General features: G+C 43.4%; 1 protein-coding gene and 1 non-coding gene across 7 annotated transcripts; both read right to left on the bottom strand.

Moving 5' to 3' along the window:
- Positions 1-35,596: 35,596 nt before the first annotated feature.
- zfr (zinc finger RNA binding protein) lies at positions 35,597-142,199 on the bottom strand. Of its 6 annotated transcripts, none has more exons than XM_068031931.1 (21): positions 141,886-142,199; positions 141,421-141,509; positions 141,119-141,200; positions 116,218-116,506; positions 109,581-109,704; positions 108,208-108,426; positions 102,290-102,513; positions 88,801-88,989; positions 84,751-85,021; positions 83,770-83,945; positions 69,354-69,473; positions 69,123-69,268; positions 63,666-63,804; positions 62,977-63,179; positions 61,345-61,513; positions 60,655-60,796; positions 57,302-57,399; positions 56,312-56,407; positions 54,561-54,672; positions 52,762-52,859; positions 35,597-36,656 (listed from the first exon to the last, which is right to left on the bottom strand). In XM_068031931.1, the coding sequence occupies exons 2-21, from the start codon at positions 141,455-141,457 to the stop codon at positions 36,471-36,473; spliced, it is 3,120 nt and encodes a 1,039-aa protein (XP_067888032.1). In that variant the 5' UTR covers positions 141,458-141,509; positions 141,886-142,199; the 3' UTR covers positions 35,597-36,470. The 6 variants fall into 6 exon arrangements, with proteins under 6 accessions (XP_067888032.1, XP_067888013.1, XP_067888023.1 ...); XM_068031912.1 differs by lacking the exon at positions 141,886-142,199 and adding an exon at positions 141,767-141,854; XM_068031922.1 differs by lacking the exon at positions 141,886-142,199 and adding an exon at positions 141,767-141,854 and having other exon boundaries at positions 61,345-61,510.
- On the bottom strand, positions 130,006-130,137 carry LOC137377946 (small nucleolar RNA SNORA66). Its single transcript, XR_010976531.1, has one exon. It is a non-coding gene; the product is annotated as a small nucleolar RNA SNORA66 (small nucleolar RNA).
- Positions 142,200-144,179: the final 1,980 nt, after the last annotated feature.

Raw genomic sequence — 144,179 nt, 5'->3', positions numbered from 1 at the left:
CCAGGAAGGAACTGAAGAATGGACTTAGGAGAGCTAGAAGGGGACATGAAAAAGTCTTGGCGCGTAGGATTAAGGAAAATCCCAAGGCGTTCTACACTTATGTGAGGAACAAGAGGATGGCCAGAGTGAGGGTAGGGGCGATCAGGGATAGTGGAGGGAACTTGTGCCTGGAGTCAGAGGAGGTAGGGGAGGTCCTAAATGAATACTTTGCTTCAGTATTCACTAGTGAGAGGGACCTGGTCGTTTGTGAGGACAGCGTGAAACAGGTTGATATGCTCGAACAGGTTGATGTTAAGAGGGAGGATATGCTGGAAATTTTGAAAGACATGAGGACAGATAAGTCCCCGGGGCCAGACGGGATATACCCAAGGATATTACGGGAAGCGAGGGAAGAGATTGCCGCGCCTTTGGCGATGATCTTTGCGTCCTCACTGTCCACTGGAGTAGTACCAGATGATTGGAGGGTGGCAAATGTTATTCCCTTGTTCAAGAAAGGGAATAGGGATAACCCTGGGAATTATAGACCAGTCAGTCTTACGTCGGTGGTGGGCAAATTATTGGAGAGGATTCTGAGAGACAGGATTTATGATTATTTGGAAAAGCATGGTTTGATTAGGGACAGTCAGCATGGCTTTGTGAGGGGCAAGTCATGCCTCACAAGCCTTACTGAATTCTTTGAAGATGTGACAAAACACATTGATGAAGGAAGAGCAGTGGATGTGGTGTATATGGATTTTAGCAAGGCGTTTGATCCTAGAGTAGGTTAAAGGTTCGGCACAACATCGTGGGCCGAAGGGCCTGTACTGTGCTGTACTGTTCTATGTTCTATGTTCTATCCCTTCCTGTCACAGTCTGTTTATAATTTTCCATATTGATACCTTTATCTGTTGCTCTGTCTCTACTCTTTGATTTACCATGGTAGGCTCATTCAGAAAGTAAGGCGGCATGGGATATAGGGAAAGTTGGCTGTCTGGATACAGAATTGGCTGGCCCATAGAAGACAGAGGGTGGTAGTAGATGGAAAGTATTCAGCCTGGAGCTCGGTGACCAGTGGTGTTCCGCAGGGATCTGTTCTGGGACCTCTGCTCTTTGTGATTTTTATAAATGACTTGGATGAGGAAGTGGAAGGCTGGGTTAGCAAGTTTGCCGATGACACGAAGGTTGCTGGAGTTGTGGATAGTGTGGAAGGCTGTTGTAGGTTGCAACGGGACATTGACAGGATGCAGAGCTGGGCTGAGAAGTGGCAGATGGAGTTCAACCTGGAAAAGTGTGAAGTGATTCATTTTGGAAGGTCGAATTTGAATGCAGAATACAGGCTTAAAGACAGGATTCTTGGTAGTGTGGAGGAACAGAGGGATCTTGGGGTCGCTCAAAGTTGCCACCCAAGTTGATAGGGTTGTTAAGAAAGCGTATGGTGTGTTGGCTTTCATTAATAGGGGGATTGAATTTAAGAGCCACGAGGTTATGCTGCAGCTCTATAAAGCCCTGGTTTGACCACACTTGGAATATTGTGTTCAGTTCTGGTCGCCTCATTATAGGAAGGATGTGGAAGCTTTAGAGAGAGTGCAGAGGAGATTTACCAGAATGCTGCCTGGACTGGAGAGCATGTCTTACGAAGAAAGGTTGAGGGAGCTAGGGCTTTTCTCATTGGAGCAAAGAAGAATGAGAGGTGACTTGATAGAGGGGTACAAGATGATGAGAGGCATAGATAGAGTGGATAGCCAGAGACTTTTTCCCAGGGTGGAAAGGGCTATCACCAGGGGGCATAATTTTAAGGTGATTGGAGGAAGGTTTTGGGGAGATGTCAGAGGTAGGTACTTTACACAGAGAGTGGTGGGTGCATGGAATGCACTGCCCGCGGTGGTAGTAGAAGCAGATACATTAGGGACATTTAAGCGACTCTTGGATAGGTACATGGATGATAGTAGTATGAAGGGTATGTAGGTAGTTTGATCCTAGAGTAGGTTAAAGGTTCGGCACAACATCGTGGGCCGAAGGGCCTGTACTGTGCTGTACTGTTCTATGTTCTATGTTCTATCCCTTCCTGTCACAGTCTGTTTATAATTTTCCATATTGATACATTTATCTGTTGCTCTGTCTCTACTCTTTGATTTACCACATCTTCCCACATTTGATCCCTTGCCCCCACTATTTAATTTAAACCCCTTACTACTTATCTAGTTATGAGGCTCCTTCTGCTATTAACCTTCCTATTGCTAGTCTTATGCACCTCCCGCAATGCCACCCCCCCAGCCCTACCCAAACCACAACCACCACCCCCCCCCCCCACCCTACCTAACCCACATCCGCCCCCGCTCCCCCCCACCTCCAAGGGTGATAGTATTTTTAGTTATTTTTTTCTTTTTCCTTTTTTAAATATTTTTTTGTGTTTATTTTATTTTATTTCATCTTAGTTTGTTCAGTTTGCTTACCCACTGTTTTTTTTTTCATGTTTGCACTTGCTGCTGTTCAATTTTCAGTCCATTAACACCCTTTCTGTACTAATGCTTTGTCTTTCAACACACCATTAACATATCTTTGCTCCATGACCTTCTGGTCAGCTATTCTGTGGCCTTGCCCAATCTACACCTTCTCCTTTGTTATCTCTTGCCCCACCCCCACTTTACTTGCTTATAACCTTTTACATTTCTAATATTTGACAGTTCTGATGAAGGGTCACTCACCTGAAACATTAACTCTACTTCTCTCTCCACTGATGCTGCCAGACCTGCTGAGTATTTCCAGCATCTCTTGTTTTTATTTCAGATTTCCAGCATCCGCAGTATTTTGCTTTTAATTTTGTGATAGTATTTGGACTGGTGCTGGAATGTAAGGGAATGAATGTGGGTGAAATGTTTTGGTGGGGCGACAGCCAGGATGAGAGGGTACTTCTATTTCTATTTCATCACTCACATCCCATCTGTTGGAAGCACAGAATAGCAAGAATTAGTACCTGGCCGCTTACGAGTAAACTGCCTTCCCTATTTAATGGTGCAGTTATATTGTTATAGTGTCTGTGTGTTTATTATGGCTGTATAAGACTCAGGAAGCAGAATTCATCCATGCACAAACCTGGTTGTTTTGCCTGCCCTCCAATCTCTCCTAATTTGGCCATGGAGCACCCCATTTTGTTGAATGCATAATCCTCATGAAGACTTAACCCCCGCATTTTGCTTTATTTTCCTGTAGATTTGTCACTCCTTCCCCTATTCTGTCCACTGGGTTATGGATTATCTTCTCCTGAAAAAGAAATTCAGAGTGTATCACATTACAATCTCACTCAGCTCATCAGAGTATTGCTTATTTATTTTTTATTTAGAGATACAGCACTGAAACAGGCCCTTCAGCCCACCGAGTCTGTGTCAACCATCAACCACCCATTTATACTAATCCTACACTAATCCCATATTCCTACCACATCCCCACCTTTCCTATATTCGCCTACGAATACTAGGGGCAATTTATAATGGCCAATTTACCTATCAACCTGTAGGTTTGTTTGGCTGTGGGAGAAAACCAGAGCACCCGGCGAAAACCCATGCAGACACAGGGAGAACTTGCAAACTCCACACAGACAGTACCCAGAATTGAACCCGGGTCACTGGAGCTGTGAGGCTGCGGTGCTAACCACTGCGCCACTGTGCCACCCTTTGTGAATAGCAACCAGTGATTGCATGGATAAAAATAATAACTGACACTCAGAAGGTTGACAGGTGTACTTAAGAGGTATGCATGCAGCATGCCTGTGATCAGCTGGTTTGCCTGTGATCATGATTTATCCAACTGGATTGTGAACTAAGTGCCAAAGTAGCTTAGGGGCATTGATACCTCTGTACAAGGATGTAATTCCACTGATGGGACAAATTGATTGTGCCAAGATACCAATGTGCTAGTTATTGCTTCTATGGCCTTGACTTGTGTGGCTGAAGAACTTACCTTGCTTATTCTGGTAACATTTTTCCTGCTCTGTGTTGTTGATTTTGGGGTTTTGAAGGGACACTAATAGCTTCAACCTCCCTGCAATGCACCCCCACTGTGGCCAAAGCTAGTCTCTTTCCTTGCATTCCAAACACTCCTGCTTTCTTGTCCTCAGTAATATATTGCTTCCAGTAAAAACAATTCTTTGATTCACTGCAATTAGAAGTTGTTTTCCCATCAAGCCACCATGCCTTCCCAGCTCCTTTCCAATGTTGTAATTTCTACAATGGCGGTGTGGTACTTATCATCAAATCATACCTGGTCATGCTTTCTACTCCCCTGGTACCTTCTCCTCTTTCAAGCACCTTTTCGTCACTTTTGCTTCCCTCAATCTCTGCTCTAAGCAATTCCTCAAACTTGATGATTCAATCTACATCTGAATTCACCTTGTCCTCTCTCCTCTGATTTAAGTGCCCTCCTTTAACATTTCCTATGAGCTTTCTTACCCATATTCACAGCCACCCTTACGATCTTGCCATCTCACATGTTCTCCTTACTCCCCTTGTCTAATCACAGTCGCAACCATCTCTGACCATCTTTTTGCAACCTTCACCACCCTATTCCCTTCCAAACCCACTTCTGCATCCACCCAGAAATTCTCTCCCAAGTCACTTCCAACAGCACTTTCAAGTTCCCAACTGTCTAGCCTTGGGTCCTTCATGACCACAATATTCTACATCTGTTGATAAACTCACATGTCCATCTTTGATGTCTTTGTCCCCAGCAAAGCCCTTGCTCTCCCTCCCATCCTACCCAATCCTGTGGTATGGCCCTTATCTGCTCCCTCATGTCCAAGGCACATAAACTGGAACGAATCTGATGCATAACTGGTTTAGCCATGCATGACCAGATGAGGCTGGATCACATCAAGCAGTTCTTTCAGTACTTCAAGATCTACCTGAAGAGCAAAGATAACCCTGGCTTTTTAAAAAATTTAACCACCAACCATCTCCAAAGTTTCCTTTCTTCTGCCCCCTCCAACCATATATTAGAAAAGAAATAATAGGTCTTAACTACTAACAAGACAGCTGTTTCTTAGGATTATAAGGAATAATAAAAATAATTGAGCTTATCACATTCTGGTAGGATGTTTTCAGTACAGTGAAGTGTCCCAGAGTCGAATAGTCTGACACCACTCAAAGTCTCTCAGGTGAAGTTGATGAACAGTTTGTGATGGGTAGGCATTCACAGCAATTTAATTGCAGCAGGTGTCACGTAGGTCTTCCATCAGGGGTGTAGCAACAGGTCTGCTTAGGACAGCAACAGTCCAGCAGAATAAGAATTCTTCAGATTTCAGGATTTCTTAGCACACAGGAGGCAGCAGAAACCACTCTGGATGCAGGGTTTCTTCTCAAGAGCAGTAGGATTCCTTTACACTTTTCTGGGTCTTCCTCTCTTGCTCCAGGCAGGTCAAAGCAAAGATTTTAAATGCCTGTCCTTTGTTCAACTCATTGGCTTTTTAAAGGGGCCAAAGTGAAAAAAACCTTCCTGAACATGATCACATGTCCAGGCACAGTGTCTGTTGTCCTTCAAAAAAAATGCTCTGAGGAAGGCCAAACCCATGTGGTTTCCTTGAAATTGCTGGCTTTCCTGTCCTTGTACAAGTTCAACTTCCTTTCAAAGCACCCATAAAGTTCAACTTTTGTTATGAACTTCCTTTCAAAACATTCCAGGAATTCCAATTTGCAGGTGTCTTCCACTGAGCAAAATTCCTTTTCTCAGTTTTTAAAACACAGAGAATTCTAAGTTCTGAGTACAAAAAAAAAAGCCTTTGGAACACTTTGTAAATACTTCTTTAACTTGGCCATAGTCCTGGTAATGTGTCAAAACGTATGAAAGATTTGTTCTGATGTGCAGTGAAGTCACATGGTATGTTTCCTTTCACATTCATGTTTTTATATTGGATTTCAGTTCTCCTTTTCCATTTTCCTAATGCGGCTTCTGATCAGTGAATTGCAAACAAGGCCGTCTCAGGTGTACATAGATCCTACGCCACATACTTAGCTGGCAGGGGAGAGACCATGGCCAGCAAACCTTGATCCTACAGGTGGTGTTCTTGTGTTTTTTTTGGTTTTTAGGGGATTTCAGCACCATTTGTACGGCATTTAACCCTTTGGGATTGGAGATCTACCATGGTTGTTGTTTTCCTGTTGGTTGTGGTCTTAGTGACTGTCCCGCGAAAGCAGCAAGCAAACAATGACTGCAACCAACACCAGAGCTTCAGGCCAGGGTGTGCGTAACACAATTAGGGTGGCGGTGAAAGATGGCAAAGGAGGTGCACCCATCGGCCGTGCCTTCTTCATTAAGCGAGTCCTGTTTGAATGCTGTGGATTGCAAGCTGCAGACTTGTTCTGCCTCCAGGACTTCCCCAGCAGTGGCTATTTTGATGTGATGTTCAAGAACGTGGCGGGATGCATCAAGTTCCTGAAGGTCTTCAAGGAGAGAGGAAACCAGGCACCACTGTCAGTCCTCACGGCAAAACCGCTCTTTATGCTGCAGTCGCAATGGAACCGGGTGGCAATCATCCATCTCTACAACCCCCATGTTCCTGTCGTGGATGTGCTCACTTTCCTCACCAGATACGTGGAGGTGGCTGGGAGCAGCACCGAGGTCAAGGACGCGTTTGGGATTTGGATCAGCAAGCGGCAGGTCAAGGTGACCTTGAAGATGGATGCCAACAGAGCCATCATTCATCCTTCCTCCACTTTCACTATCGGGGGAAGTTGAGGCTTCTTGGTCTATGTGGGGCAGCCCAGAGTTTGTCGTAGCTGTGGCAAATCTGGTCATGTGACAGCACAATCATCTGCAAGAACTGCAAGCAGGAAGGCCATCAGACAAAGGACTCCAAGCAGAGTAAGTGCTGCAACCTGTGTGGTGGAGCAGGCCACCTCTACAAGATCTGCCCAAAATGCGCCTCAGTTACTCACAGGCGGTAAGGACCAAGGAAAGGCTGGAGGAAGGAATGGTGAACTCGCCTGGTGCTGCAAACATGACCAGCGACCCTCACCCCACTGAGGCCCCCAGCGAGGAAAATCGGTCTAAGAAGGAGAAGAAAGGGGAGGGAGCTGCAGCAAGCTACACAACACCAACCCTGTGCCCAGAACCTCCTCCTCAACGGACAGAATCAACGGAGGAGGAGCCAGCAGAGGGACAACCAGGTGAGTGGCAAGTGGTCAAAAGGAAAACCACAAAGAAGAAGACCTAAAAAAAGGAACAGGTCACCACCCAAACCAGTGGCAAGAGGAGGCTAACCTCTGAGACGGACTATAACAGCTGCTCCTCATCGGATGAGTAAGTGCCGGAAAGGCGGCACCTGCAAAAGAAGCGGCAGAACACAAAGGAACTGGAAGAGAAAGCCACCTAGTTCCCTGGCACTGGAAGCAGTGATGGGACCAGCACACCCCAACCCCAAAGCGCTGAACCCAACGAGATACCCAGTACACTCCAGCTCCGGGAGACAGGGAGCAGTGAAATGCCCAGCGCACCCCAGCTCCGGGAGAACGGGAACAGTGAAGCGCCCATCACAGCCCAGCTCCAGGAAGCCGGGAGCAGCAACATCCTCAAGGAGAAACAGAGGGGAAAGACACCACAAGCAGAGCACAGTCCAAACCTCGCTGCCTACAAGACTCCACCCCCCACCCCACCCCCGATGTCACCCAGCAGATCAAACCCCCCCCCATGAGTGACCAGGAGAGTTTTCTGAGCCCAACGACTGTGCAACAGTTTATGAACACTATGTGTATGCAGGAAAATGCCCAAGTACTGGGGCTAGTAAGGACACCTGGTGTGGTAAGTAACATCCATTTTTAAATGAGTATAAAGTTTTCTTCTATTAACGTGTGTAGCGTTAAATCCACTACGCGATGTGTTTCAACCTTGGGTTACCACGCTAAGGTCAAAGCCAACCTACTGTTTCTGCAGGAGTGTGGAATACCGCACCTCATCACTTACAGGCAATGGTTGTGATGGTGGTCCCACGGGCCATCGATCTGGTCAGTGGGAAGTGATTCCTGTTCCTCTGACCTGGGTATTCTGCTGCGGAGAGGCAACTTCACCATATCGAAGTTAAGGAGATGGTGGGTGGTCGCCTCCTCATAGCAGACATAATGTAACACAATGCTCCACTCCGGTTAATCAATGTGTATGCCCGCTCAAAACAGCAAGCAACTGACCGTCCTCCAGCAGCTCCCACTGCTGCTGGTGACGTCCAGGCCGTCATTCTAGGCGGTGACTTCAACTGCATTATCAATGCAGCTGGACGATCTGGCAGTGACGTCAGCAAACTGGATGCTACGTCCAGACTCGTGATGGGGAAACAGTAAAAGATGCCAAGCTGCACGACGTCTTCATCAATCCTGCAGACGGAGAGCAGCGTAGATACACCTGGTCAAAACTGGATGGGTCTGTCCATTCCAGCATTGACTTCCTGTTTGGAATCCTGTACATTCACAGTCAGATCCACCTACGTCAAGCCATTGTTCTTCTCTGACTATTGCCTCCTACTGGCCGACTGTCACTTACAAGACAACCAGCGGGTTGGCAGAGGGACATGGAAGCAGAACGTAAAACTGCTGACCCCAGAGAACATTGAGGAGCTGAAAAGGGATTACAAAGGTTGGAGAACCCTGAAACCCCTCTTTGAGTCTCTGGTGCACTCGTGGGAAGTGATCAAGGCGAACATCAAGAGTTCTTCATCCTCAGAAGGTGAGAGAGACAGAGGGAAATGTCCCGACTCCAGAAAAGAATGCAGAATCTTCTCCAGCTACAGTCGATGGGGGTCGAGGTCAAGGAGGATCTCCAAGAGGTGAAGAGCCAGCAGGCCTTGCTCTTTGCCATGGAGTCCTCCAAAATTATCTTCCGGTCCAGAGTCCGCTCTGTTGAGCAGGATGAGATGTGCTCGCATTACTTCTTCTAAAAGCTACACAGAGAGAGCTCTGTGATCAGCAGCCTGAAGGAAGAGGATGGCTCGGTAACGTCTTTGCAGTCTGACATACTAAGGATCAGCAAATCCTTTTATGCCAGGCTTTACGATGTGAAGTCCACGGACAGCATGGCTTCCCAGTCCTTCCTGTCATCTATCACGGAGGTCTTAGATGACAGCATGCGGGAGAGGCTGGACAATCCGCTAACTCTAGACGAGCTGGCAAAGGTGGTCAGGTCCTTCAAGATGAGTAAAACTCCCAGAAGCGATGGCTGACCGGTTGAGTTTTATTCGACTCTGTGGGACTGGATCGGCCCAGACCTGCTGGAAGTGTACGAGAGTATGCTTCTGGCCAACAGCATATCAGAATCCATGAGGAAAGGCATCATCACCCTCATCTACAAGCAGAAGGGGAAGAGAGGGGAAATCAGAAATTGACTGCTTAATGTGGACAACAAAATTTCTGTCCAAAGTCATCACCAGTCGGGTCAAGTCTGCTCTGGAGTTGGTGATTCACCCCGATCAGACCTCTACTGTACCCGGCAGAAAGATCTCTGATAGTCTCGCGCTACTCAGGGATATGATTGCCTATGTATGGGACAGGAGGGTGGACACCTGCTTCATCAGCTTGGAGCAGGAGAAGGCTTTTGACAGGATATTGCTCACATACATGATGGACATGCTCTCCAAAATGGGTTTGGGGAGGGAATCTGCAATTGGATTAAACTGCTCTATACAAACATTAGTAGCACAGTCTCAATCAATCTTTTGCTGAGTCCATTAGGAAGGATGCGGGTATATGAGTGGTGACAATCCCAAGCAGCGGAGGCACTCAGGTGAAAGCCTCCCTTTACATGGATGATGTCACCATCTACTGCTCGGATCCACTGTCCGTTCACAGGCTCATGAGCATCTCCGACCAGTTTGAACTGGCCTCGAGAGGCAAAGTAAATCGCAGCAAGAGCAAGGCTATGTTCTTGGAAACTGAGCCAACTGATCTTTTGTTCCCTTCACCATCAGGTCAGATTACCTGAAGGTGCTGGGGATATGGTTCAGAGGGGCCGGTGCATGAGCCAAAAACTGGAAGGAGCGTGTAGCCATGGTAAAACAGAAACTGGACATGTGGGGGCAGCGAACTCCCTCCATTGTGGGTAAGAACCTGGTCATCAGGTGCGAGGTACTCACGTTGTTACTGTACATGGCGCAGGTCTGGCCCATACCTCACTCCTGTGACATGGCAGTCACCTGAGCCATCTTCCGCTTTATCTGGAGATCGAAAATGGACCTTGTCCCCTGGGACACGATGTTCAAACCTCTGGATAAAGGGGGGAAAAACGTACCCAATGTTTCATCGGGCAGTGGTCTGCACGTAATGTCCTCAAGGCCCTATGGGAAAATGAGATGATGGATCCTGTCTGATGGCTCCCTGAGCAGACTGTCAAAGTCATTTGGCAGAATGCCTTATCAGCAGAACTTTCAAACAAGCACAAAAATGTAGGTTGGCTGGTAGTGAGAAGGGCCCTCCCTATCAGATCCTTCCTGCATGCCTAGAGTCTTACCACCTCCGCACGCTGTCCTCAAGGTGACTGTGGTGGGTAAGAGACCGTCATCCACCTCCTTCTGGAATGTGCCTCTGCAAAGCAGGTGTGGAAAATGATGCAGTGGGTTTTGTTGAGGCTCATCCCGAGCAGCTCCGTAATGCAGGGCTCAGTGCCGTTGTGGGGGGGGGGGTTGCGGGGAGGTGGTGCGGTTTAAACTAATTTAGCAGGGGGATGGGATACAGGGTGGAGGTACAGGAGAGGGTGATGCACAGTCAAATATAGAAGACAAACTAAGTCAAACTGGAAGGCAGAGCAAATATAGACCTGTTAAGGCACAAGTGAATAATGCAAGGCTGGATTGCATCGATTTTAACGCAAGGAGTCTTACAAGTAAGGCAGATGAATTGAGGGCATTGATTAACACATGGGGATATGATATTATTACTATCACAGAGACATGGTTGAGGGAAGGGCAGGACTGGCAACTCAATATTCCAGGGTATAGAATCTTCAGGTGTGACGCGGGTGCGGGGGTGTAAAAGAGGAGGTGGCATTGCACTATTGATGAAGGAGTCAATTACTGCAGTAAGGAGGGATGATATCTTAGAAGGTTCCTAAATGAGGCCATATGGGTAGAACTTAAAAACAAAAAGGGGGCAATCACTTGGCTGGGGGTGTACTACAGGCCTCCAAACAGTCAGGGAGAGAGAGAGGAGCAGATATGTGGGCAAATCTCAGAGCGCTATAAAAATAATAGGGTAATAATAATAGGGGATTTCAACTTCCCCAATATTAACTGGGATAGTCTTAGTGCAAAAGGCTAAAAGGGGGCGTAATTCTTAAAGTGCATCCAGGAGAGCTTTTTGTGCTAGCACATAGAAAGTCATAGACCTACAAGAGAAGGGGCAGTACTGGACCTAATCTTAAGGAATGAAGCCAGACAAGTAGTAGAAGTGTCAGTGGGGGAGCATTTCGGGGATAGTGACCATAATTCTGTAAGAAATGGAAAAAGACAAAGGTGGACTGGAAATAAAGGTACTGAATTGGGAGAAGGCCGCTTTCAATATGATAAAATAGGATCTAGCCAAAGTGGACTGGGAGCAGCTACTTGTAGGAAAGTCCACATCAGAACAGTGGGAGTCATTCAAAAAGGAAATAGTGAGAGTTCAGTACCAACAAGTCCAGGGAACCCTGGATGTCAAGGGACAAAGACGATTGGATCGGGAAAAAAAAGGAGGCTTATGGCCGATTCAGAGGGCTGAAACCAGCAGTGTAAGGGGGTAATTAAAAAAATAATTAGGAGAGCAAAGAGGGGGCATGAAAAAATACTGGCGGGCAAGATAAAGGAAAATCCGAAGGCATTTTATAAGTATATTAAGGGCAAGAGGATAACCAGGGAAAGAGTAGGACCCATTAGGGACCAAGGTGACAATCTGTGTGTGGAGCTGGAGGAAGTAGGTGAGGTTACTTATCTGTGTTCACTATGGAGAAGGATGATGTAGGTGTTGAGATCAGGGAGGGGATTGTGATATACTTGAACAAATTGGCATTGAAAGGGAGGAGGTGTTGGTAGTTTTAGCGGGCTTAAAAGTGGATAAATCCCCAGGCCCAGATGAGAAGTATTCCAAGCTGCTATGTGAGGCAAGGGAGGACATTGCAGGGGCTCTGACCCAAATTTTCAAATCCTTTCTGGCCACAGGAGAGGTGCCAGAGGACTGAAGGACAGCGAATGTGGTACCATTATTCAAGAAGGGTAATAGGGATAAACCAGGTAATTACAGGCCAGTGAGTCTAACATCAGTGGTAGGAAGACTATTGGAAAAAATTCTGAGGGACAGGATTAATCTCCACTTGGAGAGGCAGGGATTAATCAAGGATAGTCAGCATGGTTTTGTCAGGGGAGATCGTGTCTAACAAAATTGATTGAATTTTTTGAGGCAGTGACTAGATGTGTAGATGGGGGTAAAGCAGTTGATGTAGTCTACATGGACTTCAGTAAGGCTTTTGATAAGGTCCCACATGGGAGATTGGTCAAAAAGGTAAGAGCCCATGGGAACCAGGGCAATTTGGCAAATTGGATTCATAATTGGCTTACTAGCAGGAGGCAGAGGGTGATGGTCGAGGGTTGTTTTTGCGAATGGAAGCCTGGAACAGTGGTGCACTGCAGGGATCGGTGCTGGGACCCTTGCTGTTTGTAGTGTAAATAATGTTTTAGGCGTGAATATAAGAGTGTTTTAGAAATCAGTAAAGGGCAACCAAAACGTTGAGAAAAAGGGGAAAAAAGATGAGAGTAAACTAGCTAGCAATATAAAAACAGATTGTAAGAGCTTTTACAAGTATATAAAAAGGAAGAGAGTAGCTAAATTAAACGTTGGTCTCATAGAGGCAGAGTCAGAAGAAATTATCATGGGGAATGAGGAAATTGCAGCAACGTTGAAGAAATATTTTATGTCTGTCTTAATAGTAGAAGACACAAACTACATACCAGAAATAGAGGTAACCAAGGGGCTAATAAGAGTGAGGAACTTAATTAATATCAGCAGAAAGGAGAAATTTAAGGTATTATAGGCCGACAAATCCCCAGGACCTGGTGGCCTACGTCTTATGGTTCTAAAAGAGATATCTGCAGAGAGAATGGATGCACTAGAGTCATAGAGTCATACAGGAATGAATATATCAGTAAGTTCGCAGATGACATGAAAATTGCCGGTGTCGTAAATAATGAGGTGGAAAGCCTTAGATAACAGGACGATATAGATGGGTTGGTAAGATGGGCAGAGCAGTGGCAAATGGAATTTAATCCTGAGAAGCGTGAGGTGATGCATTTTGGGAGGACTAACAAGGCAAGGGAATATACAATGGACGGTAGGACCCGAGGAAATACAGAGGGTCAGAGGGACCTTGGTGTACTTGTCCATAGATCACTGAAGGCAGCAGCACAGGCAGATAAGATGGTTAGGAAGGCATATGGGATACTTGCCTTTATTAGCCGAGGCATAAAATATAAGAGCAGGGAGGTATGATGGAGCTGTATAAAACGCTAGTTAGGCCACAGCTGGAGTACTGTGTACAGTTCTGGTTGCCACACTATAGGAAGGATGTGATTGCACTGGAGAAGGTGCAGAGGAGATTCACCAGGATGTTGCCTGGGCTGGAGAATTACAGCTATGAAGAGAGACTGGATAGACTAGGGTTGTTTTCCTTAGAGCAGAGAAGGCTGAGGGGGGTCTTGACTGAGGTATACAAAATTATGAGCAGCATAGGTAGGGTACATAGGAAGAAACTTCTTCCCTTAGCGGAAGGGTCAATAACCAAGGGGCATAGATTTAAGGTAAGGGGCAGGAGGTTTAGAGGGGATTTGAGGAAAAATGTTTTCACCCAGAGGGTGGTTGGAATCTGGAACACTGTCTGAAGGGGTGGTAGAGGCAGGAACATTCACAACATTTAAGAAGTATTTAGATGAGCACTTGAAATGCTATAGCATACAAGGCTACGGGCAAAGTGCTGGAAAATGGGATTAGAATAGATAGGTGCTTGATGGCCTGCATGGACACGATGGGCCGAAGGACTTGTTTCTGTGCTGTATAACTCTATGACTCTCTGTAAGGGCTGTTCCAGGGACGCACATTGAGAGAAACATGAACTGTTGCTGGAGGACCATCAATTCGGTGAAAGATGCCCTTTGGTCTGCCCGAAACTTGCTGGTCTTCCTTTGCAAAAGAGTTGTCCACGATGGAGTGTTGCAGGCTGGCACATTCCAAGATCCAGGACTACGTGCTGAGGGACGCACTAAAGCTTGGGGCAGCCGCTGCAAAGGCTCAATGGGAAAAGGCCACTGTGTAAGATCTTCCCGCCATAGTATAGCGAGGGGCTGGAACCCATGTAAAACCGCTAGGGCTGTACGCACCAAAAATGTTTTTGCTCTGTAATGCAAATGTACATTGAATATAAAATGGAATGACAAGAGTTGTGAGGCACCTCATGTTCTGCATTGAAAGAATCTGATCTCTATTGCACGTTCTGAAATGTCAAATTTGAACCGTATGGTAATGTATTTTTTTTACAATTTTTTAGGAATAAAGTATATTTTTGAAAGAAAAAATAGATCCCATGCCACTATTTCGAAGAAGAGCAGGGGAGTTACCCTCATGTGCTGGCCAATATTTATCCCTCAATCAACATCACAAAAAGAGATTATTTGGTCATTATCACATTGTTGATCATGGGAGCTTGCTATATGCAAATTGGCTGCCATGTTTCCTACATTATAACATTGCCTGCACTTCAAAAGTACTTCATTAGCTGTAAAGTCCTGAGGTCATGAATTCACCATATAAATGCAAGTTTTTCTTTTAAAATTAAATTGTTCCTGCCTGTGGCCTACAGAGGGAGTGACACATGTCTCAAGAGTTCAGTCACCTGCATTCCCACTGGTGCAGTCATGGTGTAAAAGAAGTGTAAACAGGTATAAGCAGTTGAATTGCCTGGAAATCTCTGTACAGCCTTTAAAAAGAGAGTTCAGCCTGCACTCTTCAGCAGCAGATTGGGAGACAAATATGCTAATATTTGTACCACAAATGCATACAAACATACGAATTAGGAGCAGCACTGGGCCATTTGACCCCTCTAGCCTTCTCCACCATTCAATAAGATCATGGCTGATCTGTCTACCAGACTCACGTCATTTGCTAATACCTTCACTGAAATATTTTTATCTTGTATAGAGTTATGACTACACAGACTACATTTGGACCCAGTGGGCAGCAAGGTAAGGCACCAAGCCAGAGAAGAATGAATAGCTTACTTCATTCAGATCTTCAACCCCTCCTGGAAGGCATTGAAAACAGGACAGACAGACTCCTGGGTGTAGGTGTCATAAAGTCACCCTAATTTATCACTTGTGTACATTAGTGAGAGGTGTCACTGACACTGACTGCCAACTCCATCACCCCAAGGACTGCAGAACTGTGTTGCAAATGACTCCACATCCTTAGCAAGGCGGGCAAGGTAATACGCTGCACATTTCTCCCTTTTCTTCCTTGCCAACTCTTGGCACCAGCTTTTTAACTGTTTAAAGTAACATTTGGGGTTGAACAGCAATTGGTTTTTGTTTCAAAATACCATAAGTTATTTTAACATAAACCAACTCTTAAAACAAACATGTCCGTGGGTCAGTGATCACACTCTCTCTTTGTTAAGAGTTTAGTTTTGGTCTCCTTACCTAAGAAATTATATACTTGTCTTAGAAGGAGTGCAACAAAGGTTCACCAGATTGATTCCTGGGATGAGGGGACTGTCCAGTGAGCACAATGGGAACGATAGCTTAGTGAAAATGTTACCAAACTGGTAATCCAGAGGCTCCAGTGTACAGGAGTTCAAATCCCACCACCCCAGCTGGTGGAATTTAAATCCAAATTAATTCAGAAATCTGGAATAAAAAGCTAGTCACAGTAATGGCGACCATGAAACTACAGATTGTTGTAAAAACTCATCTGGTTCACTAATGCCCTAAAGGGAAGGAAATCTGCTCTCCTTACCCTGTCTAGCCTACATGTGATACCAGACCCACAGCAATGTGGTTGATTCTTAACTGTCCTCTGAAATGGCGTAGCAAGCCATTCAGTTGTATCAAACTGTTACAGAAAGGTTGAGTAAACGAAACGGACCACCCAGCATCGGCCTAGGCACTGGAAACAACAAAGGCACTGCCCTGTCAAACCTGTAAAATCCTCCTCATAACCCCTGGGAATTTGTGCCAAAATTGGGAGAGCTGTCCCACGGACTAGTCAAGCAACAGCCTGACATAGTCATACTCACCGAATCATACCTTAAAACCAATGTCCCAGACACCTCCATCACCATCCCTGGGTATGTCCTGTCCCACTGGCAGGACAGACCCAACAAAGGTGGTGGCACAGTGGTATACAGTCAGGCGGCTAGTAGTAAGCCTGAGGATTGGGAGTGTTTTAGAAACCAGCAAAGGGCAACCAAAACATTGAGAAAAAGGGAAAAAATAGGATGAGAGTAAACTAGCTAGGAATATAAAAACAGATTGTAAGAGCTTTTACAAGTATATAGAAAGGAAGAGAGTAGCTAAATTAAACGTTGGTCTCATAGAGCCAGAGTCAGAAGAAATTATCATGGGGAATGAGGAAATGGCAGCAACGTTGAAGAAATACTTTGTGTCTGTCTTAATAGTAGAAGACACAAACTACATACCAGAAATAGAGGTAACCAAGGGGCTAGTAAGAGTGAGGAACTTAAGTTAATTAATATCAGCAGAAAAAAAGTATTGGAGAAACTTAAGGTATTATAGGCTGACAAATCCCCAGGACCTGGTGGCCTGCATCCTATGGTTCTAAAAGAAACATCTGCAGAGAGAATGGATGCACTAGAGTCATAGAGCAGGCCCTTCGGCCCACCGAGTCTGTGCCAACCAACAACCACCCATTTATACTAATCCTACATTAATCCCATATTCCCTACCACATCCCCACCATTCTCCCACCACCTACCTACACTGGGGGCAATTTACAATGGCCAATTTACTGATCAACCTGCAAGTCTTTGGCTGTGGGAGGAAACCGGACCACCTGGTGGAAACCCACGCGATCACAGGGAGAACTTGCAAACTCCACACAGGCAGTACCCAGAACCGAACCCAGGTTGCTGGAGCTGTGAGGCTGCGGTGCTAACCACTGCGCCACCCACTGTTTATGATATTCCAAAATTCCCTAGATTCTAGAAATTTCCCATAGAACCATAGAAAAATTACTGCACTGAAGGAGGCCATTCAGTCTGTTGTGTTCGCGCTGACTGAAAAACTAGACGCCCTATCTAATCCCACTATCCAGCACCTGGTCCATAGCCTTGCCAGTTACAGCACTTCTGGTGCATGTCCAGGTACCTTTTAAAAGAATTGAGGGTTTCTGCCTCCACCACCATCCCTGGTAGTGAATTCCAGACACCCACCAACCACCCTCTGGGTGAAAAAGTTTTTCCTCATGTCCCCTCTAATCCTACTACCAATCACCTTAAATCTGTGCCCCCTGGTAATTGACCTCTCCGCTAGGGGAAACAGATCCTCCCTCTGTCTAGGCCCCTCATAATTTTGTACCCCTCCATTAATTCATCCCTCAGTCTCCTCTGTTCTAAGGAAAACAACCCTAACCTATCCAAATTTTCCTCATAGCTGCAACTTTTGAGCCCTGGCAACATTCTTGTAAACCTCCTCTGTACTCTCTTCAGAGCAATTGTGTCCTTTCTGTAATGTGTTGACCAGAACGGTATGCAATACTCCAACTGCTGCCTAACCAGTGTTTTATACAGTTCCAGCATTACATCCGTGCTTTTGAATTCTATTCCTCTGCCAATAAAGGAAAGCATTCCATATGCCTTCTTCACCATTCTATCTACCTGTCCTGCCACCTTCAGGGATCTGTGGACATACACTCCAAGGTCTCTCACTTCTTCTACCCCTCTCAATATCCTCCCATTTATTGTGTATTCCCTTGCTTCATTTGCCCTACCCAAATGCATTACCTCACACTTATCTGGATTGAATTCCATTGGCCACTTTTCCGCCCACTCAACCAAACCATTGATATCTTTCTGGAATCTATGACTATCCTCTTCATTATCAACTACAAGGCCAATTTTTGTGTCTTCAGCAAATTTCCCAATCATGCTTCACACATTTAAGTCCAAATCATTTATAGATACCACAAACAGCAAGGGGCCAAACACTGAGCCCTGTGGAATGCCACTGGAAACAGCTTTCCACTCATAAAAATATCTGTCGACTACTACCCTTTGTTTCCTGGCCCTGAGCCAATTTTGGATCCAACCTGCCACATTCCCCTGTATCCCATGGGCTTTCATTTTACTGACCAGTCTGCCATGTGGGACCTTGTCAAATGCCTTACTAAAATCCATGTAGACCACATCCACTTCACTACCCTCATCAATCCTTCTTGTTACTTCCTCAAAAAACTCAATTAAGTTGGTAAGGCATGATCTTCCCTTAACAAATCCATGCTGACTATCCCTGATTAATCTGTGCCTTTCTAAGTGACAGTTTATCCTGTCTCTCAGAATAGATTCTAACAATTTACCCACTACTGAGGTCAGACCGACCGTCCTATAATTATTTGGCCTATTCCTCGCACCCTTTTTAAACAATGGTACAACGTTCGCAGACCTCCAATCGTTCGGTACCTCTCCTGTATCTATTGAGGATATGAAGATGATCCTCAGCGCACCGTTATTTCCTCCCTGACTTCCTTTAACAACCTGGGTGCAATCCACCGGCCCTGGCAATTTATCCACTATCAAGGATGTCAGACCCTCTAGAACCTCCTCTCTCATTATGCTTATCATATCTAATATTTCGCACTCCTCCTCTTTAACTACAATGTCTACATCAACCCTCTCCTTTGTGAAGACAGAGACAAAAAACTCATTCAGAACCCTGCCCACATCTTCTGCATCCACGCATAAGTTCCCTTGTACATCTCTGATAGACCCTATCCTTTCCTTAGTTATCCTCTTGCTCTTAATGTGCTGATAAAACATCTTTGGGTTTTCCGTGATTTTACCTGCCAATAACTTTTCATGTTCTCTCTTTGCTTTTCTAATTTCCTTTTTTACTTCACCCCAGCACTTTCTATACTCCTGTAGGCTTTCTAAAGTATTAAGATTTTTATGATCATCATAAGCTTTCTTTTTCTGCTTTAACTTACACTGTAAGCTTCTAGATAACCAGGGGGCTCTAGATTTGGCAGTACCACCCTTTATCTTTTTGGGGGTTCATGCCTACACTGTGCCTGTAGAATCTCACTTTTGAATGCCTCCCACTGGTTTGCCACTGATTTTCCTTCAAGCAGCTGTATCCAGTCCACTTTGGCTTGAGGGGCTAAATGGCCTCCTCCTGTTCATTTCTTCCTATGTTCCACTTTTGCCAGATCACCTCCCAGCTTCTTAAAATTCGCCTTCCCCCAATTTAGAACTCTTACTCCTGTTTTATCTTTGTCCTTTTCCATGATTATGCTAAAACTTACTGTATTATGGTCACTATCTCCAAAATTGTCACCCACTGTTACTTCCTTCACTTGCCCAGCTTCATTACTGAAGACTAAATCTATAATTGCGCCCCCTCTTATTGGGCTTGTTACGTGCTGGCTAAAAAGGTTCTCTTGAACACAGTTCAAGAATTTTGTCCCCTCTGTGCTCTTCACACTGTTTGTATCCCAGTTGATATTGGGTCCCAATGGATTAGAAGTTAGCAAATATAACACCGCTATTCAAGAAAGGAGTAAGAGAGAAAACATGGAAGTGCAGGCCAGTTAGCCTGACATTAGTCAGTGGAAAAATGCTGGAATCTATTATGAAGGACATCTAACAAAACACTTAGAAAATCATAGTATGATCAGAGAAAGTCAACATGATTTTACAAAAGCAAAATTGTGTTTGACAAATTTATTAGTGTTTTCTGAGGATGTAACTAATAGGGTAGATAAAGGGGAACCAGTGGATGTAGTATACTTGGATTTCCAAAAGGCATTTGATAAGGTGTCACACAAAAGGTTAATACACAAGATAAGGGCTCCTGCAGTTGGGGGTAATATATTAGCATGGATAGAGGATTAGTTAATGGATAGGAAGCAGAGAGTAGGAATAAACAGGGCATTTTCAAGTTGACAGGCTGTGACTAGTGGAGTGCTGCAAGGATCAGCTCTGGAGCCTCAGCTATTCATGATCTATATTAATGACTTAGACAAAGAGACTCAGAGGAATGCATCCAAATTTGATGACCATACAAATATAGGTGGGAATGTAAGCTGTGAGGACACAAAGAGGCTGCAAAGATATAGACAGGTTAAGTGGGTGGGCAACAAGGTGGCAGATGGAGTATAATGTAGGGAAATATGAGGTCATTCACTTTGGTAGTAAGAATAGAAAATCAGAATATTTTTTAAAAGGCATGAAACTTCTAAATATTGATGTTCAGACAGACGTCCTTGTACAAGGAACACAAATAATTTGCATGCAGGTACTGCAAGCAATTAGGAATGCAAATGGCATGATGGCCTTTATTGCAAGGGGGTCAAGGGTTATGGGGGAAGGCAAGAAAGTAGAATAAAAGTCACAATCAGATCAGCCATGAAGTACTGAATGGTGGAGCAGGCTTAAGGGGCCAAATGGCCTTCTCCTGCTCTTACTTCTTTTGTTCTTATGTCTAGCTCAGCCTTGAATATATTCAATGACCCAGCCTCCAATGCACTCTGGGGTTTAGAATTCCAAAGATTAAGGGCTCTCTGAAAGAAGAAATTCTTCCTCATCTCCATCTCAAATAGAACTGTGTCCCCCAGTTCTAGATTCCCCCACGAGGGGAAACATCTTCTCAGCATCTACCTTGTCAAGCCCCCTCAGAATCTTACATGTTTCAATAAGATCACCTCTCTTTCTTCTAAACTCCAGTGCGTATAGGCCCAATTTGCTCAAACTTTCCTCATAAGACAAGCTCTTCATCCCAGGAATCAACCTAGTGAACCTTCTCTGAACTGCCGCCAATGCACGTATATCCGTCCTTAAGTAAGGAAACCAAAACTGTACACAGTACTCTAGGTGCAGTGTCACCAATGCTCTGTACAGTGTTAGTGAGACTTCCCTGCTTTTATACTCCAGCCCCTTTGCAATAAAGACCAACATTCCATTTGCCTTCCTAATTACTTTCTGTACCTGCATGCTAACTTTTTGTGATTCATGTACAAGGACACCCAGATCCCTTTGTACCACAGCACTCTGCAGTCTCTCTTCATTTAAATAATATTCCACTTTTCTACCCCAAGGTGGACAACCTCACGTTTCTCACATTATACTCCATTTGTCAAATTTTTGCCCACTCACTTAACCTATATAAATCCCTTTGCAGACTCTTTGTGTCCTCACACAACTTGCTTTCCTACCTATCTTTGTATGGTCAGCAAATTTGGCTTCAATACACTCGGTCCCTTCATCCAAGTCAATATAGATTGTATATAGTTGAGGCCCAGCTCTGATCCATGTGACAGCCTACTAGCTACAGTTTGTCAACTTAAAAATGATTCATTTATCCTGACTCTATTTCCTGTTAGCCAATCCTCTAACCATGCTAATATATTACCCCAAGCTCTTACCTTGCGCAGTAACCTTTTATGTGGTGCCTTATCAAATGTCTTTTGGAAATCCAAATAAACCACAAATACTAGTTCCATTTTTTTGCATCCTGCTTGTTACATCCTCAAAGAACTCTAATAAATTTGTCAAACACGATTTTTCATTCACAAAACTATGTTGACACTGATTTTTTTTTTAGATTTAGATTTAGAGATACAGCACTGAAACAGGCCCTTCGGCCCACCGAGTCTGTGCCGACCATTAACCACCCATTTATACTAATCCTACACTAATCCCATATTCCTACCACATCCTCACCTGTCCCTATATTCCCCGACCACCTACCTATACTAGGGGCAATTTATAATGGCCAATTTACCTATCAACCTGCAAGTCCTTTGGCTGTGGGAGGAAACCGGAGCACCCGGTTATTGTATTGCCTTATTGTATTGTTACTGCCTTATTGTATTATGGTTTTCAAAATGTCCTGCTACTACTTCCTTCATACTGGACTCCAGCATTTTCCCAATGACAGATATTAGCCGAACTGGCCTATAGTTTCCTGCTTTCTGTTGCCGCTTCCTTGAATAGAGGTGTTACATTTGTGGTTTTGCAAACTGCTGAGACCTTTCCAGAATCTAGAGAATTTTGGAAGATTACAACCAATGCATGCACAATCTCTGCAGCCACTTCTTTTAAGACCCTAGGGCCAGAATTTAACATTAAGGCGGTGGCCCTGCCCACTGGTTGAAAAGTTGGGGAAGACCCCACCTTCGCTGGGCCTAGAAGCCATGCTGCTATTTTGCATGGCTCAGGCCATTAATTGACCTCAGTCTTCCACCCCTCTGAGGCAGGATGTTCTGCTTCCAAGAGCTGCCACCAATCAGAGGGCCAGCAGCTCTTCAGTCCCAGCAATGTCACTGATAGCAGCAGCTACTGCTGGGACTACACCAAGTGAGAAGAGGATGATGGAGGTCGCCCTTCAAAAAGGTAAATGGGGGTTCAGGCCTCACCAGGGACGATCGGCTAGGCCCCAGTGAGGCAGGAGTGGGGTTGGAGAGCAGGGCAGGGGGTAGTTTTAGTGGGGGTGGCCTGTGTTTCTGTGGGGGAGCCCTCTGCGAGGTACAGGGTGCCAGATCAGAAGGCCCCCTACACCAGCCTGCAAGGAGGCCACCAGGTATTACTGGGCCTTTCTCATTACATAAAACTAGATCTAAAATAGCCTGTTCTCTAGTTGGTTCCGCAACACACTGCTCTAGAAAACCATCCCCAACACACTCCAGAAACTCGTCCTCCACAGCATTAGTGCTCATTAGAGTTACCCAGTCTATGTGCAGATTGACATCGCCCATGATTACTGTATTACCCATGCTACATGCTTCTCTAATCTCCTGATTAATACCATGCCCCACACTACCACTACTGTTTGGCCTATAAACCGCTCATACCAATGTTTGCTGCCCCTTGCTGTTTCTTAGCTCCACCTAAACAGATTCCACATTTTGTTCTTCTGATCTGAGATCCTCCCTTACTAAGGTACTGATCCCATCCGTTATTATCAGCGCAACACCACCTCCTTTTCATTTTTGTTTGTCCTTCCTAAATGTTGAATATCCTTCAATATTCAGTTCCCAGTCTTGGTCACCCTGTAGCCACATTTCCGTTATGACAATTGGATCATACCCATTTACCTCTATTTGGGCCTTTAAATCATCTACCTTGTTGCGAATGCTGCGTGCATTCAGGTACTGTGCCCTTAACCTTGTCTTCTTGACGCTTCTGCATTCTAAGCCTAGTTGATGCTCGCCTTTGTTTTGCCTGCCTTCTAATATCACTTGCTACTTTTCTATCTCCTGTTACCAGCTTTACTTCCTTCCAATTTGAGTTACCCCTCAGGTTCCCATCCCCTGACAAGCTAGTTTAAACCCTCCTCAACAACACTAGCAAATTTCCCTGTGAGGATATTAGTTCCGGTCCTGTTAAGGTGTAGCCCGTCCATCTTGTACAGGTCCCACCTGCCCCAGAATCGGTCCCAATGCTTCAGAAATCTGATGCCCTCCCTCCTACACCAATTCTCCAGCCATGTGTTCAATCGATCAATCCTCCTATTCCTATGCTCACTAGCATGTGGCACTGGGGATAAATCCTGAGATTACTGCTTTGGAGGTCCTACTTTTTAACTTCCTTTCTAACTCCCTAAAATCTGCTTTCAGGACCTGACCCCTCTTCCTATCTATGTCATTGGTACAAATGTGGACCATGACCTCTGGCTGTTCACCCTCCCTCAGATGCCTGTAACTGTTCCCTGTATATATCATTGTTGAGAGTTATGAAATATCCCCTTAAATGTCAGCCACTGCTGATCTACCATGTTATCTCTTAACCTGTTTTCCCAGTCTACTGCAGCCAACTTTGTCTTAATATCTCTGTCATTGCCTTTATTTAAGGTTAATACCCAGGTTTCTCACCCTCAAACTAAATGTGAAATTCTATCATGTTATGATCACTCTTGCCGAGAGGATCCTTTACCATGAGATCATTAATTAATCCTGTCTCATTACTATTACGAGGTCTAAAATAGCCTGTTTTTTGGTTGGTTCCAGAATGTATTGTTCTAAGAAACTATCCCGAATACACTCTATGAACTCATCCTCAAGGCTACCTTTATCAATTTTATTTGTCCAATTGGTATGAAGATTAAAATCGTCCATGATTATTCCAGTACCTTTCTTACAAGCTCCCATTAGTTCTTGATTTATATTCTGTCCTACAGTGTAGCTATAAACTACTAGCCTATAAACTACTCCCACAGTGACTTCTTCCTCTTGCTATATCTTATCTCCACCCAAACTGATTCTACATCTTGACCTTCCGAGCCAAGATCATTTCTCACTACTATACTGATCTCATCCTTGATGAACAGAGCTACCCCAGCAACTTTTCTTTTTTTCCTATCCTTCCAAAATGTCAAATACTCTTGAATATTCAGTTCCTAGCCTTGGTCACTCTGCAACCACGTCTGATTAATGGCTATATCATATGCATTTATTTCTATTTGTGCTATCAAATCCTCCATCTTACATAGGAACATAGGAAATAGGAGCAGGAGTAGGCCATTCAGCCTGTTGAGCCTGCTCCGCTATTCAAACAGATCATGGCTAATCATCTACCTCTACGTCATCTTGTTATGAATGCTGTATGCATTCAGATAAAGACCCTTTAATTCTTTCTTTTTACCACTTTTCCCTAGACTGACCCTATTTTCTGTTGCACCTTTATGTATGTACACTCTGTTCCTTCTTGTCACACTCTGGTTATCATTACCCGTATTGCTACCCTGTACTATTGCCTTTTCCTTAACTTTCTAAATCTCCCCTCACGTGACCCATCCCCCCCGCCCCCCACTATTTAATTTTAAGCCTTCTCTACAGCCCTTGTTATATGATTCGCCAGGATACTAGCCCCAGTGCGGTTCAAGTGAAGTCCATCCCAACGGTACAGCTCCCTCTTTCCCCAGTACTGGTGCCAGTGCCCCATGAATCAAAACCCATTTCTCCCACACCAGTCTTTGAGCCATGCATTCAACTGTCTGATCTTCCTTACTCTGTGCTAATTTGCTTGTGGCTCAGGTAGTAATCCAGAGATTATTATTTTTGTGGTTCTTTTTAATTGGATGAGCACAGATATCTCGGAGGGTTTTAGGGCTGGAGAAGATTATAGAGATAGCGAAGGACGAGGCCATATAGGGATTAGAAAACAAGGATGAGAATTTTAAAAACAAGGCATTGCTTTACCGGGAGCAGCGAGGTCAGCGAGCACAAGGGAGATTGGTAACAGGGCTTGGCACAATTAAGGACACAGGCGGCAGAGTTTTGGATGACCTAATGTTTACAGAGGGTATAATGTGGGAGGCAGGCCAGGAGTGCATTAGAATAGTCAGGTCTGGAGGTAAAAAAGGAATGGACGAGGGTTTCTGCAGAGATGAAATGAGGCATGAGTTGAGTCAGGCAATATCATGGAGGCGGAAATAGGCAAATATGAGGTCAGAGATCATCCCGGGGGTGAATGTGGCACCAAGGTTGCAAACAGACTGGCTTAATCTCAGATTGTTGCCAGGGAAAGGATTAGAGTCAGTAGCTAGGGTTTGGAGTGGTGACTGAAGACAATAGCTTTGATCTTCCTAATGTTTAATTCAGTACTGGATGTTGGATAAGCAATCTGATAATTTAGCAACAGTGGAAGAGTCAAGAGAGGTGGTGGTGAGGTAGAGCTGGGTGTCGTGTTGTGACATCAAGGGACAGCATATAGATGAGAAATAGAGTGGGGTAAGGATAGATCCTTGGGGGACTCCAGAGGTAACAGTGCAGGAATGGGAAGAGAAACCATTGCAGGTGATTCTCTGGCTATGATTAGATAGATAAGAAAGGAACCAGGTGAGAGGAGTCCCACCCAGCTGGACGACAGTGGAGAGGCATTGCAGGAGGATGATGTGGTCAACCGTGTCAAAGGCTGCAGACAGGTTGATAATTTACCTTTTGTCACAGTCACATAGCATGTCATTTGTGACTTTGATGAGCAGTTTTGGTAGTGGCAGGGGCAGAAATATGATTGGAGGACTTCAAACATGGAGTTCCGAGAAAGATGGGTATGGATTTGGAAGATTAGTAAGATAAGGATGATTGGAGGGTGGCAAATGTTATTCCCTTGTTCAAGAAAGGGAATAGGGATAACCCTGGGAATTATAGACCAGTCAGTCTTACGTCGGTAACATAAAAGCAAAATACTGCGGATGCTGGAAATCTGAAACAAAAACAAGAAGTGCTGGATTCACTCAGCAGGTCTGGCAGCATCTGTGGAAAGAGAAGCAGAGTTAACGTTTCGGGTCAGTGACCCTTCTTCGGAACGTCGGTAGTGGGCAAATTATTGGAGAGGATTCTGAGAGACAGGATTTATGATTATCTGGAAAAGCATAGTTTGATTAGAGACAGTCAGCATGGCTTTGTGAGGGGCAGGTCATGCCTCACAAGCCTTATTGAATTCTTTGAAGATGTGACAAAACACATTGATGAAGGAAGAGCAGTGGATGTGGTGTATATGGATTTTAGCAAGGTGTTTGATAAGGTTCCCCATGGTAGGCTCATTCAGAAAGTAAGGAGGCATGGGATATAGGGAAAGTTGGCTGTCTGGATACAGAATTGGCTGGCCCATAGAAGACAGAGGGTGGTAGTAGATGGAAAGTATTCAGCCTGGAGCTCGGTGACCAATGGTGTTCCGCAGGGATCTGTTCTGGGACCTCTGCTCTTTGTGATTTTTATAAATGACTTGGATGAGGAAGTGGAAGGCTGGGTTAACAGGTTTGCCGATGACACGAAGGTTGCTGGAGTTGTGGATAGTGTGGAAGGCTGTTGTAGGTTGCAACGGGACATTGACAGGATGCAGAGCTGTCTGAGAAGTGGCAGATGGAGTTCAACCTGGAAAAGTGTGAAGTGATTCATTTTGGGAGGTCGAATTTGAATGCAGAATACAGGCTTAAAGACAGGATTCTTGGTAGTGTGGAGGAACAGAGGGATCTTGGGGTCCATGTCCATAGATCGCTCAAAGTTGCCACCCAAGTTGATAGGGTTGTTAAGAAGGCGTATGGTGTGTTGGCTTTCATTAACAGGGGGATTGAGTTTAAGAGCCACGAGGTTATGCTGCAGCTCTATAAGGCCCTGGTTAGACCACACTTGGAATATTGTGTTCAGTTCTGGTCGCCTCAGTATAGGAAGGATGTGGAAGCTTTAGAGAGGATGCAGAGGAGATTTACCAGGATGCTGCCTGGACTGGAGGGCATGTCTTACGAAGAAAGGTTGAGGGTGCTAGGGCTTTTCTCATTGGAACGAAGAAGGATGAGAGGTGACTTGATAGAGGGGTGCAAGATGATGAGAGGCATAGATAGAGTGGATAGCCAGAGACTTTTCCCCAGGGCGGAAAGGGCTATCACCAGGGGGCATAATTTTAAGGTGATTGGAGGAAGGTTTGGGGGAGATGTCAGAGGTAGGTTCTTTACACAGAGAGTGGTGAGTGCGTGGAATGCACTGCCAGCGGTGGTAGTAGAAGCAGATATATTAGGGACATTTAAGCGACTCTTGGATAGGTACATGGATGATAGTAGAATGAAGGGTATGTAGGTAGTTTGATCTTAGAGTAGGTTAAAGGTTCGGCACAACGTCGTGGGCCGAAGGGCCTGTACTGTGCTGTACTGTTCTATGTTCTCTGTTCGATAAGTTTGGGATGGCTGGAGGCCTGGCATGTGTTTTGTTCTGAAAGACGGCAGTATCATGCAACTGCAACTCTTGTCTGATTCACTCCTCATCATCCTCTCGAACATCATCTTCTTCCTCCTCTTGTGCTGCCCGCTATTTTGGTGGATCTGTAGGCAAGGGATGGTAGCAACTAAGTTTGGAATTAAAGAGAAAGAGAAGATAGTGGAAGGCTGTGTCTGTGTACTTCATAAGGATGCCAGACTGACAGCGGAGGTACTTAGTCATTAACCTGGAACCAGCAAGATGCTGCCGACCTGACCATGTCCCATGGCAAGGGCTGAGTTCCTCCCCACGAGCTCCATGGCTTTCTCCTTGAAGGTTGGAGAAGGTCCTTCCAAATGTCTGCCTATGGCAGGCATTCTGCATCAATTTGTTCTGCAAGAAGGGAGTGAATGAGGGTAAGGTTAGCAGTTGAAGAGTATGTGCCAAAAAGTGAAGTTAGAGATGTGGGGAATATGACACTTTTAAAGTGAAAGAATGGATTTTAGGGTGTACGCCAGTTATTGGAGTTAGAGGAACTGTGTAGCTGTAGTGTAAGATGGTGAGTTGGAGCCTCCTTAAACAGAGTATTGTGAAGCGTTAGTCATGCAAGCCTCAGACATAATAGGAGCAGGAGTAGAACAAATGACCATTTGAACCTGCTTCATCATTCAATAAGATTTTCTACCTCAGCTACACCTTCCCACACTCCCCTAGTATCCAAAAATCTATCGAGCTCTGTCATGAATATACTTAACAATTGAGCATCCATAGTTGTCTGAGGTAGAGAATTCAAAAGATTAACAACCCTTTGAGTGAAGAAATTTCTCCTCATCTCAGTCCTAAATGGTTGACCCCTTATTCTGATACTGTGCCTCCTGGTTCTAGGCTGCTAGCCAGGGGGCTGGGAGCAGTGTGAAGCAAACTGAGATTACTGTGAAGCAAGTCGGGAGCAGTGTGAAGCAGACCGGGATAGATCAGCGTGAAGCTGATCAATGGAGCTGATCAATGGAATCTTGCTTTGACAGAGTGTCAAGAATTTGGTGAGTGAGTGTAGGAATTCGACGCAGCGAGGGAGGAGGTGCTGTTCTCGACTTTTACAGAACAAGGAGTGGTCCAAGAGAGAGACACAACAAGACCCGATTGAGGTCCAGAGGCATTAATTAGGTAAGCAGGTAGGTGATTGGTTGGTGAGTTTTAAGGTTTCTTTTCTTTTCTGTAAACTGGGGCAGTCGTTACTACAAATTATCACCGTGATATTTCTAAACTTGAAACCATAATTAGTTAAATAAAATAAAGATAGAAAGGCAGGTGATGTATTGCAGCTGTAGCATGTGGAAGCTGGTGGTCAGCAGTGTGATCCACTGCAATCACACCTGCAGTAAATGTCTGCAGCTCAAGGAACTTCGACTCAGAGTTGATGAGCTGGAGTCTGAGCCTCAGACCAGCAATGCATCAGGGGAGGGAAAAGTTACCTGGACACTTTGTTCAAAGTTTAAAGGCTTGGAGCAAGACATTTATCACTATCAGGAGCGAAAGTAATTACAAAGGATCGGGGCATCGGGCTAGTTCCTCCAGCCCGCCAATGAAAAGCGCGAATGGTTTGCCTGTGCACGGACCTCCATCCAATCGGAACGTGGGGGATGCGGGACTCGCTGGAAAGACTGGAGCTGTCAATGAGCTGCTCCCTGCCCTGTCTGAACAGATAGGATAGCACACAGGAGCATACTTTAGAACTGGAAAGGCAAAACTTCTTTGAGGCAGAGCAAGCTCTTTTTGTTATAGGCAGGCAGTCCACTTTCTCAGTGTGGGGCCAGCGCCGAGCAGCAATGTGTTTCCACTTCTCGTGCATGGTGAGGTGGGGGAGAGGTGGGAGAGAGGGGGGGGAGGGGGGAGGGGGAGAAGGGGTGAGGGAGGGGGACACAGGGGGGAGAGGGAGGGGGAAAGGCGGTAAAGAGGGGAAACGGGGAGGCCAGAGGCAGGTGGAGGGAGCAGAGGGAGAGGGGGACAGAGGGGAACAGAGTGGAGAGAGGAGGGAGAGAGGGGGACAAAGAGGGGAGAGAGAAGGGACACAGAGAGAAGAGAAGGATGGAGAGAAAGAGAAAGAAATCAAGATCACTCCTGACAGATGGACATTTATCCGAATTCTCTGCATTGCTCATCAAGTGTGCGGGCAGACATTGACTACTTGTGCAAGCAAAAGCAATGCCAGGTATCTCACTAAATAGGAAGAAATGTGTTTTAAATTGGACTGTTTTGATGGCATTAGGTTGGCTATACACTTTATATACTGATTACTTGCACCCATGTCCATGGCTGAGTCAATCATTTTGCCAAATATCCGTGGTGCAACATGTTGGTGCCTAGTCACAGCCTGCCAATCCAAAAATGACCCATTTATTCCTACTCTCTGTTTTCTGTCCGTTAACCAGAACTAGGGGTCATTATTTAAAAATAAAGGTTCATCTCTCACTGCAGCACTAATGCCCTCTTTAATAGAGCTATCCAACCACCTTTTCCCAGGTTCCTGTCCTTCCTGAATGTCATGTACTCTAGGATATCCCGGTCCCGTCTTTGATTTCCTTGTAGCCACGTCTCTGCAATGGCTATCAGGTCATACATATGAATTTCGATTTGAGCTGACAATTCATCTGTTTTACTGAGAGTGCTGCGGACATTCAGATACACAGCCCTTAATTCAGTTTTTTTTAACTGTTTTTTAAACTCTGGCCCTATCTGCTGGCACACTCTTCAGTTTGCAATCACTGTCCCTTCCTGCCATACTCTGATCATCATTACCTTTATTGCTACCATGATCTATGCCTAGCCATTTCGCTTTAATCTACTCAATCTTCCCCTACATGATCCCTTCCTTCCTCTATTTATTTTAAAGACTTCTCTACACAAGAACTCAAGAAATAGGAGCAGAAGTAGACCATTTGGCCCATCGAGACTGTTCTGCCATTCAATATGATCATGGCTGATCTTGGGCTTCAATTCCACTTTCCTGCCTGCTCCCCATATCCCTTGATTCCCTGCAAGACCAAAAATCTATCCCAGCCTTAAATGCATTCAATGATGGAGCATCCACAAACCTCTGGGATAGAGAATTCCAAAGATTCACAACCCTTTGAGTGAAGTAATTTCTCCTCATCTCAGTCCTGAATGATTGACCCCTTATCCTGAGACTGTGCTCTGATGATGCTACCTTCCATGACAGCACTTCTGATATGTCTTTCTTTTTCCTCAACCAAGGATTCCCCCCCACTGTTGTTGACAGGGCCCTCAACCATGTCTGGCCCATTTCCCGCACCTGTACCCTCACCCCTTCCCCTCCCAGAACCGTGACAGGGTTCCCCTTGTCCTCACTTTCCACCCCATCAGCCTCCATATCCAAAGGATCATCCTCCGCCATTTCTGCTACCTCCAGCGTGATGCCACTACCAAACGCTAACTTGCCCTCCCTTCCCCTGTCAGCATTCCGAAGGGATCGTTCCCTCCGTGACACCCTGGTCCACTCCTCCATTACCCCCACTACCTCGTCCCCTTCCCATGGCACCTTCCCCTGCAATCGCAGGAGGTGTAATATTTGCCCATTTACCTCCTCTCTCCTCACTATCCCAGGCCCCAAACACTCCTTTCAGTTGAAGCAGCGATTTACTTGTACTTCTTTCAATGTAATATACTGTATTCGCTGCTCACAATGTGGTCTCCTCTACATTGGGGAGACCAGACGCAGACTGGGTGACTGCTTTGCGGAACACCTCCGCTCAGTCTGCAAGCAGGACCCCGAGCTTCCGGTTGCTTGCCATTTCAACACTCCCCCCTGCTCTCATCGCTGTCCTGGGATTGCTGCAGTGTTCCAGTGAACATCAACGCAAGCTCAAGGAACAACATCTCATTTCCCAATTAAGCACACTACAGCCTGCCGGACTGAACATTGAGTTCAATAATTTCAGAGCATGACGGGCACCCCATTTTACTTTTATTTTCAGTTATTTTTTTCTTTTTCCTTTTTTTATGTATATATATTTTTTTGTGTTTATTTTATTTCATCTTAGTTTGTTCAGTTTGCTTACCCACTGTTTTTTTTCCATGTTGTACTTGCGGCTGTTCAATATTCAGTCCATTAACACCCTATCTTTACTAATGCTTTGTCTTTCAACACACCATTAACATATTGTTTGCCTTTGCTCCACGACCTTCTGGTCAGCTATTCTGTGACCTTATCCTATTTACACCTTCTCCTTTGTTATTTCTTGCCCCACCCCCGCTTTACTTGCTTATAACCTTTTACATTTCTAATATTTGCTAGTTCTGATGAAGGGTCACTGACCTGAAACGTTAACTCTGCTTCTCTCTGCACAGATGCTGCCAGACCTGCTGAGTATTTCCAGCATTTCTTGTTTTTATTTCAGATTTCCAGCATCCACAGTATTTTGCTTTTATTACCTGAGACTGTGCCCCGTATTCTAGATTTCCTGACCAGTGGGAACAATCGCTCAGCTTCTGCCCTATCAGAATCTTGTATGTCTCAATTAGATCGCCTCTCATTCTTCTAAACTCCAGAGAATATAGGCCCAATTTACTTCCCTAGTTATATGACTCGCTTGAAAACTGGTCCCAGCATGGTTCAGAAGTCCGTCCCAACGGTACAGCCTCCACCTTCCCCAGTACTGCTGCCAATGCCCCACGAATTGGAACCCACATCTCCCACACCAGTCTTTGAGCCACGCATTCATCTCTCTAATCTTATTTACCGTATGCCAATTTGCACGTGGCTCAGGTAATAATCCAGATTATTATTGAGGTTCTGCGTATTAATTTAGTGCCTAGCTCCTCATACTCCCTAAGCAGAACCTCCTTCCTAGTCCTATCTATGTCGTTGGTACTTACGTGGACCATGACCACTGGATCCTTCCCCTCCGACTGCAAGTTCCTCTCCAGCCCTGAGCAGATGTCCTGAGCCCCTGCACTGTGCAGGCAACAGTCTTCTGGACCCTCACTCTCGGCTGCAGAGAAGTGTCTATCCCCCTGACTATACTGACCACTACATTCTTTTTCATTCCTCCCACTTGAATGGCTTCCTGTACCATGATCAGTCTGCTCATCCATACTACAGTCCTTGCTTTTGTCCAGACAAGCTGCAAGAACCTCGAACTTGTTGCTCAATTGCAAGGTATGAGGCCGCTCCACTCCCACCTTCGCGACCCCCTTACCTGCCTGACTCTCAGTCACACCCTCCTGTCCCTGACCACTGACCAAATCAGACGACTGTATCCTAAGGGGTGTGCCTTCTGGAACAAAGCGTCCAGGTAACTTTCCCCCTCCCTGATGTATCACAACGTCTGCAACTCGGCCTCCCCAGCTCATCTACTCTGAACTGAAGCTCCTCAAGCCACAGACACTACAGATTGCCGTGGCATCCAGGAGCTCCCACATACTGCAGCCATGGCACATCACCTGTCCAACTATCTATACTGTGTTAATTAAATTAAACTTATTTTTCTTAATAATAGTTCCCCTCTTCACCAACTCCTTTCTTCACACTCTGTGACCCCTGAATTTATACTCTCCGATAAACAGAGTCGCCTTTGCTAGAGCTCAGAACCAGTTTAAGCTAGCTACAGCTACTCAGAGATTGTATATCCCTGTTTAAAACTATAATTTTATTTAATTGTTAAATGTAAACAAAAACTGGAGAGATTAACCCTGAAAGTCCCATCACTCACCAAACCCCTTTCACAGTCTGCACTCAAGCTGCACTCAGTACAGAGTGTGATAGGAAGGGAAAGAGCATATAAACATGAATGCACCAACAAATGGGGTCAGACTAGGGAAAAGTGGTAAAACGACAATTAAAAGCTCTATCTGAATGCACGCAGCATTCGTAACAAGATGGAAGAATTAATAGGACAAATAGGAATAAATGGATATATGATAGCCATTACAGAGATGTAGTTGCAGAGTGACAAAGACGAGGAGCTGAATATTCAAGGATAATCAACATTTCTGAAGGATAGGAAGAAAAGTAAAGGAGCTGGGGTAGCTTTGTTAATAAAGGATGAGATCAGTACAGTAGTGAGAAATGATCTTGGCTCGGAAGATCAAGATGTAGAATCAGTTTGGGTGGAGATAAGAAATAGCAAAAGAAGTCACTGGTGAAACTAGTTTATAGGCTACCCAACAGTAGTCACACTGCAGGACAGAGTATAAATCAATAAATAATGGGGGCTTGTAAGAAAGGTACTGCAATAATCATGGGTGATTTTAAACTTCATATCAAACAAATCAATCTGGCAAAGGTAGCCTTGAGGATGAGTTCATAGACTGTATTTGGGGCAGTTTCTTAGAATACATGATGGAACCAACCAGGGAACAGGCTATTTTAGACCTGGTAAGGTATAAGACAGAATTAATAAATGATCTCGTAGTAAACGATCCTCTAAGCAAGAGTGATCAATTATTAATTTATTAAGACGGAGTTGGCTACAATGGACTGGGAAAATAAGTTAACAGGTTAACACAGTAGAGAAGCAGTGGCAGACATTTAAGGAAATATTTCATAACTCTCAACAAATATATACATCATTGTGATAGAAAGACTATGAGAAGGATGCACTATCTGTGGCTAACTGAGGAAATTGATGATATCAAATTGAAAGAAAATGCTACAAATATTAATAGCAAGCCAGAAGATTGGGAAAATTTTAGAAACCAGCAAAGGATGAATAAAAGTAAAAAGGAGAAATTAAAGTATGAAATTAAACTAGCAAATATAAAGAAACAGCAAGAGCTTCTACAAGTATATAGAAAGGAAGAGAGTAGCTAAAGTAAACATTGGTCTCTTTGAGAATGAGACTCAGGAATTAATAATGGGAAACAAGGAACTGGCAGAGACTTTGAACAAGTATTTTGTATATGTCTTCATGGAAGACACAAAAAAAAATGAAAGGGCAAAAGAGAGGGAGGAACTTAAAACAATCACTAGAGAAAAAGTACTAGGAAATCTAATGGGACAAGTCCCCTGTAACTGATGGCCTGCATCCTTAAAGGAAGTGGCTGCAAAGATGGTGGATGCATTTGTTGTAATCTTCCAAAATTTCCTAGATTCTGGAAAGGTTCCAGCAGATTGGAAAACCGAAAATGTAAAATCTCTAATCAAGAAAGGAGGGAGACAGAAATCAGGTAACTATAGGCCAGTTAGCCTAACATGTTATTGGGAAAATGCTGGAAAGGGAAATAGTGTTTGATAAAAAGAACTCTAATAAATTTAGGATGTAACAAGCAGGGTGGATAAAGGGAAAACAGCAAATGTCACGTATTTGGATTTCCAAAAGGCATTCGAAAAGGTGCCACATAAAAGGTTACTGCACAAGAGCTCATGGTATCTCAACTTAGAATACTTATCTCAAACTTAAAATTATTGCATCATGGTTTGCTAACTTTTTGTAAATGCCATAGTTCCTCCTGCTTGGCTCTATCTATGCCACTCAAGTGGCACCTTGCAACTAGTTAAACACCATCCTTTAAGCTAGGGATGATGCACAGGGAGATACAGGGATGATTAATAAATTTATTTTGATACACTTAACTCTGAATTTCTTCTTTTAAACACGGCATCTCAAGATATGCAGATTTCATACATTCAATGTAGTGATGGTGCTGGGCCATGCAAAATCCAACATGAAAGACTTAAACAACACAAAATAGGAAAATGTTATATTGTCTAAGTTTTATTGTGGTGGTAAGAAGTGACAATCAAAGTATACACCAAGCATACAGTTCAACTTCAATTAAAACAGAACTGTTCAACATGTCAACTGCATACAAGCTTATAATTACTACATATTTAAACCATATAAAACAAACTACGCATTCTTACCACTGAAAACAAAACAAAAAAACATGAAAACTGTTAGTTTTATAAAAGCATTTCTACAACACAAATCTCCAAGGCTATAGCTCAGTCATGCAAGCAGATTTACTAGGAATGAATGTAAAAGCACTGCATCAAAAGACAAGCCCATACACAGAACTGCTTTCTTTTTGCTGATGCACAGCTAACAATGAACTAACTTTAGATAAACTGAAGAAACCAATTCTCATTCACATTCATCTTTATACTTGACAGACAAGTCACAGGTTCTGCAAAAGCGCATGTGTTCAGTTGTACTGAAGTTGCAGTAGAGTTACACTGCCATCTATAGTATATCGTGGAATCTCTATGGCCCTCCACCCCACTTTTAATGTTCTAATTCAGATGCAAGTTCAAAGCAATATCTGTTTACATTAGCATCTCTAAGTTATAAAATTGGTTTTGTGCTAACGATTAAACAATAGAAAGAGAAATGATGTAAAGGGTTTAGTAGTTCTGGATAAGTGTCACAAATGGGACCGTTAACATTCAGTTTGTTTAAATATGCTTAGACAACATGCCACTTGAGTAATGCAGGTGAGTACTTTTATTTACATTTAACATAACTATATTTAAAATAAAATTGAAACACATAAATCAGACATTGCTTTCTGCTAAGTCCACAGAAAGTCAAAACTGTATTAACAATCTGGGATACTATGCATAATGATTTAAAATTCGCCACTGTCAAAATCTTTTTTATCCTTCTTTCCTTCTGCTTCCAATCCATCAGTACCATCACTGTTGTCCCTCCTCCTCTTTCGGTTACGCACACTGAAACGTGGATTCATCTGAGGTAATGGATCCATTCCCAGGACTTTGTGAATCTGACGGAATGCTACTAATCTCAATGCAAACTGCAGAATGGAACAAAAACACATTTAATGAGTAGATGGAAGCCATAATTTATGTAAAGTTTTGTACTGATCTTGAAAAACATATGTAGTACAAGATATGAATTCATCAACTTGCACTTATCTAGTGCCTTTAATGTAGAAAAACACCCCAGATGCTTCACAGAAGCACAAGATGCCAAAAATAAACAGCAAGACAAAAGGAGGATATATCTGGAGGGGTGAAATTCATGAAACACATACTACAAACTTGGTTAAAATCCAAAAAGATTTCAATATTTTGTCGAGCAGAAAAATGGCATGACAGTAAAGCAACTTGGCGTAGCAGGAATGCAGGTTCAACCCACATTCCAATGAACTCCATTTTTAACACTGGTCTGCAAAAAGAACATGTACCTCCTCACTAGAAAAAATGTGGATAAATCTCAAGGGTGTCCTGGTCTGGTCTTATTCACCTAACTAGCAAGGAGGCCATCAGTTACGTGCCTTCTCGAACACAACTAATTCAGCGATCATTGAGGGACATCAGCGAGTAATCTGAACAGGTTATAAAGTATTAGTTTTCTTTTGGGCAGTGACAATATGTTGCTTACCAACCATCTACTGTAATATAAAAATGGGTGGTTGATGGTCAGCATAGACTCGGTGGGCCAAAAGGCTGATTCAGTGCTGTATCTCTCAATGACTCTCAGATGGTGGTGAGCCGCCTTCTTGAACTGCTGCAGTATTTGTGGTGTAGGTAACACCCACAGTGCTATTAGGAATAGTTCCAGGATTTTGACCCAGCGACAGTGAAGGAACAGTAATATAGTTCCAAGTCAGGATGGTGTGCATCTTGGAAGGGAACATTTAGCTGGTGGTGTTCCCATGCATTTTCTGCCCTTGATCTTCTAGATGGTAGTGGTTGTGGGTTTGGAAGGTGCTGTGGAAGGAGTCTTGGGGAGGTGCATCATGTATATGGTACACACTGCTGCCACTGTGCATCGGTGGTGAAGGGAGTGAATGTTGAAGATGGTGAATGGGGTGCCAGTCAAGTGGGCAGCTTTGTCCTGGATGGTGTCAAGCTTGTAGAGTATCGTTGGCGCTGCACTCATCCAGGCAAGTGGAAAGTATTCCATCAGACTCCTGACTTGCGTCTTGTAGGTGGTGGACAGGCTTTGGGGAGTCAGGTGGCGTGTTACTTGCTGCAGAATTCCCAGCCTCTGACCTGCTCTTGTAGCTACAGTATTTATATGGCTGGTCCCCAGTTCAGTTTCTGGTCCATGGTAACCCCCAGGATATTGCTAGTGGGGGTTTTAATGATGGTAGCGTCAAGAGGAGTTGGTTAGATTCTCTCTTGTTGGAGATGGTCATTGCCTGGCACGAATGTTACTTACCACTTATCAGCCCGAGCCTGACTGCTACCCAGTCTTGCTGCATATGGACACACGGACTGCTTCAGTAGATGAGGAGTTGCGAATGGTGAACATTGTGCAATCATCAGTGAACATCCCCACTTCGGACCTTACGATGGAGGGAAAGGCCATTGATGAAGCAGCTGAAGATAGTTGGACCTAGGACACTACCCTGAGGAACTCCTGCAGCAATGCCCTGGGACTGAGATGACTGATCTCCAACAACCACAACCATCTTGCTTGGTATGAAGAAAAACTTTTTCATGCAGTGAGTGGTTAAGGTCTGGAATGCAGCGCCTGAGAGGGTGGTGGAGGCAGATTCATTTGAAGCATTCAAAAGGGAATTAGACTGTTGTATGAAAAGGAAGAGTATGCAGGGTTATGGGGAGAAGGGAACGGATCTGAGTGAATTGCTCTTTCAGAGAGTCGGTGCAGACACGATGGGCCGAATGGCCTCCTTCTGCACTGTAAGAATTCTGTGATTCTGGCATGTGACTGCTTATGCAGCTCAGGCGAGGATGTAAGCTTTGTCAGACAGAGAGTGGTAACTGAAAAGTCATCCGGGGATCAGCTCCCTCTCTCGTAAAGATCTACAGAAGACCCTGTTGCAACTGGTAAAGCCTCAAGCCTGCAGACCCCCCACAGCCAACAACTAGGGAATAAGGATCAAACCCCCTCTTCTGCCTCCACAGCCTGAGAAGCAAACACGCAACTGTGCATGTGGTCCAGCGAGGACTTCAAAACTACAATTTCAACGAAACTCGAAACTGATATTCAGTATTTAAATTCCGTTTATTCTGGACTCTACTCCAACCACCCGACACTGTTTTCCCCCCATAATCTATTTGTGCGTGTGCGCGATTCTTGTGTGAATGTATGCGTGAATGCGTCATAGCGTATTTTAGTAATTTTTAACCAGTTTAGAGTAATAAACTTACATCTCTCTTGTTTAAACTCAAGAAAACCTGTCTGATTGGTTCTTTTGCAATTATATTAGATGAACAGGAGCAAGCGCTCACTGCGGTGGTAAGTTCAATCACTGTGTTAAAGGATAAACCCTGTTGTGGTCAAACCAGAGTAGGAGCAAAAGGGGAGCAGAGACCCCCTTTCTCACCTGGTCGGATGGAGAGCATATGGCATCGGAAACTCAGCTGCGGATTGGAAAGACAGATGTTATGACCAGTCAGATTCAGCCTGTAGCAATGGCCATGGAGGGGGATAAAAAATGGTGATGTACAAAGATGATTGCTTTGGTCTTTCAAATGTTTAGCTGAAGGAGAAAAGACTATTGGGTGGCCTGTTCAGATGCTAGAATTCCTCCCAAATATGGGTGCAGTACGCAAATTTTAGAAAAACTTTGGCTTTGTACAGTTAAAATAGTGTTCCAGATGAATTAGGAAATTGAACTCCTTTAAGACAGAAAAGTGGAAATTCCACTTGTGCTCAAAATAGAGGCAAGACCAATAATGTTGTTAAATTCTTCATCTATTAAGTACAAAAGCAAAGGTAAGAAGTAGTTATTAAGATTTGAGAGGTGTAGAGGAATTTAAGATGGAAAAACAAGATCTTCACTCCCTCACTGAATAGCATGAGAAATGATGCAGGGATTCAGCCAAAGCACTGCAAAAAATAAAAATCTGTCCACTGAAGCCATGCAAATTAAGTTTAATCAATCTAAAATGAAAATAAGATTAGACAAGTTTGGATGAATGGAGGAGGAAACTGATATGAACAGAGTGAATGAACTCTGTAGTTAAACAGAAAACTAGTCCAAAAATGATTCAGAATAGTAGAGATAGAGCAATTGGAGTGCAAATTAGATAAGTCATTAATATAACGTTGACAAAAGACTTGGGATTGCCTAGTTTTGCCAAGAATATTTATTAGGTACAAAAGCAAAATATTAGATGCTGGAAATCTGAAACAAAAATATAAATGCTGGAATACTCAGGTCAGGAAGCATCTGTGGAGAAAAAAGCAGAGTTAACACTTCAGGTCGATGATCTTTCATCAGAACTGGGTGGTTGATGGTCAGCACAGACTCGGTGGGCTAAAGGGCCTGCTTCAGTGCTGTATCTCTAAACGAAACTAAACTAAGAAACGGCAAAGGTTATAAATGTAACAGGTTTTGAGCAAGGAAAAGGGAGGCAGGGAGAGAAAGAACAAGAGAAAGAAAAGGGAAGGAATGTGAAAGGGTGGAGGGCAGGAGACATTAAACGACAAAAGGTTTCACAAATACAAAGCCCAATAAAGAAACAAAAGATGTGAACGGATGGGGTGTAGATGGCAACTTTTTGGACTTGAAAGGTGGTTTTGTTAGTTATTTTATGCTTGTGCAGATAAGCAACCAAGTGAAAAACAAAAGGTAGGTTAACAGGTGGTCGGGTCGGGAAAAAATGAAAGGACTTGGGCTGGGTCAGGCTCCGGATCGGATGCGGTTCTATTGGGCTCAGGTCGAGTTTCATTTGCAGACCCGAGCCGGCCTTTAATCTCCTGTGCTTTTTAAAAATTCATTCATGGGATATGGGTGTCACTGGCTAGGCCAGCATTTATTGCCCATCCCTAATTGCCCTAGAGAAGGTGGTGGTGAGCTGCCTTCTTGAACCGCTGCAGTCCATGTGAGGTAGGTATACCCACAGTGCTGTTAGGAAGGGAGTTCCAGGATTTTGACCCAGCGACAGTGAAGGAACAGCGATATAGTTCCAAGTCAGGATGGTGTGTGGCCTGGACAGGAACTTGAAGGTGGTGGTGTTCCCATGCATCTGCTGTCCTTGTCCTTCTAGGTGGTAAAGGTCGTGGGTTTGGAAGGTGCTGTCAAAGGAGCCTTGGTGAATTGCTGCAGTGCATCGTGTAGATGGTACACACTGCTGCCACTGTGCATCGGTGGTGGAGAGAGTGAATGTTTGTAAATGGGATGCCAATCAAGTGGGCTGCTTTATCCTGGATAGTGTCGAGCTTCTTGAGTGTTGTTGGAGTTGCAAGTGGAGTGTATTCCATCACACTCCTGACTTGTGCCTTGTACATGGTGGACAACCTTTGGGGAATCTGGAGGTGTTACTCGACGCAGGATTCCTAGCCTCTGACCTGCTCTTGTAGCCATGGTATTTAAACATGGAAAGGTGCTGCTGGAAAGGGAGGTGGTGTTGGGGGTGACTGAGGAATGGATCAGGGTGTCATGCAGGGAATGCTCCCTTCTGAATGCTGAAAGGAGGGGAGGGGATTTCTTTGGTGGTGGCATCACGCTGGAGGTAGCAGAAATGGCGGCGGATGATCTGTTGAACATGGAGGTTGCTGGGGTGGAAGGCGAAGACAAGGGGAATACCATCATGGTTCTGGGAGGGAGGGAAAGGGGTGTGAGCAGAAGTGCGTGAACTGGATCGGACACAGCTGAAGGCCCTGCCAACCCCTGGGGGGTTTGTAAATGAAAGTTGCAGCACTCACCTGTGGATACAAAAAATGTAGTACTCATTTACGTCCATTGATATGTCTCATGTTAGGGCCCAGCACTGCTGTCCTTTGTATAAAATTAAAATTCAGCAACGAACCTTTTTCAGCAAGGAGCACACACTTTGTCAGATTATGACAATAGCTGCCTCCAACTACAATTTTTCTGTCCTGAGACAGAATGCACTCGAGGGGCATAGACATAATATAGTTGCAAATGTTTCACAAGACTTTTGCATTCCTCATCTCAAGGACAGGTGACACCATCAAGTTCAGGAGCTGTAAATAGAAGGTTTCAATTTTGCATCTGTATAGGACAGTGCATTTGAACAGCACAATTGTAAAGTGGCTGTTAAAATTGCCCAGAACAGTTTAGGACAGAGTGACTACAAAGGACAGATTCCTGTGTTGTTCCAAGAATCCATCTTCTCCAAAAAGAAAATCATATCTCCATCTTCCAATAGGTCTTCTCTTTTACTCAACCGAGGATTCCCGCTCACTGTGGTTGACAACACCCTCAACCATGTCCATTAAATTTCACGTACTTCTGTTCTCAACTTTTCCCCACCCTCCCATAACCAAGGTTGGGTTCTCCTTGTCCTCACCTTTCACCCCACCAGCCTCCATATTCAATGAATCATCCACCAGCTCCGCCACCTCCAGACAAATCTTTCCCAGCCCTCTCAGCATTCCAAAGGGACCTTTTCCTTCACGATATCCTGGTCCACTCGATCACCCCCAACACCCACTCCCATGCAAGTGCAGGAGATTCAACACCTGTCCTTACCTTCTCCCTTCTCACTGTCCGAAGCCCCAAACACTCCTTCTAAGTGAAACAGTGATATACTTGTGATTCAGTTTAATATACTGTATTCGCTGCTCACAATGTGATCTCCTCTACACTGAGGAAACCAAATGCAGATTGGGTGAGTACAGGTGGAACACCTCCGTTCAGTTTGCAGGCACGACTCCAAGCTTCCAGTCACCTGTCATTTTAATTCTCTATCTTGCTCCCACTCTGTCCTCGGCCTCCTGCAGCATTCCAATGAAGTTCAACGCAAGCTCGAGGGTCAGCACCTCATCTTTTGACCGGGCACTTTACAACCTTCTGGGCTCCACAATCGAGTTCAACAATTTTAGATTGTAACCTCTGGCCCCATTGTGATTCCTTTGTGGGTTTGTTTTTGTCTCCTTTATTCAGCTTTTGGACTGCAGCTTTACATGATCCTGCCAGTCAGACCTCTTCTAAGCACACCTTTGTTTCTTTACTTGTACTATTAACGTAAATAGGAGAAGACCATATGGCCCCTTGAGCCTGCTCCGCCATTCTAAACGATCACGATTGATCACCTGCCTCAACTCTACTTTCCTAGCTGCACCCCAAATCCTTTGATTCACTGAGATCAAAAATCTCTCTATCCCCCCCTTGATATATTCAACGATGGAACACCCATAACCCTCTGGGGTACAGCATTCCAAAGATTCACGAGCCTCAGTGAAGAAATTTCTCATCTCAGTCTCAGCTGTGTCCATGTGTTCCAGGCTCCGCAGCCAAGGGGAAACAACTTGTCAGTATCTACCTTGTCAAGCCCCTTCAAAATCTTGTATGTTTCAATGAGATCACCTCTCATTCTTCTAAACTCCAGAGTATTGGTCCAACTTACTCAGCCTCTCATTACAGAACAACCCCCTCACCCCAGGAACCAATCTAGTGAACCTTCAATGTATCGCCTCCAAGGCAAGTACATCCTTCCTCAGATATGGCGACCCAAACTGTGCACAGTATTACAGGTATGGTCTCACCAAAGCCCTATACAATTGTAGCAAGACTTCCTTGTTCTTGCACTCAAGTCCCCTTGCAATAATGGCCAACATGCTATTTGTCTTCCTAAATGCCTGCTGTACCTGTATGCTAGCTTTCTGTGTTCCTTGTACGAGTACACCAAAGTCCCTCTGAACATTTAAAAGTTTCACATCTTTCAAAAAAAATTATTTTCTATTTGCTACCAAAGTGAATAACCACACACTTCCCCACATTATACTCCATCTGCCACCTGATTGCCCACTCACTTAACCTGTCTAAATCTCTTTGGAGCCTCTTTGCCTCCTCCTCACAGATTACATTTCCATCAAGCTTTGTATAGTCAGCAAATCTGAATACATTATCAGTCTCTTCGTTAACCCATTAATACAGATTGTAAATCGCTGAGGCCCCAGCACTGATCCTTGCACACTCCACTGTCTGCCAACTTGAAAACGCCCCGTTTATGCCGACTCGCTGCTTCCTGTCTGTTAATCAATCCTTCATCCATATTAATATATTACCCGCAACTCCATTAATCCTTACCTTGCGAATTAACCTTTGACGTGCCACCTTATCAAATGCCTTTTGGAAATCCAAGTATATTACATCTACTGGTTCCCCTTTATCTACCCTACTAGTTACATCCTCAACACTCCAGTTGAGGCCAGACCAGTGTTTTATACAACTTCAATATAACTTCCTTGCTTTTGTACTCTATGCCCCTATTAACAGGGGGGTGGTGGCGTAGTGGTATTGTCATTGGACTAGTAACCCAGAGACCCAGGGTATTGCTCTGGGGACATGGGTTCAAATCCCACCACAGCAGAAGGTGGAATTTGAATTTAATTAATATATCTGGAATTAAAAGCTAGTCTAATGATGGCCATGAAACCATTGCCGATTGTTGTAAAAACCCATCTGGTTCACAAATGTCCTTTAGGGAAGGAAATCTGCTGTCCTTACCTGGTCTGGCCAACATGTGACTCCAGACCCACAGCAATGTGGTTAACTCTTACATGCCCTCTGAAATGGCCTAGCAAGCCACTCAGTTGTATCTAACTGCTACAAAGTCAATAAAGAGGAATGAAATCGGACGGACCACCCGGCATCGACGCAGGCACCGGAAACGACAACGGCAAACCCAGCCCTGTCGACCCTGCAAAGTCCTCCTTACTAACATCTGGGGACTTGTGCCAAAGTTGGGAGAGCAACAGCCTGACATAGTCATACTCTCGGAATCATACCTTACAGCCAATGTCCCAGACACTGCAATCACTATCCCCGGGTACGTCCTGTCCCACCGGCAGGACTGACCCAGCAGAGGTGGTGGCACAGTGGTATACAGTAGGGAGGGAGCTGCCCTGGGAGTCCTCAACATCGACTCCGGACCCCATGAAGTCTCATGGCATCAGGTCAAATATGGGCAAGGTAACCTCCTACTGATTACCACCTACCGCCCTCCCTCAGCTGATGACTCAGTACTCCACCATATTGAACACCACTTGGAGGAAGCACTGAGGGTGGCAAGGGGACAAAATGTACTCTGGTTGGGGGACCAAGAGTGGCTCGGTAGCACCACTACTGACCGAGTTGGCAGAGTCCTAAAGGACATAGCTGCTAGACTGGGTCTGCGGCAGGTGGTGGGGGAACCAACACGAGGGAAAATAATACTTGACCTTGTCCTCACCAATCTGCCTGCTGCAGATGCTTCTGTCCATGACTGTATTGGTAGGAGTGACCACCGCTCAGTCCTTGTGGAGATGAAGTCCCACCTTCACACTGAGGATACCATCCATCGTGTTGTGTGGCACTATCACCATGCTAAATGCAATAGATTTCGAAAAGATCTAGCAATGCAAAACTGGGCATCCATGAGGCGCTGTGGGCCATCAGCAGCAGCAGAATTGTACTCAACCACAATCTGTAACCTCATGGCCCAGCATATCCCCCACTCTACCGTTGCCATCAAGCCAGAAGACCAACCCTCGTTCAATGAAGAGTGCAGGAGGGCATGCCAGGAGCAGCACCAGGCATACCTCAAAATGAGATGTCAACCTGATGAAGCTACAACACAGGAGTATCTGCATGCCAAACTGCGTAAGCAGCATGCGATAGACAAGAGCTAAGCGATCCCATAACCAACGGATCAGATCTAAGCTCTGCAGTACTGCCACATCCAGCCGTGAATGGTGGTAGACAGGTAAACAACAAACAGGAGGAGGTGGCTCCACAAATATCCCCATCCTCAAATGATAGGGGAGCCCAGCACATCAGTGCGAAAGATAAGGTTGAAGCATTTGCAACAATCTTCAGCCAGAAGTGCCGATTTGATGACCCATCTCGGCCTCCTCCTGAAGTCCCCAGCATCACAGATGCCAGACATCAGCCAATTCGATTCACTCCGCGTGATATCAAGAACTGACTGAAGGCACTGGATACTGCAAAAGCTATGGGCCCTGACAATATTCCCGCAATAGTACTGAAGACCGGTCCTGCAGAACTTGCCGCGCCCCTAGCCAAGCTGTTCCAGTACAACTACAACACTGGCATCTATCCTGCAATGTGGAAAATTGCCCAGATATGTCTTGTACACAAAAAGCAGGACAAACCCAACCCGACCAATTACTGACCCATCAGTCTACTCTCAATCATCAGTAAAGTGATGGAAGGTGACTTCAACAGTGCTATCAAACGGAACTTGCTTAGCAATAACCTGCTCAGTGACACTCAGTTTGGGTTCCGCCAGGGCCACACAGCTCCTGACCTCATTACAGCCTTGGTTCAAACATGGACAAATGAGCTGAACTCAAGAGGTGAGGGGAGATCAAAGCAGCATTTGACCGAGTATGGCATCAAGGAGCCAGAGCAAAACTGAGGTCAATGGGAAATCAGGGGGAAAACCCTCCGCTGGCTGGAGTCATACCTAGCGCAAAGCAAGATGGTTGTGGTTGTTGGAGGGCAATCATCTGAGCTCCAGGACATCACTGCAGGAGTTCCTCAGGGTAGTGTCCTAGGCCCAACCATCTTCAGCTGCTTCATAAATGACCTTCCTTCAATCATAAGGTCAGAAGTGGGGATGTTCGCTGATGATTGCACAACGTTCAGCACCATACGTGACTCCTCAGATACTGAAGCAGTCAGTGTAGAAATGCAGCAAGACCTGGACAATATCCAGGCTTGGGCTGATAAGTGGCAAGTAACATTCGCGCCACACAAGTGCCAGGCAATGACTATCTCCAACAAGAGAGAGTCTAACCATCTCCCCTTGACATTCAACAGCCTTACCATCGCTGAATCCCCCACTATCATCCCAGGGGCTACCATTGACCAGAAACTGAACTGGAGTAGCCATATAAATACCGTGGCTACAAGAGCAGGTCAGAGGCTAGGAATCCTGAGGCGAGTAACTCACCTCCTGACTCCCCAAAGCCTGTCCACCATCTGCAAGGCACAAGTCAGGAGTGTGATGGAATACTCTCCACTTGCCTGGATGGGTGCAGCTCCAACAACACTCCAGAAGCTCGACACCATCCAGGACAAAGAAGCCCACTTGATTGGCACCCCGTCCACAAACGTTCACTCCCTCCACCAAAAACGTACAGAGGCAGCAGTGTGTACCATCTACAAGATGCACTGCAGCAATGCACCATGGCTCCTTAGACAGCACCTTCCAAACCCACAACCTCTACCAACTAGAAGGACAAGGGCAGCAAATACATGGGAACACCACCACCTGCAAGTTCCCCTCCAAGTCACACACCATCTTGACTTGGAACTGTATCGCCGTTCCTTCACTGTCGCTGGGTCAAAATCCTGGATCTCCCTTCCTAACAGCACTGTGGGTGTACCTACCCCAAATGGACTGCAGCGGTTCAAGAAGGCAGCTCACCATCACCTTCTCAAGGGCAATTAGGGATGGGCAATAAATGCTAGCCTGGCAGTGTCGCCCACATCCCATGAATGAATAAAAAAAAAAATTTATAAAGTCCAAGATGATGTATGCTTCATTAACTGTGCTCTCAACCTGTCCTGCCGCCTTCAACGATATATGCACATATACACCCAGGTCCCTGTGCTCCTGCACCACCTTTAGAATTGTACCATTTTATATTGCCTCTCCTCCTCCTTCCCATCAAAATGAATCAATCCACACTTCTTTGCAATAAATGGCATCTGCCACTTGTTCTCCCATTCCACCAACCTGTATGTCCTTTGGAAGTTCTACACTATCCTCCTCACTGATCACAATGCTTCCAAGTTTCATATTATCTGCAGATTTTGAAATTGTGTCCTGCGCACCAAGACCTAGGCCATTAAGTAGTTTCCCGCTCGTCCTGTAGAGTAGATCTTCTCTGGCAGGGAGCTTCATGGAAATGAGGTGGAGTGTTGCGGCGAGGAAGATGGAAAAGAGCATTGATGCGATGACACAGCCTTGCTTGATCCCAGTTTGCACTCTGATTGGATCAATGGCAGATCCATTAGCAAGGATTACAGCTTGCATGTCGGTATGCAGCAGGCGGAGGACAATGATGAATTTCTCCAGGCAGCCAAATTTGAGGAGGATGCTCCATAATCCCTCCTTGTTGATAGAGTCGAAGGCCTTTGTGAGGTCAAAGGAGGCCATGTATAAAGGTTGGGGCTGCTGTCTACATTTTTCTTGGAGCTGTCTGAAGATCATGTCCACTGTGCTTCTTGGACGGAATCTGCATCATGATTCCTATTTAACCTACGTCACCTCCAGTCCCGAACCAAGGTGACCCCAACGTCGGTCATCGAGCTGCAGTACGATGATGCTTGCGTATGCACACACACTGACGCCAAGCCTCAAACCCTCGTTGATGCATTTACGGAGGCATATGAAAGAATGGGTCTTGAGCTAAACATCTGGAAGACCAAAGGTCCTCTACCAGCCTGCTCCTGCAGCACAACACTGCCCCCTGACTATCAAGATCCATGCTGAACTATTGGACAATGTGGATCACTTCTCATATCTTGGGAGCCTCCTCTCAGCAAGGGCAGACATCGACGATGAAACTCAGCATTGCCTCCAATGTGCCAGCGCCGCCTTCGGTCGGCTGAGAAGAGTGTTTGACGACAAAGACCTCAAATCTAGTACCAAGCTCGTGGTCTACAGGGCTCCATTGTTACCTGCCCTCCTGCGTGTCAGAAACCTGGATACTGTACAACAGACATCTCAAAACCCTGGAGAGATATCACCAGTGGTGCCTCCGCAAATTCAGTGGCAGGACAAGCGCTCCAATATCAGTGTCCTCTCTCAGGTCAACACCCCTAGTATCAAGACACTGGTCATGGCTAGTCAGTTATGTGGGGCGGGCCACATCGCCCGCATGCCTGACACAAGCTTTCTGCTCTGAGCCGTGTCACGGCAAGAGGTTACCATAAGGGCAGAGGAAACGCTACAAGGATGTCCTTAAAGCCTCCCTGAAAAAAATGCAACATCTCCACTGACGTGTGGGAATCGGCTGCCTGAGACCACCCAAAATGGAGAAGGAGCATCCACAAAGGTGCCAGACAGTTCGAACAACATCGACATGTCCAGGAAGTGACCAAGCGCAAACAGTGGAAGGAGCGTTCAGAAATTCGAGCATCCCCATCCACTCACCTTATCAAACACCACCTGCCCCACCTGTGGCAGAGTGTGTGGATCCAGAATTGGACTATTCAGTCACCTATGGACCCACAACCCTGGAGTGGAAGAAAGTTATCCTCGTTCCCGAGGGACTGCCTAAGAGAGAAGAGAGAGGTCATTAACATATCAGGAAGGTCAAGTGTCCCAACACCAAACCCCAGGGAGCTCCACTACAAACCTTCCTCAGGTCTGAAAAACATCCATTAACCGCTACTCTGTTTCCCGTCACTCAGCCAATTTCGTATCAGTGTTGTTACTGTCCCTTTAATTCCATGAGCTATAACTTTGCTCACAAGTCTGTATGCCGCACCCCTATGCCCAGGTATGTCCTGTACACAAAAATGACAAATCCAACCCGGCCAATTACTGCCCCATCAGTCTACTCTCATCAGTAAAGTAATGGAAAGTGTCACCAACAGTGCTATTAAGCGGCACTTGCTCAGCAATAACCTGCTCAGTGATGTTCAATTTGGGTTTCTACAAAGCCACTCAGCTCCTGACCTCATTACAGCCTTGGTCAAACATGGACAAAAGGGCTGAACTCCAGAGGGGAGGTGAGAGTGACTGCCCTTGACATCAAGGCAGCATTTGACCGAGTATGGTATCAAGGAACCCTGGCAAAACTGGAGTCAGTGGGAATCAGGGAGAAAAACTCCCCGCTGGTTGGAGTCGTATCTAGTGCAAAAGATGATTGTGGTCGTCAGAGGCCAATTATCTCAGCTCCAGGACATCACTGCAGGAGTTCCTCAGGGTAGTGTCCTAGGCCCAACCATCTTCGGCTGCTTCATCAATGACCTTCCTTCAATCATAAGGTCAGAAGTGGGGATGTTCGCTGATGACTGCACAATGCTCAGCACAATTTGCGACTCCTCAGATACTGAAGCAGTCCGTGTAGAAATACAGCAAGACCTGGACAATATCCAGGCTTGGGCTGATAAGTGGCAAGTAACATTCGTGCCACACAAGTGCCAGGCAATGACAATCTCACACAAGAGAAAATCTAACCATCTCCCCTTGACATTCAACGGCATTACGATCGCTGAATCCCCCACTAACATCCTGGGGGGGGGTTACCATTGACCAGAAACTAAACTGGAATAACCATATCCATACTGTGGCTACAAGAGCAGGTCAGAGGCTGCAGCGAGTAACTCACCTCCTGACTCCCCAAAGCCTGTCCTGTGCAAGGCACAAGTCAGGAGTGTGATGGAATACTCTCCACTTGCCTGGATGCAGCTTCAACAACACTCAAGAAACTCGACACCATCCAGGACAAAGCAGCCCGCTTGATTGGCACCCCATCCACAAAAACTCACTCCCTCCACCACCGACGCACAGTGGCAGCAGTGTGTATCATCTACAAGATGCACTGCAGCAATGCACCAAGGTTCCCTAGACAGCACCTTCCAAACCCACAACCTCTACCACCTAGAAAGACAAGGGCAGCAGATGCATGGGAACACCACCACCTTCAAGTTCCCCTCCAAGCCACACACCATCCTGACTTGGAACTATATCGCCGTTCCTTCACTGTCGCTGGGTCAAAATGTTGGAACTCCCTCCCTAACAGCATTGTGGGTGCACCTACCCAACATAAACTGCAGCGGTTCAAGGCGGCGGCTCACCACCATCTTCTCAAGGGTAATTAGGGCTGGGCAATAAATGCTGTCCCAGCCAGCAATGCCCACATCCCATGAATGAAGAAAAAAAAATCGAGTGCGTATGAACCATCTATGATGGACTGAAAGTTGCGCTTTGAAAATCAACTGTACTTCATGGGTCATGAGCACAACACTGAGTATTAACGGACACTGTTGCTGCTTTCAGGACAATTTCCCAACAATTCAGCTGTTCTCAGAAACCCTTTGAAGTTGTTGCCTGCATCAAGCAGAGTACCCAAAGCTGTTAAATACAGGAAGACATCTCAAGCACAAATCAGAGTCAAGTCACCTTAAATAATTGGCAAAGATGTTAAAATCTGACCAGTGAATATCAGCTGATGCCAACCATCGAGTCCACTGCTGAGACTTCAATCAAAGCAATGACATGTTCTCATTTGAGAGGTGAATCTGTATAAGTCACATTCCCTAAGCTTAGCAGCAATTATGAAATAATGGAAAAAAGGGTATGATCACACTAATTAAAAAGTATATGCAAAAATCTATAAAATATTGAAGTTGTTAGCTGCTTTTTGGTGTGCAAATCCACATTGCTAAGGAGGTCACATGGTTCTGAGATATTAACTGTCACAAAGCAAGTGATCTATAATTTTGCCACTTGGATGACTACCAATGTAATTCTACAGAGAGGTGGGACAAATAATGAGAAAAATAGTTTAACATTGAAACAATTTCCCTTCAGTAAAGTCTCCATTAAAAGGCATAAAGTTAGTGACCCTGTAAGTTAGAAACATACTATTTTAATTGAAGTAGTAACAAGGAGGATTGATGAGGGTAATGCAGTTGATGTGGTCGACATGGATTTTAACAAGGCTTTTGACAAGGTCCAACATGGCAGTCTGGTTAAAAAAAATAAAATTCTATGGGATTCAGCAGAACATAGCAAGCTGGATACAAAATTGGTTCAGTGGCAAGAAACAAAGGGTAATTGTTGAGGCTGTTTTTGCAACTTGACGGCCATTGCCAGTGGTGTTCCACAGGGCTCAGTACCAGGTCCCCTGCTTTTTGTGGTATATATTAATAATTTGGACGTGAACTTAGGGGGCATGATCAAGAAGTTCGCAGACGAGAGTTGGCTGTGTGGTTGATAGCAAGGAGGATAGCTGTAGACTGCAGGAAATCAATAGACTGGTCAGGTGAGCAGAAAAGTGGCAAATGGAATTCAACTTGGAAAAGTGTGAGGTGATGCATTTGGGGAGGTCAAACAAGGAAAAGGAATACACGATTAATGGGAAAATACTGAGAGGTGTAGAGGAAATGAGGGACCTTGGAGTGAATGTCCACAGATCCCTGAAGATAGCAGGATAGGTCGATAAGGCGGTTAAGAAGTCATATAGAATCTTTTCCTCTATTAGCCTAGGTATAGAATATAAGAACAGGGAAGTTGCTGGAACTGAATAAATCATTAGTTAGACCACAACTTGGGTAGTGTGTGCAGTTCTGGTCACCTCATTACAGAAAGGATGTAACTGCACTGGAAAGGGTACAGATGAGATTTATGAGGATGTTGGCAGGCCTGGAAAAATGCAGCTATGAGCAAAGATCGGATAGGCTGGAATTGTTCTCCTTGGAACAGAGGAGGCTGAGGGAAGATTTGATTGAGATGTAGAAAATTGTGAGGGGCCTGGATACAGCAGATAGGAAGAGCCTATTTACCTTTGCAGAGAGGTCAGTGACTAGGGAGCACAGATTTAAAGTGATTAGTAGAGAGATTAGAGGGGAGATGAGGAAAAGCTTTTTCATCCAGAGGGTGCAGGGGACTGGAACTCACGGCCTGTAAGGGTAGTAGAGGCAGAAACCCTCCACTCATTTAAAAGGTTTCTGGATATGCACCTGAAGAGTCGTAACCTGCAGGGCTACGGACCAAATGCTGGAAAGTGGTATTAGGCGGAGCGGCTCGTTTTGCGGCTGGCGCAGATACGGTGGGCCAAGTGGCCTCTTTGAGCCATAGAATTTCTCTAACTCTATGTAGGACACAGCAAATACTGTCACCACATGGGAGTGAACAAAAATACACAATTTAATTACTCCAGTTACTTACAGGTTTCCATAAATATTTACAGTAATTTCTTACAAATAAAACACTTGTACATTTCTGATACAACATAACTGGACTACCTGATTATAGTATCCATACCTGTGCACTAGCTGTGATATCTTCCCGTTGTTGTCCAGTCACTGAATTCAGTGTATCACTCGGGTTCTTTTCACAAGGATCATATAGGCCAGGACCACCTAAAAACAGTTAAGAAAATTGGCATCTTTCTAGAATTTTAGGACTATTCCCAAATATTCTCTGCAGCTTCATCACTTCATAGGATAGGCATTATTTAGTGGCATTTACAAAACTGAATCAAAACTAGTTCAATGTTAAACAACAAGCACAGGTATGGCAGAAATTAATAAAAGATACTACGCCCTATTAAAAAGTTATGTTCGAGATTAAATGAGTAAACTACAGCACTTGGTGTAACATACCACATAAGGCAGCTTTTAGCCCCCATGTAGGATAATTTGGTATTAACTGCAGATTTTCACTCACCCCTGAAAAATTGACTTAAGCATGCCTGAATGTTTAATTTAATGATCACATTTCCCAAGTTTAGTATCAATGGTGAAATAATGAAAGGCGGCCACATGGGAGATGATGGAAACAGATATTGTTGATTCATTTAATTGCAAATTAAATAAATTTTTCCCAGAATATGAGATACAGCAAATGGATAATATGAGACATCAAATACACTAAGTGCAGCATGCTTGGGGAGGAATGGGTGGCTTTGGACCTATGATTCCAAGAGCTCTCCACCACTGAGAGATATTTCTCACCTTAGTGAGGAGTTTAGAAGAATGAGAGGCGATCTAATTGAGACATACAAGATTCTGAAAAAGCTTGATAGGGTAGAAGCTGAGAGATTGTTTCCACTGGTCGGGGAATCTAGAACGCTGGGACAGAGTCTCAGGATAAGGGACCAATCATTTAGGACTAAGATGAGGAGAAATTACTTCACTCAAAGGGTTGTGAATCTTTGCAATTCTCTATCCCAGAGGTTTGTAGATGCTCCATCATTGAATACATTTAAGGCTGGGATAGATAGATTTTTGGTTTCGCAGGAAAACAAGGGATATTGGGGAGCGGGCAAGAAAGTGGAATTGAAGCCATGATCGTATTCAATGGCAGAGCAGGCTCGATGGGACATATGGTCTACTTCTGTTCCTATTTCTTGTGTTCATATGTCTGGGTTTGTTGTAGACTAATTGATAAGGGATTGATTGCCATGATTATGCAACAATTATTATTGTTGTATCATATGACTATCAGGGTGGTAGAAGACAAACTAGATGTACCTTGGGTCTTTATGTCTAGCAATTTCTATATTTCTAGAAACCCCAAAGGCAGAGAGAAGATTGAGCCAGTTACTGTAAGCTGGATTTAAATCGGAGTTCCATGAAAACATTCAACCTCTAAGATTTTTTGAGTGATGAAGACTTATGAAAAATGTACATAGTTGCATTTGGCCATATGGTCAGGATATGAAACTCATCTTGTTCGTTTCCGTATTATGATACATCTTCCCACTCTCCCTTAGTAAACAACCCCTACCTCCAGGTACTTCTAAAAGGTTTGTAAAATGTCAGAGTTAAATGTTAATGATTTAAATGTATTTACTCAAAAGGCGTTGGAAATATAGAATGTTATGCCACAGGAAGTGGTTGAGGCTGAAACCATTACAGCTTGTAAAGAAAAGATAAGTATATGCTGATGAAGATTGAGGACTTAGGGAGAGGGCAGGGTAGTTGCATTAGGAGTTGGCAGGGATATGAGCCGAATGACTTTGTTTATCTAATATCTATCGAATTACCTAAAAACTTGAGTATTTGGGATTGTTTTCCAAGAAAACCAAACCTTAGACAATGGAACCAAACAGAACTCACCTGGTAAGAGTATTCCAGAAGAGACACATTCAAAAACTCTCCTCATGGCATCACCGGGACTAAGTGGTCCAGAAGCACTGCTGATTACTTTTTCCACCAGCAGCTCCATGGCCTATGTAAATTGCACAAGGATTAAGAGAGAATAGCATAAAACAACTAGCTCAGATTGGGCTACTCACATAAAAGAGCATCTCAGAGTATTTTATAAACAGGAAGGTGGGAGGAGTAGAGAAAGAGTTTTAAAGAGAGGATCTGAAGAGAAAGTTCCATAAGAACAGCCTCAGATTACATGGAGGAGAAATCAGAAGAATGGAGGGTGCAGGTTGGGGGCATACAGCTAGAGAAGGTTTCTCAATAGGATAAGAGCGAGATCCATGGAGGGATCTTCAAATAACAATCAGCCTTTTAAAGGCAATTCGCTAGGGCACAGTAACAGGTGTATGGCACTTGTACAGGAAAGGACAGACCACAGATTAAATGGAAGTGGTAAAGTCATTAGGAAGATCAATGAGAAGAGAATTTGATATTCGAGATACCAGAGGAATGGTTAAAAGTTTCAACAGCATCATAGGTGGCAGTCGAGGAGAATACACTCCTAGTCTGCCACCCATGATGCTGTTGACGGGCCCACCTTTTTATTTTTAGTTATTTTTTCTTTGTTTATTTTCGTTTGTTGCATCATTTTTTTTTTACCATGTGCCTGCCTGTTTTTTTTCATGTTTGTGCTTTGGGCCAGGGCTCTTCACTTTTCTGTCAAATAACACCCTCTCTGCACTAACGCTTTGTCTTTCAGCACACCATTAACATACCATTTGCCTTTGCCCCATGACCTTCTGGTCAGTTATTCTGTGACCCTGTCCTATCAACAGCTTCCCTTTTGTTATCTCTTGCCCCACCCCTGCTTTATTTGCTTAAAACCTATTACCTTTCTAACCTTGATCAGTTCTGATGAAAGGTCACTAATCTGAAACGTTAATTCCTCTTCTCTCTCCACAGATGCTGCCAGACCTGCTGAGTATTTCCAGCATTTCTTGTTTTTATTTCAGATTTCCAGCATCTGCAGTATTTTGCTTTCATTATAGGAGGATACACTCTTTTCACAATTCAAAGTCACACTCAACTGAGAATACCATTTCACAACATTCCAAGTTGTCTAGAGTTAAGGGAGAGAAACAACCTGCCCACCCTGCTCCCCCCACTTCTTCAGGGTCCCATTTCAAAATAACTGGTTAGGTGACCCTGTTCCTGACCTCTGCCATCAAGTTGGACGTTGGAAGGCACATTTGAACAACAACCTTTCAGATCCCTCTGCTCTGCAAGCGGAAAAGCAAAATCTTTCCACAAAGTATGCAGCTTGTTTTGTCATCCTGAACAAAACGAATTCTGACTACATCTGAGTAAGGCTGAAGAAGTTTAACACTGCATCTCAGTAGTTTATAAAGATCAGCTCATTCAATATTCTATTGTCAATATTTGAAAAGCACATCTGCATAAGTATGAAGATGCTTTTAAGCTACAAAGAAACTTTTAGCTTAATTAGGTCATATTTAGATTTACAAAAACGTTACAACTTCCACCTAAGTATTCATATATTAGGATAACCGATCATGACATCAAAGGAGTAATGCGACCAGGTTGTTTTTGACAAGTATTTTATGATCTACTTTTATTGCTACTACACAAATGGATGTCAGGCACAGTTGTCAAATCGTTTTTCTGCATCTAACTCAGCAAATGGTAGTCGTACTCACCCAGCTTGGCAATGCTCCCCAGGTTGGTACACGCTGACAGAGATCACGAAGGATGCGAATAATAATCACACAAGATTGCAAACCATTGGCTCTAGCCTAGAGCAGAAACAAAAATCTAAGTCATGTGGTCGTCAACAAGTCTCAAGGCTAGAGACTAGATAATGGGAAAAACACTGCTACTTTGAAACAAAAGCTTGTAAAGATGGTGGATTAATTGAAAAACATATCCAGCACTTTACTCATAAGCCATCTGTCTACAGCAGCATTTTTCTATTCTGTGGAAGAAATGGGGGTCAAAGTACACAGCAGAAACAGGAAGAAGCTGGCCTAGCTCATCTTCCTGGCCTCTTGAGAACTTCTTGTCCCTCACGTTCTTCCTTTGTTGTATATTAAAAACACAGAATTTATACTGAAAAGTCCAAAATTGCACAAAGTTAAATTAAAAGGGTCAATATAAATCACGGAACACAGAGTAGGCTGCCTTTTCTTACTGCGTGTTTGCCACACTGCAAAGTCACAGTAAGTTATGGCAACTTCTCAGTCTCCCACTCCCAAGACACAAACATTAAATTTCAAAATAAAATTATAAATGGAGCAGGTGAAGAAAAGTTTACAAAAGCTAAGCATAAAGCATTACAAATTCCCTTTTAAAAGCAGATTAAAACTGCAGCCTTATGGAACAATTACATCAACACAATACGGATAAAGTGCAGACATTATGTAAAGCGACATAAGAATGCCTCATGCTACAGTCAATGACCAGAAAAAAAGTTAATGCACAATTTCAAAGTTTTAAACAATGAAAAATGAAATATAATACTGAAAAAAGTATTAAAAATATTTTCCTGGTCACTTTTAGGCAAAGGCACAATCAATGTAGGCAGCCTTGGGAATATTAGGTTTACTATGTAATAGCTCATTTTCATGGAAAAGTCAAACTCAATTATCTCTCATAAGGCTACAAGAAGAAAGTAAAATTATGTTCCGAACCTGGAACCACTTAGCGTGGCGTAGAGCAGCCAGAGCGTCAAGGCATTTTTGCCTGTCCAAGACGTCCGGTGGATCTTTCACCATAACCGAGGTTACATCTAAAATGGATCGAATTGGCAAAGTGCAGTGAGGAATGGGTGTTTGACCAGGTAGGCATGTCATTTCAGAAACATAGCCATACTGCCACACATACTACTCAAAACTGATATTTCATTTCATGAAGGAATTATCAATACATTTTTGAAGCATCCAATAAATTCCAATTAAATGCATTATTATACTTGAGTTTGTTGGCATCTCAAGTAACTCAACGAGCAATGAAGTGTTTTTTTTTTAAAAAAGACACATTTAAGAATGCCCATTACAACCATACAAATAAAGACCATGCTTCAAATATTAGCCTTCCCTAAAGTACAAAGGAGGACTAGTAGCCACACTTCACCAGCCAATTCAGAACATATAATAGAAGGGCCTCCAGAAATCCATGTCGAGAATTAAAATGGAAGAATCTTGTAAACTTGAAACGGTCAATTGACAGGTGCATACTTTAATTAGTTCACGAGTATTTCATCTTTACTGCTTTGCTAAAAAGAATTTACTTTAAGGCCACTGTACATAAAAGGTTAAAATTTCACCTCAACTGGAGTTTCTGTTCAATGCCAGTTACCATATATTACAACAATCATGCAGTACATGGTGAAGTATAAAAATTACTAGATAACATGAAACATTTCAAAACAAAAATCCCAACGTGAAAAAAATGTTTTACTATCGGCCTCATCAGTTCCCTTAGATTTACACTTTATAACAGTTCCTCAAAATTCAGAGAAAAGTAAAGGATAAACATCAGGGAAGTTTTAAACTACAGTTGACCAATATAGCTGAGATAAAGGTATGAACTGCCATTACTGGATATAATGCAGAGGAATCCCCATATTAAACCTCGAATGTTATAACACTGGCATTGAAAGAGAACAACCTACCAAGCCAGCATGATTTATTTTCCAAACTAATTATCTTTATGATTTATGGCCTCAGAATCAAAAAGCGGTTTCAACTGTAGGATGTACCAAGTTTTTTTTGCCAGCTGATTTGGCAATTAGATTGAGCGTCCTCAGACTTTAATTTGCCGTCTGTTTTAGTTTAAGTAGTATACTCAGTAGAGCTATAAAGTCATCAGTGGAGTCCGTTAGCCTTCTTGGTAACTTGCATAGCAAACAACTTATGTGACATCATTCATCACATTTAAGTGTGCATTACTTGAATTACTAACAAAAGTGCTAATTTCCAAAGTTAGCACTTTAGAATTGGGTGATGGAGTGACTGTGTTAAGATTTAATTTTGTATGCATTATCGTAGAAAAAAATACATCTGGCAAATAATTCACTCATTAGGCAAACAATTTAAACAAAAATCGTTAATGAATATATTGAAAATCTGGACCAGGAATTAAGGACTCTTGAAGCCCATAGAGGTAGATTATAGTAGTTTTATGCTAGCCTGAGGGGAATTTGGCCCTTGGTTCGAAAGAAATGAAAGGACAGTGATTTTATCCCAATATTATCCATGTGCTTTATAGCTATGTTTTATGTGCAAACTAGCATTATTTTTTGATCTACTTAGTTTACTGGCAGTTAATTTTTTTCGTGATACTGGGCAAGGAGAGGGAAGTAGTACTCCCAGTTGCAGATGTTACAATCCAGTATTTGGAAGCAGCAGGACTGAAATTTTACTGGTGGGAATAATTGATGATCACTGGACTTCTTTAAAAAAAAATATGAATTTTTGTGGCCCTGCTAAAGTTTCATAGAAACAATTATCACTTTTATTTCAGCAGCGTCAAACTAGGTCAAAGAAAGCAGGAAAGGAAATGGAATTCTGCAAGAAACACTTGAGATAGACCGATACCACATATCTGGCAGTATACGTAATGCTGGCATAACATACCAGACATTTCCTTAAAAACAAACCTCCCAGAGTAATTTGGATACTTTTAGTTTGGAAACTACACAATTATAGAAATTGAATTCTTAAATTAGGACTTCAATTAAATGCAATTTTGTTGAAAAGGGCATTGTGAAAGCAATTTACTTCATTTTGAAGAAAGCAAAAATATCTGATACCAACACTAAGTGGCATTGTTCGATCTCTAGATACATTTGATATATAAGCAAGGCTGGAGTGGCCCCAGTCCATCCAACAACTGTGTGGCAGGTGTGGCTAAGCTCTTACAAAAACCTTGGTCAAAAATCCTTCCGATGACGTGGCAGCAGCCCCTGAGAGGATTCGATTCTTGCTGTTGATGCTAGAAGGCTTTGGACTGAATCCATGAGCTATGGATAGATAAAAACAACCATCTTGCTGGAAATCTACATCCCAACAAAGGTCACAAGTAAGTTATTGCAGAGTCAACACCAGCAAAACACGCAGACTCAAACTGGCGGCAGGCTAACAATTAAGGGATTTTTTTTCATTACACCCCTGTCCCTCATCCATCAGAGATTCCTCTCACAAAGCCTTCAATTAGTAGTAGTAGTTTAGTAACTCCCCCAAGGATATTCTGAAAGCCTAAAATGAAATCTGGCATTTTACATCACCAGGGCTCTAAAATTCGATAAAACTCAAGAATCTTGTGCTGTTCCTCAAGTTAGAAGTTAAAGACATTTTGCAATTAAATCGCTTAAAAGTGTTTTTACTTATACAAGACATATTACTTTGGTGCCTGGGTTTTAGCTTTTGCTCCAAATTAAGTATTTTTGAAAGGTGCATCCATTACTGTTAAAGCTTTAGCTTATATTTTTCAAGAGAAAAAAAATCAGCTTTAGTTACATGTGTCAGCAACTCTAATCATTATCTGTTGGAACATCGTATTATTTTTAAGAGCTAATAAGCATTCCACCGGCCATTTACCAGTTATTCCACACCTTAGTTTTAATTTTGTAGGATATAAAGTGTCTGTGACATTTACTAAGAATTTCCAGACAACAAATCTGAATTTAAGAGCCCTGTTCTGTTGTAAGGAATATCAAAAATGTTTAAAAATATGAACACCAGCACACTTGGAAATTACATTACAAAAATATTCAAGAATACAGGGTTCAGCTTGCACTCAGGGGAGCTATATGTTGAATACCAAGGGACCTCAGAATAGCGAGTTCTACAACACTTTCCTTTGCTATCACACAGGCGACTTCACATTCTGCACACACTAACATGCTTTGAACTCCACTTTCTTTCAAGTCTCATATACTGAAAGTGTCATAGAGTAACTCCTAGGGCCCATTGGCATCTGAGGATAGCAGGAAGAAAACAGAAGAGAGAAGCAGACAAGTAAAGAATCTTAGACTTCCAACCTCCATCCCTCATGTTCTCCTCTCTAATGACCGGGGATGTAAGTGTGATGGTGACTTGCATTTTTGGTTCCGTATACGAAGCAAGAATTATGGCCGAGTCAGGTTCACAGCACTTCACTTCATATTTCTCAGGAGTGGTTACCTATAATTAGATATTTAAAAATTAACTAGCAAATGCTAACCTTCCATACAGTACAGCATTACAGAGCTTAAAACAGAAACAAAAAATGCAAGAAATACAGTCAACATCTGTAAAGAGAAAACACGTTAACGTTTTTCCTCCTTACATATGCTGAGAGATTTGCATATTCGTAGGAATTTTCTGTGACATTCCCAGCTTTTGTATATTTTCCATCATCTCTTTTTATAAAAGGAGAGAAAACAAGAGCTACCAAGCTTTTGTAGGAGTGGCACTTTCTAACGTTAGTTGAAAATTAGCACTTTTCTATACCCCATTCGGCAAAAATATCAGCCTATCTACAATGAAAGTCTATCAGTGTCATTTGCTGTGCTCGAGTTTGCTGCCAACAAGCCACAGCTGTCTGCCAATTTAATAGCAAAAAATTTGTTATTTATTAATCTAACCCAGTCCAGGTGCTTCAAAGTTTAGGATTCAAAATTATGCTAAAGTATTTTTTTTTATAAAAGCATTGACCAATCAGATTTTTGTTTTGAGTAAAAGTACCATACCGCAAGCTGCTTTGGCAAGTTCTCCGCAATGCGATTTAGCAGTGTTCCAGTTGGTTTCTCTGCACAGAGCAGAACAAGGTTCACATTTTTGTCCCCACGTAGCAGCAACCCTTTGGCAAGCACACCAACTCGCATTACACCTTTCAAAGCTCTCTGGCTATCGTCTCTTCTGTAGCAGGTGTGGGTGGCAGAGAGAAAAAATGCAAATCAAGTCTCTGTACCTCATGCAGTCACGAGTAGCTTAGCAAAAGTAATATTGGAATTCAAGACTTAAGTGTTAAATGGTATTTTTCCTGGAGGTTATAATTTTTCCCCTTTATTCCTTCCTCCTCTCTCAAAATTTCTCTGTAGCAATTAACCTCCACCTTTTCCAGCAAAGCCTAGTATCTCTAAATAAAAATAAAAAAAGATTATTCACCCCCACCTTCTTGAGGAACCTTCTTGAGAGATGGACCATAAATTCTGGCCTTGCCAGCGACACCCATATCCCATGAATGAATTAAAAAATGTTTAGGGAACAGTTTAATATATCCAGGATTGCAGTAGAACTTTATTTACCCTTATTTATTACTTTATTTTCTGATTCAGAATTACTTGACAAACTTTTTTTTTTAAATTGTGACCACCTGGCTTTTCTGCAATTACTTTACCCTATGTGCTGTTTGATCTGATCACATGACAACTGATGTGCTCTATCAAAGCAAACTGCTCATACTGGAAGTGCAGGCAAAACCAACTTTTATTACAACAGACTTTGAAAATGAATGGTTTGCAATTAAATTCTACAGTAAATGGTGCAAGGCAGAACTTTTTTGCAGTGTTCGTTTGTGAGTCAAAAAGTTCAAGTTTTCATGAATCCACTGTATACAAATCTATTAATAATTCCAGTGTAAAGTGATTCACAACAAACTGAGTCAGATAGCTTTATAGGAACAAAGTTTCTGGTCACATCAGAAAATTTGTTTTTTTAGTTTTAGAGATACAGCACTGAAACAGGCCCTTCGGCCCACCGAGTCTGTGCCAACCATCAACCACCCATTTATGCTAATCCTACACTAATCCCATATTCCTACCACTTCCCCACCTATCCCTATATTTCCCTACCACCTAACTATACTAGGGGCAATTTATAATGGCCAATTTACCTATCACCTGCAAGTCTTTGGCGGTGGGAGGAAACCGGAGCACCCGGAGGAAACCCACGCAGACACAGGGAGAACTTGCAAACTCCACACAGGCAGTACCCAGAATTGAACCCGGGTCACTGGAGCTGTGAGGCTGCGGTGCTAACCACTGTGCCGCCCTTCTTGATCTACTGCAATCTATGTACTGTAGGTACTACCACAGTGCTGTTAAGTAGGAAGTTCCAGGACATTGATTCAGCAACAATGAAAGAACAGCACTTTGGTGCATTAAAAATTAAAACCCTTAATATTAGAGTAACAACTCAAAACAAATCTGGCAGCCAACTTTCTTTGTACATTATTTTATATTTGGAAAATACATCTACATTAGTGACTAGTGAACTAGGTATAAAAGTACAGTCTGCATACATAATTATTTAACTGGTCACAAAATCCTCATTGTCCAAAGAGATATGCAGACATCAGAACTGCAATTAGAGTGCCATACCTATCTTTGATTGCATCTTTTTTCTCATCCTCTTTGTTCTTTGGTTTATCTTGTTCAGTAATGCAGTCAGACACAAGTTTAAGAGCACGTTCAGTATGCGAGACTATCTTCTGGACTGCCTGCAGCTCCTCCTCTGTTGGATAGATAGCAGCATGCTTTGTCATAACGTAGCGATCATCTGATGAGTCTGGGCGTCTAGGAGGCTAAGCAGAGGTTGAAAGTTAGTGCCAAAATAATGCATTTCCTATGCTGCTTACTTCAGTCCGTTATATATATTCTAGGACAAACAAGGAAGGAAAGCTGCATGCAGCCAGATTTTACCAGCTCGTAATTAAAAAATATATTTTCAGGAAATTGCTCCCTCTGAAGCATCTAAACCACAATCTATCTTTACTAAAAGCAATTACTACAAGCCTTACTCCTGCAACTGTTAAATGAGTAAAAGGTACAAAAGTAACCGAAATTCCTTCATCTCAGTTTGAAAGTGCATGTGGAAGTGCAAAACGCGTATAAAAGTAGGAAGGGCATGTTTCAAATAGGATAAAATTTGGAGGAAGAGTCCCAAGCTCTTCATACAGATTAAGAAATCAGTACTTTCAATTCAGTAGAATCTAATTTCAGTCCTCAAAGTGAATGTTTTCTATCTAGGCTTATTTACTAAAGGAGCTTAAACTTCACAAAAAACATACCAGTGGCCCCTGTGGTGGCATCATTCCTGGTCGAACACCAAGTAGGCCTGGTGGATATCCATCAGCCATTCTGCGGCGGTCATCCCAGTAATGGTGTTCCTCTTCCATCCTCCTCCAGTAGATGTCTTCCTCGTACCGCCTGAAATGTACAAAAACCTTGCATTTCAGTCACCCTTCAAAAAAAAAAATTACAAAATCTATGGTTGACAATTCTCATCCCAAATGTTCCAACTATTTGGGAGAAGCAAATTTTGAGGATAACAAAAGTCAGTTAACATGCTTCATCATAACTTTGAGAGTAAGTGCGTTATGAAGGGCAATTGTTCTCAAACATGCCCATTTTCAGACATACTTCGGGAGGGAACAAAATACACGCAAAGTATTATTTTTAAAAATTCATCCTGGATTAAAACCATCCCCTAAACAGTTTAAAAAAAAAATTCATTCATTCATGGGGTGAGGGCATCAATGGCAATCCATTTATTGCGCATCCTAATTGCCCTAAAGGTGGCGCTGAGCCACCACAGTCTGTGAGATGAAGGTACACCCAGTGCTGCTGGGTAGAGTGTTTCAGAACATTCAGCGATGAAGGAACAGCGATATGTTTCCAAGTAAGGATGGTGTGCGACTTGGAGGGGAACTTGGAGATGGTGGTGGTGCCATGCACCTGCTACCCTTGTCCTTTAAGGTGGTAGAGGTCATGGATTTGAGAGGTGCTGTTGAAGAAGTGGTGACTTTCTGCAGTGCATCTTGTAGATGAGACACGCAGCAGCCAAGGTGCGCCAGTGGAGGAGGGCCTGAAAGTTTAAAGCAGTGGATTGAGTGTCAATTAAGCAGTTGCTTTATCTTGGGTGGTATCAAGCTTCTTCAGTGTTGTTGGGGCTGCACTCATCCCAGAGTCATCCACTGCACTCTTAACTTGTGCCTTGTAGATGGTGGAAAGGCTTTGGGGAGACAGGAGAGGAGTCTTACACAATAGAATACCCAGCCTCGAACCTGCTCTTGTAGCCACAGTATTTATATGGCCGGTCCAGTTAAATTTCTGGTCAATAGTGACCCCCAGGATGATGGGGAATTGTACAATGATAATGCTGTTGAATGTCAAGAGGTGGTGGTTTGATTCTCTCTTGGTGGAGATGGTCATTGTCTGGCACTTGTGTGGAGCAAAAGCTACTTGTCACTTATCAGCCCAAGCCTGAAAGTTGTCCAGGTCTTGCTGTATGCCAGCACAGACTGCTTCAGTATCTGAGGAGTCACGAATGGTACTGAACACTCTGCAAACATCAACGAGCATCTCCCCTTTTGACTTTATGGTGGAGGGAAGGTCATTGGTGAAGCAGCTGAAGATGGTTGGGGATACTGCCCTTGAGGGAATTCATGCAGTGATATTCTGAGGCTGAGATGAGTGCCGTCCTCCTACTACAACTACTACTACTACTACAACAATTTTTTTTGTGCTAGGCATGACTTCAGCCAGTGGAAAGTTTCCCCTGATTATTAACTTCAATTTTACTTGGGCTCTTTGATAACACACTCAGTTAAATGCTGCCTTGATGACAAGGCCAGTCACTCTCCCCTCACCATTGGGATTCACTTGTTTTGTCTCTGTTTGGACCAAGGCTGTAATGCAGTCTGGAGCCAAGTGTTCGTGGCAGATTTTCAAACTGAACATCGGTGACCCGGTTATTAGTGAGTAAGTGGTGCTTGATAACACTCTCGACAACACCTACCACCACTTTGCTAATGACTGAGTAGACTGATGGAGTGGTACTTGTTTGGATTGGATTTCATAAAATGATAGAAGCATAGAATGGCTATATTACAGGTGGTGGCAATTTGGCCATTAGTGTCCATTCCAGCTCTCTACAAGAGCAATTTAACTAGTCCCACTTTCACACCCTTTCCCCCACAGCCCTGCAAATTACCCTTTGAAAGCCACAACTGAATTTGCCTCAATTACATTCTAGATCCTAACCACTGTGTAAAAAAGGTTTTTCCACATGTCACCGTTGGTTCTTTTGTCAATCACCTTAAATAGGTGCTCTCTGGTTCCCGACCCTTCTGTCATTGGAACGGTTTCTGTCGATCTATTCTGTCCAGACCCCTCATGATTTTGAGCACCACTATCAAATCTCCTCTCAACCTTCTCTTCTCAAAGGAAAACAACCCCAGCTTCTCCAATCTACCTACATAACTGAAGTCCCTCTTCAGTCAGAAGTGCCAAGTGGATGATCCATCTCAGCCACCTCCCAAGGTCCCCAGGATCATAGATGCCAGTCTCCAGCCAATTCAATTCACTCCACATGGTATCAAGAAACAGCAAAGGATATGGGCCCTGAAAACATCCTGGCTGTAGTACTGAAGACGTGTGCCCCAGAACTAGCCATGCCCTTAGCTAAGCTGTTCCCGTACAGCTACACAGGCATCTACCCTGCAACGTGGAAAATTGCCCAGGTATGCCCTGCCCCAAAAAGGACAAATTGAATCCATGCAAATTACCACCCCAGTCTACTCTCAATCATCAAAGTGATGGAAGATGTTATTGACAGTGTTATCAAATGGCACTTAGTCAGCAATAACCTGCTCACTGATGCTCAGTTTATATTCTGCCATGAGCAATCGTCTCCAGACCTCATTACAGCCTTGGTCCAAACATGGACAAAAGAGCTGAATTCCAAAAGGTGAGGAGAGAATGAATGCCCTTGACATCAAGACAGTATTTGACCAAGTGTGCCATCAATGGAAATCGGGGGTGAAAATCTCCACTTGTTGGAGTCATACCTCGCACAAAGGAAGATGGTTGTGTTTACTGGAGGCCAATTATCTCAGTCCCAGGAATTCCTCAGAGCAGTGCCCTTAGTCCAACCATCTTCAGGTGTTTCATCAATAACCTTCCCTCCAACAAGGTCAGGAGTGGGGATGTTATCTGATGATTGTACAGTGTGTTACGACCAGGTGAGAAAGGGGTCTAGGGTTTCCTCCCAACCTTCACCTGGTCTTACCGTAAGAGTTTAATTTTTAACACACCGTTTTTTTACTCCCCTTAGTGAATCCTTGTTCACTAACTTCCAATTACAAGACAAAGAAACTAAGCAAACAGGTTTTCTTAAGTTTAAAGAAAAAAGGTTGAACTTTATTAAACTTAAACTCTAATTCAATTAACGCCTACGGATACGCGACGCGCCCATGCTAGCATGCATACGTGACACACACATTCAGACAGAGACAGAAAAGAGCAGATGAAATAAAGTGGAAAAGTTTGAGGCAACATCTGAAGATGGTTTTGGTTACTGTTCTTCGGGCTCGCTGTAAAGTCCTTGATTGTAGGTAGGTCTTGCTTTCCGTTGGGGCCCTGTATTCTCCTTAAACCTTGTTCGATGTAGGAGATTTTGCTCTCGAAGTTCATGAATCCTCAGTAGGTCCAGAGGCTTGTGAGAAAGAGATGGGAGCAAACAGGAGAGGTCTTCTCACTCCAGGAGCAAACAGTCTGAGTTCAAAAACTCTGTGGCTAGTTCAAAAAACCCTGGACCAGTCATGTGACCAGCTGGTTTGATCAGTTCTGGCTTTTGTAGATTGCATCACCTTAGTCTTTGGAATGCTCTTCCTTACACCATCAATGTCTGGTGATCAAAATCCATTGTGGGTTGAATGCGTCAGGGAATGGTCCTTTTGTCGCCATAAGCACTGTCTGTTAGAATGCAAATGTTTTGCAGCTAAGTGTCTGGTAGCCCTTGTAACAGGCCTTTTCTTCCCAATCAATGTTCATATGAAAAAATTAATATGCCTCATTCTTGGCAGGTGAGGGCCTGCATGACAAGTGCTCAATACCATTTGCTGAAGCTGTCTATGCCCTCATGCAGCAAGACCTGGACAACATTCAGGCTTGGGTTGATAAGTGGCAACACAAATGCCACACAACTGTCAGGCAATAACCACCTCCAATAAGAGAATCTAAACATCACCCCATGACGTTCAACGGCATTACCATCACTGACTCCCTCTCCATCAACACCCTGGGGTCACCATTGACCAGAAACTTAACTAGGCCAACCAGATAAATACTGTGGCTCCATGAGCAGGCACAGAATTCTGCAGCGACTGACTCACCTCCTCACTCGCCCAAAAGCCTGTCCACCATCAACAAGGCACAAGTCAAGAGTGCGATGGAATGCTCTCAACTTGCCTGGATGAGTACAGGCCCAGCAGCACAAGTCCAACACCATTCAGGACAAAACAGCCCTCTTGATCGGCACCCCATCTGCTACCTTCAACATTCACTCCCTCCACCACTGGCGCACAGTGGCAGCAGTGTATACCATCTACAAGATGCACTGCAGCAACTTGCCAAGCCTCTTTGACAGTACCTTCCAAACGTGGGACTTTTGCTACTTAGAAACACTAAGGCAGCAGACACATGGAAACTCCACTTGCTCCACCTCCAGCCCTTCCACACCAAACTTGGAACTAATTGCCACTCTTTCACCGTCACTGGGTCAAAAACAGCACTGCAACTACACCACATGAACTAGAGCGGTTCAAAAAGATGGCTCATCACCACTTTCGCAAGGGCAATCAGGGATGTGCAACCAAATGCTGGTTTTGCCAGTGACACTCCCAAATAAAAGTGGTGCAACTGAACCAGTGACATGCAATGAAGTCCCCCAAAGTACATTCTGTGCCCTTGCTGTCTGGGACGTTGGTTGAAAGGTATAACTCTGCGTATATGACTATGCCAGGCTGCTGCTTGACTAGTTTGAGAGGCAATTGTCCCAATTTTGGCACAAGTTCCAGATGTTCGTGAGGAGGACTTTGCATAGCCCACTAAGCTGGTTGTGCCTTTCTAGTGTCTGAAACTGGTGCCTAGGTCGATGTGGGGTTGTCTGTCTGGTTTTATTCTCATTATACTTCATTGTAGCTGTTTGAGTGGCTTGCTGGGCCATTTGAGAGGGGAGTTAAAAGTCAACCACATGGCTCCGGGTCTCAAGTTATGTACAAGCTAGACCAGGTAAAAAAAACAGCAAATTTTTTTTCCTGATAGGAATTAGTGAACCAGATGAGTTTTTAAGGACAATCCAGTAGTTTCACGGTCACCATTACTGATATTAGCCTTTTATTCCATATTTGTTTAATTAACGGAATTTAAACTCCCCAGCTGCTATGGTGGGATTTGAATTCATGGCTCCAGATCATCAGTCCAGTAACATAATCACGATGTTACCAACCACCCAAAATTTTGCAATGTATATATCTGGTTTCTAAAATTGAAGTCAAACCATGAAGAACATATTAGTATATAACAAAGCAAAGTGCCATTCTAGAATTTTAATAGGTTTGAGAGGTTACATAAAAATTAGGATTTAGACATGCCAAGTGTCTCAATTTTTGATTAAAAACATAGTAATACACAGTAACAGATGAATTAAATCTCTTTTCAAATAAACTCAATCATCTGATTACCTCATTTCCATACGCCAGCGCTCCTCTTCCTCTCTTCGTCTCCAGTATTCTTCCTTCTGCATTTGTTTCCTCATTTTTTCTTCTTGGATTTTTCTTGCTCTAATACTTGGCTTTACCTCAACTTGTAATTCAGGATTTACTTTTTTCTTTATTTAGAAGGAAGGAAAAATATTTCACACCACTGTTGAAATATAGTTGATAGCTAATCATTTTTATTGACTTGATACTCACCTTATACTGCAGTCTGTGTCTTCGCCCTTTCAAATGCATTTCCTTTGCATTAGGGTCATTGAAACTACATTCACATAACTTACAGTGGAAACGAATCACTTTGCCTTCATCGTTTCGAACCTTGCAAAAGGAAGGAAATTTACATGAAACATTGATTCATGAATTTTTTTTTGCTGTATTTGCTATAAGCTGCTCTGGCTAGAGGAAGCTGAAGGTTCCTCATGCAAGTACGTGGGTGTCTAAGTTCCCAGCATATTTGTCACTATGCACTGGACTGCTCAGCAGGGAACGAGCCAATGGACATTCCTAAATGAACCCAAATACTTTTTTTTGCCAGGAAGGACACAGGGGTTGGTTTTATCTCAACATTTGCCAACAATCCAACACAGTTAGCAATTATCCTGCTTGAATAACGATGCCTCTTCAACCCACATGTGCAACATTATAATGGGAAACCGCAATCCCGATCGTGCCACATTGGAGAAGCACATAACAAAATACGTCACAGGATGTTTTTGATGTATTAAACATGGCGGCAAAAGGACACATGTTATGTGCAGAGAATCAGAAGGTTCTGGGTGTAAGCCTGACCACAGAACTTAAGCAATTATTCTAGGTTGACACTGACTGTGGTACCGAGGAAGGTGCCTTCTTTTGGATGAGATACTAAACTGAGGTCCTGTTTGCCTGTTCAGGTGGCACTAATTGAAGAGCAGCAAGAAGTTTATGTATTACATTAAACAAAACATTTGAAAAGCCAAAGGCCAAAACTATTGTCTCCAGCTTGGCAGTGGTTTTTCAGTCCTCATATGAACACATGGATCTCTGTTCATTCTAGACACCAGCAAAATAGCTTCAGGTTTCACCTGTACCTACCCCTTCAAAATCTAAATAACTATGAATTGCAATTTCTACTCCAGATTTTGTAACAGCATGTAGGATGGCTGGCTTTTGAAAACAGTTTTGCTATTCTTAAAAAAAAGTAAATGGAAGGAGGAAGGGAAACTCTGCCATTTAATCTTAATGTTCTTACAAAGGAGGCAAATTTCTTATCCCCTCACCAATTTTGTCTCCTCCTCCCCCTACCGTGAGGTGTTGAATCATTCCTGGGATAAAGACACAGATTCTGGCACGTCAGCCAGGGAGTGTAAGCGAGAGAGTACAAGAGCAAGAAAAGAGATGGATATGTACAGTTAGGCCCCAAAAACAGTAAATGAAAAGATGATTAGTTAATCTTGGTTATGAGATGAACTCTGGACAGAAAACTGGAAGTAGTCCGTGCTGTTCTTTGAAAATGCCAAGGGCTCTCCGACATTCACCTGAACAAGGAATTGGTTTTAGGTCATATTGAAAAATAGCATCTCTGCCAATGTAGCAGTAAAGTGTTAGCTGACAATATGTGCTCAAGTTCAGGAGCGAGATTTGAACCCACAACTCGGAGTTGTGCACATCAGCATCTCAGGCATGATGATCACATTACTCATGTAGATGATTGGAGAGTAAGTGTTGGCAGGTTATTTGACTGCAGAGAGCATCACAGTGAAATCCAATCCCATTCACACCTAATGCCTACACTTGCACACTTCTATCACTGATCGTGAATCTAGGGCAGCAAAACTAAAAGCAACATTCCATCACTTTTCCAATCAAAATCAGCTAATTCTGCAAAGGATCAAGCTTAGGACCTTCCTAGTCTGTACAGCTCAGCTACTCAATAGATAAACTAAATGCATCAAATGTTAAAAGGAGGTGCATAAAAAAAAAACAGCATCTCAGCAATATAGGTACCCAGTTTCTGATATCCTGCAATGCACCCAAGGTATTCAAATGCAGCATTTCAAACTGGATTCATCATTTAAATTTTAACTCATGGCAAATGGTGGTGTGGGGGTGCTGGAGGGAAGAGGCTGAGGCAGAAGGGGCAAAGAACAGGATTTCGCCAATATTGCTGGTGACACAATACAGTTCGATCAAGATTATGGATCGGATGCTTTGTTGAAAAAAATGGCAGTCAGGTACAACACAAGAAAACTAACGGTAGTCCTAGTTTCAGATGTAAAACTAGGTAGTACAAACACAGCACACAGATCATCTTGGGGGAGTGCAGGAACCAGGCAATCTAATGAAAATTCAGTCAGCTTTGTGCATGAATGTAAAAGTAACTTTTTTTTTTCCAGCCCTGAGGCCAATAACTGATGCAGCAACAAAAAAATACAAGGATACAGCAGCAGAGCACAATCAGGAGACAGGAATTTAAAAAGAGCACAGGAACAACAGACAGAGCACATCACCACATCTCCAACAGCAGAGCATGTGATTGGAAAGAAAAAAAATCAAGGTGCAACATCAGAGTAGAGCAGGTAAGTGATTGGCTGGTGGGTATTTTCCATTCCACTCTTATCTAAGCTAGGGAATTTCAATCGGGGTAATTATTAAAATATTGAGTAACAAGTGAGTGGCTGGTGAGTGCTACCTTATCCTGGGACAGAGAGCAAGTGAGCATTCATCGGGAAACTAGGAGATCAGAGCAGGGCGTAAAGAGCTACAAACAGCGTGAGGGGGGAGACAGAGCGACAAGGCACAGGGAGGCAGTCGATGAGTATCAGGTGGGTATTTTCTTAGAGAACAGTGGTAGAATTGGGCAGAGTCAGCATGAATTTACGAAAGGGAAATCATGCTCAACAAATCTACTAGAATTCTTCGAGGATGTAACTAGCAGAGTTGATGAGGGGGAGCCAGTGGATGTGGTTTATTTGGACTTTCAGAAGGCTTTCGACAAAGTCCCACATAAGAGATTAGCATGTAAAATTAAAGCGCGTGGGAATGGGGGTAGTGTATTGCGATGAATAGAAAATTGGTTGGCAGACAGGAAACAAAGAGTAGGGATAAATGGGTCTTTTTCCGAATGGCAGGCAGTGACTAGTGGGGTACCGCAGGGATCAGTGCTAGGACCCCAGCTATTCACAATATATATTAATGATTTAGATGAGGGAACTAAATGTAATATCTCCAAATTTGCAGATGACACAAAACTGGGTGGGAGGACGAGTTGTGAGGTGGATGCAGAGGCTTCAGAGTAATTTGGACAAGTTGAGTGAGTGAGCTAATGCATGGCAGATGCAGTATAATGTGGATAAACGTGAGGTTATCCACTTTGGTAGCAAAAACAGGAAGGCAGATTATCTAAACAGCTATAAACAGAGAGGGGAATATGCAGCGAGACCTGGGTGTTCTCGTACGCCAATTGCTGAAGGTAAGCATGCAGGTCCAACAGGCGATTAAAAAAGGGAAATGGTATGTAGGCCTACATAGAGAGAGGATTAGAGTACAGGAGCAGGGATGTCTTGCTGCAATTATACAGGGCCTTGGTGAGGCCACACCTGGAATATTGTGTGCAGTTTTGGTCTCCTTATCTGAGGAAGGATGTCCTTGCGATAGAAGGAGTGCAGCGAAGGTTGACCAGACTGATTCCTGGGATGGCGAGACTGGCATATGAGGAGAGATTGAGTTGGTTAGGATTATATTCGCTGGAGTTCAGAAGAGTGAGGGGGGATCTCATAGAAACCTATAAAATTCTACCAGGACTTGACAGGGTAGATGCAGGAAGGATGTTCCCAATGGTGGGGGAGCCCAGAACCAGGGGTCATAGTCTAAGGATACGGGGTAAACCTTTCAGGACTGAGATGAGGAGAAAATTCTTCACCCAGAGAGTGGTGAGCCTGTGGAATTCGCTACCACAGAAAGCAGTTGAGGCCAAAACATTGTATGTTTTCAAGAAAGAGTCTAAAGGGATCAAAGGGTACGAGGTGAAATTGAGAACAGGCTACTGAGTTGGATGATCAGCCATGATCATAATGAATGGCGGAGCAGGCTCGAAGGTCCGAATGGCCAACTCCTGCTCCTATTTTCTATGTTTCTATGTTACTTTATTTTCTTCTTTCTGCTGATTTTTAATTTTTCTCTAACATTTAAGTCCATCTTCGAAGTAGAAGCTAAAATACCAGTAGTCAGTAGGTGGCTACATGTTTGTTTGTTCTATTTATAACCATTTTATTGTGTTTATTTAACTTTCAAATTCAGTGCAGTGAATAAATAGTTCGAGGCATAGCAGGGCTACTCACACCCATCAAATACACATCTTGCGCCATGTGGGCCTCCAAGACCCTACCCATATTCTGGACAACTACAAGTGCCACCAAATGCAAAAACTGGAGTGCCGAATCTTGGAACTCAAGGGAGCAGCTGGTGTCACTGAGGTACATTCGCAAGGATGAGACATACGTGGTAGCACATTACAGGAGGTGGTCACCCTGCAACTTGAGAGATCGCAGGCAGAGAAAGACTGGATGGCTGCCAGACAGAGAAGGACAAGGCAAGTAGTGCAGGAGTCCCCAGAGGGCATCCCACTTTCTCACCAGTATTCAGTTCTGAGTACCGATGGGATAGAGGGCTCCTCAGCTGTGCAGGGAGGGAGGAGAAAACACAAGTGAGCAATCGTGGTAGGGGATTCTATAGTTAGGGGAACAGACAGGCGTTTCTGCAGTCACGGATGTGATTCCAGGATGGTATGTTGCCTCCCTGGTGCAAGGGTCCTGGATATCACCGGGCAGCTACAGTGCATTTTGGAGGGCAAGGGTGCACAGCCAGAGGTCATGGCCCACATTGGTACCAACGATATAGGTAGAAAAAGGTCCTGCAGGCTGAATTTAGGGAGTTAGGAAAGAGACTAGCAAGCAAGACCTCAAAGGTAGCAAACTCCGGATTACTCTCAAAGCCACGTGCTAGTGAGTATAGAAATAGGAGATGAATGCGTGGTTGGAGAGATGGTGCAGGAGGATGGGCTTCACATTTCTGAGGCATAGGGACCAGTTCTGCGGTAGGTGGGACCTGTACAAGCTGGACGGTCTACACCCAAACAGGGCTAGGACAAATATCCTTGCACGCAGGTTTGCTCGTGCTGTTGGGGATGGTTTAAACTAGATTGACGGGGGATGGGCACCTGAGGGTGGTTTCAGATAGGACAAATTTAGGGCAGGGAACAGGAGGCAGAAAATTAGCGAGTGACCCTGAATTTGGCAGTGTTAAAAGGTATTTATTTAAATGCAAGGAGTATAGCAAATAAAGCCAATAAGCTGAGGGTACAGATAGATACATGGCAGCATCATCTCTATAACGGAAACTTGGTGTAGAGGGGCAAAGATGGCAGCTCAACATCCCTGGATATAGAGTTTTCAGGCAGGATAGAGGGAGGGATTAAAAAAAAAAGGAGGGCGTGTAGCATTATTGGTTAAAGAATCAATTACGAACATATGAATATATGAATTAGGAGCAGGAGTAGGCCACTAGGCCCTTCAAACCTGCTTCGCCATTCAATAAGTTCATGGCTGAACTGATTACTCCACATTTCCACCTACCCCCGATAACCTTCCATCCCCTTGCTTATCAATAATCTATTTAGCTCTGCCTTAAAAATATTCAAAGACCCTGCTTCCACTGCCTTTTGAGAAAGAGAATTCCAAAGACTCATGACCCTCAGAGACAGAATTTCTCCTCATCCGTCTTAAATGGGTGACCCCTTATTTTTAAACAGTGACCCGTAGTTCTAGATTCTCCCACAAGGGAGAACATCCATTCCACATTCACCCTGTCAAGACCCCTCAGGATCTTACATGTTTCAACCAAGTCACCCCTCACTCTTCTAAATTCCAGCGGATACAAGCCTCGCCTGTCCAATCTTTCCTCGTAAGACAGCCCGCCCATTCCAGTTAGTAGTCTAGTAAACCTTCTCTGTACTCCAATGCATTTCCATTCTTCCTTAAATAAGGACAGCAGCACTGTACACAGTACTCCAGATGTGGCCTCACCAATGCCCTGCAGAGCTGAAGCATAACCTCCTTACTTTTGTATTCGATTCCCCTTGCGATAGCTTTCCTAATTACTTGCTGTACCTACATACTAACCTTTTGAGATTCATGCACTAGGATATCCAGATCCCTCTGCAATCTCTTGCCATTTAGATAATATGCTTCTTTTTTATTCTTCCTGCCAAAGTGGACAATTTCACATTTTCCCACATTATACTCCATTTGCCAGGTCTTTGCCCACTCACTTAACCTATCTATATCCTTTGTAGCCTCCTTATGTCCTCTTCACAAGTTACTTTCCTACCTGTCTTTGTGCCATCAGCAAATTTAGCAGCCATACCTTCGGTCCCTTCATCCAAGACATTTATATAAATTGCAAAAAGTTGAGGTCCCAGCACAGATCCCTCATTATATCTTGCGAACCAGAAAATGATCCATTTGCGCTTACTCTGTTTCCTGTTAGCTAGCCGATCTTCTATCCATGCCAATATGTTACCCCCTACACCATGAGCTTTAATTTTCTGCAATAACCTTTGATGTGGCACCTTATCAAGTGCCTTCTGGAAATCTATGCACAATACATATCGTGGTACATATCGGTACCAATGACATAGCTAGGAAAAGGGATGAGGACCTGAAAAGTGAATATAGGGAGTTAGGTTGGAAGCTGAAAGGCAGGACGAGCAGAGTAGTATTCTCAGGATTGTTACCGGTGCCACATTCTAGTGAGGCTAGAAACAGGGAGCGAGTGCAGCTGAACACGTGGCTACTGAACTGGTGCAGGAGGGAGGGATTCAGATATGTAGATCATTGGGATACCTTCTGGGGAAGGTGGGACCTGTACAAGAAGGACGGGTTGCATCTGAACTGGAGGGGCACCAATATCCTGGGCGGGAGGTTTGCTAGAGCTCTTCGGGAGGGTTTAAACTAGTTTGGCAGGGGGATGGGAACCGGAGCTACGGATCAGTGGATGGGGTAGCTGTTGAACAGGCAGATACCGAGTGCAGAGGGTCTGTGAGGAAGGTTAGACAGTTGACAGGGCAAAGTTGCAGCCAGTATGATGGGTTGAAGTGTGTCTATTTTAACGCAAGAAGTGTCAGGAATAAGGGTGATGAACTTAGAGCATGGATCAGTACTTGGAGCTACGATGTTGTGGCCATTACAGAGACGTGGATATCACAGAGGCAGGAATGGATGTTGGATGTTCCGGGGTTTAGATGTTTCAAAAGGAATAGGGAGGGAGGTAAAAGAGGTGGGGGAGTGGCATTGCTAATCAGGGATAGTATCACAGCTGCAGAAAGGGAGGTCGTCGAGGAGGGTTTGTCTACTGAGTCATTATGGGTGGAAGTCAGAAACAGGAAAGGAGCAGTCACTTTATTGGGAGTTTTCTATAGACTCCCCAATAGCAACAGAGACATGGAGGAACAGATTGGGAGGCAGATTTTGGAAAGGTGCAGAAGTAACAGGGTTGTTGTCATGGGTGACTTCAACTTCCCTAATATTGATTGGAACCTCCTTAGTGCAAATAGTTTGGATAGAGCAGTTTTTGTCAGGTCTGTCCAGGAAGGTTTCCTGACTCAATATGTAGATAGGCCGACTAGAGGGGAGACTATGTTGGACTTGGTGCTTGGCAACGAACCAGGCCAGGTGGCAGATCTCTCGGTGGGAGAGCATTTCGGTGATAGTGATCACAACTCCCTGACCTTTACTATAGTCATGGAGAGGGCCAGGAGCAGACGGGATGGGAAAATATTTAATTGGGGGAGGGGGAATTACAAAGCCATTAGGCAGGAACTGGGGCGCATAAATTGGGAACAGATGTTCTCGGGGAAATGCACGACAGAAATGTGGAGATTGTTTAGGGAGCACTTGCTGCGACTGCTGGATAGGTTTGTCCCGATGAGGCAGGGAAGGGATGGTAGGGTGAAGGAACCTTGGATGACAAGAGATGTGGAACAGCTAGTCAAGAGGAAGGAGGAAGCTTACTTAAGGTTGAGGAAGCAAGGATCAGACAGGGCTCTAGAGGGTTACAAGGTAGCCAGGAAGGAACTGAAGAATGGACTTAGGAGAGCTAGAAGGAGACATGAAAAAGTCTTGGCGCGTAGGATTAAGGAAAATCCCAAGGCGTTCTACACTTATGTGAGGAACAAGAGGATGGCCAGAGTGAGGGTAGGGCCGATCAGGGATAGTGGAGGGAACTTGTGCCTGGAGTCAGAGGAGGTAGGGGAGGTCCTAAATGAATACTTTGCTTCAGTATTCACTAGTGAGAGGGACCTGGTCGTTTGTGAGGACAGCGTGAAACAGGTTGATATGCTCGAACAGGTTGATGTTAAGAAAGAGGATATGCTGGAAATTTTGAAAGACATGAGGACAGATAAGTCCCCGGGGCCAGACGGGATATACCCAAGGATATTACGGGAAGCGAGGGAAGAGATTGCTGTGCCTTTGGTGATGATCTTTGTGTCTTCACTGTCCACTGGAGTAGTACCGGATGATTGGAGGGTGGCAAATGTTATTCCCTTGTTCAAGAAAGGGAATAGGGATAACCCTGGGAATTATAGACCAGTCAGTCTTACGTCGGTAGTGGGCAAATTACTGGAGAGGATTCTGAGAGACAGGATTTATGATTATTTGGAAAATCATGGTTTGATTAGAGACAGTCAGCATGGCTTTGTGAGGGGCAGGTCATGCCTCACAAGCCTTATTGAATTCTTTGAAGATGTGACAAAACACATTGATGAAGGAAGAGCAGTGGATGTGGTGTATATGGATTTTAGCAAGGCGTTTCATAAGGTTCCCCATGGTAGGCTCATTCAGAAAGTAAGGAGGCATGGGATTCAGGGAAAGTTGGCTGTCTGGATACAAAATTGGCTGGCCCATAGAAGTCAGAGGGTGGTTGTAGATGGAAAGTATTCAGCATGGAGCTCGGTGACCAGTGGTGTTCCACAAGGATCTGTTCTGGGACCTCTGCTCTTTGTGATTTTTATAAATGACTTGGATGAGGAAGTGGAAGGCTGGGTTAGCAAGTTTGCCGATGACACGAAGGTTGCTGGAGTTGTGGACAGTGTGGAAGGCTGTTGTAGGTTGCAACGGGACATTGACAGGATGCAGAGCTGGGCTGAGAAGTGGCAGATGGAGTTCGACCTGGAAAAGTGTGAAGTGATTCATTTTGGAAGGTCGAATTTGAATGCAGAATACAGGCTTAAAGACAGGATTCTTGGTAGTGTGGAGGAACAGAGGGATCTTGGGGTCCATGTCCATAGATCGCTCAAAGTTGCCACCCAAGTTGATAGGGTTGTTAAGAAGGCGTATGGTGTGTTGGCTTTCATTAACAGGGGGATTGAGTTTAAGAGCCGCGAGGTTATGCTGCAGCTCTATAAAGCCCTGGTTAGACCACACTTGGAATATTGTGTTCAGTTCTGGTCGCCTCATTATAGGAAGGATATGGAAGCTTTAGAGAGGGTGCAGAGGAGATTTACCAGGATGCTGCCTGGACTGGAGGGCATGTCTTACAAAGAAAGGTTGAGGGAGCTAGGGCTTTTCTCATTGGAATGAAGAAGGATGAGAGTTGACTTGATAGAGGGGTACAAGATGATGAGAGGCATAGATAGAGTGGATGGCCAGAGACTTTTTCCCAGGGTGGAAAGGGCTATCACCAGGGGGCATAATTTTAAGGTGATTGGAGGAAGGTTTCGGGGAGATGTCAGAGGTAGGTTCTTTATACAGAGAGTGGTGGGTGCGTGGAATGCGGTGCCAGCGGTGGTAGTAGAAGCAGATACATTAGGGGCATTTAAGCGACTCTTGGATAGGTACATGGATGATAGTAGAATGAAGGGTCGGTAATTAGTTTGATCCTAGAGTAGGTTAAAGGTTCGGCACAACATCGTGGGCCGAAGGGCCTGTACTGTGCTGTACTGTTCTATGCTTTAATACATCCACAGGTTCCCCTTTATCCACAGCACATGTAACTCCCTCAAAGAACTCCAATAAGAACAGTTAAACATGATTTCCCTTTCACAAAACCATGTTGACTCTGCCTGATTACCTTGCAAGTTTTCGAAACGCTCTGCTATAACGTCTTAATAATAGCTTCTAACATTTTCCCTAAGAGAGATGTTGAGCTAACTAGCCTGTAGTTTCCAGCTTTCTGTCTCCCTCGCTTTTTGAATGAGTTACATTCGCTATTTTCCAATCTAACGGAGCCTTCCCCGAATCTGGGGAATTTTGGGAAATTAAATCTAACATAAGAACAAGGAGCAGGAGTAGGCAATTCAGCCCCTCAAGCCTGCTCTGCCATTCAATACGATCATGGCTGATTTCATCTCAGCCTCAACTCCACTTTCCTGCCCATTCTCCATAACCCTTCAACCCATTCCCAATTAAAAATCTGCCTACCTCCTCCTTAAATTTACTCAAAGTCCCGGCATCTACTGCACTCTGGGGTAGTGAATTCCACAGACACACGACCCTTTGAGAGAAGTAATTTCTCCTCATCTCTGTTTTAAATCTGCTACCCCTTATCCTAAAACTATGACCTCTCGTTCTACATTGCCCCACAAGAGAAAACATCCTCACTACGTCTAGTTTGTCAATTCCCTTAATCATCTTATATACCTCAATTATAAAAATGCATCAACTATCTCACTAGCCACTGTTTTTAAGACCCTAGGATGAAGTCCATCAGGACCCGGAGACTTGTCAGCCCGCAGCTCCAACAATTTGTTCAGTACCACTTCCCTGGTGATTGCAATTTTCTTGAGTTCCTCCCTCCCATCCATTTCGTGACTTACAGCCAATACTGGGATGTTACTTGTATCCTCAATAGTGAAGACCGATGCAAAATATCTGTTCAATTCATCTGCCATCTCCTTATTATACATTAATTCCCCAGACTCACTTTCTATTGGACCAACGCTCACTTTGTTAACTCTTTAAAATATGTATAGAAACTCTATCTGTCTTTATATTTCCAGCTAGCTTTCTCTCGTACTCGAATTTTACCTTCCTCATCAATCTTTGCTGTTTTTTTATACTCTGTCCAATCTTCTGACTTGCCTCCGATCTTTGCACAATTATAGGCTTTTTCTTTAAGTCTGACACTATTAACTTTTAGTTCACCACAGATGACAGCTCCCACCCTTGGAATTTTTCTTTCTCGTTGAAATGTATCTATTCTGTGTACTCTGAAATATCCCCTTAAATGTCTACCACTGCATCTCTATTGACCTACCCCTTAACCTACTTTGCCAGTTCACTTTAGCTAGTCCTGCTTTCATGCCCTCAATTACCCTTATTTAAGTTTAAAATACTCATCTTGGACCCACTCTTTTCTCCCTCAAACTGAATGCAAAATTCAATCATATTATAATTGCCGCTACTTAGGGGCGCCTTAACTATGAGGTCATTAATGAATCCTATCTTGTTGCACAATACCAGGTCTAGTATAGCCTGCTCTGGTTGGCCCCAGAACATACTGTTCCAAGAAATTATCCCGAAAACAGTCCATGTACTCATCTAAGCTACCTCTGCCCATCTGATCTTTCCAGTCTATATTTAGGTTAAAATTCCCCATAATTATCGCTGTACTTTTCTTTACAGCTATGAGAAGGGTGATATGCTAAATGAAACATCAAATGATGCCCTATGGGTTGAGCTCAGAAATAAAAAAAGGGGCAGCCACACTACTAGGTGTGCACTATAGACCCCCAATAGTGAGAGGCAGATACAAGAACAAATATGTAGACAAATTTCTGAGTGCAAAAGCAATAGGGCAATAATAGTTGGGGATTTCAAGTGCCTGAATATCAACTGGGATATAAACAGTGTGAAGGGGGGCACAAAATTCTTGAACTGCATTCAAGAGAATTTTTTTAGCCAGCACGTAACTAGTCCAAAGAGAGGTGGCGCAATTCCAAATTTAGTCTTAGGAAATGAAGCTGAGCCAGTGGATGAAGTAGCAGTAGGTGACCAATTTGGAGATAGTGACCATAATAGTTTGTCCTTTTGCATAATAATGCAAAATCCAAGATAGAACAGGAGAAAAAGTTCTAAATTGGGGGAAGGCGAATTTGATGAAGCTGATAGGTGATCTGGCGAAAGTGGACTGGATACTGCAACTTGAAGGAAAATCAGTGGCAAACCAGTGGGAGGCATTCAAAAGTGAGATTCTACGGGCACAGTGTAGACATGTCCCTGGAAAGTAAAAGGGTGGTACTGCCAAATCTAGAACCCCCTGGTTTTCTAGAAGCGTACAGGGCAAGATAAAGCAGAAAACGAAAGCTTATGACAGTCACAAAAAACCTAATACTTTAGAAAGCCGAAAGGAGTATAGTATGTGCAGGGGTGAAATAAAAAAGTAAATTAGGAAAGCAAAGAGAGGACATGAAAAACTATTGGCAGGTAAAATTAAGGAAAACCCAAAGGTGTTTTATCAGTACACTAAGAGCAAGAGGAAAGCTAAAGAAAGGGTAGGGCCTATCAGCTGTACAAGGTAACTTAGGCGTGGATGCAGTAGATGTGGGCAAAGCCCTTAATGAGTACTTCGTCTCTGTCTTCAGAAAGGAGGGAAGATGCAGACATTGTCGTTAAAGAGCAGTGTGAAATATTAGATACAATAAGCATATGAGGGGGGGAGAAGTACTGGAGGGTCCGACATCTTTGAAAGTGGATAAATCGCCAGGGCTAAATGGATTGTATCCAGGTTGTTAAAGGAGGCCAGGGAGGAAATAGCAGATGCTCTGAGGATCATTTTCAAATCCTCACTAGATACAGGCGAGGTACCAGAGGATTGGAGGTCTACGAAAGTTGTACCATTGTTTAAAAAGAGTGCGAGGGATAGGCCAAATAATTATAGGATGATCAGTCTGACCTCAGTGGTGGGCAATTAGAATCAATTGAGATACGATAAACTGTCACTCAGAAAGACATGGATTAATCAGGGAGAGTCAGCATGGATTTGTTAAGGGAAGGTCATTATTTACTAACTTAATTGAATTTTTTGAGTAAGTAACAAGGAAGATTGATGAGGGTAGTGCAGTGGATGTTGTCTACATGGATTTTAGTTAGGCATTTGGCAAGTTCCCACATGGCAGACTGGTCAGAAAAGCAAACGCCCATGAGATACAGGAGAATGTGGCGAGTTGGATCCAAAATTGGCTCAGTGACAGTAAACAAAAGGTAATGGTCGACAGATGTTTCTTCAAATGGAAAGCGGTTTCCAGTAGCATCCCACAGGGCTCAGTGTTGGGTCCCTTGCTTTTTGTGGTATATATTAATCATGTGGACTTAAATGTGGGAGGCATGATTGAGAAATTTGCAGAAGACACAAAAATTGGCCATGTAGTTGATAGTGAAGAGGACACTTGTAGACTCCGGAATGCTATCAATGGTTTGGCTGAGTGGGCGGAGAAGTGGCAACTAGAATTCAACTTGCAGAAGTGTGAGGTAATGCATTTGGGGAGGGCAAACAAAGCAAGGTATCACACAACGAACAGGAGGATATTGAGAAGGGTAGAGGAAGTGAGAGACCATGGAGTGCATGTCCACAGATCCCTGAAGGGGGCAGGAGAGGTAGATAGAGTGGTGAAGGCGGCATATGGAATGCTTTCCTTTATTGGCTGAGGTATAGAATACAAAAGCAGGGATGTAATGCTGGAACTGTATAAATGCTGGTTAGGCCACAGCTGCAGTATTGTGTATAGTTCCGGTCACCGCAGTACATGAAGGACAAAATTGGTCTGGAGAGAGAACAGAGGAGATTTACAAGAATATTGCCAGGGCTTGAAAGTAGCAGCGAGGAGAAAAGATTGGATCGGCTAGGGTTGTTTTCCTTAGAACAGAGGTGGCTGAAGGGTGACTTAATTGAGGTGTACAAAATTGAGGGGCCTAGATAGAGTAGACAGGAAGGACCAGTTTCCCTAGCGGAGAGGTCAATTACCAGGGGGCACAGATTTATGGTGATTGGTAGAAGGATTAGAGGGGACATGAGGAAAAGAGAGGGTGATGGGTGTCTGAAATTCACGCCCGGATCAGTGGTGGAGACAGAAACCCTCAACTCATTTAAAAAAAGGTACCTGCACCTGAAGTGCTGTAACCTGCAAGGCTGCGGACCAGGTGCTGGAAGGTGGGATTAGAATGGGAAGCTAGTTTTATCATTTGGTGCAGATATGATGGGCTGAATGGCCTCTTTCTGTGGTTCTATTCAAATTAAAAAGCATATATATTAAACAAAGGCACTGCAGAAATATTGAAGATAGCAACCAGATCTGAAAAATATCGCCTTTTTGGAATCAAAACAGAAGTGTGATACAGTTTAGATCTTGACAATTTACCATATACAGAAAGTATGATAAAGAAAAAAGGCTTTCAATACACATTAGAGTTACCCCAGTTAATATTTTCATATTGTGAAACATGGAGCAGTTCCATTATTCTGCATAACATTGATAGGATCCTACAATGTTTTCCCCCTACTTTTATAAGCACCTCATACCCTCTTAACTGTTGTCCGTGCCCAAGTGAGAATCAACATTAACAGGTCTCCATAAAATTACCTCTTCCACATAATCATGACCAACAGGCTGAACATCACTCTGCAATGCAGCAAGTGCTGTCATGGGCTCCACTGCTGCCTCTGATTTGGTCTCTTGAATAGCTGGTGGTGTCACTTTAACTTCAGGTGTTTTGACTTCCTCAATTATAGTTCCTGTAGTCTGCAACCGGTTACCGCCTAGAGAACAATTCAATAGTTCAACTACCATAAATCAAGCAATCTGTACATGAACAATAGCTAACTGCTGTAATTTTACATGACAAATGGATTCACTTAAATGTATGACATTTAAAATAAAATCTAACAGTGATTTCATCATAGGTGTTTAATCACAGTGACTTTTTTCAGTCCAGATTGACCCAAGTAAACTCAGAGTAATGGCTCAGTCATAGAGAGATACAGCACTGAAACAGGCCCTTCGGTCCACCGAGTCTGTGCCGACCATCAACCACCCATTTACACTAATCCTACATTAATCCCATATTCCCTACCACATCCCCACCTTACCTCAATTCTCCTACCACCTACCTACACTAAGGTAAATTGGCCATTGTAAATTGCCCCATCAACCTGCAAGTCTTTGGCTATGGGAGGAAACCAGAGCACCCGGCGGAAACCCACGCGGTCACAGGGAGAACTTGCAAACTCCACACAGGCAGTACCCAGAACCGAACCCGGGTCGCTGGAGCTGTGAGGCTGCAGGACTAACCACTGCGCCGCCCCTAGTACAACAGATTTTGCCATCACTCATGACTTTGAGCATCCTTTACAACAACCATTCTATATTAATTACGATTCTTCTTCCTGTTCTTTCCCTCCATTCCTTTCAATCACAAATGTAGTAACTGGATAGTCAGATACCACTCTTCAGTTGCCACCACTTGGTGGTCTCAACAAGTTAGCAAATAGGAGCTGTAGTTAATGCAGAGCCAACTTGTTGATTTAAAAACACATAAGTAACTTAATAAATTCCAGTACTTACCTACAAAAGTTATCTTCGGGGTTGGTGCTTTTTTTGCAGCAAGCAGCTTGTTAGCAACATTATTGACAGATACAGCAGCAACTGGATTAGGCTTTACAGCAGTAGAGACAGTAGCAGTCGCAGCAGCCATACCACTGCTGGATCCTGTGAGTGGATTTGGAGTAGTTGGCTTGACTGAAGTTCCAGCTGTAGTTGTAGTCGTCGTCTGGCTTACCATGCTAGGTTCTGTGGATGGAATGGGCTTGCCAAGCTTGGTATGTAACTTAACTACCTAGATGAAATCATCAAAAGAAAAAAGAAAAATCACTGCTACTCAACAGTGGCAATAAAATTGCTTAATCAATTGACAGATTTGGTGAAACAATTGTGTTTTGAAGAATTCATGTTAATTATGAAATACAAGATACCATTTGCTAAAATCAAATGGGAGTTAGATTTTAAATAAATCAGTAATATCTAAAAGTTCTAATCCAATAAATTACCACAAATTTTATGTCTAATAATCCTGTCATCTCATTTGTTCTAATTAATTATCTTCATTTAGCTTCACTAAAATGCAACCTGGCTTTTGTTTCGTGCCTCCCCCCAATTTTTATTTGTTTCTTTTTTCAATCCTAACCCATTTCTTAACGCTTTACATTTGTCAACTTCTTATCCCTTCCAACCACCACTCTTGAATTACAAATATACTGTTTGATCAAATAATAAAAAAAAATCTTTTAAAGGATTTTGCAGGTGTGGTGTGATGGAAAAATGCAATAAATCAAAAAGTGTTGCACTAAATGCACAAAATGTGCACAATATCCTTGTCTATATAATGAGATAGACAGAAAACATCATGTCTACCATTTGGATATAGATATTCTGTTAAGCAATCTCCAAGAGATGACTGACAAAGTTCCATTAGAAATGATGCAAAATCAGCCTAGACCAGAGCATCAAGTTCAACAGTCTTCGCCAAATTAGCTGATCTCAGGTACAGTGATACGAAGGCTACTGCAACTTCTTGTTACACCTCAGTCCATGGAAAAACATCAAGTCAGCCAGGGTACCTGCTCATTACCAAAAGGCCCTTACTGCAAAGTGTGCACGAGCATGCTTGCTCATTACCAAAGCAGTTTTTATGCATTGTATTTGTGCAGTCTTCCTAGCCCAATAGGTCAAATTACTACTACTACGTGTGCCTCTAACATAGTAAAAACCCTCCAAAGTACTTCACAGGAGCGAATGGGAAATCATGTTTGACGAACCTGTTGGGAGTTTTTTTTTTGAGGATGTTACTAACTGAATTAATAAAGGGGAGTAGGTGTAAGTAGTACACTTAGATTTTTAGAAGGCTTTTGATAAAGTCCCCCACAGGAGGTTAGTTAGCAAAATTAAAGCATATGGGATAGAAGGTAATACACTGGCATAGATTAAAGATTGGTTAACAGGCAGAAAGCAGAGAGCAGGAATAAACTGGTTATTCTCGTATTGGCAGGGTGTGACTAGTGGGGCACCACAAGCATCAGTACTTGGGCCCCAACAGTTCACAATATATATCAATGATTTGGATGTGGGGACCAAATGTAATATTTCCAAGTTCGCGGATGACACAAAACGAAGTGGGAATGTGCGTTGTGAGGAAGATGCAAAGCAGCTTCAAGGGGATTTGGAAAGACTTAGTGAGTCGGCAAGAATGTGACAGTTGGAATATGAAAAACGTGAGGTTATCCATTTTGGTAGGAGGAACAGACGTGCAGAGTATTTCGTCAATGATAAGAGACGAGAAAGTGTAGATGTACAAAGGGACCTCGGTGTCCTAGTCAATAAGTCACTGAAAGCCAAAATGCAGGTGCAGCAAGCAATTAAAGCTATTAGCATGTCAACCTTTATCGCAAGAGGATGAGAGTACAGGAGTAGTGAAGTCTTGCTTCAATTGTATAAAACCTTGGTTAGACCACACCTGGAGTAGTGTGTGCAGTGTTGGTCCCCTTACCTTTGGAAGGATATTATTGCCATAGAGGGAGTGCAACAAAGGTTCACCAGATGTGTTTCCAGGCTGGCCTATGAAGAGAGATTGGGGAAACTAGGCCTGTATTCTCTAGAGTTTCAAAGAATGAGAGGTAATCTCATTGAAACCTACAAAATACATAAAGGGATAGAGAGGGTAGATGCAGCTAAGGTGTTTCCCCTGGTTAGGGAGTCTAGAATAAGGGGACACAATTTTAAAATAAGGGGAAGCCACTTAGGACAGAGATGAGGAGAAATTTCGCTACTCAGAGGGTTGTGAATCTTTGGAATTCTCTACCCCAGAGGGCTGTGGAAGTTCAATCATTGAGTATGTTTAAAGTACAGAATGACAGATTTCTAAATACAAATGACATAAGGGGATATGGGGATAATGTGGGAAAAAGGCATTGAAGTGGATGATCAGCCATGATTGTATTGAATGGCAGAGCAGGATGGATGGGCTTAATGGCCTACTCCTGTTCCAATGTTAACATTATTTGACACCAAGCCACATCAGGAGATATTAGGGCAGAAAGGCTTAGCTGAAGAGGTGAGTTTTAAGAAGTGAATTAAAGGAGGAAAGAGAGATAGAGGCAAAAAGATTTATGGATAGAATTCCAGAGGTTATGGCCTTGGTAGCTGAAGACATAGCCACCAATGATGCAGCGATTAAAACTGGGGACATTCAAGAAGCCAGAATTGGAGTAGCATAGATATATCGGAGGGTTGTCGGGCTGAAGGAGATTATAGAGATAGGGAGGGGGCAAGACCATGGAGGGACTTAAAAACAAGGATAAGAATTTTTTTTAAAAATAAATCGAGGCATCACTTAACTGGGAGCCAATACAGGTAGAGCACAGAAGCAATGTGTGAACGGGGCTTGTTGTTTAGACACAGACAGCAGAGTTTTAGATCATCTCAAGTTTACAGAAGTTGGAAGGCCGGCCAGGAGTGCATTGGAATCATCAAATCTGGAGTTAACATAGACATGGATGAGAGTTTCAGCAGATGAGCCAAAACACTGGTGGAGTTGGGCAATGTTACGGAGGTGGAAATAGACGGTCTTAAAGATGGCACAGTTGTGTGGTCTGAAGCTCATTTTGGAGTCAAGCATGGCACCAAGGTTGCAAACAGTCTGGTTCAGCATCAGACAGTTGTCAGGGAGAGGGATAGAGTTGGTGGCTAGAGAACAGTGTTTGTGGTGGGGACAGAAGACAATGGCTTCAGTCTTCCCAATGCTTAGTTGGAGGAAATTTCTGCTCTTCGAGTAATGAATGCCTGACAAGCAGTTAGACAATTTAGAGACACTGGAGGATTTGAGAGGTGTGGGGTGAGGTAGAGATGGGTGTTGTCAGCATGTATGTGGAAGCAGACACTGTTTTCAGATGATAAAAAGAAAATACTTGCATTTATATAGGGCCTTTCACAACCACTGGACATCTCAAAGCACTTTACAATCAATGAAGTACTTTTGAAATGTAGACACTACATTAATGTAGGAAACGTGGCAGACAATTTGTACTTAATCACCTTGCCGTTTGAAGTTTAATATGACCAGATAATCTGTATTTTTGAGATATTGATTGAGGGATAAATATTAGCTCCCCTGCTCTTCGTCGAAATAGTGCATTGGATCTTTTACATCCACTGAGCAGGCAGATGGACCTCAGTTTAGTGCCTAATCCAAAAGGCAGCACCTCCAACAGTGCAGCACTCTCTCAGATGTGCCAGTGCAGAATTTTGTGCCCAAGCCCTGGAGTGGGACTTGAACCTGGAATCCCGTGGCTCAGAGGTAAGAGTGCTACCAGCTACAAAAACCCTCGATCATCCTCCTCCAAACAGTCAAAAATTCCAGAAGTTCTCCATTTGACAGTCGTTGTAAAGTAGTGATGCTGATTAGGCAAGTCGTACAGGCATGGTTGCAATTTTTCTCCAAATTCAGACACCTACCTCAGGCTCAACCAGTGAGTTATACTGATTAGATACAAACACTTGGATTACCAGATTTGAAAATACTAAGACAAAAAAGTGGTTATAAAACTATGAACAATACTTCACCTTCTGATGCTTTGCTCCACGAATATGAGCTGCATAAGCATCAGCTCCAGTACATGAAACATCACAGAGCTCACAACGCAGCTGATTTTGAATGCCACGAGCTGTTCCAGTATTGCTGCTTTGGTTAGTAGTTTTCAGAGCTGCTTCCTTCTTCTTGTGTTTCTGTCCTTCCAAATGTTCCCTATAAGTCTAGTGAAGCAGAAACAGATTCATTTTTTCCTTGAATGTTCAACTGTGGGTAACCGCTTCCATTTTATACTGGTGAAAGTAAATCTGTTTTTTTTTTACTAAATTCAGAAGTGTGGAGCAGAGTTATCAGGGAACAAAGTGCTGCATTTAACGGAGTGCTAAAGTTGGGAAGTTGGTGCAGAGGGAGGAGGTGGTGCTGCTTTTTATTCTTTTTGTTTTACCTCTGGTAGTTGGTGTTTTTCTTTTGTCTCTAAGCTAGGAGACTGTAACTAGCTATTACTTTACTAAATTAGTAACTAGCTAACTAACCAAATAAATAAATAAGGTTAGACAGACATGGCAGGGCAGGTGAAATGCTGCAACTGCAACATGTGCGAGTTTGTGGAAAGCGTTGCATTCCTGGACAACCATACCTGCAGTAAGTGTCTGCAGCTTGAGCAACTTCGGCTCAGAATGGTGAACTAGAGTCCAAGCTGCAGACACTGCAGGGCATCAGGGAGGGAAAGAGTTACTGGGATGCTCTGTTCCAGGAGGTAGTCACACCCCTTAGGTTAAGCAGAACTTTAGAGTTGGTCAATGGTCAGGGACAGGAGTGTGAGACAAAATCAGGCAGGTATGGAAATCAGCATGCAGTGATGGAGGATCCTTAACCCTTGACTTTGACCAACAGGTATGAGGTACTTGATACCTGGGTGGATGAGAACAAGGACTGCAGGATGGATGGACAATCTGGCCATGGTGCAGGAAGTTATTCAAGTTGCCGGGATGGGGGGAAAGGGGGTGTTGGGTCGGGATGTAGTGAAAAGGATGTGGTAGTAATAGGGGACAGCATAGCAGGGGGCTAGATACTGTTTTCTGCAGCTGCAACCCAGAGTTCTGAAGGTTGTGTTGCCTTCCTGGTGCCAGGATTAAAGACAGCTCCTCGTGGCTGGAGATGAACTTGGAGTGGAAGGGGGTGGATCCAGTTGTCGCAGTCCATGCAGGAACCAACATAGGTAGAACTAGGAATGACGTTCAAGGAGTTGGGGTCCAAATTAAAACAGACCCTCAAAAGGTAATAATCGCTGGCTTGTTACCCAAGCCACATGCCAATTGACATAGGTCAAGCAGATTAGAGAATTAAACACATGGTTCAAAGAATGGTGTGGGAAGGGGTTTCGACTCATGGGGCACTGGTCCCAGTACTGAGGAGGGAGCTGTTCTATTGGGATGGGCTCCACTAAAACCGAGCTGGGATAAGTGTCCTGAAAAATTGTATAACTAGGGCTGTGGATAGGGCTTTAAACTAAAAGAGCAAAAGGCAGGATGGGGAGAAGGGTTAAGTGAAGGGAGATTTAGAAATCCAAAGACAAAAGTCGAAGCAATAGAACAGTGTACTGATTTGGGTAAACACAAGAAGAGTGGAACCGAAAGGGACAGAGAGTTTATTGGTAATAGTGCATCAGCAAATAAGGTCCATGCAAAGAATAGTTGTTTAAAAAAAAAACACACATTAAAGGCTCTTTATCTGAATGCACAAACCATTCATAACAAAACAGATGAACAAATAGAAATAAATGGTTTACATCTAACCACCATTACAGAAACATGGTTACAAGGTGACCAAGGTTGGGAAATAAATATTTCAGGATACACATTTCAAAAAGTCAGAGTGAATGGAAAAGGAGGAATAGCCCTCTTAGTAAAGGGTAACATAAGGGATCTTGGTTCAGAAGATCAGGAAGTAGAATCAGTATGGGTGGAGATTAGTATTAGCAAGAATCAGAAAACGCTGGTGGGAGTAGTTTACAGGCCCTCTAAGAGTAGTAATACTGTTGGCCAGAGCATTAAGCAAGAAATAATTGGAGCTTGTAACAAAGGCAATGTAATAATTTTGGGGGACTTCAGTCTTCACAGACTGGAGAAATCAAATTGGCAAAGGTAGTTTGGAAGATGAATTGGTACAATGCTTTTGCAACAGTTTCCTGGAACAATACATTGTGGAAGCAAATATGGATAAAGCTATTTTAGATTTAGTATTGTATAATGAGGCACAGTTAATTAATAATCTCATAGTAAAAGATCCACTGGGGAAAAGTAATGAACGAGGGAGCAGGAACGAGGTTGGGTAAACAGACAAGGTGGTATGATGGCATACAAACAATGGGAAACATTTAGAAAAAAATTTGAAATGTTCAACAAAAGTACATTCCATTAAAAAAACAAAAAATCTCTGAGCAAGAACCATCCGTTGGTTATCAGGGAAGTTAAGGATAGTATTCAATTAAAAAAGCCTGAAAATGTTGCAAAGAATAGTTAGTAAGCCTGAGGATTGGGAGTACTTTAGCAACTAGCAAAGGGTGGCCAAATCGTTGATAAAAAGGGAAAAAAATATATAAGGAGAGTAAACATCCAGGAATATAAAAATTTTGTAAAAGCTTACAAGTGTATAAAAACGGAAAGAGTAGCTAAAGCAAAACGTTGGCCCCTTACAGGCAGAGACTGGAGAAATTATCATGGGGAACGAGGAAATGGCAGACACATTGAACAAATCAGTGTCCATTTTCACAGAAGACACAAGTTACATACCAGAAATAGAGGGTAACCTCTTATTTGGCCTCCTTATCTCGAGAGACAATGGATAAGCGCCTGGAGGTGGTCAGTGGTTTGTGAAGCAGCGCCTGGAGGGGCTATAAAGGCCAATTCTAGAGTGACAGGCTCTTCCACAGGTGCTGCAGAGAAATTTGTTTGTCGGGGCTGTTACACAGTTGGCTCTCCCCTTGCGCCTCTGTCTTTTTTCCTGCCAACTACCAAGTCTCTCCGACTCGCCACACTTTAGCCCCGTCTTTATGGCTGCCCGCCAGCTCTGGCGAACGCTGGCAACTGACTCCCACGACTTGTGATCAATGTCACAGGATTTCATGTCGCGTTTGCAGACGTCTTTAAAGCGGAGACATGGACGGCCGGTGGGTCTGATACCAGTGGCGGGCTCGCTGTACAATGTGTCTTTGGGGATCCTGCCATCTTCCATGCGGCTCACATGGCCAAGCCATTTCAAGCGCCGCTGACTCAGTAGTGTGTTTAAGCTGGGGATGTCGACCGCCTCGAGGACATCTGTGTTGGAGATACGGTCCTGCCACCTGCTGGGACTGTTCTAGAATCTAGGGGAAATTTGGGAAATTATAACCAGTGCATCCACTATCTCTGCAACTATCACCTGAGGATGTAGGCCATCAGGTCCTGGGGATTTGTCACAAGGAGCTAATAAGCATGAGGAACTTAAGCAGAGAAGATGTATTGGAGAAACGTAAGGGACTAAAAGCTGACAAATCCCCAGGACCTGATGGCCTACATCCTCAGGTGATAGTTGCAGAGATAGTGGATGCACTGATTATAATTTCCCAAATTTCCCCTAGATTCTAGAACAGTCCCAGCAGTTTGGAAGTTAGCAAATGCAACACCACTATTTAAGAAAGGAGGGAGAGGGGAAACATGCCCAGTTAGCCTGACAAAGATCAGGAAAATGCTGGCGTCTATTATTAAGGAAGTCTTAACAAAATACTTAGAAAATCATAGTATGATCAGAGAAAGACAACATGGTTTTACAAAAGGGAAATCATTTTTACAAATTTATTAAGAGTTTTTTGAGGATGTAACTAGTAGGGTAGATAAAGGGGAACCAGATGATCTAGTATACTTCAATTTTCAAAAGGCATTCAATAAGGTGCCACACAAAAGGCTAATATGCAAGATAAGGGCTCATGGAGTTGGATAATCAATTAGCATGGATGGAGGATTGGTTAATGGACAGGAAGCAGAGAATAGGGAGAAACAAGGCATTTTCAAGTTGGTATGCTGTAACTAGCAGAGTGCTGCAAGGATCAGTGCTGGGGCCTCAGCTATTTACAATCTACATTAATGGCTTTGACGAAGAGACCAAGAAGAATGTATCTAAATTTGCTGACGATACAAAGCTAGGTGGGAATGTAAGCTGTGATGAGGCCACAAAGAGGCTGCAAAGAGATGTAGACAGGTTAAGTGAGTGGGCAACAAGGTCGCAGATGGAGTATAATGTAGGGAAGTGTGAGGTCATTCACTTTGGTCGCAAGAATAGAAAAGTAGAATTTTTTTTTTTTTTAAGAGGCATGAAACTTCTAAATGTTCATGTTCAGATACTTGGGTGCACTCATACAAGAAACACAAAGCTAGCATGCAGGTACAGCAAGCAATTAGAAATGTAAATTGCATGTTGGCCTATACTGCAAGGATATTGGAGTATAAGAATAAGGAAATTTTGATACAATTGTACAAGGCGAAGTTTCACTCGACTGGTTGCTGGGATGAGACGGTTTTCCTTTGATGAGAGGCTCAGTAAATTGGGCCTATACACTCTGGAGTTCAGAAAAATGAGAGATAATCTCATTGAAACATACAAGGTTCTGAAGGGGCTTGACAAGGTAGACAGAAGTCGTTTCCCCTGGCTGGGGAATCTAAAATACGGGGGCACATGTCTCACGATAAGTGGTCCATCATTTAGGACTGAAATGAGGAGAAATTACTTCACTCAAAAGGTGGCGAATCTTTGGAATTCTCTACCCCAGAGGGTTGTGGATATGTCATCACTGAGGATATTTAAGGCTGAGGCACAGATTTTTTGGCCTCCCAGGAAATCAAGGGAAAAAGAGGAGTGGGCAAGTAAGTAGATCACAATCGTTACAGTGCAGGAGGCCATACAGCCCATCGTATCCGCACCAGCTCTCTGAATGAGCAATTCACCTAATGCCATTACACCGCCTTCTCCCCGTAACACTGCACATTCTTCCGTTTCAGAGAACAGTCTAATTCCCTTTTGTATGCCTCGATTGAACCTGCCTCCACCACACTCAGTGCATTCCAGACCTTAACCACTCGCCACGTGAAATAGTTTTTCCTCCTGTTGCTTTTGCTTATTTTGCCAATTTAAATCTGTGCCCTCTCGTTCTTGAACCTTTCAGGAGTGGGAACAGTTTCTCCCTATCTGTCCAGATCACTCATGATTTTGAATACCTCTATCAAATCACCTCTCTGCATTCTCTTCCCCAGGGAAAACAGTCCCAACTTCTCCAATCTATCTTCATAACTGAAGTTCCTCATCCCTGGAATTATTTTCGTGAATCATTTCTGCACTCTCTCCAATGCCTTCACGTCTTTCCTAAAGTGCGGCGCCCAGAACTGGACGCAATACTCTAGCTGAGGCCAAACTAGTGTCTTCCTCTTTGCTCTTGTACTCTGTGCCCCTATTAATAAAGCCTAGGATACTGTGTGCTTTATTTACTGCTCTCTCAACCTGTCCTGCCACCTTCAATGACTTATGCACATACACACTCAGATTCCTCTGCTCCTGCATCAACTTTAGAATTGTACCTTTTATTCTATATTGCCTCTCCATGGTCTTCATACCAAAATGAATGACTTCACATTTCGCCGCATTGAACTTAATCTACCACTTGTCCGCCTATTCCACCAACTTGTCAATGTCCTTTTGAAGCTCTACACGATCCTCCCAGCTCACAATGCTTCGAAGTTTTATATCATTGAGTTGAGTCAGAAGATCAGTCACGATCGCACTGAATGGTGGAGCAGGCTCGAGGGGCTGGTCTACTCCTGATCCTATTTCTTATGTTATGTTCAACATCAGGAATGCTGTCAGCAGTCAGAGTAGAAATTTAAAGCACAGTAAGTGACTTTTTTTTTTATTCATTCATGGGATATGGGTGTCACTGGCGAGGTCAGCATTTATTGCCCATCCCTAATTACCCTTGAGAAGTTGGTGGTGAGCTGCCTTTCTGAACTGCTACAATCCATGTGAGGTAGGTACACACACAGCACTGTTAGGAAGGGAGTTCCAGGATTTTGACCCAGTGACAGTGAAGGAATGGCGATATAGTTCCAAGTCAGGATGGTGTGTGATTTGGAGGGGAAGTTGAAGGTAGTGGTGTTCCCATGCATCTGCTGCCCTTGTCCTTCTAGTTGGTAGAGGTTACAGTTTGGAAGGTGCTAAGGAGCCTTGGTGCATTGCTGCAGTGCATCTTGTAGATGGTACACACTGCTGCCACTGTGTGTCGGTGGTGGAAGGAGTGAAGGCTTGTGGATGTGGTGTCAATCAAGCGGGCTGCTTAGTCCTGGATGGTGTCGAGCTTCTTGAGTGTTGTTGGAGTTGCACCCATCACACTCCTGACTTGTGCGTAGAAGATGGTGGACAGACTTTGGGGAATCAGGTTGTGAGTTATGCGCCTCAGGATTCCTTGCCTCTGACCTGCTCTTGTAGCCACGGTATTTATATGGCTACTCCAGTTCAGTTTCTGGTCAATGGTAGCCCCTAGGATGTTGATAGTGAGGGATTCAGCTATCGCAATGCCATTGAATGTCAAAGGGAGATGGTTAGATTCTCTCTTGTTGGAGATGATCATTGCCTGGCACTTGTGTGGCACGAATGTTACTTGCCACTTCTCAGCCCCAGCCTGGATATTGTCCAGGTCTTGCTGTATTTCTACACAGACTGCTTCAGTGTCTGAGGTGTCGCGAATGGTGCAATCAGCAAACATCCCCACTTCTGACCTTACGATTAATGGAAGGTCATTGATGAAGCAGCTGAAGATGGTTGGGCCTAGGACACTACCCTGAGGAACTCCTGCAATGATGTCCTGGAGCTGAGATGACAGACTTCCAACAACCACAACCATCTTGCTTTACGCTAGGTAGGACGCCAACCAGCAGAGAGTTTACCCCGATTCCCATTGGAGAGAGATTGGATAGGCTGGGTCTGTTTTCTCTGGAGAGAAGGAGGCGGAGAGGGGACATGATAGAGGTACATAAATTATGAGAGGTATAGATAGGGCAGATAGCCAGAGTCTGTTTCCCATGGTAGGGGTCACTAAAACTAGAGGACGTAGATTTAAGGTGAGAGGGAGGAGGTTTAAAGGGGATCAAAGAGGTAAATTTTTCACACAAAGAATAGTGGGGATCTGGAATGAGCTGCCTGAGGTGGTGGTGGAGGCAGGAACAGTAACGACATTTAAGAGGCATCTGGACAGGTACTTGAATGAGCAAGGCATAGAGGGCGATGGAATTAATGCAGGCAGGTGGGATTAGTATAGATAGGCATTATGGTTGGCATGGATGCGGTGGGCCTGTTTCTATGCTGTACAACTCTATGACTTCAGTTTTGCTAGGGCTCCTTGATGCCATACTCGGTCAAATGCTGCCGTGATGTCAAGGGCAGTCACACTCACCTCGCGTCTTGAGTTCAGCTCTTTTGTTCATGTTTGAACCAAGGCTGTAATGAGGTCAGGAGCTGAGTGGCCCTGGCAAAACCCAAACTGAGCGTCACTGAGCAGGTTATTACTAAGCAAGTGCCACTCGATGACACCTTCCATCACTTTACTGATGATTGAGAGTAGACTGATGGGGTGGTAATTGGCCAGGTTGGACTTGTCCTGCTTTTTGTGTACAGGACATACCTGGGCAATTTTCCACATTGCCGGGTAGATGCCAGTGTTGTAGCTGTACTGGAACAGCTTGGCTAGGGGTGCGGCAAGTTCTGGAGCACAGGTCTTCAGTACTATTGCCGGAATATTGTAAGGGCCCAAAGCCTTTGCACTATCCAGTGCATTCAGTCACTTCTTGATATCACGCGGAGTGAATCAAATTGGCTGAAGTCTGGCATCTGTGATGCTGGAGACTTCAGGAGGAGGCAGAGATGGATCATAAACTTGGCACTTCTGGCTGATGATTGCTGCAAATGCTTCAGCCTTATCTTTCGCACTGATGTGCTGGGCCCCCCCATCATTGAGGATGGGGATATTTGTGGAGCCGCCTCCTCCGGTTAGTTGTTTAATTGTCCACCACCATTCACGGCTGGATGTGGCAGGACTGCAGAGCTTAGATCTGATCTGTTAGTTATGGGGTCACTCAGCTCTGTCCATCGCATGCTGCTTACACAGTTCGGCACGCAAGTAGTCCTGTGTTGTAGCTTCACCAGGTTGACACCTCATTTTGAGGTATGCCTGGTGCTGCTCCTGGCATGCCCTCCGGCACTCTTCATTGAACCAAGGTTGGTCTCCTGGCTTGATGGTAATGGTAGTGTGTAGAATACACCGGGCCATGAAGTTACAGATTGTGGTTGAGTACAATTCTGCTGCTGATTGTCCACAGCGCCTCAATGATGCCCAGTTTTGCATTGCTAGTTCTGTTCTAAATTTATCCTATTTAGCACAGTGGTAGTGCCACACAACACGAAGGAGGATATCCTCAATGTGAATGCGGGACTTCGTCTCCACAAGGACTGTGCGGTGGTCACTCATACCAATACTGTCACGGACAGATGCATCTGCGGCAAGCAGATTGGGGAGGACGAGGTCAATATGTTTTTCCCTCTTGTTGGTTCCCTCACCACCTGATGCATACCCAGTCTAGCAGCTATGTCCTTTAGGACTCGGCCTGCTCGGTCAGTAGTGGTGCTACTGAGCCACTTTTGGTGATGGACATTGAAGTCCCCCACCCAGAGTACATTCTGAACCATTGCCACCCTCAGTGCTTCCTCCAAGTGGTGATCAACATGGAGGAGTACTGAGTCATGACCTGAGGGATAGCAGTAGATGGTAATCAGCAGGAGGTTTCCTTACCCATGTTTGACCTGATGCCATGAGACTTCATGGGGTCTGGAGTCGATGTTGAGGACTCCCAGGGCAACTCCCTCCCAATTGTATACCACTGTGCTGACACCTCTGCCGGGTCGATCATACTGGTGGGACAGGGCATACACGGGGATGGTGATGGCAATGTCTGGGACATTGTCTGTAAGGTATGATTCCGTGAGCATGACCATGTCCGGCTGTTGCTTGACTAGTCTGTGGGACAGCTCTCCCATCTTTGGCACAAGCCCCCAGATGTTAGTGAGGAGGACTTTGCAGGGTCGACGGGGTTGGGTTTGCCATTGTCATTGCCAGTGGCAAAGTCGATGCTGGGTGGTGTGTCCGGTTTCATTGTTTTATTGACTTCGTAGTGGTTAGATGCAACTGAGTGGCTTGCTAGGCCATTTAAGAGTCAACCACAGTGCTGTGGGTCTGGAGTCACATGTGGGCCAGACCAGGCAAGGACTGCAAGTTTCCTTCCCTAAAAGGACATTAGTGAACCAGGTGGGGTTTTTTTTTTTACAACAATCGACAGTGGTTTCATGGCCATTATTAGACTAGCTTTTAATTCCAGATTTTTATTAATTGAATTCAAATTCCACCTTCTGCTGTGGTGAGATTCGAAACCATGTCCCCCAGAGAAATACCCTGCGTCTCTGGGTTAATAGCCCAGTGACAATACCACTACGCCACCGCCTCCCCGCTGGCTCTTCACTGATCCAAAAAACTGATGGCACTACCCCCACAACCTTCCCATATCACTATGCATCTTCCTCGATCTCGAATAATTATTCAATTTTAGTTTAAAACAAACAATGGTTTCTGCAATATGAAATTTCCTCAAAACCCTCATTTTGACAAATTCAATTGAGGATTCCTCATCAGATACACCCTAACTACAGGAAGTAGGCTTTCCCTCTCACACTATCAAAACCGATTCCAATCTTTAAAAACCTCTTAAATCTCCCCTTCACCTTCTCGGTTCTATTGAAAATAGTTCCAGTACCTCAAGTCTCTTCTCACAATTAAGAGTTTTTGGTGAACCTATGCTGTACCCTCTCCATTGGCTGTAATGTCAATTCTGTAACAGGGAAGCCCAAGCACAGGAAACAGATAATGAAGGATCAAAAAGACAAGGATACTGGACTAGAAAAAGAAAATGTTCAGTAAGGTATCAAGGGATTGAGCCCAAATTAAGTGGGTAGATAGCTATGGTATGAAAGATGACATAGTCATCTGACACAGTCAAATGTGAGATGCAGCACAAATATATACTCCCACAAGGTGAAGAGACTGCAATGGATAGTACTCTGTGGAAAAACAACACACTTTAAAGGGGAAACATACAAGAAGGACATATGAACAGCATTAGGCTTTACAAACCCCTGAACCTGTTGTGGCATTCGAATAGATCATGGCTGATCTATAACTCAATTCCATTTTCCATCATCTGCTTCATATCCTTGATACCAGTACCCAAACTCACATTGATCGGTCTCAAAAGCTTTAATTGATCCAGCATCCCCAGACTTTTTGTTGGGAGAGCAAAAAGTTTCAGCCTTCTACTGCCCTTTGTGTAAAAGGGTTTTGATTTCACTGCTAAATGATCTAGCTCTAACTTTAAGATTATGCCCACTTGTTCTGGATTCACCCAATGGGGGGAGAAATAATTTCTCAGTATCTGTTCTCTCATTCTTTTATCCTGAAAACCTCAAATTGGATCATAGCCCTGTATTCAAAACTTAAGGGAATACAAACCAAGTTCGGCTTCATAATTTAACCCATTAAGCCCCAGTATCATTCTGGCCAATCTGTGCTGTAACCCCTCCACAGTCAATACATCTTTCCCAAGGTAGTACCCAAAACTGATGGGATGTGACCAAGGTTCTATAGAACTGAAGCATAACATCCCCACTTTTGTATTGTGCACCACCACTCCACAGCTCAGAGTCTCATCATTAATAAAGTATTGAGATTTGTCTTTCTTGACTCTGAAGTGGATGATCTCAGTTACTTTCCATCATTCACAGTTTTTTCCCCACTCACCTAGTTTGTTTATGCCCCTTTGAACTACCTGTTCCCATCTACACAACTTACTGTGCCACCTACCTTTATTTTGTTGTCTGCAAACTTGGATATAACATTTCACTACCCTTCATCCAAGACATTGCTATATGCGGTGAAAAGCTGAGGCCCAGACAGTACAGATCCCTAGGGAACATTACTTGTGACATACCAACAGAGATTGCTCCCTTTAACCCAAATGCCCATTCCCTAGCTCCCAATAAATTATCAACCCACATCACAAAGTTACCTTGAATTCCATGCCCTCTCATTTTTGCTCATAATTTCTTGTGTGGAAGTTTGTGAAATGCTTACTGTAAAGTCCATATTTAAACCCTCCATATCCACCATGTTAGTGACCTTCTTGAAAAGTTAACTAGAATTAGGCATGACCCATACAAATCCATGCTGACCCTCACGATCAGCTCATGGTTGTCCAAGTGTCCAGCGCCTGTGTGTCTCATGACAGATTTCAATAACTTCCCCATAATTGGTGTTAAATTGATTGGTCTTTAGTTACCTGGTTTCTTCCTCCTTCTCTTGTTGCAAAACAGGAGTAACATTTGCAATTTAGCAATCCAAAAGGCACAATTCCCAAAGATATAGAACTTACCTATTTTGAGCTCTCATTTTTTCTTAAATTAAAATCCATAAATTTCCTCCCCTTAACCTTTTAGGTTTCCTTGTACTACTGGTATTTTGTCCCCTTACTCCACTGAGAATGGACACAAAAAATATTAATTGAGCAAATCTGCTATTTCCTTACTGTCCATTATAGTCTCATCTGCATTTGTCTTTAAAGTGTTCATATTCCCCTTCACCACAATATTTCTCTTAATATATTCATACAAACTTTTCCTGTTCACTTTGATATTCATTGCAAGATTTCTTTGTGCATCTTTAATTTTTTTTGCTTTTTATAGCTCTTCCTGTCAACTGGATTTCCACTTTTTCTTGCATTTGTATAGACTTTTCTTTTAGCTTGACACTGTTTCATACCATATTAACCATGATTGTCAAACAATGCAAGTGGAGCTTTTACATTTTAAGGGTATGTACTAGTTTTGTATCATATCAAATACATCTTTAAATACCTTCTCATTGCTTTGTCTGCAGGTTAACTCATTAACAGTTCAGTTTGCTGTGGTTAATTCATTTCTCATTCCTTCAAACTACGTCTTACTTAAATTTAAAACCTTGGTTTGTGACTCTCCCTTCTCTGTCAAACCTAAAATCAAATTCGAATCATATTATGGTCACTGTTCACAAGATGCTCCCTTACCACAAGATGGTCAACCAATTCTGTTTTTTAAAAAATCCTCACTAAATCTAGCGTGGCCTGTTCAATGGTCACTTTTAAAACATTGTTCCAGAAGATATTCTCCAATACATTCCACAAATCCATTGCTTTTACTGTTTCTCCCCCTCTATGCAAAAAAATGTAATCTCTCATTATAAAGATTATTTTAGGTTAGAATCTTTATAATGTGACTATTTTAAATTATAAAATTCACCATGAGTCATATTTTAAAAACAAACATACTATCTATAGAGACACCACATTTGCTGAAGTTAAGCTTAATTTCCTCTTTTGTGCTTGGAGGTAAATAATTGTCAAAGAAAATTGGGTCGGGAGTATCACATGCACCTAACAGAATGTATGTGATATTCCTGTCCATTTAAGTTAATGGACTGCAAATTGGGCGGTGCAGTGGTTAGCACCGCAGCCTCACAGCTCCGGCGACCCGGGTTCAATTCTGGGTACTGCCTGTGTGGAGTTTGCAAGTTCTCCCTGTGTCTGTGGGTTTTCTCTGGGTGCTCCGGTTTCCTCCCACAGCCAAAAGACTTGCAGGTTGATAGGTAAATTGGCCATTATAAATTGCCCCTAGTATAGGTAGGTGGTAGGGAAATATAGGGACAGGTGGGGATGTGGTAGGAATAAGGGATTAGTGTAGGATTAGTATAAATGGGTGGTTGATGGTCAGCACAGACTCGGTGGGCCGAAGGGCCTGTTTCGGTGCTGTATCTCTAAACTAAACTAAACTGCTTTTACTACAGGCTTCCTTTATCTCCATATTTATACACTACATCACTACTAGCTAGAAGTCTGTAGACAACTTCTACTGGAGTCTTGGATCATTTGTTGTTCCTTAACTATACACAGTATTTCCACTGCCTGACGATCCTTACTAAAATCCCTTCTTTCTACTTCCGTAATTGCGTCTATCAATGGTGCCCCGCCCCCTCTTTCCCAATGTTCCTCATTTCTAAGGATCCTATAACCCGGAATATATAACTGCCAATCATGCTCAGTTTGTAGCCAGATCTCTGTAATGGCTGCATCATATCATTTAAGCTGCATTTTATGATCCTAACACACTGTATACAGTTTGATTTATAAGCATTCTTGAACACCACAAGCAATATAACACAATAATACAATATTGCTTGGTACAGAGTGTGAATTAATTCATGTAACTTCCAAAACCCATCAATCCAGCCATTTCCAAATTGGAAAGTACACAGGAACAGTGAACTGTAAACTAATCAAAAGTTGGTATGTTCACAGTGCAATTCATTCTTACCTGTGGCCCAGCACAACTGATCTTGCAAACATCACAGTAATGGATCTGAGGTTGTTTAGGTGGCTGCTTTGGTTTCTGTTTATTCTGGAATGGCACTTTCTTGGTGAAAGTGGTCCCAGCCCAAGCTGCTGCTTGTTTTTGCTGCTGCTGCTGTTGCTGCTGCTGCTGATAGTAAGATGATGCAGCAGAATATACTGCAGCTTCATATCCAGCATACGTAGCTCCTAAAGAATGAAATTAAAAAAAAAAAATTACTGTCCGGTTTTTAAAATAAATCCACTTTAACCAAACTGTCATTCCCTCAGAGAAGTTCCAAGTTTTATTTTTCCTCCAGATGCATTTCCATTTTGGGAAGAGAATTATTATAAACATATGAAAGATTGACCAGAAAAGTCCAGGTGGCCCACTGAGCCTGCTCTAAACAAACAGCCATGATAATTTAAGAATTACAATTTTCAACACCCACCAGCAGCCATGAGATCTCCTGGGAGAGTCCAAATAAAAACCCACAGACAAGAGGAAAATAAATCTGGAAAATTCCTTGCAGAACTGGACATAATGTTTTTTCTCCACTAATGAATAGATATGGAAAATCATTCAAGCTCATCTATACAGAAAAATTACAGAATCCAATTGTTGAATGATTCCAATGCCTGGAAGATTGTTCCATATGTTGGTCACTATGTGCAGAACTTCTTGACATCAGTCTTAAATGATATTTAGTCATTTGAACCTTATTCTATGGTTACAATTTAGCCTGAGGTAGTGTTCAAGATCTGCTTTTTCTAAAATAAAAGCAAAATACTGCGGATGCTGGAAATCTGAAACAAAAACAAGAAATGCTGGATTCACTCAGCAGGTCTGGCAGCATCTGTGGAAAGAGAAGCAGAGTTAACGTTCCGAAGAAGGGTCACTGACCCGAAACGTTAACTCTGCTTCTCTTTCCACAGATGCTGCCAGACCTGCTGAGTGAATCCAGCATTTCTTGTTTTTGTTTCTGCTTTTTCTATATTGTTTAAAGGACTTGCACTTATATTATACTTTATCACACCCTCAAAACCTTTCAAAGCACTTTACAACCATCAAAAAACAGGTCACTTGTGTGGACAAAATGCAATAGCTAAACAGCAAATGAGATAAACGACCAGTTCATCTGTTTCTGGGTGGTGACGACTGAAGGAGAGATGTTCACCAGGATATCAGGGGAACCTTGTTCTTGTTTAAATAGCATGATGGAATTTTTTTACCCACCTAAGCAAGCAGATGGAGCTTCAGTTTAGCATCTCGCATGATAGATGGTACTGCTAACAACACACCCTCAGTACTGCATTAAAGTATCAGCCTAAATTTGTGCTCAAGTCCATATTGGACCCACAAGCTTCTGACTCATGGGCAAAACTGCTACCAACTGAGCCAGTCTGGTCAGGTATTTGTGGTTAAATATTGTATGTATATCTCCATCTAAAGTCACCTCTTTGCAAGGTTGAAAATCCCAAGCTTTCTCAAGTCATTCTTCATAACTCAGTCCTTTGAAGTTGGAGATTAAGCCCGACCAAGCTAAGGCACAGAGCATAACCACAGATCTCATGTGAACAGAGTGGGGAGTTGAAATTTTGTTGAGAATGGAAATTCAGTGCAGAGGGGTAAAGAGGTGCTCCTTTTGCATTTAACAGTTATTGTGCAAGCTTGAGGGAGTAAGTATGTAAGACTAGGGACCTACAATTGATGCTTTTAGTCATTTGGAGGTAAAGAACTGGAGTACTGCTGAAAATAGCGACATGTTGGCAAAGCTCTTCATCTTGCACTCATCAGGACAATCCGCAAGAATATCAATGCAAGGGAAAACTACTTTTTACTGCATGAGAAGACAGTGCTGATTGGTTAGCAAGTGAATTCTGATTGGTAGAGGCGCTGCCATGGAGAATGCACCAGTTTATGGAGACTGACAGTAAACTGCCAAGCTTTGTTTGAAATTTAAACCAGGCAGTTTGACTCTGAATGGTCAAGGCATTGCCTTGAGGAATGAACTAGTGAATGGTTGTCACTCTATTTTCAGCAATAGTCAAATTGATGCTTTATTAAACTAATTTAGCTAGTTTAAATTAAAAAGATAAAAAATAAACCAAGTGAATTAATTACATGAAATTTTAATTAAACGTATTAAACAAGGGTAGGTAGAGATGTCAATGCAGGAGGTGTGCCCATTGTAGGAGTTTGTGGAGAGCAGAGTGATCTCAGGCCAACAACATCTGCAGTTAGTGTTTCCAACTGTAAGATTTAGGTTCGGGAGTGACAGATAGCCGAAGAAGGGGGTTGAGCTCATGGTGTGATTTTAAAATAGTATATTAAGTAGCAATTTAAATACAATGAATATTAAGTAGCAGTTTAAATACGATGCCACTGACCAGAAACATACCTGGCCATTATAAATACTGTGACTACAACAGCAGGTCAGAGGCTGGGTATCCTGTGACAAGTGACTCATCTCCTAGCTCCCCAAAGCCTGCCCACCATCTACAAGGCACAAGTCAGGAGTGTGATGCCTGGATGAGTGCAGCTTCAACAACACTCAAGAAGCTCAACACCATTCAGGACAAAGCAGCCTGCTTAATCTGCACCCCATCCACCACATTAAACATTCACTCCCTCCACCACCACCACAGTGGCAGCAGTGTGTACCATCTACAAGATGCACTGCAAAAACATGCCAAGGCTTCTTTGACAAGACCCCATAAACACACAACCTCAACTACCTAGGACAAGACACACTGGACCACCACCCTCAAGTTCCCCTCCAAGTTACACATCCTGACTTGGAAACATCTTGTCGCTCCTTCATCACTAGATCAAAATCTTGGAACTCTCTATCCAACAGCACTTTTGCAGAGTACCTTCACCACACCGACCAATGTGATTCAAAAATGCAGGTCACCACCACTTCTCAAGAGCAATTTGGGATAGGAAATAAATGCTGGCCTTGCCAGTGATGCCCACGTCCCATGAATGAATAAAATAAAAATATTTATCTTAGAAGCTAAGGTTCACTAGAATTATTCCTGGGATGAGATAGCTGTCCTAGGAGGTGATTGAGTAGAATGAAGCTACATCGCCTGCAGTTTAGAAGTTCAGGAGGTAATCTCATTGAAATGTATAAAATTCTTAAAGGGCTTGACAGGGTAGATGCTGAGAAGCTATTTCCCCTGGCTGGAGAGTCTAGAACTTGGCATCATAGTCTCAGGATAAGAGGTCAGCCATTTAGGACTGAGATGAGGAGTAAGTTCTTCACTCAGAGGATTGTGAATCTTTAGAATTCTCTACCCCAGAGAAAAATACATTCAAAACTGAGATCAATAGATTCTTGGGAATCAAGGGACAGGGCAGGAAAATGAAGCTGAAGTAGATGTTCAGCCACAATCTTATTGAATGGTGGGGGCAACACAATGGGTCATATGGCCTACTCCAGTTCCTATTTCTTACATCAGTGTTCAAGATTCAGTCTGATCAAAAAGAACTGCAAAATTATAGCATATCTTCCTCCAACTTAGTTACATTGTTTTGGCTCTGTACTTCAGCACTCCTTTGCTTTGTTGATTGCTTAACATGCCCAATCACTGCATAGTGTATAGAATTTACTCAAACCCCTACATTCAACTGCACCCTTAGCTATTTTAGGTATACAAGGTACAACTATCAAGAAAGAATGAACAGGCCAGGACTCTATTCTCTAAAAAAGACAGAGGGGTGACCTGATAGGAGGTCTTTAAAATTATGAAGATGTTCAATAGAGTAGATGTGGAGGGAATGTTTATATTTGTTGGCAGGGGGTGGAAAGTGGAGTCCAAAAACTAGGGGCCATAAATTCAAGAAAGTCACTAAAAAAATCCAATAGGGAACTCAGAAGAAACTCCTTTAGAGATTGGAGAGAACAGAGAAGTCACTACCACACAGAACACTTCAGGCAAATAGCATTTAAGGGGAAGCTAGATAGGAGATGAGAGAGAAAGGAACAGAAGGATATGCTGTCAGGGCAGGCCAAAGGTGGAGAAGGCTGTTTCCGTGTTGTATAATTCTATGTATTTTGACACTATTCCTTACCATTTTCACACATGTGTGCATACACACACTTCCAATTCAGCCACAAAAGCATCTCCTAGGATGATCATGAATTTAAAAAAAAAGACAGGAAAAAGATAACATTTTTGGTAGCTGGGATTATAGCCATGCTTTATCCACATTTCTCCTTCATCTGACCACCCTTTTAACACGTTTCTACACATACCCAGCGAATCCCTTTGCCATGCAGGATTTATGGAATTTTTCAGTTTGTTAAATTGGTTAATCCATTTGGGGTCATGCTTGTTTTGAGTTAGGTATTTATCCCTAATGCTCAACTTTACACCTTTTATAATGTTCTAATTGTCCACAATCAAAGCATTGAACCAACTCCCCCAATCATTTGATTTACCCACTTTATAGAGGCGTGCAGAGTATTTAAGGTATGTCTTACCATTTGTATTAATTGCTTATCTTCAAGGCAGAAAAGCACCATGCTGAGTCACCAGAATTGTTAGGAAACAGATAATCAATATCCTCAATTTCCAAGCACATTAAAAAGGCATCTAGAAGAGCCTGTTTACTCATTTAATTAGGAAAAATCTAAATTAAATAATTGTATTGCGGGCTACACAAAAGGAAATAAAGGCTACCCAATAAATCAAAAATAGCAGTCACATGTGCACCATACCTGAAGTCTGCCGTGAAGCACCAGTGAACCCAACTGCCACATCAAGAATTTTTGGCTGAAGTAACTGGAAGTAACTAAACTGATCATTCTTGAAACTATTAATCTTAGTCATATATTCCTGACTGCAAATGGAGGATACTCCAATTTGAGTCTAGGGCTGGGAACATGGGACATTAGAGTCACCACTTACAGATCCATGGGTTTGAAAGAACATTTAGATCCAGCTACGGGAATAGTTCAACTCAAATCCCATTTTCACATCCCACATGCATCAAAATTAATTTCCCTCACCATTTTAATTGATTCAATATGATAAAAATATAAACCCAAAAGCTTGAAATCAGTTCAACCAATTTGATTTAACATAAAAGTATTAAATTTTGTTTGTGTGGCAAACATAAAATGCAATGCGATTCACAAATTTCCCTGCCCCTAAAGGCTAGAGCTGCAATCAGCTATACTTTGCAGACCGACATACACAAGCAAAGTAGCCTTTTGCATCAGTCCGCGGCAAGTGGACAAGGGATAACACACCTCCTGAATTAATCACAAATTCACCAAAGGCAAGGTTCAAACCATATCACAACCGGCATATTTAACCAAACTACTGCAAAACTGAAGCCTGTTAATTCAACATTACACTTCATAAAACTACTAAATACTGACTTTTACATAAATTGGACCCATATTTCCAGGAGATGCAGATCTAGTAGTCAAAAAACAGTATTTAATTTTTAAAATAAAGATGGCATAATGGATGATGATACAGGTTGAATTTGCCACAGCACTGTGGTCCCAATTTCAGCCATGCTGCTGTGAGAAACCAATGTGCTGAGGTCAGGGATTCTCCAACTTTTGTACAGGGCGTAAGCATGTATTACAAAATTCCAAATCTCATCTCCATACCATTTCTGTATACCCCCTGCCAGCTGGCTCAGGTTTCCATCAGCAGAGGCCTGGGAGCAGGTCACCTGCAGGTGACAGAGAAGAAAATCCCTTCAGAAGGTACTTTGTGTGTATATGTTGCCCAATAAAAGGTACAAACTAACAGACAGAAACACGGAGAAAAAGAAGTAACCACAACAGGAAAAAAAAGGGGATTAAAATGTTTTCAAGAATGTTTGTAGTAAGAATCCAAGATCTATACAAGAATCTGAAATACTTTACTCCTTACCAGTGTAAGTCACAGCAGTCGAGCTGTATGTACCACTTTGAGTATAGGACGGAACCACAGTGGCAGCTGCTGCAGCAGCCGGTTGCACAGTTGTGGACACTGGGTAAACAGTAAAGGTAGTAGTTGGGTTTGGTGTAGCTGGCTTTATCGCTGTCACTTGTCGAGTCTGTTGAGCTTGTGTATATTGTGTTGCAGCTTGACTATATCCTGCCTTGGCAGCTGCAACGAAAATGTTAATTATTTAACAACTTTTGGGAACAGATTTAAAAGAATGCAAACAGAAGAGGATTTGTCACTGTTCCCTTGAAACTTTTAAATATCATGGTATATTTTAAATACACAGTCCAAATCTGCAGCTCCACTTCAACCACAATACCCTGTCACTCAACACACTTCAGCAACAACATATTTAGATAGCACCTAACATAAAACATCCCAAGGCGCTTCACAGGAGTGTTAGAAAGTAAAATTAGACAAGTCACATAAGGCAATATTAGGGCAGATGGCCAAAGGTTTCATCAAAAAGGTAGATTGTAAGGAGCGTCTTTAAAGTAGAAATAGAGATAGAGATGCGGAGAGGTTCAGGGAGGTAATTCCAGAGCTGAGGGCCGAGGCAGCTAAAGGAACAGGCACCAGTGGTGGAGCAATTAAAATAAGGGATGTTCAAGGGGCCAGAATTAGATGAGTACAGATATCTCGCTAGATTATGGGGCTGGAGGAGATTAGAGAAAGGTATGACACACTGCTTAAAAAATTTGCACTAATAAACTCTCTTCAATTTTTTTTAACCTCTAGTCATCTTATCATGGGTCAGCAATTGGGGCAGTTCTGAAGTCTGCTCTCCCAGCTGAAGGCATCAAGAGAGCGCAAGTCACCTAAACACGACAGCAAAATGAGTCTTAGGAATCAGCAAAACGTGGTTCATCCTTCAACAGCATTGGTATCTTATTGGAGTGGGCAAGAGTAAGAGGGTCAGTCAAAGGAGAAAGAAAAAAGGGTCAGTGTCCCACCTCTTCCAAAGAGGAGTCATATCCAACCAGGCTGGTCATCTTTCTATCATGTGTTACTCAGTCCATACAGAATGGGAAACAGACCGGCATGTTCAAAACAACAAGGAAAGAGCAGTGAAAAGGCACACCATGGTAACAATACCATTCTCATCCAGTCAGGTAAACACTGGTATCATCGAATAGCTCATCAACTATGTGCTTTTCTTTCATAAAAATAGCTCTAGTCAACCTTTCTGTTGTCACTCTCGGGATAACATACTTAGTAATTTAGATGCAATACCAATACATAGCAAACCCTACTCGTTATTGAGATCTGTGGTTTACAGGCCACACCATACTTTTCCTTAACAGTATTAGACTCACCAGCTTGATAGTAGGCCTCTGCGGCTGTAGGTTGCGGCTGAGCTGCAGCAGCAGGTTGTTGATAGTACTGTTTGCTGTCATAGGCTATAGCTGGTGCTGTGGAACGCACATATGTGTAGGTATCCTAAATTGAAAAGATTCAAGTGAAACTGCTGGATAGGTTACTAAGTCACTGTTTGGATAATTTAAAATAAAATGAAGTGGAGAGCATGTCTTTAACTGAAACTTAGGTCCATTATTTTAAGGCTGCGTTTGCGCAAATGCAGCATGCGTCACTAAAACGTCACAGTCTGTGACTTCAGGCAGCTGCCAGGACTAAAGATGGCGCTGCTCAAATAATCACACAAAGGCAACCTAACCTAAACATATGGCAGCACACAATGGCGGGAGGGCGGGAGGGAGAGAGCGAGCGAGGGGGCCGTGGACGGGGGGATGGGAGGGGGAGCGGAGCGGGCCAGGGAGTGGGCGAGGTGAACAGAGCGGCCAGAGAGAACAGCGAGGGGGGGAGCGGAGTGGCTGGAGAGAGAGCAGTGGGGGGGGTGGGGGGAGTGGAGCGGCCGAATGAGTGGAGCAGCCGAAGAGCAGCGAGCGAGGGAGCAGATCGGCCGGAGAGAGCAGCGAGGGGGTGGGTGGGGGAGCGGAGCTTGACGCATGGGTGAATACCCGTTGGCATTGCATTGCTGTACACGTAAACCTCACGCGCAGAGGCCGACCAGTCGCGGTGCCCGAAGATGCACACGTCACGTGATGACGTCATCAGCACATGCGCTAACCAGTCCTGGCACGTCAGAACACAGCGCATGCGCAGAGAGCAGGAGCCCGTCTGCGCATGTGCGCACCTTGGCGCAGCCTGATGAAGTCAGTGGCTGGCTGCATTGTCAGGAATCACTTTGTTACTTTAAACGAGGGTGACGTGCCCCAAATCAAGATCTATCTTGCATATCATTACAGAACACAATACACAGGATCAACTTATCTATTCAAAGGAAAAGACAAAGCTTAACAAACAAGTGACATTCATTAAAGTAAAAGCAAAATACTGTGGATGCTGGAAATCTGAAATAGAAACAAAGTGATGGAAATACTCAGCTGGTCTGGCAGCATCTGGTGAAAGGTCATCGACCTGAAATGCTAACCCTGTTTCTCTCTCCACAGACGCTGCCAGACCTGAGTATTTCCAGCAATTTCTGTTTTTATACGACATTCGTTAAAGCTCTGCTCAAATCTTAATTACAAAAATGATGTGACAAATCAACTGCATTACACACTGAAGACTACTGTTCATAATTGGAACTGAATGGATGGTAGATCCTGGTTTTGAACCTGGTGCACAAAATAGTTAAAACCCAGAAAGCAAATATAATTATATCAGATTTTTTTTTTTTTAAATATAAAATTAAAACAAAAAATACTGGATGCATTAGAATTAAAAATTGTAGCACAGGAGGTAATTTGGTCCAAACTAAACATGCTGATGCCAGCTCTATATCTGAAGCTATCTACCCTCCCTATCCTTTCCTCATATCCTTTTATAGTTTTCCTTTTGAAATATTTAGCCAATATGCTTTTAAAATGACATAGTCTTGTTCTGAAACCCACTTGTGTTAAACCATAAATAAAAGCAAAATACTGCAGATGCTGGAAATCTGAAATAAAAACAAGAAATGCTGGAAATACTCAGCAGGTCTAGCAGCATCTGTGGAGAGAGAAGCAGAGTTAACGTTTCAGGTCAGTGACCTAGCAAATAGTAGAAATGTAAAAGGTTATAAGCAAGTAAAGCAGGGGTGGGGCAAGAGATAACAAGGAGAAGGTGTAAATAGGACAAGGTCATAGAATAGCTGACCAGGTGGTCATGGAGCAAAGGCAAACAATATGTTAATGGTGTGTTGAAAGACAATGCATTAGTACAGATAGGGTGTTAATGGACTGCAAATTGAACAGCTGCAAGTACAAACATGAAAAAAAAAGTGGGCAAGCAAATTGAACTATGAAATAAAACAAAAAAAATATAATATATTTTTAAAAAAGGAAAAAAAAAACTAATGAAAGTAAAATGGGGGGTCCGTCATGCTCTGAAATTATTGAACTCAATGTTCAGTCCGGCAGGCTGTAGTGTGCCTAGTCGGTAAATGAGATGCTGTGCCTCGAGCTTGCGTTGATGTTCACTGGAACACTGCAGCAATCCCAGGACAGAGATGTGAGCAGGAGAGCCGGGGGAGTGTTGAAATGACAAGCAACCGGAAGCCCAGGGTCCTGTTTGCGGACTGAGCAGAGGTGTTCCGCAAAGCGGTCACCCAGTCTGCGTTTGGTCTCCCCAATGTCGAGGAGACCACATTGTGAGCAGCGAATACTGTATACGACATTGAAAGTAGAAGAACAGTACAGCACAGGAACAGGCCATTCAGCCCTCCAAGCCTGCCGAAACTAACACCTTCTGCACTTCCGGGGCCCATATCCCTCTATTCCCTTCCTATTCATATATTTGTCAAGATGTCTCTTAAACGTCGCTATCGTATCTGCTTCCACCACCTCCCCTGGCAGCAAGTTCCAGGCACTCACCACCCTCTGTGTAAAACAACTTTCCTCGCACATCCCCTCTAAACTTTGCCCCTCGCACCTTAAACCTATGTCCCCTAGTAACTGACTCTTCCACCGAGAAAAAGCTTCTGACTATCCACTCTGTCCATGCCGCTCATAACTTTGTAAACCTCCGTCATGTCGCCCCTCCACCTCCGTCGTTCCAGTGAAAACAATCCGAGTTTTACCAACCTCTCCTCATAGCTAATGCCCTCCAGACCAGGCAACATCCTGGTAAACCTCCTCTGTACCCTCTCCAAAGCCTCCACGTCCTTCTGGTAGTGTGGCGACCAGAATTGCACGCAATATTCTAAGTGTGGCCTAACTAAGGTTCTGTACAGCTGCAACAGGACTTGCCAATTTTTATACTTATGCCCCGACCTATGAAGGCAAGCATGCCGTATGCCTTCTTGACTACCTTATCCACCTGCGTTGCCACTTTCAGTGACCTGTGGACCTGTACGCCCAGATCTCTCTGCCTGTCAATACTCCTAAGGGTTCTGCCATTTACTGTATACTTCCCACCTGCATTAGACCTTCCAAAATGCATTACCTCACATTTGTCCGAATTAAACTCCATCTGCCATTTCTCCGCCCAAGTCTCCAACCGATCTATATCCTGCTGTATCCTCTGACAATCCTCATCATTATCCGCAACTCCACCAACCTTTGTCGTCCGCAAACTAACTAATCAGACCAGCTACATTTTCCTCCAAATCATTTATATATACTACAAACAGCAAAGGTCCCAGCACTGATCCCTGCGGAACACCACTAGTCACATCCCTCCATTCAGAAAAACATCCATCCACTGTTACCCTCTGTCTTCTGTGACTGAGCCAGTTCTGTATCCATCTTGCCAGCTCACCTCTGATCCAGTGTGACTTCACCTTTTGCACAAGTCTGCCATGCGGGACCTTGTCAAAAGGCTTTACTAAAGTCCATATAGACAACATCCACCGCCCTTCCCTCATCAATCATCTTCGTCACTTCCTCAAAAAACTCAAGCAAATTATTAAGACACGACCTCCCCTTGACAAAACCATGCTGTCTCTCGCTAATAAGTTTGTTTGTTTCCAAATGGGAGTAAATCCTGTCCCAAAGAATCCTCTCTAATAGTTTCCCTACCACTGACGCAAGGCTCACCGGCCTATAATTTCCTGGATTATCCTTACCACCCTTCTTAGACAAAGGAACAACATTGGCTATTCTCCAGTCCTCTGGGACCTCACCTGCAGCCAATGAGGATGCAAAGATTTCTGTCAAGGCCCCAGCAATTTCTTCCCTTGCCTCCCTCAGTATTCTAGGGTAGATCCCATCAGGCCCTGGGGACTTATCTACCTTAATGCTTTGCAAGACACAAAACACCTCCTCATGGGCGGCACAGTGGCGCAGTGGTTAGCACTGCAGCCTCACAGCTCCAGGGACCCGGGTTCGATTCTGGGTACTGCCTGTGCGGAGTTTGCAAGTTCTCCCTGTGTCTGCGTGGGTTTCCTCCGGGTGCTCCGGTTTCCTCCCACATGCCAAAGACTTGCAGGTTGGTAGGTTAATTGGCCATTATAAATTGCCCCTAGTACAGGTAGGTGGTAGGGAAATATATAGGGACCGGTGGGGATGTTATTGGAATATGGGATTCGTGTAGGATTAGTATAAATGGGTGGTTGATGGTCGGCACAGACTCGGTGGGCCGAAGGGCCTGTTTCAGTGCTGTATCTCTAAACTAAACTTTTTGATAATGAGATGACTGAAACTATCTGCACTCCCTTCCCTAGGCTCATCATCCACCAAGTCCTTCTCTTTGGTGAATACTGATACAAAGTACTCATTTAGCACCTCACCCATTTCCTCTGGCTCCACACATAGATTCCCATCTCAGTCCTTGAGTGGGCCAACCCTTTCCTTGGTTACCCTCTTGCTGTTTATATATGTATAAAAAGCCTTGGGATTTTCCTTAATCCTGTTTGCCAATGACTTTTCATGACCCCTTTTAGCCCTCCTAACTCCTTGCTTAAGTTCCTTCCTACCGTCTTTATATTCCTCAAATGCTTCATCTTCCAGCCTTCCAGCCCTTACAAATGCTTCCTTTTTCTTTTTGACTAGGTTCACAATATCCCGCGTTATCCAAGGTTCCCAAAACTTGCCAAACTTGTCTTTCTTCCTCAAAGGAACATGCTGGTTCTGGATTCTAATCAGCTGACGTTTGAAAGACTCCCACATGTCAGATGTTGATTTACCCTCAAACAGCCGCCCCCAATCTAAATTCTTCAGTTCCTGCCTAATATTGTTATAATTAGTCTTCCCCCAATTTAGCACCTTCACCCAAGGACTACTCGTATCCTTATCGACAAGTAACTTAAAGCTTATGGAATTATGGTCAATGCTCTCGAAATGCTCCCCCACTGAAACTTCGACCACCTGGCCGGGCTCATTCCCCAATACCAGGTCCAGAATGGCCCCATCCCTAGTTGGACTATCTACATACTGTTTCAAGAAGCCCTCCTGGATGCTCCTCACAAATTCTGCCCCATCCAAGCCCCTAGCACTAAGTGAGTCCCAGTCAATATTGGGGAAGTTAAAATCACCCATCACTACAACCCTGTTACCTTTACATCTTTCCAAAATCTGTCTACATATCTACAAGTAAATCGCTGCTTCACCTGAAAGGAGTGTTTGCAGCCTGAGATAGTGAGGAGAGAGGAGGTAAATGGGCAGGTATTACACCTCCTGCGATTGCAGGGGAAGGTGACGAGGTGGTGGGGTAATGGAGGAGCAGACCAGGGTGTCACGGAGGGAACGATCCCTTCGGAATGCTGACTGGGGAAGGGAGGGGAAGATGCGTTTGGCAGTGGCATCACGCTGGAGGTGGCGGAAATGGCACAGGATGATCCTTTGGCTATGGAGGCTGATGGGGTGGAAAGTGAGGACAAGGGGAATCCTGTCACGATTCTGGGAGGGAGGGGAAGGGGTGAGGGTAGAGGTGCGGGAAATAGGCCGGGCACTGTTGAGGGCCCTGTAAACCACAGTGGGGGGAATCCTCGGTTGAGGAAAAAGGAAGACATATCAGAAGCGCTGTCATGGAAGGTAGCATCATCAGAGCAGATGTGTCGGAGATGGAGAAACTGGGAGAATGGAATGGAGTCCTTACAGGAGGCAGGGTGTGAAGTGTAGTCGAGGTAGCTGTGGGAGTCAGTGGACTTATAATGGATATTAGTAGACAGCCTATCCCCAGAGATGGAGACAGAGAAGTCGAGGAAGGGAAAGGAAGTGTCGGAGATGGACCATGTAAAGGTGAGAGAAGGGTGGAAATTAGAAGCAAAGTTGATAAAGTTTTCCAGTTCGGGGCGAGAGCAGGAAACGGCACCGATACAGTCATCAATGTACCGGAAAAAGAGTTGGGGGAGGGGGCCTGAGTAGGACTGGAACAAGGAATGTTCAACATATCCCACAAAAAGACAGGCATAACTAGGACCCATGCGGGTACGCACTGCAACACCTTTTACTTGAAGGAAGTGAGTGGAGTTGAAGGAGAATTTGTTCAATGTGAGAACAAGTTCAGCCAGGTCAAGTTAAACCATTCCTTGTTCTAATACTCCTCTGTGCAAAATTTTCTTCTCACCTCCTCCTTCATTCTTCAGGTGAATTTATGTTCCTTTGTTCCATGTCTTCAACCAAGGACAAAATTATTTACCCTTTCACAAACTTCCAATTTTAAAACCCAAGATTCCCACTTCACATTTTCTGCCTTGCTCTTTCTTGATGGAGATGTTTTTGTATCCTTGTGGCCGAATATTTGGTATGTAATTTGGTCGTCTCATGATGCAACGTATCAACACAAACAGTTTGGATAGACACAAACCCACAAGATATAGTACATGAAAATTGATACTAAACTAATAGTGACTACTGCTCATCACTACTGCTCCAACCTTGTGGTTTTTTTCCCCTAGAAGTGTGCAAAAGAATAGAAAGAGCAAAGTATCTCTAAGAAACAAATACTGTTCTGAACAATGATTGATACGAGATTAACACCAATTACTCCCATTTGATATTTATGTCATACCTGATAATTTTGCGACGTGACTGGTGGAGGTGGTGGAGGGGCTTCTTGCTGCCGTTGTGTGTATCCATAATCTGCTGCAGTATGTGCTGTTTGATACCCTCCATAGGCTGCAGTGGCAGCAGCTGCTGCGGCAGCAGCAGCAGCTGCAGCAGGAACAGGTCTGGCTGCTGTAGCAGCAGCTGGAGCATAGGCTGCTGTCACAGCATGAGCAGCTACCGGGGCCTGATGGACTGTGTAGCTGCCAGCTGTGGTTGGATGGGAATAGGCAATGCCAGTGGCCGGCTGTTGGCTAGTCAAAAAGATAAAAAACATTTTCACTACCTAGAACACTCAAAAACCTTCAAACAGCTGACAAGTTCATAAAGTTACAATAGATTTTTTTTTAAATCAAGTAGATACCTGTTTTTTAATGTAGGAAATTATTTTAACCAGTTTCAGAACATTTCAATTTTAAATTTATTGTATTTAGCTGAAGTACTTTGCTTCAGTAGTTGTATTCCAAGTTTATGCACTTCAGATTTTTAACTTGAAAAATTGTAGATCAGATCGAATTGACTTTTCTTTAGTGGCTTGAAAGTGGATCAGATCCCTTATGCCTGCGGGGTAAAGAATTTGATAATGGAGGGAGACAGATAAATCTATTATTGCTGCTTAATTTAAAAGCCTTATGACAATCACGATCAGCTAACAGATGAGAATGGGTGATTGCGCTAAGTACTGGGGTGCCCATGTGCCCCCAGAACCCAAGTCCACATAAACCACTGCTATCAGAAGTGAAGGGAAAAGAGGTACCTTCATGGGTTAATAGCTACACTTGTATATTTATTAGTTTTTCCCATTTCAACATGGCTGAGTTGGGGGGGGGGGGGGTGGGGGTGCGGGTGCTAGTGGGTGGCAGGGAAAAGAGATGCTGAGTGTCTGTCACATAAGAAATCATCACACTGCAATCTACAAACGAGGCTGAAGCAAACTCTACATGTGTGGATGTATGTCTGATAAGGAATGGGCACTTCCCCTGTAGGGCTATATCCCACATATGCAAACCCAAAGAGCTATGGTGTAGGTTGGCAGAGGCAAAGTTGAGGAACCCTACTGTGCTAGCAGAAATACCACTATAATTTAGCTAGCTAGAACCAGGCAAACCACCAACATTGATAATCAGCCCCTGCTTGTTCAGTTAGGACCACCCAATTGTTAGCAGATTTGTTTACATGGTTACCTGGAGCAAAGTGGGAAGATGCTTAGTCCAGTGATAAAGCGATGCCTCCAGGTTGCAATAGTCAGCCAAGCTCACTCCTCTCATGAACAGTGCCTAAACTACAAACCAACATAGCTCAACTTTCAAATTATCAAATCGACCAGAGGATTCACTTTGTTGGATATATACTGCAGTGGTTCAAGGCGGTGGCTCACCACAACCTTCTCAAAGTCAGTTAGGGATGGGCAACAAATACTGGCCTTGCCAGCAATGCCAACATCCCATGAAAAAAAAATGCACATGAACCTATGTTTTCAGACCTCCAGGTGACATCTTGCAGCAGCTGTTGCTCCACGTCTCAGTTTCTTAAACAGCTGCACAATCTGCTTTCAGCTTAGTACACAAGGCAACTCATCAACCATCTTGATGCTCCTGGTATTAAAATCTGATGCCACAGAGCAGACTTACTTGTTGCTAACTGATTAACCGAGATCCCCAGACTTCGGACTTTGAGCAAGACATGCCTACCGCTGGCTGGCTTCCCTCCCTCCAGGGCACTCACTAATGAGGCTCCAATATACACAGGCTCGTGTATATTGGAGCCTTCCCTACAACTATATCCTATATTTGCCACATGCCCACCTCACAGCTTGGTCTTAGGTATCAAATTAAGAAATAGAACCTCGAAGGTAATAATCTCAGGATTTTACATAAGCCATGTGCAAATTGGTATCGGGCAAGTAAGATTAGAGAAATGAATGCGTGGTTCAAAGACTAGTGTGGTAGATGTGGAATCCGGTTCGTGGGGCACTGGTACCAGTAGCAGGAAAATTGGGGGCTGTATCTTTGGGATGCTCTACACCTGAACCGTGCTGGGACCGATCGCATAACTAGGGAAGTAGAGAGGGTTTTAAACTAAATAGTGGGGCAAGGGATCAAATTTGGGAAGATGTGGCAAATCAAAGAGTAGAGACAAGGCAAGAGAGAAAGGTATTAATATGGGAAAAGATAAACAGACCGTGACAGGAAGGGAGAGTGATTACAAATCTAAGAGTAAATCAACAGACAAGGCTAGAGGTTACAAAAATAAAAGGCTTTGTATCTGAATGCACGTCACATTCGAAACAAAACAGATGAATTGATAGATTGTACTTATTCTATTTGCTCTGACAGCCATTACAGAGACATGGCTGCAGGATCGCATAGATTGGGACCTGAATATTGGAAGTGTACATGACATTTGAAGGACAGGAAGCCAGGAAAAGGTGGAGGGGTGGCTCTGTTCACTAATGATGGCATTAGCACAATAGAGAAGGATGATCTAAGTTCAGGAAACCAGGATGTAGTAACGGGTTGGGTAGAGATGAGAAATGATAAAGACAAGAAGTCACTTGTGGGAGTTAAATTATGAGGGCATGAAAGAAGAGCTAGCAAAAGTGAACTGGCAAAGTAGGTTAAGGGATAGGTCAATAGAGATACAGTGGCAGACATTTAAGGGGATATTTCAGAATACATAGAAAGAGATACATCCAACAAGAAAAATTCCAAGGGGAGGACCCACCATCCGTGATTAATGAAAACAGTTACAGATAGTATCAAACTTAAAGAAAAAGCACATAATTGCACAAAGATGGGTGGCAGGTCAGAAGATTGGACAGAAGATAAAAAGCAGCAAAGAGCGACTAAAAGATTAATGAAGGAAAAATTAAGAGTACAAGAGAAAGCTGGCGAGAATTATAAAAACAAATACTAAGAGTTTCTCTAGTTATTTTTTTTTTTAAAAGTTAACAAAGTGAGCGTTGGTCCTATAGAAAGTGAGTCTGGGGAATTAATAAGGAGATGGCAGATGAACTGAAAAAGTATTTTGCACCTGTCTTCACCATAGAGGATACAAGTAACATCCCAGAAATAGCTGTAAAACAGGAAATGGAAGGGAGGGAGGAACTCAAGAAAATTACAATCACCAAGGAAGTGGTACTGAACAAATTGTTAGAGCTGCGGGCTGATAAGTTCCAGGGTCCTGATGGATGTCATCCTAGGGTCTTAAATGTGGCTCGTGAGATTGTTGATGCGTTAGTTTTAATTTTCCAAAATTCCTTAGATTCGGGGAAGGTTTCACTAGATTAGAACTCCATTATTCAAAAAGGAGGAATACAGAAAGCAGGAAACTACTGGCCAGCTAGCTTAACATCTGTCATAGGGAAAATGTTAGAAGCTATTATTAAAGACGTTATAACAGGGCACTTAGAAAAATTCAAGGTAATCAGGCAGTCAACATGGTTTTGTGAAAGGGAAATCATGTTTAACCAATTTATTGGAGTTCTTTGCCAAAGTAACATGTACTGTGGATAATGGGGAATCAGTGGATATACTGCACTTAGATTTCCAGAAGGCATTTGATAAGGTGCCTCAAAGGTTATTACAGAAAATAAAAGCTCATGGTGTAGGGGGTAAAATTTTGGCATGGAAAGAAGATTGGCTAGCTAATAGGAAACAAAGAATAGGCATAAATGGGTCAGTTTCTGGTTGGCAAGATGTAACGAGTGGTGTGCCACAGGGATCAGTGCTGGAACCTCAACATTTTGCAATTTAGAGAAATGACTTGGATGAAGGGACCGAATGGTTGCTAAATTTGCTGATGACACAAAGATAGGTAGGAAAGTAACTTGTGAAGAGGACATGAGGACAGACCCACCAGAGGTGGTGGCACAGTGGTATACAGTAGGGAGGGAGTTACCCTGGGTGTCCTCAACATTGACTCCAGACCCCATGAAGTCTCATGGCATCAGATCAAACATGGGCAAGGTAACCTCCTACTGATTACCACCTACCGCCCTCCCTCAGCTGATGACTCAGTACTCCTCCATGTTGAACACCACCTGGAGGAAGCACTGAGAGTGGCAAGGGCACAAAATGTACTCTGGGTGGGGACTTCAATGTCCATCACCAAGAGTGGCTCGGTAGCACCACTACTAACCGAGCTGGCTGAGTCCGAAAGGACATAGCTGCTAGACTGGGTCTGCGGCAGGTGGTGGGGGAACCAAGAGGGAAAAACATACTTCACCTCGTCCTCACCAATCTGCCTGCCGCAGATGCTTCTGTCCATGACAGTATTGCTAGGAGTGACCACCGCACAGTCCTTGTGGAGATGAAGTCCCGCATTCACATTAAGGATACCCTCCATCATGTTGTGTGGCACTACCACCGTGCTAAATGGGATAGATTTCGAACAGATCTAGCAATGCAAAACTGGGCATCCATGAGGCACTGTTGGCCATCAGCAGCAGCAGAATTGTACTCAACCACAATCTGTAACCTCATGGCCCGGCATATCCTCCACTCTACCATTACCATCAAGCCAGGAGACCAACCCTGGCTCAATGAAGAGTGCAGGAGGGCATGCCAGGAGAAGCACCAGGCATACCTCAGGATGAGGTGTCAACCTGGTGAAGCTACAACCCAGGACTACTTGCATGCCAAACTGCGTAAGCAGCATGTGATAGACAGAGGTAAGCGATCCCATAACCAACGGATCAGATCTAAGCTCTGCAGTCCTGCGACATCCAGCCGTGAATGGCGGTGGACAATTAAACAACTAACAGGAGGGGGTGGCTCCACAAATATCCCCATCCTCAATGATGGGGGAGCCCAGCACATCAGTGCGAAAGATAAGGCTGAAGCATTTGCAACAACCTTCAGCCAGAAGTACTGAGTTGATGATCCATTTCGGCCTCCTCCTGAAGTCCCCAGCATCACAGATGCCAGACTTCAGCCAATTCGAATCACTCTGCAAGATATCAAGAAACGACTGAAGGCACTGGATACTGCAAAAGCTATGGGCCCTGACAATATTCCGGCAATAGTACTGAAGACCTGTGCTCCAGAACTTGCCGCGCCTCTAGCCAAGCTGTTCCAGTACAGCTACAACACTGGCATCTACCCTGCAATGTGGAAAATTGCCCAGATATGTCCTGTACACAAAATGCAGGACAAGTCCAATCCAGCCAATTACCGCCCCATCAGTCTATTCTCAATCATCAGTAAAGTGCTGGAAAGTGTCATCAACAGTGCCATCAAGCGGCACTTGCTTAGCAATAATCTGCTCAGTGACGCTCCGTTTGGGTTCCGCCAGGGCCACTCAGCTCCTGACCTCTTCACAGACTTGGTTCAAACATGGACAAAAGAGCTGAACTCAAGAGGTGAGGAGAGAGTGACTGCCCTTGACATCAAGGCAACATTTGACAGAGTATGACATCAAGGAGCCCTAGCAAAACTGAGGTCAACGGGAACCAGGGGGAAAACCCTCTGCTGGCTGGAGACATACCTACAGCAAAGGAAGATGGTTGTGGTTGTTGGAGGTCAATCATCTGAGCTCCAGGACATCACTGCAGGAGTTCCTCAGGGTAGTGTCCTAGGCCCAACCATCTTCAGCTGCTTCATCAATGACCTTCCTTCAATCATAAGGTCAGAAGTGGGGATGTTTGCTGATGATTGCACAATGTCCAGCACCATTCCTGACTCCTCAGATACTGAAGTAGTCCGTGTGGGAAATGCAGCAAGACCTGGACAATATCCAGGCTTGGGCTGATATGTGGCAAGTAACATTTGCACCACACAAGTGCTAGGCAATGACCATCTCCAACAAGAGAGAATCTAACCACCTCCCCTTGACATTCAACGGCACTACCATCACTGAATCCCCCACTATCAACATCCACGGGGCTACCATTGACCAGAAACTGAACTGGGAGTAGCCAAATAAATACCGTGGCTACAAGAGCAGGTCAGAGGCTAGGAATCCTGAGGCGAGTAACTCACCTCCTGACTCCCCAAAGCCTGTCCACCATCTACAAGGCACAAGTCAGGAGTGTGATGGAATACTCTCCACTTGCCTGGATGGGCGCAGCTCCAACAACACTCATGAAGCTCGACACCATTGATTAAGCAGCCCGCTTGATTGGCACCGCATCTGCAAACATTCACTCCCTCCACCACCGACGCACAGTGGCAGCAGTGTGTACCATCTACAAGATGCACTGCAGCAATGCACCGCAGCATTGCACCAAGGCTCCTTTGACAGCACCTTCCAAACCCGCGACCTCTACCAACTAGAAGGACAAGGGCAGCAAATAGATGGGAACACCACCACCTGCAAGTTCCCCTCCAAGTCACACACCATCCTGACTTGGAACTATATCGCCGTTCCTTCACTGTCACTGGGTCAAAATCCTGGAACTCCCTTCCTAACAGCACTGTGGGTTTACCTACCCCACATGGACTGCAGCAGTTCAAGAAGGCAACTCACCACCACCTTCTCAATGGCAATTAGGGATGGGCAATAAATGCTGGCCTGGCCAGTGTCGCCCACATCCCATGAATGAATAAAAAAAAATGAAGTCCAAGATGATGTATGCTTCATTAACCGTGCTCTCAACCTGTCCTGCCGCCTTCAACGATATATGCCCATATACACCCAGGTCCCTGTGCTCCTGCATCACCTTTAGAATTGTACCAATAATGGGCAATAAATGCTGGCCTGGCCAGCGACGCCCACATCCCATGAATGAATTTTAAAAAAACACTTCCCAAACCCTCACCATTAAGCAATACCCTGCTTTTCTGTTTTTTCTACCAAAGTGGATAACTTCACATTTTTTCCATATTATATTCCATCTGCCATGTCCTTGCCCACTCACTCAGCCTATCCAAATTCCCTTGAAGCCTCTTTGCATCCTCCTCACAACTCACATTCCCTCCTAGTTTTTTTTAAACATTTTGTCCCCACATCCAAATCATTGATACAGATTGTGGATAGCTAGGGCCCCAGCACTGATCCTTGCAGTACCCCTCTAGTCACAGCCTGTCAACCTGAGAATGATCAGTTTATTCCTACTGTTTTCTGTCCATTAAGCAATTCCCAATCCATGCCAGTATATTACCCCTCAATCCCATATGCTCTAATTTTGCTGACTCACTTCCTGTGTGGGACCTCATCAGAAGCCATCTGAAAATCCAATTACACCACATCCACTGGTTCCCCCTTATCCATTCTGCTTGTTCTTCTTCTTTGGCCTCCTTGTCTCAAGAGACAATGGATAAGCACCTAGAGGTGGTCAGTGGTTTGTGAAGCAATGCCTGGAGTGGCTATAAAGGCCAATTCTAGAGTGACAGACTCTTCCACAGGCGCTGCAGATAAAATTGATTGTTGGGGCTGTGTCACAGTTGGCTCTCTACTTACGCTTCTGTCTTTTTTCCTGCCAACTGCTAAGTCTCTTCAACTCGCCCCTCTTTCGCCCCGCCTTTATAGCTGTCCGCCAGCTCCGGCGATCACTAGCAACTGACTCTCACGACTTGTGGTCAATGTCACAGGACTTCATGTCACATTTACAGACGTCTTTAAAGCGGAGACATGGACGGCCGGTGGGTCTGATACCAGTGACGAGCTCACTGTAAAATGTGTCCTTGGGGATCCTGCCACTTTCCATGCGGCTCCCATGGCCAAGCCATCCCAAGCGCCGCTGGCTCAGTAGGGCGTATATGCTGGGGATGTTGGCCGCCTCGAGGACCTCTGCGTTGGAGATAGGGCCCTGCCACCTGATGCCAAGGATTCTCTAGGGGCAGCGAAGATTGAATGAGTTGAGACGTCGCTCTCGGCTGACATATGTTGTCCAAGCCTCGCTGCCGTAGAGCAAGGTACTGAGGACACAGGCTTGAAACTCTCAGACTTTTGTGCTCCATTTTCACACACCCTCTTGGCCAGCCTGGACATAGCAGTGGAAGCCTTTCCCATGTGCTTGTTGATTTCTGCATCAAGAGACAGGCTACTGGTGATAGTTGAGCCTAGGTAGGTGAACTCTTGAACCATTTCCAGAGCGTGGTCACGGATATTGATGGATGGAGCATTTCTGACGTCCTGTCCTATGATGTTTGTTTTCTTGAGGCTGATGGTTAGGCCAAATTCGTTGCAGGCAGCCGCAATCCTGTCGATGAGTCTCTGCAGACACTCTTCAGTGTGGGATGTTAATGCAGCATCATCAGCAAAGAGGAGTTCCCCGATTAGGACTTTCCATACTTTGGTCTTCGCTCTAAGACGGGCAAGGTTGAACAACCTGCCATCTGATCTTGTGCAGAGGAAAATTCCTTCTTCTGAAAACTTGAACAGCATGTGAGAGCAGCAGTGAGAAGAAGATCCCAAACAGTGTAGGTGCGAGCACACAGCCCTGTTTCACGCCACTCAGGATAGGAAAGGGGTCTGATGAGGCGCCGCTATGCTGAATTGTGCCTTTCGTATTGTCATGAGGTGATGATACTTAGTAGCTTTGGTGGACATCCGATCTTTTCTAGTAGTCTGAAGAGACCACGTCTGCTGAAGAGGTCAAAGGCTTTGGTGAGATCAATGAAAGCAATGTAGAGGGACATCTGTTGTTCGCGGCATTTCTCCTGTAACTGGCGAAGGGAGAACAGCATGTAGCACATAAAGTAGCCAGAAGCGCTGCACAAATAACAGCCGGGCGCTGTGCAAATGACTACAGGCAACACCTATGCAGTCGTATTCAGCAGGCCTCCGACACTGGAAACATCAGAGGAATGTATGATGGCATTAAGAGAGCTTTTGGGCCAACCATCAAGAAGATCTCCCCCCTGAAGTACTCCAGGGAAAATGTTGTCACTGATACCGCCCTCAATGCAGCCCAGTCTCTGCCAGTCATGGATGAGCTGGACGAACAGCCAACAAAATCTGAACTCAGTGATGCCATTGATTTTCTAGCCAGTGGAAAAGTCCCTGAAAAGGACAGCATTACCCCGAAATAATCAAGAGTGCCAAGCCTGCTATACTCCCAGCACTCCATGAACTGCTTTGTCTGTACTGGGATGAGGGAACAGTACCACAGGACATGCGTGATTCCAATATCATCACCCTCCATAAGAACAAGGGTGACCACGGTGATTGCAACAACTACCGTGGAATCTCCCTGCTCAGCATAGTGGGGAAAGTCTTCACTCGAGTTGTTTTAAACAGACTCCAGAAGCTGGCTGACTGTCTACCCTGAAGCATAGTGCGGCTTTCGAGCAGAGAGATCCACCATTGACATTCTGCTAGTTACGTTCTCAAAAAAACTCTTGTTTATCTTGTGAACTCCCTACTTCATTAAGATGCTAGCAAATTTGCCATTATGCTGTACATTAGGTTCAATTGTCTAGAATGATTTTAAATCAAGTACTTCGATACGATAATTACATTTTTGGGACTTTTTTTTGCCACTCTTGCTCGCAGTATTCTAGCTTCTGTTCATTCGATTACGAATGTCTTCACTGGCACTGAATTATGTTTGTGAGAGCAAGTCTTGAATAAAAAGTGAAAACCTCTCTTAATTGTCATACCCAAGGGATCTATGACATCAGACTGCATTTTGATTTAATATCTTGAAAAGTTGATCAATATCTAACTGTAATTAGATATTTACAGTAGAGTTTAAATAAAATCTTTGAAAGAAATTAATGCAATTGCAATGCTATTATTTTATGGTATTATTTTAGAGCTAAACTTTAGATATTCTTTTCTTATACTTCCAAGGAGCTAACTGGCTAGATCTATCTCTCTGAAGATTCAAAACCAGCCAATATGAATACCCCAAAAAAAGTAAATATGATATCTGTTTCAATCACTGACTGGCTAACTTAAATGGCCTACTTATTTCATGCTCATTTTTTAAAAATGAAACTGCAGAAACTTACATTTAGTTTCAAAATTATCTGCACCAAGTCATGTAAAGGCAAAGTCTACGGGAATATTCCTCAATCAAATCACTCTTCCATTCAATATCGATTAAATAAACTCACCATTATTTTATAGCTGATATACTGCATTGCTAATGGCTAGATAGCGTTTACGATGGATGTAAAAAATAATACAAGTTGCTTTGATCCTTTTGAGATGACAGTTTGAGGTACGTCATAATTAATTTAGCACTTTGTTTGAAACGTGAACAGCACAGATAGAAAATTGCTTCTAAGTTTCATGCTTAAAGTCAGAAACATCTAGCAATATGATTGCCTTTTTTCAAAAAAAGGCAGGTCCGTCAGGGGCTAGACATTCCAATTCCTCAATCAATATGGTGTTTTGATTTCTATACATTAATTTCATTAATACAGTGGTAGACTTCCTTTTATTTCTAATATTTGCTTTGAAGCAACTAATTGCATCAAAACAGCAAGACACATGACTGTTTTCATATGGAACATAGATTTTAGATTTTTGTAAAATATCCAATCACATCATAGGAAACCATTCAGCCCACTAAGTCGGCATCCCCGCAATGTTTTCTCCTTCAAGTATTTATCCAATTCCCTTGTGAAAGCTACTACACCTCATGAGGCAGTACATTCTGATTCCTAAGCATTTGTATATAAAAAAAAATCTCATGATGCCTCTGGTTCATTTGCCAATCACCTTAAAACTGTGCCCTTTGGTTACTCTCCCTTCTGCAATGGTAAAGTTTCTCTTGTTACAACAGAGGTGGGAGCAACACACTGTCAATTCAGTCCCATCACTCCACAGGTTGCAGCATATTATTAAAGCTTGCCCACCCAACTGGAAAACACAAAATTAAACCCTGTAGTAACCCCCAGAATAAAAGATCAAACCAGGTATCTTTAGACAACAAATATTTATTAAACACTAAATCTTAAACACTATTAATGTAAACCTATGTCTAAAGGCCTTATAACTTATTTTAACCTAACTCCCCCATTCACACACATACTTAAAAATCACAGTTAACCAATTTATTTTTTTAAATATTTTAAAAATTAGCTGTTTCTTAAGAATAACTGGCATACAAGTCTTTGTGGGGTGCGTTCCTGATGGGTGAGGTTCTCTAATGTGAAAATAATCAAATGCCTCTCCAAGTCTCCACATGGATTTGATGAAATAGTCTCTTAGTAGATAGGCATTCAAAACACTTCAGCTGCAGCAGGCATCAAATAGTTCTTTCAACGATGAGCACAGCAATAGGTCTACTTGAATTTTAAAACCGACAAGGTCTCAGTCGAAACTTTACTTCAGCAATACAAGTGATCTCTTCAAAGGATTTTTTCCTCCTTAGGCAATTAGCTCAGCATGTAGCTCCTTGTAGAATTTTTGCTGAGAGAAATAAACAGCTCTTCTCTTCAATAGCACTCTTCGCTGGTGAGTCCATCAAAACTGGTTTCAGCTGGTTTTTGCAGTTAAATTGTTACAGTACACCATGTGACCTCTCTCTCCTGCAGCTGGCACACTGTGCCTCAGAAATTCAAGCTCTTCTCAGTCTTAAAGGCACACTGTTTTAATCAGAGGAGAAAATAAATACGGTTCCATGACACTCTACCTAACCCTTTATGATTTTAAACAGTGGTATCAAATTTCCTTTTTGCCTTCTCTGCTCCAAGAACAGCTCCAGCTTCTCCAATCTAACAATGCAACTGTAATTCCTCAACCCTGGAACCATTCTAGTAAATCTCTTCCATACCCTCTCCAAAGCCTTCACGTTCTTCATAAAATGTGGCACCCAGAATTGGAAACAATACTCCAGCTGGGGACTAACTATTGTTTCATATTGTGCTCCATGGTCTCTTCAAGAATCTATCCATGGGCTCCCCCTCTTCTTCTGTATCTATGTTACCTTTCACCATCCTTAAGCATGTGGTCAACTTTCACATACATGACAATGCTGAGTGCACTCTCTCTCTCCACCACTTTTCTCAATTGAGTCTAAGCTGAGAGACTCCATGTCTGAAGTCAAACCACCAGCTGATTGTGAGCTTCCCATAGTCAATACTACATTGCATAAACTTGGAAAATGCAATGTGCCAATTCAAAGTTGCAGTACGAGTGTCTTGTATACATACCTAAGGATGCCCAAAGATTCACCGCAGATCACTATTCTGTAACCTTTATTGATCGTGCCTGTTTGGATACAGCAAAGCTACCTGCTTCCCAATCCCATCCACACTCAACATGGCTCATAACTTGCTACTCATGTTTAGTCAAACTCGTCACTTGGATAAAATAATGGAGAGTTGTTGCACCTATAGAAATGCATTCCAACATAACTAAGCACATTTTAGCACAAACACTACCAGAGCAACAAGATCTGGGTTCATGCCACAACCTTCTATGTTGTAGGTTTCTGACATTAACTATAATCACACTTATACCATGGGAAGCACTTGACTGGGTTCTACGTTTTGGAGTAGGGACATGGAAGACAATTAGGGAGCTCCTGTACACCAGTTTTCCTAGCTCCAATGCAGAATGTTTCCGATGACATCTTTTTTTATCCAGGGAAAGGCAAGGCACAGTACTATGTAAAAGAGTGGGGAAAAATTTTCATTCATACTATTATATGATTCATTCCATGATTCCAACTGATAATACTGCAGAAATTGAAGACATGATCTGTATATTACTGCCCACAGTATTTCAATAATCCCAAGTCATAAATTTGCACCATATTCAGATTGTCACTCCTAGTATTTAAATAGCACACCAGCTTAGACATTTATAGGAACAAGAGTAGGATATTCAGCCCCGAGCCTGATCAATTAGATCATCGCTGATCTGTATCTTAATTCCATCTACCCGCATTGATTCCATAATCCTTAACACCCTTGCCTAACAAAGATCTATCAATCTCAGTTTTGAAATTTTCAATTGACCAAGCGTCAACAGCTTTCTGGGGAAAGAGTCCTAGAATGCCATGACCCTGTGTGTGAAGAAGTGCTTTCTAACATCATCCCTGAACCGCCTACTTCTAACTTTAAGATCATGCTCCCTTGTTCTGGACTCCCCCATCAGATGAAGTAGTTTTTGTCTATCTACTCTATTAAACCCATTAATCATCTTAAACACAATTATTTGCAGACCTTGAAATCTGTCCAGCAACAGCTTTTCATTCATGGTGATCTATGATGTGATGCAGACAATAAAAGAAATGGAGACCCAGCAAGTTTCCGATGTTCAAAACCACAAGAGTGCAAAATTCTTCATCTGAATGCTCATGACCGACAAATACTTCTGAGAGGGAAATGAAAAGCTAAGTATACGACGTCAAAAAACAAGGACTACCCAGATCCAATTTGAACAGATTTGCAAGAACACAATTCTTGATAAGAATCCAGGAATGCCCATGTGGGGAAACTGATTTTAGATGAACAGACTGTGAACCCCAGGTTGCAAAAAAACAGCTGTGTGTGAAGAATAAAGGAAGATAAAGCTCTGGACTTGTTTGCTCCAGTGCATAAAGTGAATTTTCAGTCGTCGAAATGAATAATTCTACACACGCGATCGAAATGGAGTGTTCCAATGGCCCACATGACACTATTTAACATTCAACAAGTTTGTCAGCTAGAAAGTTTACAAATTTAAAGAAATCTATAGCTGACATTTAAACAGAATTTTTGATGAAAGCTACTAAACTTGCTGAAAGCATACTTTACATGCTATAGAGGAAGTTTAACAATCAAAACAGTTAAGTTGTTAAATACTGATCCTTTATAACAGACAATGAAGAGCAAGAATCCACTACAGCAACATTTTGTCTTGTGTGTGATACTGTGCTACTAGCCAAAATAAACTGAATCGGCTAGTTGGGGTGCTGCTTGGTACCAGTTACAACTTAATGTAGCAAACCTGTTCCCCTCGCTCCAGCAACATCATGCAGGGCTAGTGTTCTAGTTTGCCAAAGAGTACCTGCCTAGTACTTTACACTATAAAACCTGACTAAAGAAATCTTTTTACAATTCTGCCACAAACAAGCTTCCAACAAGAGTTAAAGTGTTAGAAGACAAAGGGAAATTAAGTATTTTTCTCCTTCCCCCAATACAAGTAATGGTAATTTTAAAATTTCCTACCTCAGAAGCAGTATTACTAACTATTCTACCACAACATTTCACCAATTCAGGTGACCTTCTGCAAGGAATCACTCCAATTTCAGTATCCAGACAGTAGCGAGATCTATGGGGACCCCTATAAGAGCTATAAAGCCCTGGTTAGACCACACTTGGAATATTGTGTTCAGTTCTGGTCGCCTCATTATAGGAAGGATTTGGAAGCTTTAGAGAGGGTGCAGAGGAGATTTGCCAGGATGCTGCCTGGACTGGAGGGCATGTCTTACGAAGAAAGGTTGAGGGAGCTAGGGCTTTTCTCATTGGAGCGAAGAAGGATGAGAGGTGACTTGATAGAGGGGTACAAGATGATGAGAGGCATAGATGGAGTGGATAGCCAGAGACTTTTTCCCAGGGTGGAAAGGGCTATCACCAGGGGGCATAATTTTAAGGTGATTGGAGGAAGGTTTCGGGGAGATGTCAGAGGTAGGTTCTTTACACAGAGAGTAGTGGGTGTGTGGAATGCACTGCCAACGGTGGTAGTAGAAGCAGATACATTAGGGTCATTTAAGCGACTCTTGGATAGGTACATGGATGATAGTAGTATGAAGGGTATGTAGGTTAAAGGTTCGGCACAACATCGTGGGCCGAAGGGCCTGTACTGTGCTGTACTGTTCTATGTTCTATGTTAAGCTTTTCTATTGCCAACTCTCAAAATACAGGGCCTTTCAGCTGCTGCGATTGCTTAAAATAAATGTGCCTTGCTTTGAAAATGTGGCAACAGCGATAACCTAACTTCGTTCAGTCAACCCATCTCAACAGATTCCTGCAGTTCCCAAAACTCACCAAACATACCAAGTCAGATTCAGCATGTCAGAATACAAATCCCCAGACATTACAGATGTTGTGACATTGTTGTCAACCGTGGTGCAATGGTAAACACTCCCTCCTTTGAAACAGGTGGTTATGGGCTCAAGTCCTACTCCAGAGACTAGAATACAAAAATTTAGGCTGACACCAATGTTCCCTCTAATTTTTCTTTGTTGTGCGCAGCCAGTTTATTGCACTGTGGTACATTCGAGATTGCTGCACAGCAACACGTGTGCAGTTCAGAAGCAACATTGGCTGACACTCCAGTGCAGTATTGAGTGAGTGCTGTCTTTCGAAAGATGTTAAACTAAGGCACCATCACCTGTCTCAGGTGGATGGAAAAGATCCCATGGCACTATTTCAAAGAGGAGTAGGAGAACCCTCACCGGATCGTCACCAATATTTATCCCTCAACAAACATCACAAACAGATTATCTGGTCATCACTTTTCTGTTTGTGACATGGCTGTATGCAAACTAGCTGCCACGTTTCCTACATTACAACAGTAACTACACCTTAAGAGTAGTTGCTTAGTAGTAGAGGACTTGAATATTGCTAAAAAAAAAAAGACATGCTTCTCGTTGAAATTTGGCATTCTTGCATCTGCCCTGATGAGTGCAAGACCAAAAGCTTCGACAGCGTGCCTCTTTTTTTCAGCAAACTTAGAAGTACTTAATTGGATGTAAAACAATGTGGGGTGTCCTGAGATTGTGAAAGCAAGTTCTTTTCTTTCCATCTATCATTTGACCATTGCATTTGTATAAAACAGTGACACAGCCATTCATGCATGAGCAGATTCATGATTTTTGAAAAAGGAGTGTGTCTACATAAAAACAAATTCTGCTTGTATACAAAAGGAGGGACAGTAACACACTTGAGTTGCTTTGCTGTGACCTGCAACATAGGTCAACATCAAAGCCATTGTGTGTGTGGCAAATGAGACTCTTTCAAGTTGAGTAGCAGTTGGATACACAAAAGAACCAACCTAAATGTAGCAACAGTAAGGTGCCCAGCAGAAACCAGCTCAAATGTAGCAGCAACTAGATACACAGCAGAATCAACTCAAATGTCAACATAAAGGGTGTTCATGTTTCCCACATGACACTCCCACCCTGAGAAATTAGACAGAACCAAAAGTCTATTTTTCTTCCTCTGCAAATCTAATTAAGAATTAATTGCCCAAGGTTTTCACATGATCTAACAACGAGTGGAGGATGAGCAGTGCAAGAGCACTCCTTCAAAATATTCTCTGAAGCAATATGAGTAATCAGTTTATAAAAACGTTACATAACATTACGCAGTCAAAATATATGAAAACATATATTCTTTGCTAAAAATGCACTTCTTAAAGCTACTGTATATTTATCATCAATGTTACTATGCAATTTTGGTACTTAGCCAAAGCTATCTTCTGGCATAATGCAAATTCCTGCTTTGGGGTTAAGTTTCAACAATGCAGCATTTTAAATGGAGTAGTAGAGGGAAGCAACTTTAAAAGCTATACTTCCATGTTGAGTGCATAAAACACATATGCAATTATTAGTTCACTGATTGGAAAAGGATTTGATGAAAGCTTCTCAATTTATGGCAATGGCAATGAATGTTCAAACCCACAAATGGCTCTGAACATGCCAATTTGAAAATAATCCAGAAAACAGCTATGCAAAAAATTAAGTGCTCCAATGCAGTGGCAAAATGCTAAGACGCAGGTTCGTGCCCATTATTCTACTTGACCAGATAGCAGGGGAATACCTGAAGCCGTTTTTATGCATGCAACACCTCATCACAGACCAATATCAGCAAAACCTGAAGACAGGGTCCCTGTCTGTCCTTCAGTTAGATAGTGTATGCCATGCCAAGATTCAACAAATAAAAGCTGATACTTTTTTTTAAAAAGACAACATCTGCACTAATTATAAATACAAAGATTACTTGAAAGCGACCTTATTCGATGCAGATGCATGAGCATAGGAGTCTGGGCTTGTGTAATTTCATTAGGAATCTAATTTTAACTGAGATGGGCATTTTAAGTGAGTAAATCTAGAAATCCATTGAGTTGAGTAAAAATTCATTCATGTACATCCAGTATAAGCTTTACTATATATTATGGTGGTTACAACTCAGCTAGTGAAAGATAAAACTGCAGTCTTCCAACTAACAGCATTTGTTCTATATCGGGGTTATAAATTAGGAAAAATTAAACATTTCCACATGTGGCTAGTGTTGAGAGAAAAGGCTAGAGTTAGGAATTACTTAAAAACACCTTAAATAAAATTACTAAAACTAACAATTTTGGCTCAGCACAAATTAAAATTAATTGCACTGCTTTATGAACCAATTTAACACCAATGTCTAAAGAGCGAATGTGTTAAAACAATTAAGAATTTAAAGAATTAACAGTTGCAAAAACTCAAGAGTATGCAAGTAACAAAGAGTGGAGAAGAGCAATACAGTAGATGGAATATATTTTGACTTTCAAAAGGCCTTCAATAGGGTAGACTCACAACCAAGGTCAGACAATGTGGGATCAGGGGACAGGTAGCAGAATGGATAGTCGCAAGCTGGTTACAAAACAGTAAACAGGAGTAGAGATTAAGAATAGCTACTCAAGACTGGCAAAAAGTTGGGAGGTTGTGTTCCACAGGAATCAGTGCAGGGACCACAGTTGTTCACAATTTTTATTAATGATTTGGACTCAGGAGTTGCAAATACAATTTGAAAATCCATGAGCAACAAATTGGGAGATGTAGTTAATACAAAAGGAAGAATGTGGCAAAATACGGGAAGATATTAATAAATTTGCAGAATGGTTGTGTAATTGGCAGATGAATTTTAATATAAGCATGTGTGAAATGGTGCATTTTGGAAGGAAAAATAAGATGCCACATACTGCTTGGATAATAAAGAGTTTGAATGGGGTAGAGGAGCAAAGTATCTGGGGGTACAGATGCACAAATCATTAAAAGTAGTGATGCAGGCAAGACCATGAAAAGAAAAGAAAATCAAACACCGGGGTTCATTTTGAGAGGAATAGAATTGAAAAGCAGAGAAGTTATACTCAGCTTGTATAGAACCTTGGTTAGACCACACGGAGTACCATACACAGTCTGATCTCCATGTTATATTAAAAAAAGGCACTGGAGAAGGTGCAAAAAAAAATTCACAGATGATACTGGAACGGAGAGGATGTACTTATCAGGAAAAGCTAAACATGTTGGGTCTCTTTTCATGAAAAAAAAAAGCTGAGGGGTGACCTGATTGAGGTCTTTAACATCTCAAAAGGGCTTGACCGGGTAGATGTAGAGATGTTCCCACTTGTGGAGAGTCCAAAACTAGACGGCATAAATATGGGTCACTAATAAATTCAATAGGAAATTCAGTAGAAATGTCTTTACTTAAGAATGCCAAACAAAGAGTAGTTAAGGCAAACAGTATGGATGCATTTAAGGGGAAGCTAGACAAGCACATGATGGAGAAAGGAATAGATTATGCTGATAGGGTGAGATGAAGTAGAGTGGGAGGAAGCTCAAGTGGAGCTTAGATGCTGGCATAGACCAGTTGGGTCAAACAGTCTGTTTCTGTGCTGTTCACGCGATGTAACTTGATGTATGGTTATAAATATTTTGTTTCTTTGATACGACTGCTGGAAATGCTATTCGCCTCAGCTGTCAACCAAGAAAGATCTCAACAGGTTTTAAATAGTAACAAATTCAGAGTTTGCATTTATTTGAGAGATGGCATATTATTACTGACTTTAAAGCATGCATCAAGAGCATTTGAGTTTTTCAGTTAAGAACTGAACTACCCAGACTGCTTGAAAATTTGATATTATTTATATGGTAACCAGAGGTAATTATTCTTAGGCTCGGTTTTCTTCAACTCTACTTCCAATTATTACAACCTACCATCGCCTTTTTAAAAAAAAAAATAAAATCGGCATTCATTAAACATTCCTCAAGAACATTCTTCTTCGTTGCTAAGGGTGTCAACTTCACTGGAATACAATTCTTTTGGTACTTCGATAAAGTAGTCATTTCTTCATTAGTGAGCCTTGGCAGCAAATGTTAAAAGGTTATTCTGCATCAGAGGACATCACAGCCAAACTGGAACATTCACTTGCCATCAGGGATTAAAAGATGCCAATTGGAAGCCAAAGCTCTGGCTGATTTTTTTCCTGACACCGCCTGCACAAACCAACTGCTATCCTGGCCAGGCTCTGCTTAATTCAGCTTAGTGGCGCTGACTACCCTTTATATCAAATACACAGATAAAGAAACTGAATGAGGACTGAAAGTTAACTGGCATTTTTTGTTTCAATATATGAAAATTTGGTTCTCTGAGGCTGTAGTCGCCAACATGTCCTATGTACACATGAACATACAAACATTACCTACAAAATAAAGCATTATTGGAAACATTTTATCCTAAACTGGGTATGAAGAAAACTGGGCTGCATCATTAAGCACTCCTTGGCCTGATACAACGTGGGCCGAAATAAACGTTCTCTACTTTGTCCAAGTACAAACTATTTATTACTACACAGAAACAAGTGGACCCAGCAATAACCTATGGCATACATCACTTCAAACCTTCATCCAATTTAGCCACACCCATTTACCTTACCACCCAATTACCATAATTCTGTTTTTTGTACAACCAACTCTCTATCTATGCTGCTCTAATTCCTCTAGTACCATACACCTGAATTTTGCTTCTAAATACCTTCTGAAAATGCATACACATTCACTTCATCTATTCAGCAGGTCACTAGATATTATTTTATCTCAAATAATGAATTCTAGGAGTTTGCCCACAACTGACTTTGGACTTAGCAGTTTATCTTTATTCTCATCTCCCTTCTTGAACAAGGATGCACCATTGCCTACTCTCCAGCCTCATAAGCACAACTGGTATATTTCAGGATTGAAATTACCAGAGCCTCAGCTATTTCCTCACCAATTTCTTTCAACTGTCTAGGATGCATACCATCAGAGCCTGGCAAATTATTCACCAGGTTCTGCTCATATTTTTCAGAATCAATTGCTTTTCTGTTAGCTCAATAAATTGTTCCATAACCTCTTAACACGCACCTATGTTCAGACTTGCACCATCATTTGCAAAAACAATGCAAAATATTTCAATACATCCATATTACCCACCACAATTAAGAGACCCTCCTTCATCCGTGAGCAATCCCCCCCTCTAATTATTCTCTAAGAAAAGCCTGCTTTATTTTCCTCTGAATGATCCACTTGCCTTTTTCCAGATATTGTTACAGCCCTTCTAACTTCCATTTTCACCTCTCCACTACACTTTCTATATTCATGATTATGTTTAGTAATGTTGGCCCAAGTTTCACGCCCCCCCCTACATTTAAAGTTTAGTTTCAATCTAGTTATCCCTTATACACTATCCTGTGATGCACCAGCTTTTCATAGTCAGAATATTTTGTAATAATTTGTACTTTCCATCTAATTTGAAGAGTACCCAATTCTAATCCATTTTTCTGTTTACCAACTTTTCTGCCCAGGTAATTTGAGCCAAAACCATTTCTAAGCCATCCTAAACGCTTCTTTCACCTCCCTGCAGCATTTTCTATATTCCTTGCAGTTATCTCTAGTACTGTTATCCCTAACTTTATCATATGCCTCCCTTTTAACTTAGTTTAATCTTCATCTATTTATCCATACTTTGATGCACTCAGTTTTTGAAAGTTATAACTGGTAAGGAGTTGGGAAAGAAAATACTTAAGGGATTAAAAAACTTTTAGTAATTTTTTCCCAGACCCAGTTTCCTCTTAAAAATTAGTAGCCTAACCACATACTCACAGACTCAGAAGATTCAGTTATGTGTGAATTCTGCTAACTACATAAGGCCAACCTACTTCAGACCTTCCCTTTGTTTTTAATTTCAGCCTCCCCCATTCACTTGCTTAAAATCTATTACACTTCTAATTTTTCCTAGTTCTAATGAAAAGTCATCAAATTGAAATATTGGGCTGAATTTTACCAGCTCGCCAAGACTGGCAGCAAGCTTCTAAGATGGCGGCCTGCATGTGCGGGCTTTACTCCACGGAGCCGCCGTGATATTATATGCAGCGGCTCATTTACATGGCCAGACGGACTGCCTCTCCTGATGAAGAGGGAGGGGGGGGGGGGGCGGGCAATCCGCCCCCGGCAACAGCAACCGGAGCCATTTTTAAAGGGCTTCCAGCCCTTACAATTCATTTCAATTTTTTCAAGACGCATTAGTTATTTTATTGAAAATTATTAAATAAATGGTCCCAGCCCCTCTCCCACCTCCCCCCAATAACATTACATTTTATTCCTTGTCCTCTTCCCCCCAATACTTCCCTTGTGCTCCCAACCTTCCCCCCCACAGTTAATAAACAATGACCTTTACCCCTTCCCAACACCCCCTAGATCAATCATAAACGTTTAACCTTGCTTTCCCCAACACCCCCCCATACCCCACCCACCCAGAAAACCTACCTGCTCCCCCTCCCAACCAGTGTTCAGCCGCCGATCTCCAAAAGGAGATCCGAAGGCCCAGGAGTCCTGGCAATTGACCGGAATATCGGAACGGGTTGGCCGGCAGCAGCAGGTCTGGCATTAATTCATTCATCATCATGCATTAACATATTTTAATTATGTTCCCATCGCCGAGTGGCAGGGGTGGCCACCACGAGGCCTCGCTGCCACCAGTAATATGGGGCCAGGCCTTCTTGGGCCTCTCCCGGAGTCATTTTCCGCCCCCCACCCCCCACTACCCCCAAAGTCGGGGGCCCAGTAAAATCCAGCCGATTAATTGTTTCTCTGTCCAGGAATGCTGCCTGCTGTGTATTTCCAGCATTTTCTGTCTTCATTTCAACTTTTTACAATTTATATAAATGACTTAGATGAAGGGACCAAAGGCATGGTTGCTAAATTTGCTGATGACTCGGTGGTAAAGATCATTTTCGAAGCAGCCATAATAAGCTGCATCTTGTAGATGATGCACACTGCTGCAACACAGCGCCGGTGGCGCAGGGAGTGAAGGTTTAAGTTGGTGGATGAGGTGTCGATCAAGCAGGCTGCTTTGTCCCAGATACCGTCAAGTTTAAGTGTTGTTGGAGCTGCACTCACCCAGGCAAGTGGAGAGTATTCCATCACCCTCCTAACTCATGTTCCAACTCGCACCAAATCCCGTTCACCCATCATCCCATCCTCTATTTTAAAATTGGCATCCTTGTTTTCAAATCTCTCCAAGGCCTCGCCCCTCCCCATCGCTAATCTCCTCCAGCCCCATATCCCTCCAAGATACTTGCTCTCCTCTATCTCTGGCCTCGAGTATCCCTGATTTTAATCGCTCCACCACTGGCGGCCATGATTGCAGATGCCTAGGCCCCAAGCTCTGGAATTCCCTCCCTAAACCTCGCTGCCACTACCTCACTTTCCTCCGTTAAGACACTCCTTAAAACCTACCTCTTTGACGAAGCCTTTACTCATCTGCCCTAATATCACTTTATGTGGCTTGGTGTCATTTTCTGTTTTATAATGCCCATGAAGCACCTTGGGACATTTTATTCCGTTAAAGGAGCTATATAAATGCAAGTTGTTATTTGTGCTTTGTAGAAAGGCTTGGGAAAGTCAGGAGGTGGCTTGCTTGCCACAGAATACCCAGCCTCCGACCTTAAAAAAGATTAAATAGTATTGAAGAAAAAGACTGTATTGAACAAGCTCCATTCAACAAAGCAAAGCAGAATGGCTTTGATCGATGAACCAATTTTATGAATTGTCAGAAGCTCCATCTGACCCAACATGGCATTTACAACATTACTTTTTGTTTGGCCCAGACAATGAGCCATTCTCACCAACCCAGAGCCATTTATTATATATAGGTATCGTCCTTCCAAGTGAAAGATAATCTGCTAAAAGTACTTGTTCAGCCTGGTTTGTCTGTCTCTGGCTAAACTTTCTGCAAAAAATACATAATGGCATGTTCTTTTTTAAAAATCAAAACTTCCTCCTCGTTCTCAGAAGTTACGACAGGAATTGTGCTTCTTTAAAAATTGCTGCAATGTTAACAGTCACTATGAATGTTTTAGAAACAAGATATCAGACAATGGATTTTGTTGGGATTAAAATGCAGGACCACCTTATGAATTGCTGGAGCAACTAAAAATTTGATTACCTCGTGCTGTTATAAGTAAATCCAATAGCAAAGATACTGCAGCACCCTATTTGGTCACTGCATGCAAATCAGGTGGTTTTGAGAAAGACTCAAATTTACAAATAGTGTCAATCCACCCATTCATAGCCATCTAAGTGACTTGTAGGAACCACCTAACCATCAAATCTCATTGGTCCTGGAGTCGCATTTCATTGGGTAATTCGCCCTGGTAACATTTCTCATTGATCCCTGCCAAGACTGTTCCTGTCAGTTATTTTTGATCTGCCATATATCGCTGACAGATCATACCCACAAACTGCATTACCAATTTTCAATCCAAGACCTGGCCTGCACCCTTCTTTCCCATTTGACTTTACCACACTGTACAAATGCCCTGCCCTATTCTCCAGACACTTACTTCATAGAACTGTTGGATTTACATATTTAAAATTATGCATTCGATTACACCACTTTTCATGGGGGAAAAAAGCAATACTTTCAAAATACAAACTAATTAGTTTGATACAGTAACTACTGATACATGTGTGAACTGTATAAACCAGCAAGATGTTTATTTGAGTGACACTGCAGGTGTTACATTATGTGCATGCGGCTGGTCTTGTCTGCCAGGCCTAAAATGCACAAACTGGAATTGAAATAGCAATGCATGAGACTTCCAACAGGAGGTTATAAGGGTCAAATTTAGCACTCCAATTCAACTCTGACATGCAACTTCCATGGATAGGATTATTTCAAGACAAATTCCAGAGACGTTCAACTTCCCACCTGTTTATACTTCAAATATATTTCATTCACAAGCATACTTTAAAATGATGCCAAAATGTAAATTCAAATCACATTCATCCATCAGTAGGCCATGTTACAATATCCAATGGAGAAATCCTTCAGCAGGTCAGTGATATAAATGGGAGAGCTTTACTGAATTTGACATTATGGGTGATTTGATCTTGAATTGAGGCAGCAGAACTTGGCATGAAACAAGACTTATATACAGTGTTTATTTCCTCCCGTTAAAATCTTATATCCAGTGTGTCAGAATATCAATTTTGTTTCCTGGGGAAATTACAAGTGTGCATTGCAATTTACTAGAAATTGACATAATAATCCAGTACCATATGGTGACATTACAGTGTCAGGTTGCACCATACTGCATTAATACTTTAAAACCAGCCCCTTTAGTGATAATGGCATGTTTAGTGGCACTACTGCACATCGGGCGTGCTGAATATGGACTTTTTCCTTAAATGCCCAATGTCAAAATTAAAAATTTAGTTACGTAAATAAAAGAGAAAGGGAACCATTGATCCCGAGCTCCTGCCCTCTTTATCACACCAAGGACTCACTGCAAGGACCGCGCGTTACCGTTGCAAACCTACGCGATTTAAAAAAATAGAAGGGAGGTCAAAACATAACAGTTGAGGGGAGCAGAAGAAAAGAACACAATATATATACACTTTTTAAAAAATTACAATTAAAAATAAAATCCCGCTGACAAAACACCGAGCCGCATTAACAAAAAACGCACACTGTGTCGCCATTTTGTGACTGCAATTCAAAAGGGAGTTTTAACTTATACACAGCGGTGGAAGAGCAGGCATTATATTTTTTTTTAAGGAAAAGGGCGAGCTTTTCCAAGAAATGATACCAACAGGTGGGGATTTTTTAAATTGCCAACAACTAAAATTTTTTTTAAATCTGTGAATTACAGGGAGAGAGAGAGGGAGGGGTGGGGGGAGGGGAGCTACCGATTTGAATGAGTGTGTGAAAGGCCGCGGAATGTGCGCGGTAATAACGTACCTGTACTGCGCAGCACCACCATGGGCAAATCCAAAGTAGTTACTGGTAGCCATTTTGGCATCTTCGCCGAGCCGGCCAGGCACTGAGCACCACGCGAAGCGCCCAAACAGACAAGAGGGAGAAGGGAGAGACCAGTAAAACATTATCAGAGCCCACAGATCACATCGTTCAGCTTCAGCAAACAGAACAAAAAAAAACTCTTTCTAATAAAGTCTTTAGCATTTTCCACTGGCCGCAAGCGGCACCATATTTTCACTTTTTTTAAAAAGGTTTTTTTTCCCTAAATTGCCAATTCCACTTACCGTACGTGAAAGAAACTACTGGGCATATAGGAATCATGGGGGTTTCTTTGAGCCACCAACCGCGACCTTTCACCTTTCGAGTGTGGAACCTGTGGAGAGAGACGTCACCGTCAGGAAAGCGCGAACTGCGCATGCGACACCGCCCCGCCGCCTGCTGGGAGTTGTAGTCCTTTACTTTGCACAGAACAACAACTTACATTTTAATTTTCAGAACAGAAATTATACAAGGAAAGGGCGACAACAAAACAACAAAGGGGGTTATTTTGTGCACTTTTTCATAACCAAACAAGCCACAAACATAAGAATTAGCAACATATTAAAAATATTTTGCAAGGAAAATCCAAACCTTATATCCAGGCCACAGAGAAAGAGAAGGAAGGTTGGTGCAGCAGTCAGATCCCCATTCGATGTTCTGGTCTGATTCCCTGCCCCCACTACAACAGAGATTTGAGAATATCAACTCACCGTTTTTTTTAATGAGATATATCTGTTAAAAAATAAAGATCCTCTTGTTTCTATGCGCCTGGCTATAAAAACAAGAACACGTAACAGCTGCTCGCTTCATTTCAATTGATTTGCAATCTGCTTCACAGCTTTTCTTCTCATCTGGTCTGTGCTGCCAATGGTCTGACCTTGGCAAGTATGCATCCTAACAATCTTAATCCAGTTCTGTCAAGTGTAATGCATAAGGCTCACACGTTGTCATCTCTTCTTACATACTCGTCCTATGATGACCGAGCACCCTGTTTGTGTCCCAGTTTCGCTGGCAGCATGACAATGCGCCAATAAATAATTTTGAGCAGTTTAGTTATCTATTTTTCCGAGGACAACAGCGCCACCACATTGGTCTTATTTCGGCAATGCCAAAACTGAAGTAATTAATTGCATATACTCTGGAAGGGTGGTGGTTTTGAGAAATTAAACTGAATAATAACTAATTATAACATTTGTATTATATATATATATAAATTCAGAGAGGTGATAATTGTTAGCTTCATGATTGGATTATTGTCACTGCTTGTGTGGGATTGAATTCATTTTTTTAAATTTCCAAAATATACTTTATTCATAAAAATCTGTAAAAATTACATTGCCAAACAGTTTCAAACAGCACCAAAAATACAAACATTGCAAGGGAGATCAGTTTCCTTCAATACAATCATGAGTTGCCTCACAACCCTTCCATTTCATTTGTCATGCCATTAACATTTTTACATTTTACAGCAAAGGAAAATTTTCCGATACAGTTCGAGGGGTTTCCCAGCCCCTCTGGTCAGCTTGGTGGGGGGACCTTACACTGTGGTCTTTCCCCATTGAGCCTTTCCTGCGGCTGTCCCAAGCTTTAGTGCGTCCATCAGCACGTAGTCCTGGACCTTGGAATGTGCCAGTCTGCAACATTCGGTCGTGGACAACTCTTTGCGCTGGCAGACCAGCAAGTTTCGGGCAGACCAAAGGACGGCTTTCACCGAATTGATAGTTGATGTTTGTCTCGGTGAGCGTCCCTGGGAACAGCCCATAGAGCACAGATTCCTGTGTTACAGAGCTGCTTGGGATGAACCGCGACAAAAACCACTGCATCTCTTTCCACACCTGCTTTGCAAAGACACATTCCAGGAGGAGGTGGGCAACCGTCTCTTCCCCACCACAGCCACCGCGGGGGGCATTGTGTGGAGGGGGCGAGACTTCGGGCGTGCAGGAAAGATCTGACGGGGAGGGCCCTTCTCACCACCAGCCAAGCTACATCTTGGTGCTTGTTTGAAAGTTCTGGTGATGAGGCATTCCGCCAAATGACTTTGGCGGTCTGCTCGGGGAAACATCCGACAGGATCCCCCGTCTCCTTTTCCCGTAGGGCCTTGAGGACATTCCGTGCAGACCACTGCCTGATGGATCAGTGGTCAAAGGTGTTTTCCCGCAGAAACTGCTCCACGAAGGATAGGTGGTACGGCAATGTGACCAGGCCCATCCTTCGCAATACCGGGGACAGATAGAACCTCAGCACGTAGTGACACTTGGAGTTTGCGTACTGGAGGTCTACACACAGCTTGATGCAGCCACACACGAAGGTGGTCATCAGGATGAGGGCCACGTTGGGTACATTTTTCCCGCCCTTATCCAGAGGTTTGAACATCATGTCCCTCCGGACCCGGTCCATTTTAGATCCCCAGATGAAGCGGAAAATGGCTCGGGTGACCGCCACAGCGCAGGAGTGGGGTATGGGCCAGACCTGCGCCACGTACAGCAACAACGTGAGCGCCTCGCACCTGATGACCAGGTTCTTACCCACAATGGAGAGAGATCGCTGCCCCCACATGCTCAACTTTTGTTGTACCTTGGCTACTCACTCCTCCCAGGTTTTGGTGCACGCCCTGGCCCTTCCGAACCATATCCCCAGCAACTTCAGGTAGTCTGACCTGACGGTGAAGGGGACAAAGGATCGGTCAGCCCAGTTCGATCTGGTCAGTGGGTAATGATTGCCGTTCCTCCGGCCTGGGTATTCTGCTGCGGGGAGATAACTTCACCATCTCCGAAGTTAAGGAGGTGGTGGGCGGTCGCCTCCTCGTAGCAGACGTAATGTACAACAACGCTCCGCTCCAGTTGATCAACGTGTATGCCCCGGTACAATGCAGCGAACGGCTGACCGTCTTCCAGCAGCTCCCACTGCTGTTGGTGACGTCCAGGCCGGTCATCCTAGGCGGTGACTTCAACTGCATCATCGATGCAGCTGGACGATCCAGCAGAGACGACAGCAAACTGGACGC

The sequence above is a fragment of the Heterodontus francisci genome, chromosome 1 (genome assembly GCF_036365525.1).
Source record: "Heterodontus francisci isolate sHetFra1 chromosome 1, sHetFra1.hap1, whole genome shotgun sequence".
In the NCBI taxonomy this organism is placed as follows: domain Eukaryota; kingdom Metazoa; phylum Chordata; class Chondrichthyes; order Heterodontiformes; family Heterodontidae; genus Heterodontus; species Heterodontus francisci.
The sequence above is the reverse complement of the archived record's forward strand: the minus strand, read 5'-3'. Positions and strand labels throughout refer to the sequence as shown.

What these genes read in the sequence shown, in the direction of transcription:
- zfr (XM_068031931.1), bottom strand. Translation starts at nt 141,457, where the DNA reads ATGATTCCTATATGCCCAGTAGTTTCTTTCACGTACG. An exon ending in GACTGCTGTGACTTACACTG is followed by an intron (nt 102,514 to 108,207) that starts GTAAGGAGTAAA and finishes TTCATTCTTTAG; the next exon opens with GAGCTACGTATGCTGGATAT. An exon ending in GTGGAGCAAAGCATCAGAAG is followed by an intron (nt 85,022 to 88,800) that starts GTGAAGTATTGT and finishes GATTTCATCTAG; the next exon opens with GTAGTTAAGTTACATACCAA.